The sequence below is a fragment of the Carcharodon carcharias genome, chromosome 9 (assembly GCF_017639515.1).
Source record: "Carcharodon carcharias isolate sCarCar2 chromosome 9, sCarCar2.pri, whole genome shotgun sequence".
Taxonomy (NCBI): Eukaryota; Metazoa; Chordata; class Chondrichthyes; order Lamniformes; family Lamnidae; genus Carcharodon; species Carcharodon carcharias.
This window is the reverse complement of record NC_054475.1, coordinates 94,515,690-94,637,585: the sequence shown is the minus strand read 5'-3', so window position 1 is coordinate 94,637,585 and position 121,896 is coordinate 94,515,690. Positions and strand designations below refer to the sequence as shown.

At 41.5% G+C, this 121,896-nt stretch overlaps 4 protein-coding genes and 1 pseudogene across 8 annotated transcripts in view; 1 reads left to right on the top strand and 4 right to left on the bottom strand.

Moving 5' to 3' along the window:
- Positions 1 to 271: 271 nt before the first annotated feature.
- On the bottom strand, positions 272 to 20,740 carry rab33a (RAB33A, member RAS oncogene family). The gene is made up of 2 exons (XM_041195337.1): positions 20,091 to 20,740; positions 272 to 2,449 (listed from the first exon to the last, which is right to left on the bottom strand). The coding sequence occupies exons 1-2, from the start codon at positions 20,343 to 20,345 to the stop codon at positions 2,009 to 2,011; spliced, it is 696 nt and encodes a 231-aa protein (XP_041051271.1). The 5' UTR covers positions 20,346 to 20,740; the 3' UTR covers positions 272 to 2,008.
- Positions 14,823 to 14,941, bottom strand: LOC121282674 (annotated as a pseudogene).
- A 9,018-nt stretch (positions 20,741 to 29,758) lies between the features above and the next one.
- Positions 29,759 to 35,808, bottom strand: mars2 (methionyl-tRNA synthetase 2, mitochondrial). The gene is made up of 3 exons (XM_041195333.1): positions 35,776 to 35,808; positions 31,718 to 32,052; positions 29,759 to 31,131 (listed from the first exon to the last, which is right to left on the bottom strand). Exons 1-3 carry the CDS (start codon positions 35,798 to 35,800, stop codon positions 29,932 to 29,934), a joined length of 1,560 nt encoding a protein of 519 aa, XP_041051267.1. The 5' UTR covers positions 35,801 to 35,808; the 3' UTR covers positions 29,759 to 29,931.
- Positions 35,809 to 41,843: 6,035 nt separating this feature from the next.
- On the bottom strand, positions 41,844 to 59,054 carry ccnb3 (cyclin B3). 2 transcript variants are annotated; one of them, XM_041195336.1, is made up of 13 exons: positions 59,010 to 59,054; positions 58,784 to 58,881; positions 58,337 to 58,481; positions 55,748 to 55,831; positions 55,475 to 55,593; positions 53,684 to 53,801; positions 51,579 to 51,677; positions 50,685 to 50,777; positions 49,167 to 49,304; positions 48,042 to 48,197; positions 46,426 to 46,575; positions 44,695 to 44,825; positions 41,844 to 43,349 (listed from the first exon to the last, which is right to left on the bottom strand). In XM_041195336.1, the coding sequence occupies exons 3-13, from the start codon at positions 58,406 to 58,408 to the stop codon at positions 43,274 to 43,276; spliced, it is 1,236 nt and encodes a 411-aa protein (XP_041051270.1). In that variant the 5' UTR covers positions 58,409 to 58,481; positions 58,784 to 58,881; positions 59,010 to 59,054; the 3' UTR covers positions 41,844 to 43,273. The 2 variants fall into 2 exon arrangements, with proteins under 2 accessions (XP_041051270.1, XP_041051268.1); XM_041195334.1 differs by having other exon boundaries at positions 58,784 to 59,016.
- A 20,845-nt stretch (positions 59,055 to 79,899) lies between these two features.
- Positions 79,900 to 121,896, top strand: part of LOC121281964 — a 124,002-nt gene continuing 82,005 nt past the window's right edge. For 2 of the 4 annotated variants that reach the window (XM_041195253.1, XM_041195254.1), the window contains exons 1-3: positions 79,900 to 80,053; positions 103,787 to 103,882; positions 114,470 to 114,601. In XM_041195253.1, the coding sequence (XP_041051187.1) occupies positions 103,787 to 103,882; positions 114,470 to 114,601 (228 nt within the window). In that variant the 5' untranslated portion in view covers positions 79,900 to 80,053. Of the gene's footprint in view, positions 80,054 to 100,421; positions 100,718 to 103,786; positions 103,883 to 114,469; positions 114,602 to 121,896 lie in introns of those variants that run through there. The other 2 variants (XM_041195251.1, XM_041195252.1) reach the window with 2 other exon arrangements.

Sequence of the window (121,896 nt, the reverse complement as noted above, 5' to 3'; positions counted from 1 at the left end):
GTGGTACCGTTATATGTGAACATTTTAAAGACAGGCCAATGTAAAACATGGGGCAAATATAGGAGGCCACTGTAAAATTTCAGCTGTTTAAAAAGTAAATCATGCAACCAGGACAACAGATATTGCAACGCAAGACAAGTTTTTGTGGTAATATAGGCACATCAGGGGAAATCCATGGTGGTGGATAATGCAGTTCTGAGACTGCTTTGCATTACAAATGCAACAATTATGCCCTCTTCACCTCAAAAACTCAAGAGCCATTTTCAAACTGTTTACTTTTCATATTTTATTTTTATTCTTCATTTTCTTTTAAATTAGAAACAAGTTACATTGAATTAAATTACAGATATGCACTGTTCTCAGAGCGCGTGTCAGTTATAAAGAATTTACACTAACTACAGTACAATACTTCCATCACTACAATATCCCTAACATGTACTTTAGCCTCAGCTCCAACACCATCAGACTGTAGAGTTCAGATACTGACCAGGCTTGTTTGACTGGACAATTCAAATCACCTGCTTGACACATTTCCAAATGCAGGTCCATTAGTACTGAAATGTGAAGATATACTTTAGTTGCCATCAGTAAAAATAGCCTGCAAGTATGGGGGATGCTAAAAGAATAATTTCAATTTTGTTCATTTAAATCCACTATTTAATATCTTAGTCTTTAGAATAGATGTCAGGTTTTTAAAATCTTTTCAGAGATTTAACTGTTTAATTCTAAGAGAAATTTAATCTCTTAACTAAACAAAGCACCATTTGTATTAGATTAAAGTGCTTATCAAATCAAAACTTGAAAAGAATTGCACTCAAGTACAATTTTGTTCCCTTTCCCTATGCCATATCCCAGTTTTCTGTGATATTTCATTTATCAAAGCAAATTGGAGGACATTCCATAGGCTTGACTTTTAAAGATTGCTTAAAAAAAGCTAAAAAGTGAACCATTCTTCAGCCGCTTCTTATTAGATCACAGCTCAAAGTGTTATGACCTGGTAATCAATAATCATAATCTGATCACTTTATCTGTGGGTCAAAAATTGTGAAAAACTAAAACTAATTGGTTTTGTCTTTCCAGATTACTGTTAATTGGCCCGTTTAAAAGTTTTATTTTCTTCACAGACTCAAAATATGAGGCATTTAAAGCAATTCCATCTTTCACGCAATTTATCATTGTTATTTTCAGCAGTTTCTGCTTCACTCAAAAATTTACAATGCAGCTGGTCCAGGTCTCAACCAACTCAAAGCAGAGGCTTAAACTCAAAGCCTGAAAATGACCCAGAGTTTGAAATCCTAATGAAGATCCCAGAGACTGCCACTAATAATATTTTCACTGATCGCTCCCTCCCAGAAAACCATTTTTACATTTAGTTAAAAATGGTAAAATTATAACATTTACCCATTTACAAATATTGCCACTAAATATATACTGATATTTGGCTTTTCAGAGGAGTGGTAGCTTTCAAGAATCAAAGTTCCTAGGACAGCGTACTCCAAAACTCAAACCATTGGCTATGATGGAACCAATAGGTGGAGTAATGCAACAAAGTTGTGCATGGAAAACAGGTTGAAGAATCAGGACTATAATGTTGCTGCTTAACCTCTGACCTGCATTCTCTTTCAACATGTTTCCCACAGAGAGCACAAGGTTGTGGGAATAGCCCTTTTATTTCATGCATCCCGAACTTTAAAAATACAGTTGGCAATGCAATCTCACCACCTCAATATCCTGCACATCACTGTGTATTTATAAACTTGGCAGCTTTTCACAAGATACTTTTTTCCAGATGGCAATGTTTACCTTAAAATTAGCTTAAAATCACTGAAAGGGTTACAGATTTATTATAAAAGAACTGTGATTGAAGTGAGCTTTTCGGACTTAGGAACCCCAAAAGTTCACTGATTTTTCCCAAATGTCATATATGTTAAAGAACAAGCAGTTTTAGCAAACTGATGCAGGCACAGTCTAAAGCTTTAGTCTCACTCAGCTCCTTGGTCTAAGCCATTCAACATGGACACGTATTCTTAGCATTTGACTGTACACGAACTTTCCCCTCTCTTTTCTCCATCTCTCGGAATGTCAATGTTTTTTGTGCCTTCAGCTTGCATGCTAGAGACATGAAAATGGATTCCACATGGTCACTTTCTTTTGGATCCTTTGCCGATGTCTCAAACAAAAGCATATTGTTGGCATCTGCAAATCGGAGTGCTATGTTGGAAGATACTTGTATCTCATTAGTGAGATCACATTTGTTACCCACCAGGACCCTTGGCACACTGGGCGAAACGGAATGGCTGTTACATTCTTGAATCCATGCTTTGAGATTTTCAAAGGAGGCCAGTTTTGTTACATCGTACACAAACACCACGGCATGTACATTTCTGTAGTAATGTTGTACCATACTTTTTCTGAATCGTTCTTGGCCAGCTGTATCCCAGACCTGAATCTAAGAAAAAAAGAGAAATTGTAGAATGATGAATGAAATAATTCTATAATTCCCCACCCTTGTCAATTCCCCCCTCTTTTGAAAGAAGTGACTCATGATGAAATGCAGCTCTAGAGATACCAGCAGCTTCCAAATGACTGTGTTTTTACGTATGATATAAACGAGAAACGTCTCTTGGGTCAGGAGTTGGGAGGTACAAGGTGGATCCGACATATGCACAAGCATTGTCCCCGATTTTCCACTTACAATCAAGGAGGAGAGAGACAAAACATAACACCTACTGTTGTTACACCAGATAGGGAAAGGGAAAGAAAAAGAGTTACATACTTAATAGTGGGCAGGATTTTCCTGTTCAAAAACAGAATTACCTGGAAAAACTAAGCAGGTCTGGCAGCATCGGCAGTGAAGAAAAGAGTTGACGGTTCGAGTCCTCATGACCCTTCAACAGAACTGATTTGCCCGTTGTCGGGCGGACCTGGGAGCAGCCACGAAATGGTCCACCGCCCATAATCAAGCCCTGTCTGCGATTTCATGCTGGCTAGCCGATTAACAACCAGCCAGCATGAAGGACGCACTAAGAAGTTCAGCGCTGCAGGGGTGGGGTCGGGAGGAGTGCAAGCGTGAAAGTCTGCGCATGTGCGAGGGAGGCCACGCTGAAAGCTCCCTGACGGCAGGGAGCTGCCTCAGAGAGTTAAAGAATTGTACAATCAAAAAGAAAGATTTTTAAAATGTTAAAAACATGTCCCAACATAGAACTCAGTAACACTAGCAGAAGCATAATAAAAATTAGGTCTAAAATGTTTTTCTTTAATTAATGTTGGAAACCTCATCCCGCCTTTGGATGAGATTTCATAAAAAAATCCAAATGCCGCCTGGCCAATTCGCCCGCCTGCCAACCATAAGGTTGGATGGGCAGTGAAAAATTGCTTTTAATTACTTGATTAAGGGACTTAATAGGTCTCTTAATTGGCAGTGTGCACGCTGCCAACTCTCACATGCACTCACCAACCGAAATATTGCGAGTGCGCAATGATGTCGGGACAGTCACCTGACATCATTGTGCACTATTTTACACCTGATCGGGTTGGGTGCGTGCCCGCCAAGGGATGTAAATTCCTGCCTGTTGTAATCACATCCCCAAAGGAGCTCAAAGAATTCCAAAAAGTCAATGACTTTTAAATGCATTACAGTTACATGGACAAACATGGCAGACATTTTACACTTAGCAAAGATCCCATTTAAAAAAAACAATGAAATGAAATAAAAATCAGAAAATGCTGGAGAGACTCAGCAGCCTTGGCAGCAAGAAACAGGGTTAACATTTCAGGTTAATGACCTGTCAGTAGAACTGGAAAAAGAGAGATAAACAACTTTTAAACAAGTGCTCAGCCAGGGAATTATGATTCCCCCACCGAATCTAAGTTTCTTTAGGGCAGCATAGAGGAATGATGGTGAGGACAACAGAATATCTATCTGCTCCTTGAATGGTGCCAGGGGATTAACATTTATCTGAACTCTTAACTCAGCATGGTTAAGAATAAACCTGTCAGGGCCTTTATAAACATTAGGTCACAAAACTACCAAAACAGCACCTTTTTTGATGCTGTAAAATAAATAACCTTCCTTTAAGTAGGTCTTTCCAAAACATGTGACATCCCTAGATAAAAAGTTAGGTAACCTTTTTCCAAACTGCCACCTTTACACCTTCGAAACCAAGAAACAGGACAATGCAACCATGGCCAGGACTCCTTCACTGTGAGAATAATCATCTTCTCACCAACAAGAAAGTTTCTCCACAATGTTGCAAATACACAAGAAAAAGTAAATGGTTTCAGCTGCTCAACTTCAGTAAACATGCACTCAAATTCCTGTCATTGAACTGAAAGCCTGTCAGCACTCTCAATGTGGATTCAAAAAATGAAGAGTTGTTACTTAGATGAGATACCAGCTGGAATCAGGGATGTGATACTGAATGGACACAAGATGTGAACTTCTGTCTCACCATTTTCTGTGACAACCATAACATATTTTAAGTAACTTCAGGTTATCACACTCAAACATGCAGGCCATTGAAAGATGTTCAAGAGGAAACAACAGAATAACTAACTACAATTTTTCAATCCCCCTTACTATGAAAATTATGCCATGTGACTGGAGCGTACCCAATGCAAAATCTTTATTCAAGAAGGGATGGAGAAAATTAAACCACATAACTATAGGTCTGTTAATTCATAGTCAGCTTTGGGGAAATATTTAAAATTTAATAGCTCTAGAAAAAATTGGTAAATATTTGATAATGCATGGGTTAATTATAACTTAATTTGAAGTGATTATACATTTTCGGAATCCATTTGATAAAGTGTCTCATGAGAGGCTTGTTAGAAAGATTCATATCCAAAGCAAACATAACAGCATGAATGGAAAATCAGTTGATAGAAAATGGGTATTGCTCAGTATGGGAATGGCATACCCAAAAAGCCAATGCCCAGCCCACTTTGTTCTACGTATATCTAGATAATTTGGACTTGACAATTGAGAACACAATCTTAAAATTTGCTAATTACACTGAATGGGAGATTTTGCAAACAATGAGGAGGATTATAAAAGATCTCAGGAAGGCATAGACTGAATGTATCTGCCATGTTTGCCTAATTTAATGTGGATAAGTGTGAAGTAATGCATCCTTAACAAGGAATAGCAGAAAATACTGAATGGGAAAATGCTGAATAATGTGAATGAGCAGAGAAATCTAAGAGTTAAAATACATAATTCCCTGAAAGTGTAGTGCAGGGAGATAAAGTCATAAAAAAAAAGCAAAATTAGATTTATAGTGTGAAGAAGCAATGATGGATTTCTACAAAACATTGGTTTAGACCACAGTTGTATAAAGTGTGCAGAATTTAGCCCCCATTACAGAAAGGACATCAAAGCCATTGAGTGCAAGTCAGAGCTTCACCAGAATGATGCAAGGATAGGGAAGGAAGTTTTAGATATGAGAAATGACTTGAGATATTAGGTTTGTTTCCAGAGAACAAGAGGAGATTTAATAAAGATATTTTTTAAAAGCTTTGATAGAGTTAGTGCAGAATTACTATTACTTCTGCTGCAGTGTCAGTGACGAGGGATATCGTTATGAAGATGCACTATACAGGATATTAATTTGTAATGTTATCTACCGATATCTCTGAAACCTCTCTTAACAAAACTGAGCCCTGTTTTATGGTTTGAAAACTCACCAGAAGATCTCATTGCTGCAAACTGAGAGTCCTTAGAGGGTGATTCCAACTCAACACCACTGTCGTCAAGGGAAATGGGAATCAACCCAGCCACGCCTGCAGAGGAAGTGTTTCAGTGAGAAACCAAAGTGCCGCGGTGGAAAGTGACTCTCGTGAACAAGCATTTGGACAACCTGTGAATAATTTTTCTGACTTATTTTTGTACTTGGCCAAATTTTAACACTGGATACTCTGTAAAGCTTTATTTCTTTTTGTGCATATCTGGGGAAGTTGTGGATGTGTTTTTTGCATAGTGGGAAGTTTTTTTTTGTTAATTTCTATATCTTTACCTGAGTGAGTTTTAGTAATAAAGCCAACTCCTTGTTAACTCAAGGAATCTGACTGGCTTAATTCTTAAGCCGAGCTGTACACAGTTAAGTACATATTGAATTTACAAATTTTTAAAAAAATTTAAGCTCTGTTATAACCAACACAGGAGTGGGACAGAGGGAGGAGTCAGCTAACCTGGTTGTAACAATATATTTAAAAATTACTAAAAGGAGTGAAGGGTAAATTTCTTTTACCAAATTGATGGAGATTAAAATACTTTGCCAAGGGCATGATTGAGGCAGAAACCACTGCAACCTTGTGATGCAAATGGCTTATTTCTTTTCAGATTACTCCCAAATCAAAGAGTCAGATCACAGGCTCACCAATAATATTAGTCGAGGGTGAGCTCACAGCACATCCACTGGCCAGCTTTAAATTGAATGCAGCTACTTATGTACTGATTCAGAGCAATTAATCTTTAAGGCACATATCCCATAATTGCACCAAAAAGGACAATCGTTAAATCCCTTGTGTTAAATTCACAACGCTTGATAGAACTACACAAGAGGATCATAATGCTCCTTATACACAATCTGCAGATTATTTAAAGGCCTTCATTCTAATCTAGCAATTAACAGTTTGTTCACCAGGTTACAAAGTCCCTGTTGGAACTGTCACTGCCACTCTATCCATCTGCTCACCAGATTACTGAAAACTAAAACTAAATTTGCCAATGATCAAGCAGTTAGAGCATCACAAGACCAGCGATACAATGTATACAAAAATGAAAACAGAAAGTCGGAAATACTCAGTGGATCTGTGGGTAAATAGAAGTCAGTCAACGTTTCAAGTGTTCAGCCCATTTCTTGGGACTCAGTATCTGTAGTATTCTGATTTTCATTTAAACAAAAAGTAACATTTGACCTCAAGGCATGTTAGCAAGCAGAGGTTTTTCCTGTGGTATTAACTGCCCACATAAACCAGATTTTCCTTGTGCCATGGAAAATGGACTCATGGTATGGGGTTGGGCTACCAAGCAAATGGTAGCGACAAAAGACTGGTGGAGTACACCATTCTGCTGCATGAAAGTGTGACCTATTTACAACACTACTGCCAACAGTTCTGCTGGTAGCGTACAGTAAGTAAAATAACACACATACATCTGAAGGCTCCTTAGAGTAACTCTAAAAGCTGGGATTTTACTACACCTACGGAGGCAACATTCCTCCCTTTAAATGCAATATAAATAGTACCACCTTATCTGGCCACTAATAGGTTGAGATGTTGACATTGCTCCTATAAATCATTATTGTTAATGCTGTGGATGCACCTTTATTTTCTGCTGCAATTTTTTTAAAAAAACAGCCAATTCCATAGCTTCAAAAGATTGGTTTATTACGGAACTGCTTCTTCAAACAATTTTCAAATATGAATTGGCCATTAGTCAATCGTATCAGCTAAATGAAAATGCAAATTTGTCCAAGCTGGATGGATTTGTAAAATTCAACCTCACACCCCTCCACTGACCATCAATTTTTTTTTACATTCCATGTACAAGGTAAAAAATTTGGGGGATACTGTTGAAATCTGACACCAATACTGCAGAATGCAGAGCAGACATGACCAGTTATCAAAAGGCTGCCAATCTAGTCATACACTACACACAGAAGGGTGAGCAAGTGGTGAATAAACAGAAACATTTGACAGAACTGCTCACACTAACAACTACCAGCAGAACATATGTCTGATAAACAGAACACAATCAAACACCTAAATAAAAATTATTTTCATCCCCACATTACCGCAGTCTTCTCCACCCTTGCCAACCAATCTTTGTTAACAGCATTTTCAGAGGAATCTTCATGTTCATAGCTCAAAACTAACAAGGCCCCAATCTCCGATTAGTAGCTCAAACATACACACAGTGAGGGATTCCTTCAGTTGGCAGATTAAAGTAGAAGAAAACAAATAATTTGCTGAGAAACAGAAAAAAATGTCAAAATAATATATTGATCATTTTTAAAAATACGAAATTAATAAAAATGACCATTAAAAAGTGCCAAGCAGCAGAGCTAACAAATCTTTCCTGTCTTTTCACTTAAGGATCACAGTTAGAGAGAGAGAGACAGACAGACAGACAGACTAGGTCCCAAGTCCTGGTCACCAGGGAAGGGGGAGCAGACCAGGACAGAGCTAGAGTTGGGTTTAACTAACACTGACCTGGTGTTCGCCTCCGGTGGTGCACATGCCGAGTTGGCTTCAGCAGAATTCACACAAAAGTGGGTGTCAGAAGTGGGTTGCCTTTCCTGCTGTCCCTGCCTGCTACGTGGATAGGTTTTTGGAGAGGGTGGAGGAGGAGGGGGAGGTTGTGGGTCCCTACACCAAATGTGTGTGTCCAATAGTCTTGCTCATAATGTGGAAAAATGTGAGGTTATCCACTTTAGTAAAAGGAACAGATGTGCAGAACATTTCTTAAATGGTAAGAGATTAGAAAGTGTAGATGTACAAACGGACCTGGGTGTCCTCATCAGTAAGTCACTGAAAGCTAACATGCAGGTGCAGCAGGTAATTAGGAAGACTAATAGTGTGTTAGCCTTTATGACAAGAGGATTTGAGTACAAGAGTAGCAAAGTCTTGCTTCAATTGCATAGAACCTTGGTTGGACCACACCTGGAGTACTGTGTGCAGTTTTGGTCCCCTTACCTTAGGGAGGATATTATTGCCATAGAGGGAGTGCAATGAAGGTTCACCAGACTTGTTCCTGGGATGGAGGGATTGTGCTATGAAGAGAGATTGGGGAAACTGGGCCTGTGAGTTTTGAAGAATGAGATGCCAAACGTACAAAATACTTAAAGTGATAGACAGGGTAGGTGCAGGCAAGACGTTCTAGACTTCCCTGGTTGGGGAGTCTAGAACCAGCAAACAATTTCAAAATAAAGATGGAAGCCACTTAGGACCAAGGTGAGGAGATTTTTTTTCCCCAGATGGTTGTGGATTTTTGGAATTCTCTACCCTAGGGAGCTATGGAAGCTCAATCACTGAGTATGTTAAAAGCAGAGATTGCCAGATTTCTAAATACCAATGGCATAAAGGGATATGGGGATAGTTTGGGGAAAAAGGCATTGAAGTGGATGATGAGCCAGCATCGTATTGAATGACAGAACAGGCTTGATGGGCTGAATGGCCAATCCTGCTCCTTTGTTCACTTCCAGTCTCAGGGTTCTCTTGCACTCAGTCACCCACAAGGGAAGCCAGGCCTGGGGCCACACTATTGTCAAACTATAGGAGAGGTCAGCAAGGGCCAGGGGTCACAGACACCATCAACTTGAGGGAGGAAGGAGAGACCAGGAGGGGAAGCCAGGCCCAATCTCTCACTGATGGAGAACCAGACACACATTCTATTCAGTCAGTGGTTGTTCAGAACAACACCAATCGTTGGCCGAGTAGCCTCTCTATGGGGATAGTCCATGTATCCAATTGGCTGCTTTGGACATTGACCATTCAGATGGACAGGCTACTGCAAGAATAAGCCTGGGACTCGCTAGAGCATGGACCCCGGTGTTTAGCACCATGTGCAACCCCTCTTCTGGACCCTGCAGGAGCCTATAGAAACCAAAACATCTCATTGTTCCTGGTGCTTCCATATTCCATACATATCACCTGGTGGTCCAGAGTAGAACACAGCTCTCATAACTGCAACATTGAGTCTCTCTTTAGGAGTAATCCTGTGAATAGATTTTTGGGTCAACTGACTTAAGCAGCTGCATCAATTCATCTGCATGGAGATAGTATAGCAGGGAGCCAGAACAACAGCTTGTTAATAGATATCTTTTCTCTCCCCATTCTAACTTGCAATAATGCAAATCATTATCCAGAAGTGCAGCAATTTGCCTCCAACCTGCAGGTGAAAAAACTGTTTTAACAGTAGATAGATCTCTATGTTAAATAGAGCTCTAGCCAGAGAATCTCATGGCTTCATACAGGTTTGAAGGGGTTCTATTTAACACTTGGTTATCCTGCTCACTTCCATTTACTTCTCTTTTTCTGGATTTTCACCACACAATACCTTTTTGGCATCTGCAAAAGGTAAGCTAGAGTGATCTATTGGACAATTTTCCCCTTACCTCCTCAGAAAAGGAGCTTTCTGACATAAAAACCTTTCCATTGCAACAATGAATCATTGGCTGGTAAGTGTGAAATTTCTGCTTAAAACAAGATGTAACCATGTTTCAGTAAGAAATAAGCAAGTTGATTTCTTTCAAGGACTTGGTGATGGAACACCTCATCTGATATAGCAGTGACATATCCACATCAGAAAGGTAACTGGTTAATTCTTGATCTGCACTGAGTAAAGTGATCTCAGCTGGGGTGGGAATGGTGGGAATAGTTGGGCTATTCAACTATTGGAAGGAGGGGGCATCAAAGCCAAGTCCAAAGCAGATCTCCACAAAGGCATGCGCTCTATGAGAGGTCACTGGATAGTGATCAGCACTCAGAATCCAGGGTGATATTTTTCTCTTTCCATAGTCTCCCAACTGCAAGCTTCCCCATTTCAGTTGGCATTAACTAAGTCATCATGGAACAAAAATTAAACACCAGACTTTCTGGTCTGTGTGGTGCAGCACCAGAGTGGAGAGTGAAATTAGCTATTCAGCCAAAAGTAGAGCCCCTTCCCTGAGATTACAGTATTTTGGTTGCTATACGCATATCATTTGTGGTAAGAATATGAATGGGAATAAGTAACCTGCCACAAGGACAGTGCAGTGGATGGAACAGAGCACTGTGACACAATGATTGAAGGCAGTTTATTTTGAAGTAATTTGAAGTAATTGTCCAGAATTAGAAGGGTGGATTTTAACCCCCAAACAGAAAGAAATGACAGCTTTCTCAGCCAGCTAATTTTAACAGCTGAGCTGCACTTATATCCCGCCTGCCAGCTCTCTGCCCCAAACTGGCGACAGAAGGTAGCTTGGCCAGCTTCAAGCAGGTCACCATGAGGGGGGCTCACAGGCCTCCCATCAGTATCAAGGAGGATGAAACTTGCGTGGGGTGGAAAGAATAAGTGAGGAGCCAGAAACTGGGGCTCTCTTTGTGGGGCCCAGGAAGCACTCCTGTTCCTCCTGGCCTGAGGAAGGAAAGTTTTAAATTTGCCTTAGAGGCCCTGCTTTTCTTGATAAGTTTTACTGACTGGGGTGCAAGCTGTAGGCAGGACATCAGGATTTCCATTGGCAAATCCCAACGGAGTCAGATGACTGCTTTATTCACCTTAAAAAAAAAAGGACCTTAATTACTTAAAAATCCAGTTACTGCTACCATATTATTCAGCCTAACTTTGAGAACAAAGGTCTTCCACTATATTTATAGACAAAAGAGTTCTGTGTCTGATGAGTGGCTGACATAGAAATATTGGGTGGTTTCCCACACAATATATCAGTCGGTAAAATATCTGCCCAGTATGTGGCATAAATTATGCAGCGTGGTCTAAGTTTCATATTTTCCCTATTTCTGTTCAGGAATGATCACAGTTTCCCTAATTTCCCATGCTTACCCAACTCTGATTGTTCACTGCACAGCCCCACACTACACGTGAATACTATGGCAGATCTATTATCTGTTTTTGAAGCAAACATCTAGTTAGGGTTGCCAGGCCCCGCAGATTATCTCAGAATTAATCTCCCAGGTGCTATTGTCGGTCTCACAATAGAAAAGTACTTTGACGTGGGGTTTGGACCATGTACCTCAGTGCCCAGTCCTCTCAATTCCTGTTTGACACCAATCCACGTCAAGCAGCAGTGTTTCTGTTACCAGTGTTGGTGCTGCCTCAGCAAGTGCCATAGAAACCACTCCTTTTGGTGAGTCTTGGATTCCCCGCAGACCAGCTTGTTTTTATTTTACTGTGTTCAGCGTCAGTTTTAGTCCAGTGATGCTTCTGTGCATTTCGCTAAAGATACTATATAAATGCAAATCAATGTTTTTCCCACAATGCAGGGGCTGTTACTGACAGCACTAGAATTGCCAAGTTCCAAAGCAATTTAATTTGGATTTGTGAAGTGAATTTAACCTCCTTCCCCCATTAAACAATGTAAGATTTTTAATACAAAAACCAATGCTTTATTATTTTATGATGATCTTGTAATGAAACTGTTGAATCATACACACTTTGTAGCATAGTATAGAAAATGCCAAGTTCTATCACAAGGTTATGTCTTCAAAATAAATATAATGCAAAGCTAATAGATATTTTTATTCAGTGATATGATCTGTAAGGATTATGAAACTCAGCTGAAAGCAGTAACAACAGGACATCAGGTATCTTTAGCTTCTTTGAGAATTCAGTTTGCCAGCTCACACACAATTGATGGAAAAACTCTCCAGACTAAAAGCAGAGAAATGCATTAGAAATGAAGGGCGTTCTCTGTTTGAAATTAAAACAACAGCTGGTTAATTTTGTTGGCCTTCTGGGGTGGAGCAGGGGAGGGTGGTCTGGTATTGGTCTCTCAGGACCATCATTTTAAGCATTGCTGAGATGAGTGGTTTCTCTGCCACTATGGATGGTGGGGGAAAAAAATTGGGCAAAAGCCATTTCTTTCACATAATGTGCTGCCACCTTGTGCTGACATTGACTGACTTCACCAGCCTTGTGAACCAAGGGAAGTGAGTATGGATATACAGCAAGTGGAATGTATCTTTCCTGATCTAGTATCAGCAGTATCAAGGGAATAATATCACTTGAAACTGTGAAAATCAAGCATTTTTTAATGAAACCTGATCCGACCATTTTCTTTTAACAGATTCCAATACCACAGTTTGATCAAATGCATGCAAATTAATTTAATTTGAGCCTTAAATGTGTCTGATTCATCATTAGATCACTGGTGTTATTAAATCAGACAAACATGGCTACCAATATAATATGTTTCAAATCAAATACCCTTACAGTCATTACATCAATGCTGCTAGGAATCTGAAGAAAAGTAGAGCTTGGTGCACAGGTGTCAACCTGAAGCACATTCTTCAGTTCCTGGCAACGTTTTAGTTCTCAGAATTTCTCACATGATAACTGCTAGCATGAATTCAAGAGTAAGACAATTAACTACAGGAGACCCACTTTTATAAGGCAAATCAATAGCCTTTGCAGAATGTGGGCATGTCATGTGATCAAATTTCACATGATCAAACCTCCAATGGCAGTTGCCTTTCTTTTCTCTTGTCTCAGGATTGCTGGTAGCTTTTTTTTTTAAAACAAAAAAGCTTAATATCTCTTGTTCATTTTTAATTCTAGGTAAGATCCAAATTTTCTACACACTACTTTGACAGGATACAGCTTGAAAGATTCTAACATATTTTAGTAAGGAACATTTTACTGAAGCTGAAAAAGCGTAACTCCTTTCAAAGAAGTTGTATTTTATTGTTCAACCTCTAATATTGTCAACTACGGTCATGACACTGTCCATGCGCAGACAAAGGAACCTGGCAAGTTCCAATTCCTTATCAATAACATTCCAGTCAGAATCTTAGATGTGCACAACAATGACTTTCACTTTGTTCGCCCTCCAGGAAGCACTTCATATCTGTTCAGAGTTTGTGACTGGAATTGCATGATTCAGCATGTAATCACACCAAAGAGTTATGTCATTGTCTCATTTGGCTACATTGTTAAAGACCACTTAGCATTGGGGAAAAAAAATTATATTCTAGCCAAAACTTAATGAATCCTAAGGGAACTGATCGTAATATTTGCAACTGTAACTTCCATCAATGCACCAGATTGTTTGGAAGCTTGTGGTGGAATTCCCCATAAATTCTCTTTCGAGAGTGTTTCTCGACCCCAGATTCTGGGTTGCATGTTCCTAGGAACAGGTGGTGGGCAAAAGAGCTCAAAAGAAGTGAGTGTGTTGCAGCCAAGATTCTCCCATTTATATGAAACGTATTGTTTGTACAGTTTAAGTGGCCTTCCACCAATAGCCTATTCTACAAGTCAATTATCCATTTGCTGAAAAAATTCACCTGATTTCCATCAAAATGTCTTCAGTTCTCAATTAATCAAATATATACTGTTCTATTTGGAAACATATTGCTGCAATATACCTAGGTGGACAAAACTTTAAGCTCCACATTAAACAAAAGAAAGTACATACAAAGACCTCATATTCTGCCATTTTAAATCCTTGAGCTGCTTGCAATCTCAGATTTTCTGTGTTGGGAACAATAATGTGACAGAAGTGTGGCAGTTTAAGATGATGCTTACATTAAAAGCAGTTTGGCACGTCTTCAAAGAAATTTGATTCTCACCTTCACCTACATACACGAGTTTCTTCAGGTCCAGCTGAACACTTACATACATTAAAATTTTTGAAAAAAATAGAAGCACAAATCATAAAATGAGACAGGGTTCCCTAAAAAGCAGGGTCTGGTTGCAAAGAGGAGGTGAATCATGAAAGAAATTGCACAAATTACTTCTTAAATCTCTTTACTATCAGTCACCAGGGTGCATGAGATTTTCTGGAGCACCTAGCACAGCAGTATTAGTTTCAAAGACACCTATTATGGCACATTACATACTGAAAAAAGATGTGTTGAATATTGACAAGATACTTGTACAAATAATAAACAATGTCACCTTCACTAGCTGTCCCCTTAATTAGGTCTGGAAGTATTTCTCCCTTCTTTAACCCCCAACCCACACCCATCATCCTTGTACTAATTACCTTGTAACTCTTTTGAGTCAAACAATTAAACTAAATTAACAAAATCAGAGATAAAGTAAAAGCAGCCCCTTAAAGGGAAACTGCACAAAGACAAAATTCAAAGGAAACTTACCAACATAAAGTCTACTGCACCTGGTATTCCCAGGCAGTCTCCCATCCTAGTTCTAACCAGGCCTGAGTCTGCTTAACTTCCAAGATCAGACGAAATTAGGTGTTTTCAGACTAGTATGGCTGTAGTGACCCACTGAAGCAGGTCATACGAATTGATTGATTGTCCATTGATAGTCCAATATCCCAGACAGTGTGTAGTGCCATGAATTGGTGGTATGCACTGATTTTGTATAATAATCAGTGTAGCTCCCCCAGTCATTCAGTGATAAGCCAGAAATGTCCCAAATTTGATCTGTTATTTGTGATCTTAGTATTACCTTGGCAGAAATCAGCTAAGGGAGCAACAATTGGCCTCAATGTCCCAGAGGTAAGGAATGAAAAATTCAGTCAGAGCTCCCAATCCTGATTGTTATCCAGTACTCTTTGATCAAAGTGCATGTGTAAGCATATATCAAGTGAAGGCAGATTTGGGCATCCCAGAGAGGTTCCTCAGCTGCTTCCAGTTCTGGTCACAACAGTTTAGGAAGAATGTGAGGGTCCTTGAAAGAGTGCAGAATAGTTCCAGGGTTGAAGGATTTTAGCTAAAAAGTTAGGTTGGAGAAGTTGGTCGTGTAGTTGATAGTGAATAGGATAGCTGTGTCTCTAGAATGATATCAATGGTTTGGCTGAGTGGGTGGAAAAGTGCAAATAGAATTCCATCCAGAGAAGTGTGAGGTAATGCTTTGTTTGCCCTCCCCAAATGCAAGGGAATACACAATAAATGGGAGGATATTGGGAGGGGTAGAGGAAGTGGGAGACTTTGGACTGCATGTCCACAGGTCCCTAAAGGTGGCAGCCAGGTTGATAAGGTGGTAAATAAAACATATAGAATGCTTTCCTTTATCGTATGGGGTACTGAATATAAGAGCAAGGATGTGATGATGGAACTGTACAGAATGCTGGTTACGCCACAGCTAGAATTTTGTGTACAGTTCTGGTCACCACATTACAAGAAGGACATATTGCTCTGGAGAGAGTACAGAGGAGATTTACAAGAATTGCCAGGGCTTGAAAATTGCAGCTACGAGGAGAAATTGGATAGGCTGCCATTGTTTTCCTTGGAACTGAGGAGGCTGAGGGATGACCTGATTGAGGTGTACAAGATTATGAGGAGCCTAGGTAGAGTAGACAGGGGTGCCCTGTTTCCACTAACGGAGATGGCAATCACCAGGGGGCACAGATTTAAGATGATTGGTAGAAGGATTAAAAGGGATATGAGGAAAAACTTCTTCACCCAGAGGGTGATGGGTGTTTGGAATTCGCTTCCTGGTTTGGTGGTGGAAGCAGAAACTCTCAACTCATTTAAAAGGCACCTGGATTTGCACCTAAGGTGCTGCAACCTGCAAGGATATGGAGCAGGTGCTGGAAGGTAGGATTAAAATGGGCAGCTAGTTTTTAATTTTTTTATTTTTTGGCCGGCATAGACACAATGGGCTGAACAGCCTCTTTCCGCGCTGTAACTTTTCTATGGTTCTAGATTGGGGTTGTTATCCTCAGAGCAAAGGGCATTGAGGGGGGATTTGATAAAGGAGTACAAGTTTATGACAGGTTTAGATAAGGTAGACAAAGCTGATCCTACAAATTAGGGGACACACATTTAAGGTTTTTGGCAGGAGATGAATGGGGGATATGAGCAAGAACACTTTTTACACAGAGAGTGGTTATGACTTGGAACTCACTGCCTACAAGGGTGTCTCTGCTTCCACCAATCAATGATTTCAAAAGAAAATAATGAGTACTTCAGGAAAATTATTTACAGGGCTATGGGGATAGAGTGGGGGCATGGAACTGAGCAACTGCTCTACAGAGCCTCAGCATAGACTTGATGGGCTGAGTGGCGTCCTATGCAATACTTGCACAAAGGGATGAGTTACTTGTGAAAATACTACAATCCACAGCTTAAGTCAATATGGGACTCATTGTCCACAGTGTAGGATGACCATTTTATTTTTTCTGCAAGTGATCAGATGGTCTTTTTTCAGTACACAGCTTTAAGAACAGTTCATTTTCAACTGTATTAAGAATTAAATTTCTTTGCCGTGCAAGTTGTTTGTAGCAAGTTACATTTTTTAAAAATTACTATTTCTTTCACAAGTCTTGATAGTCCACCCGCAGAATGTTCTGCCTTAATGTCATTCAAGAATTATGTTGTTAATAAGTGAATACTGAGAAGATTCCAATGGTGGAAACATTTACAATATGGAACCGTAGTAGTACTGGCCATAGAGAGAAAGTGAAGAAAACAAATTCTGTACACAACCTTCAGTTGCACCATTGACAGCAGATGAATTTACTGATTTTTTTAAAATCACTGAAATATGAAGGAACAAGAGGAGTGCGTACACTGTTGCTCCTGAAACATTCCAGTGCATATTGACGTCCTTCCTCCAAACTATGACAACTGAATATCATTATGGTTTTATTCTCAGGATATTTAACACAAGATAATATGAACAAGGCAGACCAGTTGGCCCATCTTAGTTTGTCCATTCAGTAAAAGCTATAATTTCCCCCGTTACAACATTGAACTACCACTTTAATGATTCCAATGTATTTGTGCCCACTACTGTCATCAGAGACGTTTCGCACATGGTGATCATTCTGCATAAAAGGCTTTCTGACAACCTTTCTGAACATCTTGTTCTACTATTATGGTTTAATCTGAAGTAGGGTTTCAATTTTACCCTTATCTATACTGTTTACTATCTTGAGTTGGCTTGATTCCTGATGTCAAGGATGATGAGGCCCTAAATTCTCCAACCTTTCTTCAGACTTCACTCCACTGATATCAGGAATCATTCTTTATCTGCACTATCTCAATGGTTTGAATATTTCTATTTGCCTCAATAATTATAAATTTGCCATAGTTTGCAAAGTGCAGTTGACAAGAGAACTGGATTATTTCAGTATGACATTCTCTGACTTATACTCTACTGAAACAAAAAATAAAAAATACCTGGAAAAACTCAGCAGGTCTGGCAGCATCGGCAGAGAAAAGTACAGGTGACGTTTTGAGTCCTCATGACCCTTCAACAGAACTAAGTAAAACTCTACTGATTTTAGCAGCATAGCAATACGCTACATACATAAGAACATAAGAAATAGGAGCAGGAGTTGGCAATGCAGCCCCTTGAGCCTGCCCCACTGATCATTTCGGCCTCAACTCCAATTTCCCGCCCTCTCCCCATACCCTTTCAACCCATTACTAATTAAAAATCTGTCTATCTCCTCCTTAAATTTATTCAGTGTCCCGGCATCCACTGCACTCTGAGGTAGTGAATTCCACAGATTCACGACCCTTTGAGAAAAGTAATTTCTCCTCATCTCCGATCCCGTTAGCCTAAAACTATGGCCTCTCATTCTAGAATGCCCCACAAGGGGAAACATCTGCTCCATGTCTACTTTGTTTATCCCCTTTAGCATCTTATATACCTCAATTATATCTCCTCTCATCCTTCTAAACTCTTAATGAGTATAGGCCTAAACTGCTCAATCTCTCCTCATAAGACAAGCCCCACATCTCTGGAATTAATCTAGTGAACCTCCTCTGAACTGCCTCCAATGCAACTACATCCTTCCTCAAGAAAGGGGACCACAGTGCTCCAGGTGCGGTCTCACCAATGCCTTGTACAGTTGCAACAACACCACACTATTTTTATACTCTATTCCTTTAGCAATAAATGCCAAAATTCCATTTGCCTTCCTTATTACCTGCTGTACCTGCATACTAGCTTTCAGCAATTCATGCACAAGGACACCCAGATCCCTCTGCACTGAAGCATTCTGAAGTTTCTCTCCATTTATTTCCTTTTTATTCTTCCGACTAAAATGGATAACCTCACACTTATCTGAAGCTAATCAAAATTTGTGAAAACGTAGTGTGTTCAAAAACTGGATCAAATTCATCAAAATGATAATGTATATTTAGTGCATTTTGTGCACTAAATAAGTCATACCTCTCCTGGTCAGCAAGACAATGGAAAACTGAGCTTCCCTCCAGTGAATATTTAGGACTCTGATTAGGGGTGGATATAGGAGCACAAGAACATTGGTACAGGGGTAGGTCGTTTAGTCCCTCAAGCACATATCCCTTAATACAAAAATCTATCAATTTCAGATTTAAAATTAGCAATTGATCTCCCATCCTTTGTTTGTAGATGTGTTTCCTAATTTCATTCCTGAAAGGTCTAGTTCTGATTTTAGACAATGCCCTAGTTCTACAGTTCTCTACCAGCAGGAATAGTTTCTCTGTGTCTACCCTATCTGCTTCCCTTGATGTCTTGAAAACTTTGATCAAATGACCCCCTTTACCTTCTAAGCTCCAGAGAATATAACCCTAGTTTGTGTAATCTGATCCTGACTTAACCCTTGGAGTCCAGGACCCATTCTGATCAAATATAAAGGCAAAATACTGCAGATGCTGGAAATCTGAAACAAAAACAAAAAATGCTGGAAAAACTCGGCAGGTCTGACAGCATCTGTGGAGAGAAAGACAGAGTTAATGTTTCGACTCTGTATGACTCTTTATCAGAAGACTCTGATCAACCATTCTGACCAACCTACACTACACTCCCACCAAGGTCAATATACCATTCCTAAACTGTGGTGCCCAGAACTGCTCACAGGTATGGTCTAACCAGAACTTGGATGCCTGAAGCATGGCTGCCATCCTCTGGCATTCTAGTCTTTCAGATATAAAGGCTAGCATTCTGATCGCTTTTTTGATTATTCTTCTATACCTGTCCACTACACAGTCTAATTATTTATCTATCTGCACCCCCAAGTCTCTTTGGATCTCCACTCTTTCTAGCTTTACACCATTTAGAGGGAACCCTCTCTCTCTCCCTCTCTCTTAGGTCCAAAGTGGATGATCTAACATTTGCCTGCCCAGAAATCCATTTGCTCAGCTTTGTCTATTTACTTAATATATCAATATCGCTTTGTAATTTTACGCTTCCCCCTACACTGCTTGAAATCTCACTTATTTCTGTGTCATCGGCAAGTTTGGATATGAGGCTTTTTCCCATAGGGAGGTTTGAAATGAAGACATCACTAGAACGCAGGTCTGCCTCACATAGTGATCTACTCCTAATTAGACTGACATGGTCATGAAAGCAAGCAGACTGGGCTAGTCAATATTTCGCCAATGGGGAAGGGAAATAGAATTAAGACGCCCGCATACACAAGGAAACACAATATAGTTGATCATGCCAATACATCTATCATCATGCTGGTTACCTTGATCGTTTCTCCTTCTATATTCACCGGTTTCTCTCGGAAATCTACCCCTATGGTGGCTTCGGTCTTGTCGGGAAACGTCCCTCCACAGAACCTGAAGGTCAGACATGTCTTACCGACATTGGAATCGCCGATTACAATAATTTTAAATATCCGCGCTTGTACGGAGAGTTCCAAAGACGATTCATAATCCGTGGACACCTTTTTAGATGTGAACCCCCGGGTCTCGCCATTCGCCGCCAGTTGATTTGCCATATTGGAAACCTCTTTGTATGATTAGCGAAAGTGAAACAAATCTTCACAAAATGATCTTTTCACGCTTAAAGGGATAAAGAGTCCTTATCCACCGATGAAACCACAGCCGGCCAGTCAAAAGATCTAACATAAAAATTAAATACACAACATTTGTGTGGGGGCTGAGATTGTCTGAACCAACATCGTTACCAGCAGGTCGAAGCTTGTTGGGTTCTTTTCCAGTTTGAATGGAAAGGATTGGGTTGATGATAAAGCTGGAAATGTTATAAGGCTGCTCCTTTTTTTCCCTCGCTCCCCACGCGTTGTTTTTTTTTGTGCTGATTAATGGGGCCACGCAGTAATTGATCAGGTGAAATTGACGCAGTGATGGAGGCTGAGCGCTCGCACCAGGACAAAGCACTGCTCACAACATAGCCGAGAGTATTCGTCACTGACAGGGGACTTTAAAGCTACATGTGCCACTTCATTTAATTAAATATAAAATCTCTCTATGCGTCAAGCATTTTTAAATTAGTTTTTTTTATCATCAGTACAAATTATATTTTTAATATCTAAAATGTTATAACTGGAACTGATTTGTTCCCTTGCAGTTTCCTGATGAAAGCAGTGACTGGTGCAGTTCCACAGGAAGGGAATCCTCCTATGGTTGTCCAACTAAATTTTTTTTCAATCCGTGGGCCTAAACTGTGAATGTTATAGTCGCACGTTCTACTACAATCAGTATCATAGCTGTCCTTACCCAAATTAGACAGGTGCAAGTGTCAATCAACAGTGCAAACTTTGGTTGATTTTCCACCCTGCTTTATCATTCAGGACACCAAGGTTATTTGTTGAATTCCTAATGGTGCCCCTGCTGAGATTAAAGAACTGAGCCCAGACCAGGAATGATCTCTGGTTTGCATGGTTTTGAATCAACAACGGCCAGCATTCAAATAGCGCCATGTACAAAACTCCCCAAGGCACCAGAGATACGAGGAAAATATACACCAAGTCAAAGGAGAGATTAAGAGGAGGGGTCAAAAGCATAATCAATGAGATGAGCTTTCAGAAGGACCTTAGACCCAGTTAAATGTTGCTTTAACTTCATATTTTTCTCTTTTTGTTAAGAACTATCATTCCTGTAATGAGAATCAGGCCAGGCAGCAACTGTGGAGAATGTTAGTGTTAACATTTCAAATCTTTGGCACTGGTTATATTGCTTCCAACAACTTGTGTAACAGCCATAATTTGCTTTAAGATATCATTCTATTGACTGCACCTAACACGGAAAAAAATTACATGCAGTTCTTCTGATGGTATCTCCCTCTTCAGAATGGTGCTGTGGCTCACAAATTTTCAGTGTGGCGTACAAGACAGAAATTCTCAATAACACAGAAAGTAGTTTTCACAGTGCAGAAATAGCAGATATCAAACCAGACCTAATATTACACCAAGTGACATGTAAATACAAAAATAAAACAAAAACAAAATCTAAAAGAAAGGCTGAAAATGTGAAATAGTTAGCAGGCCAAGCAGCATCTGTGACACTTCAAGTCAATGGCCTTTCACTACTGATGTTGCCTGGCCTGCTGAGTATTTTTAGCATTTCTGTTTTTAAATACAATGATAATTGGATCTGTGAACTAAAGTAGTGCTGGAACCAGTGACAGGTTAATAGTAGGCAAAGAACTATTCTGCACTGCTGCTATGAATCTATACCAAATTTAAAACATTAAAAAATGATTATAAAAGGTAGCTTGGATGCCATTTGGTATCATACACTGAGGATTATCCCTCTGCTATTGTAGAGAAAAGCCTGTGGAATTATGAAGATTGAAAGTAAATTGCCAAGAATGAAAGCATCCAGATGTCATCTTGGCAGAACATTGACCTTTGGACTTTCTCCCAGCACATTTACTAACAAGAGCATTAGGCTTCTCTCCGAGGACATGAATGTGGCCCTCAACTCCCTTCTACCTTGGATGGAATTGTTTCTGTACCTAACTATTAGACCACATCTGTGTGCAACTTGAATCTGGACTGTTCTGGAACAGTGCATCTGAAAAGGAAGAATGTGCAGGGTTACGAGAAGGTGAACAATGGCACTGGTTGAATTGCTCATTCAGATAGCTGGCGCAGACACGACAGGCCAAATGGCTCCTTCTGCACTGTAGCCATTCTGTGATCTCATGCTTTAAATACAGGTCAATATCCTTACCTAGCTACTGCAGAGTCACTTCCGCATGAAAGAGTGATATAGGGATGTTTAAAAAAAATTAATTATGACACTCTAGGCCACAGATATATTAGTACCACAAACAGCACTCAGGTCTGTAAGTCATTAAACTTTAATAATTCCCACCCTTTAGAGCTTCTGGCTCCTTGAAGTGTTTTTATGCTGCCACTATAGTGTTTACGCAGATAACCACAACCTTCAAGACTGCTTTCCCTGTGTGTGTTTTTGTAGTGTGCCAGTGATCCCTATATGATGCATTGGAGGCACTGAGTTTACCTTCCTGATAGCAAAAAACAAAGGCATATATGCTGGTAACCTGAAATAAAAACAAACGCTAAGAATACTTGAAAAAATCAGGCTGCATCTGTGGAACCACTTCTCACAAATGGACATTGACTTGAAACTACTATCCTCTCCACAGATACTGCTTGACCTGCTGAGCGCCTCCAGCATTTTCTATTTTTATTTTACTTTCTCTATATTGGTAATGTGTCACTGGTGATGAGAAACCCATAAACTTGATATAACATAATTCTAAAGCACTAAATTACATTCAAGGGGACATTTCAAAGTATATTACATGCAGAAAACATATATGCCAACCATCATCCTTTTTCTCCGACAATCAATGTTCAATCCATGTGTCAGCCTGTCATAAGAAAACATAATTGTCACTAATATTGCACATTACATCATTTTACATACTCAAAATGAGACAAGTAATTAAGTCCATACATACTCATCCTGCTTGGGTATACCAACCCCATACACCCACTGTTCCTTTTCCTCTCCCCTCACCTCCGGGAGAGGCAAAGATTTTAGAAATGCCTGCGAACAATGTCTCTCCAAACCTTCAAGTGCGATTTGACAAATCCCAGAAGGTTCCAAATTATTGGCTGTTACCCCAAATCTTACCTTCTTTCCATTGTGATTTTCCAAAAATGAGCCTAACATTCTTTTGAAGGACTATAAGAAATCAATCTTCATTAGTATCAGCAAATCTGGTAATTTTAAGATGAGACTGAAGCTGTCAGAACCATTTAAATCATGAGGATGACAGGAATGAAGATGTTGAACATAAGTGGGTATATGGTGGAACTGGAGAGTCACGTTCAAGCGGGGTGGATAGTGATAGTTGCTAGCATCAATCCAATTGGTTGGAGGCAGGATTGAGAACAGTATGACCAAAGCAGATATTACTTTGTTCTGTTGTTGGTCATCCATTAACAATGTTTTTTGTTATCCAAGTTGTTCATTTCTGAAAGTCGCAGGTACAGATAGCTGCCCTATTTAGTGCTTGTCCCCAAGAGCACCTACAGAACAAATAAGCTGTAATACCCACCTTTTAAAATCTTTTAATTTTCCTGAAAAGAATTTCCTGGTTTGTTTCAAGATTTCTTAGAGACTGAATGAAGCAATTTCATTTTTAGGTGAGAATTCTGGGAAGCTTGCTCTTGCAATCCTGGAACATATAGGATATCCAAGCATAATAAGGGTGAATAGTCAAATCGAAGATCAATGTTCACCCCCATTGTCTCAAGATGGACTGGTGGATGAAAGATAACATTTTGCAAAGTGGCCCATCCTCACCCAGCACTTGGTCACTCTGTGAATCTAATGCCTGGTGTGGTAAACTTGACAAAACTTGTCAAGATCCTTCTGGCATGAAATAGCCAGGAATCCCAAAACGTAACCCAAGGGCTGAATTATTATATCACATCGTGCATCGTGTATTATTATGCTGCTCAGCTGGAGCTTTGCTCAGCTTGGCCAATGACTTTAAGAAAACAAAGTTTAGCACATGCTGAATTAGATGGGTAGATGGAGTTAAAATAAAGATCAGCCATCATCTTCTTGAATGGCAGAAGAGGTTTGAATGTCATCCTCCTACTCTGGTGTTCAGATATTTCTGAGCTATCTAAGAGACTAATTACTGTTCCTGAGGGAAGATTGCATCAGGGAAAGAATCAGAAAAGAAAACCCATAAGGAGAAGCAGAAGAGGACATTTGGAGAATCAGAAAGTACAGCCAAAAAGAAAATGAAAATTTTCTTAAATTCAAGCTGGTCACTAATAAATCCAATAAGGAATTTAGGACAAAGGTCTTTATGCAGAGGGTGGTTAGAATGTGGAACTCATTACCACATGGAACAGCTGAGGTGAATAACATCAATACATTTGAGGAGAGTAAAAGGAATGATAAGATATGCTGATAGGGTTACAGGAAATATGGTGGGAGGAGCTTGTATGGAGCTTGAACACCTGCCAGACCAGTTGGGCCAAATGGCCTGTTTCTATGTTATGTTATATTTGAAAGAAAGGTAGATTGAAACACGAACCATATCTTTCCTGTAACCAATATCTGTATATATCTAAGTTTGGAATGTAAAAGGTATTGTAATGTTTGTGGCTTATTTGGCAAGGGTCCAAGCAAAGAGAATCTGAAAGTGAGTACCAAGAACCTACACAAGTTATTTCTGTTAACTTTTTCAAATATTTTGCTTAAACTGACTACAACTGATTTCTTTGGGAGAATTAGGTCAAGTTTTAAAATCTGACTGAGAGGAAGCAGAGTTGTAATAAATTTAGCTGAATTGACAATCGTCATTTAATGACAAAAGCAAAATACTGCAGATGCTGGAAATTTGAAATAAAAACAGAAAATTCTCAAATTATTCAGCAGGTCAGGCAGAGAGAAACTGTTAACGTTTCAGGTCAATGACCTTTCACCAGAACCCAAAAAATGTTAGAAATGTAACAGATTTTAAGGAAGTAGAGGCAGGGAAAGAGATTGGAAAATAAACAAGAAGGGAAAGGTCTGTGATAGTACAACAGGACAATGTACTGAAGCTGTTTTGTCCAGAACAAAGTTTTCCTATGAAAATGTCTAATATTTTCCCCAGACTTCCTGTAAATTGTAATTTTTGAAGGTTTAACTGTGCAAACATTTATTACAATAATGACTGGTGAGGTAACAAATAACTCAACAGCAGTTAGAATCTAATACTCTATCACTGGCAGCACATGCCGATATGTTCCTCTGTTGCACTTTATAATCCAATTAGTTTTTAAACCAGGTATTGATTCAAGCCACATGAAGCTGCAGGATATATGATCGCCCTCCTTTATTATCTCAAACTTGCTTTTGCCATTTTAATCTTACAACAATTTGTGCTGGTCCATTTAGCTTGATCATGGGCACAAAAAATCTCTCAAACGACACAAATAAAATGATTTTTCATACTCAGCTGATCTTTATTTTATTTGTGAGAAACCAAAATTGATTAAAGACAATCATAATTTACTCTGCATTCAGGAAATAGCATCTTCAGAATTCCAGCCATTGATTTATGAACTACTACCATCTATTACAGAAGTCAACAAAAGCATTCAAAATAATGGGGCTTGATTCCTGAAAATCAAAAATTATAGGAATATGGGACTGCAAGATTATAAATAGTCTAAGTGAATCCTGAAATGCGGCTCAAATTATAGATCAGGTGGGCTTTTTCCCTCCAGATTTTTTTGAATAGATTAAATCTTCTGCTTAATTACAAATGATCACCACAACACAGTAACACCTGCACCTTAACGGCATGAAAGTATATTGCCTCCATTGTGTTAAAGGCTGATTTTCTTGGTCTTGCCAAACTGCATTAGTGATGTTCACGAGTTTCAGTTTTGGTAGCTTAGAATTTTGCATCCTGCAATAGATGAAGGTAATTAAGGGACATGGGACAATGCAGGAAAGTGGAGTTGAGGTAGAAGATCAGTTATTTCACCAGCTCTAGTTCTAAGAGTGGATTTTCCACCACCTGCCATGTTACATTGACTGCTCAAGGGTGCTGAAGTGTAGCTTGTACATTAAAAAATTGGTTCAGTGTGAACAATGACTGCTTGATTTTTATTTTGATTCGCCTGATTTAGTGTGACAAGGCAAGTTTCTGATAATACAGACCACATTAGGGGAGTACCATGGCCAAATGTTCACAGTAGGGGGAAGGGAGAATGCAGCTTTGATCCCACCGTCCCCTCGGTTTCCAATTTGAGCAGGTAAAGAGGATCAAACGGCTCAGTCTGAATTGCAACCCCTAGGTATTGCCTGAAGAGATTAAAAAAAATAAAAATGAGTCCTTTTCTGTGGAAAAGAGGTGGGCTGACCTAAGTCCATATACCACAGCAATGAATACAGTAACTTACCCAGACAAATTTAAGAACCATCCTAAAATTAAAAGCCAGGATAATGAAATAAAATTGACTTTATATATTAACTTATGAGGACCTCGGTAGAAGTAATGTAGGGTCTCACAAACAGTATAAAAAGGATTGTACCATACTGACATAGATACAGCTACTAAAATTGTAAAGATGAGACAATGCAGGTCAATTTCATATGCCCCACAAAGCCATGTTGGCAAAGGTTTAGAATCTATTAACTCCCTCGAAGAAAGTGATGACAGTACAAGGAAAGCAGCTGATTGGAGAGTTAGTCTTTATTTATTAAAATCTTAAGTTTACTTCTGTTAGTCTTAACAAGTAGAGGCATAGCAAAACATCTTTTTAAAATTCATTCAGGGAATGTGGGCATCACTGGCTAGGACAGCATTTATTGCACATCCCTAGTTGCCCTCAAGAAGATGGTGGTGAGCTGTCTTCTAGAACTGCTGCAGTCTCCGTGGTGTAGGTACACCCACAGTGCTGTTAGGGAGAGAGTTCCAGGATTTTGACCCAGCGACAGTGAAGTCCCATGGGTGTATATTCTGTTCCATGTGGCAACTCCAAGAAGCTTCTCTTGACCTGGGCATTTACTTGTGCAGGAAACGTTGTCAGCTTAAGCAGATCAAGCTCCAAGTTTCAGGGGTTGTGCAGCAGTTGATGCTGTGTTCAACTGTGTGTGTTTATCGGTTGCTCACTGTATGCTATGTGCTCAGTCAAGCCCGTGGATGAAGTTACAGAAACTGAACACAATCAGAAGCATGAGGCTACAAAATAAAAAGGAATCCAAGTCTTTTACAGTCATATAGATAGTAAAAGGGTGGTAAGAGGAGTGGAACACCAAAAAAGGAGACGTATGCATGAGGCAGAGGGCATGCTGAAGTTCTAAATGAATACTTTGCACCTGTCTTTACAAGGAAGATATTGCTGCCAAAGTACAAGTGAAAGAGGAGGTAGTTAAGATACTGGATGGACTAAAAATTACTATTACAAATCCTGGAACTCCCTTCCTAACAGCACTGTGGGTGCACCTACACCACATGGACGGCAGCAGTTCAAGAAGGCAGCTCACTACCACCTCCTCAAGGACAACTAGGGATGGGCAATAAATGCTGGCCCAGCCAGCGAAGCCCACATCCTGTAAATGAATAAAAAAAAGGCTAAAAAGTTGTTAAACCACCAGGAGCAGATTAGGTATATCTAAGGATACTGAATTCAGGGTGGGAATTGAAGAGGCACTGGCCGTAATCTTCTAATCCTCCTTAGATGCAGGGGTGGCACCAGAGAATGGGAGAACTGCAAATATTTCACTCTTGTACAACAATGGTTATAAAGATAAGCACGGCAGCTTTAGGCCAATCAGTTTAATCTTACCAGTGGGAAAGCTTTTAGAAACTTTCACAGGACAAAATTCATAGCCGCTTGGACAAACTGGGATTAATTAAAGAAAGTCAACAGTAATTTGTTAAAGGCAAATTGTGTTCAACTAAATTGATTTGAGTTTTGAGGTAACAAAGAGGGTTGCTCACGTTAATGCAATTGATGTGGTGCGTACGGATTTCCAAAAGATGTTTAATAAAGTGCTATGTAATAGGTTGGTCAGCAAAGTTGAAGCCCATGGAATAAAAGGGAGAGTTGCACCACGGATACGATATTGGCTTCATGGAAGAAAATAGAAAATAGTGGGAATAGCTGCATTTTGGATGGGTGGAAAGTATAGAGCACCCCAGGGGTGGGTACTAGGATCAATGCTTTTCTTAATGAAATTAATGACCTAGACTTGGGCGTGCCGGGTACAATTTGAAAACTTGTAGATGACAAAACTCGGCTGTATTGTAAACACTGAAAAGGACAGAAGTAAACTTTAACAGGACATAAAACCTGGTAAAATGGGCAGACATAGTAAAGTTATGAAGTGATAGATTTTGGGAGCAAGAACAAGGCGGCAATTTTAAACAATTCTAAAATGGCTACAGCAGTAGAGGAACCTGGGCGTATATGTGCACAAATCATTGAAGGTGGCAGGTCAGGTTGAGAAAGTGATTAATAAGGCATATGGGATCTTGGGCTTTCTGAACAGAGGCATAGAGTACAAAAGCAAGGAGGTTATGGTGAACTTTATAAAACAATGATTTGACCTCAACTAGAGTACTATGTCCAATTCTGGGCATCACACAGAGATAGATTCCAGCGATGAGGAATTTCAGTAATGTGGATAGAACGGAGAAGCTAGGTTTGTTCTCCTTAGAGAAAGGAGAGGGGAGATTTGATAGATGTGTTCAAAATCATGAGGAGTCTGGACAGAGTAGAGAGAGAAAAACTGTCCTCATCGCCAAAGCTTCAGAAACTAGAGGAGACTAATTTAAAACGAATGGCAAAAGTACCAAAGGCAAGATCAGGAAAAACCTTTTACGTAGGGAGTAATTACAATCTGGAATGCATTGCCTGAAAATGTAGTGGAGGCAGATTCAATCATGGCTTTCAAAAGGGTATTAGATAATTATCTGAAGGGTAAAAATTTGCAGGTCTATGGGACAAGTTAAGTTGCTCTTGCGGAGAGCTAGCAGGGACACAATGGACTGAATGATCTTCTTCTGGGCTAGTAAAATTCTATTCTATGATTCTGTGAAAACTGAGTGTGTAATAAGCTTAAAGGAGAAAAAACACATTTATTATTGGGTGTCAAAGCACTTATATTAACATTATTGCATTACAAATACTTAGTCACTTCCACCCTCAATATTAAAAGCAAAGAACTGCCAGTGCTGGAAATCCAAAACAAAAACAGAAACAGAAATACCTGGAAAAACTCATCAGGTCTTGCAGCATCGGCAGAGAGGAGCACAGTTGACGTTCCGAGTCCTCATGGCCCTTCAACAGTAAAAATAGGAAAGAGGTGAAATATAAGCTGGTTTAAGCCCTTAAAACAGGCAAACTCCCCTAAACCAGCTTATATTTCACCTCTTTCCTATTTTTACTTAGTTCCGTTGAAGGGTCATGAGGACTCGAAACATCAACTATGCTCCTCTCCGCCAATGCTGCCACAGCTGATGAGTTTTTCCAGGTATTTCTGTTTCTGTTTTTGTCCACCCTCAATATGTCTGCAATATATTCAGGACACATTATTTGCATGTGGCTGAGCTTAAATAACTCAAATTCATTTTAGAATATGTTGCATTTTCATCATCTTCAATTGCCTTGAGCTTTGCTGTGTTTTATCTGTCCTTTCCAATCTGTTAAATAGGAGTCCCGTATCAGGCCCTAACTTTCTTCCTTCAAAAAGGCAAATACTATTATGGTATCTGGCCAAGAAGTTCAAATGTTTCCAGTCTCGTTCCTGTGGCCCAACAGCCAACCGTGAAAGCAATTTGTTAGCAATTGTTGGCACCACTGGCTGCAAAAGGGTCCCATAAACCCGCAAGCACTCCAAAGTAACATGAAGCACAGTATCCAGCCAACAGCGATCTTCAGCATTTTTTCGGTCAAGCTTCCAAGGAGCATGCCGTTGGAAAAAGCTGTTTGTTAACCGAATGCAAAAATTGATGGCTTCTAAAGCTTTATAAATTTGAAACTTTTCAAAGCAGTGTTCAACATCCAAAGGTAGCTGCTCAACCAATTGGATCATTTTGTAATCCTCAGCCATTGCTCTACCTGAATGGCCCCTGCAGGGCCTCTTAGGAAAACAGTGATTTGAAAACGATGAGTAGATTTGGTCAGGATTCATGCGTGTGCCTGTACAACGGTTAAGGAGACCTCCCAACGCATCTGCAAGCTCTGCATTTAGAACTTTAAGCACTTTATCATCGTAATAGTCACTGTCTGTTTCTGGCACACCTTGCCGCAGCAAAAAATATCTGAAGCCATCAGCAGTGTACACAGAAAATTGTTCCATGGGATCAATAACATTCCCAAGGCTCTTGGACATCTTCTGGTTATTGACTGTCCAATGTGAATGTACACAGATTTGCTTTGGTAACTGCAGGCCAGCTGCCATTAGGAAAGCAGGCCAATATATAGCATGGAACTTAAGAATATCCTTCCCAACAATGTGAAGTACTGTAGACCACCAATGATTATGATCCTCTGGATAACCTGCTACAGTAAGATAATTAACTAAGGCATCTAACCATACATAAATTGTTTGTGTTGAATCTCCAGGAACTGGGATACCCCACTTCAAACGGTTCCTCTGTCGTGACACTGATAAGTCTGGAATTTCTTCCTGTAGCCAATGGACAACAAGGTGATGGAATTTTTCAGGGTATATTGCATGTGGATTTTTCTTCAACCATTCTAACAACATTGGTCTAAACTCAGACAGCCTGAACATGTAATTTTCTTCTTTAGTCCATTCTACCTGTGATTAGAAATAAATTTTAGAATACATACATTTCAAAATACAAATACTGCCTCAGTTTTCCCCAGGTAATAGATTTTGATGTCTTTGATTAAACACCGAGTTAACACTCTCAGTGAACTGTCTCGAATATATGTGCATAGGTGAGAAATACCGAAGAACCCAAAAGTCAATGTAACTGCTATCAAGCTTCCACAAGGCACACAGCAATGGCACAAAACTAGATTTTTCACTTGAAGAGCTCACAAGGATTGCAAGTGGGGCAACAAAAATATACTAATGCGATCTTTTGTGATCTTTTAAGGTCAAATTGTTGGACATTGTTAGGGCAGTGCAGAAGCAAGGTTTATTCTGCAGCAGGCTTATTATGTAGGTACTAAAAAATTACAGGAAATGTTCCATTTTCTTTCCAGCTTTAACGGGCATTTAAAAAAAAGCAGCTGAAACATTCCATGGACTAAAAAACAGATATTGCACAAAGCAGCATGCTTAATAGCCAAACGTACTGCTCCTTTTTATCAACATCTACCCGTGTACTGATCCAATATCTTGTTCCTTTCATACAAAGTGTCACGCATAGGTTTACCTTGTGTCCACTCTCCAAAGATATTTTAACGATGTTCCCATGTGCATCCTTTCTTTCCACAACCTGTGAATCAGACAGGAAAGACTCATCTGGAATGGAATACCATCCCTCATATGCTCCTTGGTAGAGGTATCCCTTGTCACGCAAGACACACCAAAAATGTTGCACAGCACTTTTGTGACGTTCTTCTGTGGTTCGAATGTAATCTGTGTATGAAACTAGGGACTGTTGAAATGATGTCCTAAATTCCTCAGACACCTTGGAACAAAATTCCAATGGTTCTTCAGCTGCAGCATCTGCAGCTTGTTGAATCTTCAGGCCATGCTCATCTGTCCCTGAAATAAATTATACAGTTTCGTTATACCACAATACCTAACATCTAATAAGTAAAAAGAGAAAATGCAGGAAATACTCAGCAGGCCTGGCAGCATCTGTCGAAAGCGAAACAGAGCTAATGTTTCAGGTCGGGACCTTCCATCAGAGCAAAGCACATTTCCTTACCACAAAACATCAGCAGCAACAGTCATTACAAATATTTCCAGCTTTTTATAGTGCACTGTTTAAATATTTAATGGGACAAACCCTTTCTCATGTAAACAAAAAGCAAAATACTGCAGATGTTGGAAAACTGGAAACAAGATATATATATATTTTCATATTTCCCATTTTTCTGATATTCACATTATATTATCACAGTAATGGTAAACTGCTCCCACAGGACAATATATTTAATAGTCTCATCACATAGCTCATATTCAAATTCACACGTTGGACAAATATACATGGTGGGTGTGCCCTATTTTTTAATTTACTGTGCACACTGTAGCTATCAACATCAGGCCATGGAGTGGCCCAGAATTAGCCCTCAGTGATAGTGGAATTGCTTTTGCTGGTCATCACCTGTACAATTTCCCACAGATTATCTGCAGGCTTGTCAGCAGAATCTCCGCTAACCTAGACTCTGTTTCAGTACAGTGCCCTCTACAGAGTCCAAGTCAACAGAACTGAAAACATAAGTTACATTTAAATCATGTATGGGAAGCAAAATAATGGCCCATAACTTCTGTTCTCTGGGCCGTCATGCCTGATAAATACCCCAAAGATGCACTGGGAGATCCCCCAGAAGTCCCCGTGTAAGGATTGCATGGCAATTGCTTGGGAAGTTCAAACATCTGATGGGCAATTACACTGCACTAGGAACCATCCAATATTCGAATTTAAATTGCAGTCTTCGGATGGTTCCAAATATCTTACAGGAATTGTTACCCAGGAAAAGTTAGAAGAATTAAAACTACTTCTAACTCCTGGGTAACTATAGTTACTATAGCACCCCCCACCCCCCCCCACCCCCACCCCCCCACCCCCCCCCCCCCCCCCCAAACAAAACCCTCCCTCCTCCATGGGATCCCACGACTACACCCCCACTGGAGTCCCACCATCACCTACACCCCTCAACTACTCTCCTGACCACACCCCACCCACCCAAGGACCACTGACTACACCCCCACACCCCTGATTCCTTCCCAGACCACCTTCCTGACCCACTCTCCAATGGCACCTCACAACTACCCTCCTGACTGCCCCACAAGAACCCCCCCCACTCCCCTCAGACTACTCCCCACCACCCCCACAACTGTAATTGCCATTCCATATAAGTTCTGGCCCAATGATTCAGAAATACAGATGGAATTACGGGGAGAGATAAGAGCAAACCAAAAAAGTCTTTGGGATAGAGGAACGGTGGGATCTCGGAGTACAAATAAAATCACTAAATGTTGCACTCTAGGTTAGCAAGGCTGCAGGAAAAACAAACGAGTACTAGATTTTATTTCTAGGGGGATAGAATTGAAAAGTGGGGAAATTATACTAAACCTGTATCGAACCTTGGTTAGACCACACTTGAAGAGTACTGCATGCAGTTCTGGTCACCATATTATAAAAAGGATATAGAGGCACTAGAGAGGGTGCAGGAGAGTTACAAGGATAATACCAGAAATGAGTAGTTATATACATCAAGAGGCTGGGACTCTTCACTCTTGGAAAAAAAGGCTGTGGGGTGGTCTGGACTAACAAAGGTTAAGATTATGAAAGGTTGATAGATTGAATACAGAGAGAATGTTTCCTCTTGTGGGGAAGAGTAACTAGACAGCATCAAAATAAGATAGTCACCAAGAAATCCAATAGGGAATTCAGAAGAAACTTCTTCACGCAGAGTGGTAAGGATGTGGAAATTGCTACCAAAGGGAGTGGTTGAAGCAAATAGTATAGATGAATTTATGGGAAAACTAGACAAGCATATGAGGGAGAAGGAAATGGATGTCACTGTGGCAGAGTTAGATGGCAAAAGATGGTGGGGGGGAAGGTTTGAGTGCAACATAAATGTCAATATGGACTGGTTGAGCCAAATGGCCTGTTTCTGCACTATCCTATATAATCACATGTAAAATGAGACTTCACACTGGTAAAATTAATTTTCAGGGCCAGATGGATTGTTCATTGGTGATTTTCATTTATTGCACTTTGAAAATTCACTTATCAGCCCTAACCATCAGTCCTAACTTTCAGCTGTCTTTAGTGCAGAACCAGTTGGTAAGTACCCCAAGTTCATGTCATTGCAGTGATTTCAGCATGCCGTCAATGACAAGGGCCACAACAGCACAGCCTGGGGAGGAGTGGGGTATTGCTGATAGGAACTCCTGGATTTCCTCATTTTAACTGCACAATTAAAGTTTAAGGGCCCAAAGTCACTAATGTGATAGGTTAGTGCAGTTTCTAGGCATGCTTAATCAGCAAGAGAGCTCAATATATATAGTGCCATCTTGTGGAATGATCAGATACACAACGCATCTGCTTTAAAATACTTCAAGCCTTGAATCTTCAGTCACAAGAATTCAGAGAATTGTTACAGCACAGGCCATTTGGCCCATCTTGTCTGCAGTGGCTCTCCAAACGAGCAACTCACCTAGTTCCATTCTCCCTTCTCCCCATTATCCTGCACGTTCTTTCTTAGATAACTGTCTAATTCTCTTTTGAATGCTTCAATTGAGCCTACCTCCACCACACTCTCAGGCAGTGCATTCCAAACCCTAATTACTCACTGCATAAAAAGTTTCTCGTCAGTGTTGCTTATTTTACTAATTACATTAACTCTTTGCCCTCTCATTCTCCATCTGTTCTTGATCTGAAATGTTAACTTGGTTTCTCTCTCCACAAAAAAACATTGGAAAATTATGTATATCAACCAGGTCTACATGAATTACTAACCATTTAAAAAATGCTAAAGTCCCTTCTATAGCATATGCTATCTGCTGCTAAATAGCCTTATTTCTGTAATTAATGAAGGAGGGAATCTTTGAAAGAGATGCAGGAACATACTGCCATGAAATTTTCCAGTGTTGAAAAGATACTCAATTTAAACAAAGTAGAAGGGTAACAACAAAAGTATGATTTGGTGACCACGCTGCAATTCAGTGTTCCGTGAATTCTTACTGATACACAAACTAAATTGCTAAATCTTGTGGAAAACTGTTTCACACAATAAATTATGCAGGAACATTAATTAAAATGTGGAATTTTTTTCAATGCAAACACTGAACACATGTGCGCAGCTTCTCCCAAATGATTTCTGCCAACTCCACTGTTGAATAGTCTGGAGATATGAGGCGCACCAGGAGGAGCCTCCCGGCTCTCTCTTGACTGGATAACTAGCTGTTGCTGTTCTCCGGTACCTGTTGCAAACTTGGATTCATATCCCAGCAAAATCTTGGAGCGGTGCAGGGCGTCCGCCAGGACCGCTGAGTACAGGTGGCCGATATGAGGCGTCGCGTTCACGTAGAAGATGGGGGTGGTGATGAGGAAGGGGCCGGGGCCGGCCGCAGAGCCCGAGGAACGGCAGGAGGGTGCATGGACCGTGCAAGGGGCAGCGCGGCCCGGAGGCAGGCGGCGGCCGCCGCCGAGTACCTGCTCACTGCCAAGGGGCGAGCAGAAGCACCGAGCGCCAAGAGGCAGCAGCTGACGGAACAGACGGAAAGCCCGCCCGCACACAAAGCCTCTCATACCGGGAAACGGGGTCCGAACAACCATCACCGGCCCGAGCCTCTGCGCATGTGCTTTGACCAACCCAGTCGTGAAAGGCACGCCCACCCACCATCAGCGTGTTAATTCCATTTGCGCATGCTTGTAAATGCCCACATTTGGCCCTCGGTTGCGCATGCTCACGTTCATCAGCAGCCAATCAGAACTCGAATTCCATTCACCCACCGGGGATGTTCTTGGAGCTGAAGAATATATTTTTGTATCAAGAATGATTCCAGCACAGGAAGAGCCCAGCCAGACCCACTAGAAAGCCTTTCCCTCATAGCTTTGCGTATCCACCCCCACCCTTCCCCCCATGCGTATCCAGTTCCCTTTTGAAAGCCTCAATTGAATCTGCCTATGCCACACAGGTAGTACATTCCAGACCCTAATCACTCGCTGGATGAAATAATCTTTTCGTGTCGTTTTTGGTTCTTTTGCCAGTCACTTTAAATTTGTAATCTCTGGTTCTTGATTCTTGTACCTATGGGAAAAATTTCTTCTTGTCTACTCTATCCATACCCACATGATTTTGTATACCTCCATCAAATCCTCTTTCAACCTTTAAGGCAAACAACTTCAATCTTCCACTTAACTAAAATTGCTCACCCCTGCTGTAACCATTTTCGTAAATCGTTTCTGCACCCTCTCTAAAGCATTCACATCCTTCCTAAAGTACAGGGCCTGAAATTGGACACAATACTCCAGGCTGAGTCTGTAGTTTATAAAGGTTCATCATAACCTCCTTGCTTTTGTACTCTATACTTCTATTTATAAAGCCCAGGATCCTTTAACCACCATTTCAACCCGCCCTGCCACTTTCAGCAATTTGTGCACATATAACCCCAGATCACTATGATCCAGTACTCCCTTTAGAATTGTACCCTTTATTTTATACTGTCTCTCTTCGTTCTTCCTGCCAAAACGTATCACTTCACACTTGCCTGCATCAAATTTTACCTACCATGATTCCACTCATTCCATTAGCCTGTCTATGGCCTCTTGAAGTCTATCACTATCCTCCCACAGTTCACGATACTTCTAAATTTTGTGTCATCTGTAAATTTTGATGTTCACCCTGCAGGTCCAAGTCTAAGTTATTTATACAGATCAAGAAAAGCAGTGGTCCAAATACTGAGCTCTGGGGAAACCTACTATATTTTTTCCCAACAGTCCAAAGAACTATTCACCACTACACTCTTGTTTCCTGTCAAACAGCCAACTTTGTATTTATGCTGCCACTGACCCTTTCATTGTATGGGCTTCAACATTGCTAACAAGCCTATTATGCGGCAGATGCTCCAGGGAAAGGAGCTGCCAGCAGCAACTTATTGTATGGATACAGCCCTGGGACAGGAGAGGACTTAATATTTACATGCATTTTCCTTCACTTGTGAGAATGGCAAGCTCATGCATGTCAGTCAGTCGAGGCAGCAACATGCATCATGAAGTAAACATCTTTATTGAATGAGATGTTGTTTACTCAGTATCCATAGTGGTTGGGAAACTTCCCCATCCCTAGGAGACCTGCACAAGCATTCAATCAAGGATTGACAAGTCTCTCACCCATTCCACAAAAGCTGTTTCATTCACAAAGGCCACTCACCTCGTGCTGTCCAGCTGCGTTTTACCGGCATTTTCTGTTATTTCAGATTTCCAGCATCTGCAGTATTTTGCTTTTATCTAAGATGAATAACTAGTTGATTTTTTTTTAATGGGGTTGATTATTCTCTCCATCACAATTTCAATCCTTTCCTTCAACCAGCTAGGTGTAACCATCTGGAATCTCCTTGCTAACCCTTCCATTTTTCTTCCTTAACCCACTTCTGACCAAAATTTCAATCATCTCTCCTAATCTTTGCTTCTTCAACTAGGTAACCTTCTTTCCCAAAAAATGCTTCACAGGATGATGTTTTTCTATGTTAAACACACTAAAACAAATGAAGGATGTTGTTTAATAGACTTTAGGGGAAATATGGTGGTGTAGTGGTAATGTCATTGAACTAGTAATCCACAGCTCATGTTGTGGGAACATAGGTTCAAATCACACCATGGCAGCCAGTGGAATTAAAATTCAATTAATAAATCTGGAAAACTGGTCTCAGTAATGGTGACCATGACAACTATCATCGATTGTTGTAAAACACATTTGGTTCACTAATGCCCCTTAGGGAAGGAATTCTGCCATCCTTACTCCATCTGGCCTACATGTGACTCCAGACCCACAGCAATGTGGTTGACTCTTAAGTGGTCTAGCAAACCATCCACTTCAAGGGAAATTGAGGATGGGTGACAAATTTTGGCCTTGCCAGGCGTGCCCATATCTAAGGAATGAAGAAAAAGAAAACTCAGTTGAACAAGGCTTCAGTTAACTGTGACACTTAGGAAAAAGCTGTCTCTTTAAAATTGCCTTTTGTTTATGATTATAGAATACTGCAGCCCATCATGCCTGTGCCAGATCAAAGAAAAAAAAGTTTGGGGCCAGGGAGACGGAAATAGAAAGATAGTCAATATCAAATAAATTGACACTTTCCGTAGCTTTGGAATGCTAGGTAGCCATTATTTGGATTCTTAATGTCCGACTGTGGTCCTTTCGTCAATGACTGTCCTTTGATTTAAGGATGATGTCTACTCAGCGTTGCGAGTTTCTGCCATGGGGCTTCATGTGACTGAACAGACCAATTTTCAACCCGCAGATCTTTGGGCAAATGGGGCAGGAGGTAGTGCGATCCGGGATGCAGGATTTACTTTTTCTTTCTTTCTCTGCCACCGCTCTGCCTCATCATCAAAGCGTTTGGGCTCAAAGCATGATGCAGCTTGATGGACGGTTGTCGCTGTTTTGAATGATTTGTAGCAAGCTCCTCTCCGTCAGTGATGTCAAATGCTACCACACTTCAATGAGTGCTTTGGAGTGTCTTTGAAGTATTTTCGTTGTCCTCTCTAGAATGTTGGTCATTTGAGAGCTGAGAAAATAGGACCTGGAGGGGAAACACTTTTTGGCCATCTGGACAGTGTCCAGTCCATCGTAGTTGACTTTGTGAGAGTTTTGATTTAATACTTGCGAAACTGGCTTTAATAGGTGGCCTAGTTTTTGTTCAACAGCCCTTCCATTGATTCCAGAGGATGCGGTGGAGGCATTGCTGATGGAATTTCACTAGCACTCTTGTGTCTCTGATATACAGTCCAGATCTCAGTGCAGTACAGGAGTGTGGTGATGATAACTGCTCTGTACACCAGGACTTTTTTTTGACTTATGGCGGTGAATATTTGACAATAAAGACTGCCAGTTTGTAGAAGGCTGGCACCGCTGATCGAGTGTTGGATCTCCTTTTGAGAGATGGCTGCCAAGCTATGGGGAATGTTCAATTTTTTGCAGAGTCTCACCTTCAACATGTGGGGGAGGTGAAATATTTGACTGACCAGTTCTGTGTTGATGTACGAGTTTTGTTTTGGCAACATTCAAGGACAGGCCAAGTCTCTTGTATGTAGAATTGAAGAGATCAAGAGTTACTTGCAAGTCCGGGCAATGGCACTGCAGGCACCTGCAAATTGTAGATCATATATGGCTCCGGTGGCCAATTTAGTTTTGGCACGGAGGTAACTGAGGCCAAAGGTTTTCCATCCAGATGGTATTTAATAGTCAGATCAGAGGGAAGTTGATCTTTGATGAGGTAAACAGCCTCACTTGACACCTATCAGGATTTTGAAGGTGTCTGTTTCAGATCTCCCACTCAAAACAGTTGCAGTCATATCATTATGAAGCAATTACAGGATTGTGATGAAGTTTCTTGGACATCCAAATCTCTGGAACACAGTCCACAGAGCCTTGCGATTTACTGAGTCAAATACTTTGGTTAGGTCAATGAATGCAAAGAAGAGTTCCTGGTATGTTCATGACATTTTTCTTGGATTTGTCTGGCAACAAAGCATGTCAGATGTTCCCCTGGAATGTCTAAAGCCACTGCCTCTGGCAGTTTCCTCAGCCACAAAGTAGGCGATTCAAGAGAATGTGTGTCAGCATTTTCCATTATGTACAGCAGGGAAATACCTCAGTAGTTTCCACAGCATGATTTCTCTCCCTTCTTGAAGTTAGTTATAATTGTTGCATTTCTGAAGATGAGGTATGGGGGTGGGTTGGAGTTATTTTTCCTCCCAAATCCGTAGGACGAGTACTTGGAATCTTGATGTGAGCAAAAGCCCACCAGCTTTGAAGACCTCAGCTGGAATACCACTGGGGCCGCAGGTTTGTTTTTCATCTGTTTGATTGCTTGTTGTATCTCCTGGTGGTTCATCTGTGGATTCTACCATAGGGCGCTAGGGTATAGCCTGGAGAGTATCAGCTGCCACAGTGAATTCACAGTTGAGAAGTTGTTCTTTCCAGCGTGGTCAGATGGCATTGTCATCCTTAAGAGACACATTTTGTCCATTTGACCTTGGCCTACAGATGGCACTGATAGCTTCAAAAAAGTTTTGCATGTCATGACGGTCAGCATACTGTCTCTCTGGTTTTCTCTTTCCACATGTCCTTTATCATCCAGATTTGTATTTGGGTGTCAGCCTTGAGTTGTTAGAATGCTGCTCACTTGACTTGTAACCTTGGGTTGTTCTGCCAGCCAACGAAGGTTGCTCATTTTTCTTCCAGGGATCACATATTTGTGTCAGTTATCATTTTCATCAAGCCGATCATTGTGACGATATGTTCTGGGTATGAGTCTAGCACAGGTGACTTTTGATCCCATTGTTGGGTGTTTGAAGATTTTCTGGATTGGTTATGAGCTGCTTTTGGAATTCTTCTTCTTCTTGGATCTTTGGTTCTTGCAATGTTCTGGTGCTAGGCATTTTTTTTTTTAATTCATTCATCAGATGTTGGTATTGCTGTCAAGGGCAGCATTATTACTCATTCCTAATTGCCCTAGAGGTGTTGATGAGCTGCCTTCCTAACCACTGCAGTCCATGTGGTGTAGGTACACACAGTGCTATTAGGGAGGGTGTTCCAGGATTTTGACCCAGTGACAGTGAAGGAACAGCGATATATTTCCAAGTCAGGATGGTGAGTGGCTTGGAGGGGAACTTCCAGGTGATGGTGTTCCCCTCCAAGCCACTCACCATCCTGATTGATTGAACAAGTCAATGATCTGTCCAAAAGGCATCAGTCCCCCACGTGAATTCTTAATGTGACCCACAACACATCCACAGACATACTGCTTCCTCATTTAGCTTTTCAATCACTGAATGTTGCTGTAGAAAAGTCATGTTTGGCAAAATTTAGAACTAAGTTCATGGAGCAATTGTAAAATGAAGGCAGCAAGTGCTGGACTTGCTATCATGAGGACTTAGTGATTAATCACATGCTGCCAACTACTGGTAAAATCTATCCAGATATGTCATTTCAATAACAGAACATGAATCCCCATCTAAATTAAACATCACCTAGACTATTCTGCATTTGGTCTGGAAGTTGATGGAAAATCATCTTAGGAGTCTTGCATAGTTTTAGACCTTGAATATAAGTCAATACAATACATTGACCCTTGTCTTCAACTATTGATTCACTCTGCTCAAAGTTCCAACTTCATTGGTCTGTAGACTGATTTAAGGCCAAGCCAGTGATATTATGTTTCATATAATGTAAGTTTGGGTCAGACTGAACTCAGCACCCATAGCTGTTAACATAAATCAGCATTTGGTGCAAAATGTATTTACCAAGGGTAAATGCTAGACATTTTTGGGGCAAAAATTGAGGGTGTTTTACTCGAAATCTGTTTTTATTCAAAATCTCAGTTTCTGATCGGACAGTCCTAGATGACAACATCTGATGTCGAAAGTCTCTGTTCAATTAACATTAAATATCCCTAACAAAAAAAAACTTCCACATGAACAAAGATCAAACCCACTCGGCAAAGTATCTATTTTAGTATTCTGTTAAAAAAAAACTAGGATTATTGCAAATATTTTGTGAACAAGCAGCTCATTTTTGATTAATGTGACTGGCAATCATTAAAATTTTTCCATTTCTATCACTGTTTAAAACTACACAGACTACATTTGTAAATACATTTAATCTATTTAATAAAATAAATGCAATTTAGGCATACTTACAAGCATGGAAATAGGGTTCTTATTAAACAAGAGATGCTGAAAGCGTGGATCAGGGATATCCAAAACATATATATATTTATATACATACAAACATTTTTTACATAAGAGCCATTTCTTAAAATCACTTAAATACAGAACATACAAAAATGACAGCTTCCAAAGCACACTTTAAATAGTTTCAAATACATATATTAACAAGTCAAACACCACAAAAGGTACAACAACACAAAAAGGTACAACTAACAGAAACATTGAAATATTTTGTGCTTAGAAATGTTGATCTGCATCAATAATGGTCCCTGGAACACCAGCCTTTTGTTTATACTTAAATGAACAAAACTTCAATAATTTACCAAGAACAGTAGGGGCACAAGACTAATGAATGTTGCTTCTTCTGAGCAAATGTATTAATGTTCTTAATATAGGTGAAGGAAGAATGTAACAAATATTGGGTATTAATTTTCAAATAGTTTGGTTGCATGCACACACACACGAGTGCACACAGGACTGTAAATTGGCAGGACACATTTTCTCCTGTATCTATTTCCACAGCAGGATGGAATAGTTGGGTTGGATCAAGCAGCAATAAAGCCACCTCTTCAACTGCAGGGGAAAGATAAGAGGAATTAAAAGCTAGACCAAATTAGCTTGTGTCACTCTCCAGTACTTGGTTGCAGCTCGACAAGTACCCAGGAGCAAATTGCCTAGCTGCTCTTGCCTCTTTTCTCTTCTTGTCCCAGCCTGCAACAAATTCTATTTTTGAAAATGAAGTAAGGAATGGGGCAGGGAAGGAAATGAATTTTAATCACTGTTCAAAATGGTAGACAAACAACAGAATGTCATGTGCGATTAAGAACAGGACTCCCAATATCTTAATTATTTCAACCAGACAATTAATCTTTTAACACTTTTTTCCATATTTAATCTACAAAATTAGGAATTGCTACTTTTTTTTAAATAATTTTTTTTTCAAGAAATCAAAGTGTCTGTATGATGTATTTAGTGATTATTTATTGCCATTTCCATTCTTGAGACTGAAAAAAAAAAGCAAGCTGTGCCATATCTTTAAGAGGCCAGTAGCTATAGCTGTCTCTCGCACTGCAATCAAAGTTTGAGACATTAAAAAACACTGTTTATCTTGGTGTTTTGGTCTGCAATGGCCTCTTCCAATCTCCTATCAGTTTTATATTTTGGTATTCAGATACTTTCAATATTTGCTGCATTATAAGTGACCATGATTAATTACACAATCATTTCTGCTTAGCAGAGATACAGTAAAGAAATATTAAGCAACTGCTGCAAGTATTTACACACTATATACAAGATCAGCTTAATGAATGTGGATGATGCAACACTACTTCCTCCAACTCTCAGGACTTTAGATTAAGTGTCCAACTTCAGCTGTTCTTCTAGCTTCAGAACATGCATGGGTGGAATTTTTGCTACTTCAAAGAATACCCTAAAAGCAATTAAAGACAAAACCCTTAAGGACAAATAGATGTATAAAATGTAAGAATACAGAGAATAAGGAACTGAATCAGAAGCACCTTCAAATCAAAGATTTTGTTATAGTTTAGACTCCCACCTGTTCCTTCTACATAGGTCTCAAGCTCACACCCTAACCAGGGCTAATCTTGTGAGCCAAAAATCACTGGCTGGAATTTTCAAGCCCAGCTATGGTGGGTTCCCCTGCGGCGATCCATTCAAATGTCCATTGACTTTGGCAGGACCAGAAAGTCCTGCCAGTGGGAGTGGCCAGAAAATTCCAGCAACCATCTTTATTCTGTGACAGATATGGATTAATACAAAGACATCTGATGTTTCAACCAAGTGGTTGTTTTTTAAATCAGTGCTAAATAATATCAGCATAAATAAAGACAAAGCTTTTTTACTAAATGATGAGAAACTAGGAGCCATGGAGGAGGAAGAGATTTAGGTGCCCATATACAAAAACCACAAAGCTAGTGGACAGGTGCAAAAAAAAAAATCAAGGCGGCTTATGGCATGTTGGCCTGTATTACAATGGGGCTGCAATTCAAAAGTGAGGAAGTTGTGTTTCAGTTGTACAGAGCCTTGCTCAGACCCTGCTTGGAGTACTGTATTCAGTCTGAGCACTACAGCAGCTCAGGAATAATATTGATGTTATACGACCATCTCAAGGGAAATTAGGGATGAGCAACAAACACTGGCCTTGCCAGCAACACTCTTGTCCCATGAAAGAATAAAGTGCAGCACAGTTTCACCAGAATGGTGCTGGGGGTTAATGGGTTAAATGGAGGTCAGCTTTTATAAACTTGGCTCACCTTCCCTTGACTAGAGAAAATGGAGGGGTTATTTAATTTAAGTTTTAAAATGAAGTAAATTCAAAGAAACTATTTCCTCTGGTGGTGGAATTCAGACTAAGGGATACAATGTTAAAATTAGCATTCAGGAGTGAAATCGGGACGTGAATGATGATGGAAATCGAACTCTCTGCTAAAGCATATGGATGTTAGGTTAACTGAAATTTCAAGAGTAAGGTCAATAGATTCTTATTAAGTAAATGGATCAAGGGATACCAATCAATGGAGGAAAATGGCATTGGGGAACAGATCAACCATATCCAAGTGGATGGTGGAACAGGCTTGAGGGGCTGAATAGCTCACACTGGTTTCTATAAAATTAGATCAGAATTCACGCAGCCTTTTTTCCCCTAGGGTTTTCATGCCATGTTCTCAGACCATGATTAACTAGGCAAGATGTACCGTTTTCTCAGATTGTCAAACAGTGGAATGAAATGTTGCCAGCCACAGTTAAATTCTTACTTGTGAGCATACTTGTACCGCACAGCCTTCAGCTTTTCATCTGGCTTACTGTAGAGTAAAAGGTTCAGTCTCCTCGTCAGCGAGTATAGATCAGTGACCTGGTATCCAGTGTAATGTTCCAGAGTTGGAGTCTGAAACACAAGAGGGCGTAATGAACTCTATTCCCAATTTTACTGCGGTTTAAGACTGCTGTAGTTCTGGTGAAACAAAATGAATTCATGAGCTTATCCAGTTCTCAAAATAGCATTTCCTGATTACTTAAAATGCAAGGAGGGCGTACAGTGATGAAGCCATTGGAGTACGAGTACATAATACTAATGACCACCCCCTCCCCCACCCCCAGTGTGGGAAGTACAGAACAGTTGATGATATCTCTTCCCACTTTTTCCTCCCTTCTCTTTTAGGAAAGTAGAATCTATTGGACTACCAACACCAATGCCCCAACAGTTGACTCAAAGCATTAACAATGGAGGTAAAGAAGCAGGAAATGTATCAGAACCATGTAGTCAAATCCAACTGAGCCAATTAGCACCCCATCAGTCTGCTTGTGATCAAAGTGATGGAAGGGGTTCTCATTATTGCTATTGAACAGCACATATAAAGCACTAACCTGCTCACTGACACTCAGTTTGGGTTCTGCCAGGGTCATTCAGCCCCTGACCTCATTACAGCCTTGGTTTAAATATGGACAAAAAAGAGCTGAGGAGGTGGTGAAGTGAGAGCAACTGCCCTCGACATTAAGACAGCATTTGACCGAATGTGGCATCAATAAGTCCCAGAAAAACAAGTCAATGAGAATCGGGAGTAAAATCTCTCCACTGGTCAGAGTCATAACTAGTATAAAAGGAAGATGGTTGTGGTTTTTGGAGCCCAATGATCTTTGTCCCAGACACCACTGCAGGGAGTCCCCCAGGGTAGTGTCCTATGCCCAACCATCTTCAGCTGCTTCAATAACCTTCAACATAAGGTCAGAAGTGGGGATGTTTGCACAATGTTCAGTACCAATCACAAATCCTCACATACTGAGGAGTTATGTCCATATGCAGCAAAACCTCAACAACATTCAGACTTGAGCTGATAAGTGGCAAGCTATATTCTTGCCACATAACTGTCAGACAGTGACCACCTCCAACAAGATAGAATCTAATCATTTCCTTTTGACATTCAATGGCATTATCATCACAGAATCCCCCACTATCAACATCCAGGAGACTACTATTGACTATCTAACAATACTTGGAGGACCTGACCATCCAGACAAAGCAGCCTGCTTCATTGGCACCCCATCCACCACCTTAATCATTCACGCCCTCCACCACTGACGTACAGTGGCATCAGTACATACTACCTGCAAGATCATCTGCAGCAACTCAAAGCTCCTTTGACAGCACCTTCCAAACCCACAACCTCTGCCATCTAGAAGGACAAGGGCAACATTGGAGCACAACTACCTGCAAGCTCCCCTCCAAGCCACACACCATCCTGACTTGGAAATATAGCACCGTTCCTTCACTATCACTGGATCAAAATCCTGGAGCTCTCTCCATAACAGCACTATGGGTGTACCTCCAGCACATGGACTGCAGTGGTTCAAGGCAGCAGCTCATCACCAACTTTAAGGACAATTAGGATGAGAAATAAATAATGGCCTAGCCAGCAATGCCCTCATCCTGTGAAAGAATCAAAAGGAAAAAAAAGGGTGTAATATGGCAATTGACAATTAGCACTCACCCATCCTCCAAGCTCCTTCATCTTGAAGGCCAGTAGCAGGCAGGATGCCGCGAGTTTGGAAGCAGTCTCCCAGATAAACTCATACTCCTGAAGGGTCAACTCACAGATGTATCGGGCAAGCGTCAGTGTCTCAAGGTTGGCTCTAGCACACTGTAAACATTATTCAGATTGAGAAAATACAGGCAGATTAATCTAGCAGAACACAGAAATAAACTGACATTTCCAACCACTGCAGAAAAAGGACTCATGAACTGTACCGTTCAAAAAAACTGATACACCAGCGAGTTAACTATCCATTGACACTCAGTCCTTCAACCCATTTTTCCCCCCATAATGAATGTGATATGCAACAGTGCATTACTCTCCAAGCAACACTTTACAATCTTAGATGTGTCAACTAGAGACTATCATTTCAGTAAATCAACACATCAGAGATGGTTCTCAAAAGTCAGTGTTTCAGTTGGACAGTTGAGAATGCTTTTCCATTTTTATATAATTTTTGTCCTTCAAGACCCTTTAAAATATAGCCCAAATAGCAGGCTTGTAGCTTTGTATTGATCAATGGTGAAGGTTATGGTGCTTTCAATATTCTGCGAAAAAACAGCAGCCCAGTATCAACCAGTAAAACTCACTTTAGATTGGGCACAGCATCCTGGCGATTACCATTGACCAGAAACTGAACTGGACTAGCCATATAAATACTGTGGCTACAAGAGCAGGTCAGAGGCTAGGAATCCTGTGATGAGTAACTCACCTCCTGACTCCCCAAAGCCTGTTCATTATCTACAAGGTACAAGTCAGGAGTGTGATGGAATACTCTCCACTTGTTTGGATGAGGGAAGCTCCCACAACACTCAAGAAGTCCAGAACAAAAAGCAGCCTGCTTGACTGGCACCATATCCATAAACATTGTCCCTCCACCATCAACACACAGTAGCAGCAATATGCACCATCTACAAGATGCACTGCAGGACTGCACCCACGACCACTACCATCCTGATGGATAAGGGCAGCAGATAGATGGGAACACCACCAGCTGGACCTTCCCTTCCAAGTCACTCACTATCCTGACTTGGAACTATAATCACCATTCCTTCATTGTCGCTGGGTCAAAATCCTGGAACACACTCCCTAACAGCACTGTGGGTGTACCTACACCACATGGACTGCAGCGGTTCAAGGTGGCAGCTCACCACCACCTTCTCAAGGGTAACTAGTGATGGGCAATAAGTGCTGGTCCAGCCAGCAAAGCCCACATCCTGTGAATGAATTTAAAAAAAAAGCATGAGAGAAAAACTCTCTGCACTGCTCTAACAACCTGCATCATCTTTCAGTCCTAGCAGAAAGAGATGGCTCCCCACCATTGATATTCTTATGATCTCAGGTGATTAACTACTGAGCAAATAGAAAAAAAAAGACTACCCATTTGGGCATGGTACCAATACAACGGTATGCCAGAAACAGAAGTGCCTTCAGGAAAAGGAGGAGAAAAACAAAGTGAAAACAAATTGTATGCTTGGGGTCAATTCAGCATGTTCACCCACTAGTACTCAGGCAAGTGACATCAAAAAGTTCTAGTTCCAATAATAGATAATATATTAAAAAAAGTGACCAACCTTTGCATATCTTCTCAAGAATCGATAAGCCACAGGAATATTGATGTCAAACTTAAGGGTTCGGAGAATGTTCACCTCCATTGAAAGCAGTTCCTCCCTTTGGTATGCATCATCACAGATGTACAAGAAATCATCCACGCATGGAGGGCACCGCTCCTAAAAAATGGTAAATGTGTATTCAACCCAATCCACACTGAAGGCACCAAGTCCCCATCCCAACAATAGTCACTTCTCTGCAGCACAGCTGCAGCACAGATTGCATATCTATGGTGCAGTAGATAAGGATTTAAATGGTTACCCTTTATTGGTCAATGTACTTTTCCCTACAGCATCCTAAACTACTCACTAAATGGTGCATTACAGTGGCCCGAAGTGCAACTTGACATTGCAGCCAAGATCAGAAAATGACTTTTTGGCATGAACGGGTGGATGGGAGAGAAGGGGAATCATACAGCTTAATGCCTGGCACTCTGTTGCTGTTTTAACAGATTTAATGACAGTTGCTATCCTTTTAGTATAAGGAAGTTAATTTAATGAGGTTGGTTTTCATTCTGATGCCTTACCAGAGGTTAGCCAACTGCACAGAACAAAAACAAGTGTCTCTGCTCATTGTGCCACATACCATATCCCTCAATGACAGCACATGCCATCTCTCCTTCGTTCCCAAAGACTGTTCTATTAAAGCATAAACAAACATTTATTTAGCACTGTTAACATTATAGGATGCTTCATAGGAGCATAATCAGAGAAAAATTGACTGGTGAGTCAAATAAAAGAGACATTAGGTTTTAAAATGCATCTTAAAAAGGAAGCAAGAGAGATCTAGGGAGGGAATTGAAATACATAAGGCCTAGACAGTTGAAGATACAAGTAGCAATGGTGGGGTAAATAAAGTGAGGAATGTTTAAGAGCATGTGTTGGAGGAATGCAGCATTTCAGTGAGTTGTAGGGCTGGAGAAAGGTGTTGAGATAAGGAGGTATATGGCCATGATACGGTGATGGGTGAACAGGACTTGGTACAAGTTAGGATATGGGCAGCAGTATTTTGGATAATCTCAAGTTTGTGGAGAGTGGAAGGAAGGAGGCCAAAGAATTAGATTCATAAAGACTAGTAAAGTTGCTTACATCAAATTTTGCAGCAATGAGGATTGCAGTAGAGCCCAGAAGTTGCAGTGTTTCTCTCATACACTCTGTCATTGCCAGGTAATGGTCCACTAGCTTCACTGCCAGGTACAGAGTCTCATGATTCAGCTCAAAATTTTCCTTTTGAAAATAAAAATAAATTTAGGCCAATGAATTTCTATAGGATTGTAAACATTAGATGAAATTAATCACAACAGGGTCACACCCAGCCTTGTGAAAAGCTAGGAACAGCAGGGAGTCGGTCCTAAGAGAGGTAGGGGTCCACTAAAAAAGTAGTCATCAGGTACAAGGCTAATGGAACATTGGCTTTTATAAATAGAAAATACTACAACAACTTGCAGTTATATAGCACCTTTTAACAGAGAAAAGTCCCACGATGCTTCAGAGGAATTTATGGAACAAAATCTAACAGCAAGCCACAGAGATATTAGACTAAGCTTTTGATTATCTGTTCTAAGGTGTAGGCTTTAAGGAAGAGAGTTTTAGGGAAGTAATGGGAATTCCAGAACTTAGGGCCTGTGGAATGATTGAAATCATTCCCAGATGCACAAGAGGAACACTTAAATCAGAGGGTTGTAGAGCTTGAGGAGGTTACAGAGGGCTTGTGATAGTCTTATTAAGTGGCATAGCAGGTTTGAAGGGCTGAATGATCTACTCAAACATGCCTAGTGTCTTCTCCTTTTAATGCCACAAAAGAAAATTTTGAATAGGCACATCTTGAGATTAACTGAAGTTAGTGAGGGAAATCTTTAGAGATTGGCAGATGACTAAAACCTCAGGTCAAAATAAAAACATGGAAATTACTCACTTTGCAGCTAGTACATTACAAAAATACATTTGCCCATTAGTAGGTTCCTAAATAATCTGAATGCTCATATTACAATAAACCATTTGATTTTTGGTTTCTAAGCTCAGCTAAATTTGTCTGAAACCCTAAAATATTGGCACCTTGAATGTACTTCCAGGCACCCCACACAATGAAAATGCTGAGTTTATCATGTTTCACGAAAAAAGCTAATAGTACAATTTCTACCATCAATTTAATCCTCTGGATTTACCCTTATGAAGTATCCAAATTAAATCAATCCGAAGAAAAAGCTGTCAGACACCTGAACCTCAGTCCTTCCACAACATACTGAACTTCTAACCTCAGTCCTTCCACAAGGAAAGCTCTAAAAGGGAGGAGAAACAATTCACACCTCCAAGCTGATGAAGTTGGGATGTTGGTGAGGGGATAGGAAAGAGGCAGAGGACTTGGGGAAGGAAGAAAGATAAAGAACTGGAGTCACTCAAACTTCCCTCAATACTCCACTGCACACAGTCTTGAAGAGTTATGGTTACAAATCTGGCAGCCCTCTTGGCCATGAATAGCACATAGTACAACATCCACTTGGGTGAAGGATAGAACCAAAAATGAACAAAACAAGCCAACGTATTTCAAAGCAACCAACTGATTGAAAAAAAAAGCAGTTCAAAGCTCAAGGTGAATAATGCACTTACTTGTACCTCGACCATCCAGTCTACCAAGATTGCCCTCATCTCGATGTTCAGGTCAGGCTGCTTTTGCATATAACCTTTCAGAACAAATTTCTCCTGTCAGACCCAAGAATCACATGGTTATGGAGTGGATCAGGACGTATCTAAACATTAATTTGTTGCTAATCCAACAGTCAAAGACCGGACAAAACCGTACATCAGAAAATTTTAGCTTCCAGTTGTTCCCAGTTTCTACCTTTCAACTCAATTATCAATACAAAAAAATGGATTTTGCACTTGAGATGTATTTGCAGCTGATAACACATAAAAGTACAAAGTTAAGACAATTTGGCCGCTCAACCAACACCAACTTAACCAAACAGTCTGTGATGGAATGAATTGTACAATGGAATCCATCTAAATGGCCAAGATAAAGTGCTGCGAAATAATCAAAAGTAACAGAGTATCAATTAATTCTCACATTTTCTATATTCAGGATTACAATTTTTCGATCACAGAAACAGTCACTGTCCAGTCTGAAAACTTACATTAGCTCTACAATTTCATTACAAGCCAGATATTAATCCAACTGTTTTTGAAGGTCAAAAACAAATCAATTATCTATTCTATGAAGAAAATTCATTTGCATGATAACAAACCTGCGAGTGGCATCAGTGCTTTTGTGAGCTGCTATAGAATGCTTTTACCATTTACACCTAGATTCAAAATAGCTCTTCAATGTTAGATTGCAAATGCAGTGCACTGGGTATAAAAGTGAGGAGTGATAAAAGTGTGGAGAATTAAACACAGACCACCTGCAAAATCCAGCAATCCCAATAATCTTGTTTCAAAACATACATGATCAATGCTGCTCTTTGGAAGCAAGCAGAAAGGTTCCAAAAGTAATAGACTGCTTACCTCCCTCTCCTTCATGTAGCTGAATATATCATATGCATAGATCGCATTCAGGAATGGGTCGTTCAAATTCTCTTTGTCAACTTCATCATAGACGGACAACTACAAGCCATAGAATTTCTAATTAATTGTTCTCCTTTTACAAATTGCAGTGATATTTATTACATTTTTTTTAAGAACAGAATTGTAAGTTTCAGTTCGACTCTATCAGAATATTATAGAGAAGCCAGTACTCATTACCTGGCAAGGAGTATCCCACAACAGTTGCCAAAGAGTGCAGGGAATCTGATGAACCTAGGGCTGGTTTGTTACAAAATAGTTACATGGGGGTATCTGCTAGTTTGATAGATAGCAAACTGACTCAACAATACACTTCCCTAATCAGTTGGTCACCTTGCTGGACTTCAAATAAAATAACTACCCTGCTGCATTCTCCTCAGGACTTGGCAAAACTGTTGGCCAAATTTACCCGGTTGCTTGTATCTATTTTTAATCTCCATGTTCATAACGCAGAGGTACCACATCGGACAACCCTGTCAAACATCTTTCATCTCAGTGCCTTTTAAAAAATTTAGAATGCACATATTTTGCTTTAGAATTCTTTTCAAGGATAGTGTTTTTTCTTCTAAATTCGCTTTGTGAAAAATGATCGGAAAAAACAAAGTCCCACAACCACAAACTTTCTCCAAATTGGCGACGGACTATTTTGAATTTTTGGCGTGCAGTGGAAAAGAGGGACTACTGCCTGAAAACCCAGCAATTTTAATTCTTTCACGGGATGTGGGCTTCGCTGGTAAGGCCAGCATTTGTTGCCCATCCCTAATTGCCCTTGAGAAGGTGATGGTGAGCTGCAGTCTTAACCTGCTGAGGTCCATATGGTGTAGGTACACCCACAATGTGCTGTTAGGGAGGGAGATCCAGGTTTTTGTCCCATGACAGTGAAGGAACAGCAATATAGTCCTGAGTCAGAATGGTATGTGGCTTGGAGGGACACTTGCAGATGATGGTGTTCCCATTATTTTTTAAAAATATTAATTTACAGGGTGTGGGCTCTGCTGGCAGGGCCAGCATTTATTGCCCAAACCTAGTTGCCCTTGTCCTTCTAGGTCAGATTTGAAAGCTGTCTAAGGAGGGTTGACAAGTTTCTGCTGCATCTTGTATATGGTACACACCGCCACCATTGTGCATCAGTGGTGGAGGAAATTAATGTTTAAAGATGGTGGATGGAGTGCCAAATAAGCTGTTTTATCCTGAATGGTATTCAGCTTCAAGTGTTATTGGAGTTGCCCTCATCCAAGAAAGCTCATCTTTGCCAAATCAGAATTTTCCTTGAGTCAAAGCACAAAGTATAACATGGTACCCAAAAAGAGTTTAAAGTCTCAACAACACTGGTTGTTGGCATTGCAGACATGCTTCTGACAGTGCGCTTCCTTTCATTAGGTTAACAGAATGGGCACATTCACTTTCAGTGAAAGAAACTTGAACTATGCTGCAATTCAATGATATATCACTTTTAAAGTAAAATATTGAATTCAAACAGTTCACTTGAGTGGCAGAATGCAAGAATTAGGGTTAGCTGAAAATGATTTATAATTTTATTCAAGAGGTTCAGATGAACTCAAGAGCCAAGCAGCATCTCAAGATTAAACTATAGACATTTATATGCTCATTCTCACCCATATAGTTGCATTGTGAAACACACAATGAAAAGCAACTTTGCTACTTAAAGGCTTCAGGGAACTTGGTGTCCAGAGGATTTCTCTGCTAATATAACTGGGTGGTGGGGTAAGTAGTGCATAGCATTTTCTTTAAATTAATTCACATATGCTCCCATTTGCATCTGCCACAATAATTTCAACGCCCTAATGAGTATACTTAAAGGAATACAATGTCGAAAGAAAAATGCAAAATGCCAGCTTGGTCATGTTTAAAATTCCAATATTTTCTCAATTACAATTGTTGCCTTATCAATTCTTCATTTGAGAGAAGATGCTGGTACAGAATAATTGTTGTGCTGGCCATGTGAGCAGTCACAACATAATGAATTAATTTTTAAGTATAAAGTACTTTGAGATGTAGCAGTGGACTCAGATTCCAAGCTTCCTTACCTTTATGTCTGTTGATTTATCTACATCAGCTGCTTTTTCCGCAGGTGGCACAGGCACCTTAGGCTTCTTTTGCTCTACTGTATTATCCTGTTGCTCCTGGGAAGCTTTGGGTCCTGTACTGAAGGGAGAAATGGGAAAGGAGGAAGGAATTCTTTTACACCATTTGGCAGCATTCATTGCCTGGTTAATAATTAAAGGTCAGTCAGTTCAGGAGCATTCCTGAAGACGATTTCAATACCTTAAAGGCATCCAAGAACAATTTCTTGCAAGACCTCAATTCCAGCAGAATCCTGATAAGTCTACCCACCCCTCCCCCATTAATCACGGATTCAATCACAATAATAAAAAATAAACTAACACATTTTACATAGCTGGGAGACAAAATTTGCCAGTTACTCAATTGAATAATCAATAAAACAGGATAATTTTGTATACTATTCTTAGTTATCAAATTTCATGCAGTGCAAATGAATAAGAATTGATGCAATTTACAGTGGAACGATATATATATATTGCAGGAAAAGATAAATGTTCACGCAGGCCAAATGTATTAATGTGTGCATATCAAATGGACAATAAACAAAATTTAGAGGACTCCAAATCAATAAGAGCACAGACGAACACCAATACCAACACCACAGGAAAATGCTAATGCCAAACGTGAGGAATATAGTTACGTTAAAGATGGGTACTATGCATGTGAAATTAGATACAAAAATGCAAGAAAGATAGTGTCCCACTGTCCATTATTATAATTATGGTTTTTTGACGTTCTGAGATCTATAACTATAGGATGCAATTAAACAGTGTTGAAGTCACAGGTGCAGACTGTGGTATCCTCCTTTAAGACACTCTTTGAAACCTACCTCTTTAGCCAATCTTTTGGTCAACTGAGCTAATATCTCCTTTTGTGGTTTGGTGTCATACTTTGTTCTACAATGCTCCTTTGAAGTGCCTTGGGGCATTTTATTACATTAAAAGGCACCATACAAATACAAGTTGTTGTAAACAATAATGATACAAGTGGTCCATCCATTTGAGAAAATGCCTGACTCCTTTGTTAATCATGGAGAGCAAAGAGTATTGCATTTTTTCAGTCTTACAGAAGTCAGTGACTGCATTGTATTATTATACCAACACAATTTACAGGTTGGTTCAGGGACATATTGGAGGCTGTCCAACCTTTGGAGGGTAATATACGGATGCAAAGCACTTCCCCTGGGCCATCATTACTCACATATCAGCCACTCCATTTCAGAGCATGTTAGGAGAAGCTAGGAAACAGCCATCACCAGTCAAAACATATTATAGGAGTTGTGGAAGGCCCAAGGGATGGAAACAAAAGAAAGTTGCTTATGACTTAGCTTGGTAACACTCACTTCCAGATCAGAAGACTGCAGATTTAAACTTCAGCAAGATATCAGTTCATAATGGAATCTGACAACACGTTGCAGGGGGAGGTGTTTAAGGTAAGACATTAAAGAAAGATCCCAACTGACTGTTCTGGCGTAACAATTGGAGATTAAGAGATCACCTGGCATCAGAGAGGAGCATGAAATTCTCCCAGCTGAATATATTTCCCTCAAATCACCAACAAGAAACAAAATAACTACTCCCACATCTCATTTTTGTTTGAGGGATGTTCCTGCCACATTTGCCTCAGTCACTGGAATTATGAAGCAACTTATTGGGCAAAATATTGTTAAGAATTTTCATAGTTCTATATAAATGCAAACATTGATATATGCTCAGATACTCATGACATTGAACAATCAGGAGTAGGGTGGTCACCTTTTGATATTATTCTCATTGTTTTTGGATGTTTCTTGTCCGACAGTACTTTTTTGAGTTTTCTTACCCACCAGCTTCCCACCTTTTTTCTTTGAGACCGGATCCTGACCTTGCTTAGCCTATTAGAATTGAAGTGGGGCAAGGAAAAAGATATGAATAAAACAGAAATATCCATAATCCAAACTTTAAAAAACTAAAAAAGGTACAGAACCCATTTGTTTTTGACAGAGGAACAGTCTTACTATTATATAAGAAATCAGTCATAGAACTTACATTTGTGAGATCTTCAAAAGCTGATCTCTTCTTCGGACCACCTTGGGGTGAAGAAGGAGAACGTTTGATATGAAGACCATCATCCTGAATGGAGATAAAGGAGGAATTATGTTTTTAAAACCACAGCATTGGTCATTAAAACTGAAATCCCAACAGACACACTGCGCTGGATAAAGGAGCTTAGTACTGATGGGTTTCTAATATTATCACATTCAATTTTTTAAAATTTCCTCCCCAACAACCCCGTCATCTCTTGTGGCAGAGAGGGCAAGTAAACAACATGAATCTAGACTTCCACTAATAGTATTCAGGAGTAACCCAATAAATACGAGTAACAACCTTGGGTAGAAATCTAAAATTAAATGAATATGCTATACATATGCTATACCCAAAGGGTTGTTTGATAGCTGCTGCAAGAAACTTATGAAGACAAACTCAAGATAATCTTACACTACAGATTTTAGATCACAAACTACAGGGTTCAAGAAGAGGGTACATTAGTTTGTGAAGGACTTGTTTGTGATCACAGGATTGCAAGGCTAAAACTGAATTAGACTTTAAAATACACCTCAGGGGGACCAGGTCCTTTCCCAAAACCAAGTTGAAATGGCCTGTAGAGGACTCATAACAAATGCTAAGCTCCAGTTGAACTAGGTTTCCCCTTCAGAACCACGGTGTTGAAAACATTCTAAAACCCTGTAATCATCAAAAAGATAGAAGTAGGTGTTTTGTAAAATAGTTAATAGCAACCTCCTTGCACTTAAAATTAAGGGCCTAACAATAATGCCAAATGCCTTTTGTCCAGAAGGTCAATATCAACATTGACACCTTCCAGAGTAGATTGTTCTTGTTGAAGAATACTGGAGCATATTTCTGACAGTGACTCAATTTAAACGTAAGCATATTGTGGAGGTCATAATGGTTTTGTTGTTTATTTCTAGTAATATATGTTCTTACTTACAATTCTCTGTATTGGTCAGCATCAAACTTATCCTCAAGAACAATATTTGCAACCTATTCTCACTTCTTCAGTGCAGCACAGTAAGGTTCCATAAATCTGTGCAAAGACTACAAGTGCAGGCTGTGCTAGCAGATTCAATTTACTAAACAGTCCTTACAGTGAAATCAGTCACTCCTGGTGCAGTCAGAGGTGTCAAAAATATACTAAACACAACAGCATAATGTCTTATGTCTCGTAAAGCAGCAAGGAAAGCACTGGCCACAGTAAAAGCCACGATGCACTGCAATCTTGGATAACATTTTCTTCTTTTCCTGGGAATTTATAAAAAGTAATTTTTTCCAACATGTTGGAAACATATGGAAAGACTAACGCTGATGCCTGGAATACAGGAATTTAACAATACCAAGAGGGAAAACATCTCCATGCTATCAGTATTATTAAACATATTAAGGTAGCACAGTCCTGCAGGGTTTTTTTTGCTGCATCACTCTAGTGCCCAGGTATATTCCAACAATTTGAGGAAGAAAAATATAAACATCTAGAATTTGAAAAATAATTTGATTGTATTAAATGCACCAGCTTTGATAGTTCAGCAGAAGTCACTAAGGTCTGCATTTAAAAGAAGGATATAATCTTGTAAATAGACATCATAATTGGACCAATTATGCATGGAAACAGGTGCTTGGGCTGTGCAACAGCTGTTGTGCTACAGCAATTAAAGGCATTAAAATATTTCAGGCATTTTTTGTAGATTTTACAATGATCAGCAATTAATAATCAAAAACTTTCATAACAATCTCTAACTCAATGTCAACGTATTGTCCTCTGAAGTCTAGCAGTCGAGATGCAATTGATATCTCATACATTCAAGTCTCACTTTTAGATACAGGACAACCTGGATTAAGTATTTGAAAACATTGCTACTTTAAATATACGGCGTTGCATTGACATTCACGCAATCCACAGCAGCCCGTTTCCTCAGGTTCATACTGAGATTTCCAAGATTAAAAATAAACAGGAAATGCTGGAAATATTCAACATTTCAGCATCTGCTGAGAGAGAAACAAAGTTAACGTTTCAGGTCGATGACAGTTCATTAGAACAACCAATCTGAAACGTCAGTTTTGGTTCCCTGTGATTGCTGCCTGGCCTGCTGAGCATTTCCAGCGTTTCCTGTTTTTATTTCATATTTCCAGCATTTGCAGTGTTCTATTTTTGTTACCCAAAATTCAGTTAGGTTATCAAATCAGGTGCAGACTTTCAAATGTAAACATATCCGACATGAGTGATTTCCTTCCGTTTAAAATCCACATTCCCCCTACCGAAAACATCGCCAAAAGACAATAGTTAAATGTAATAAATTGATGTGCGTTTTGTATCACATTATGATGACTGCAACAATATTACACCGAATCTTTCTATTTAGATTCCCTTGCCTAATTACCATAAACATATATCCAATGCACCACGTCCCATTAGAATTTACAACAATATTAAACCACTACATCAATCTGGAAAATATTTCTGAAGGTTTTTGAACTTCTGTTTAACAATTCTACATTAATCTAACGTTGCCATTCAAACAAATGGTTTCACTTCTACCTTTACAAGCACGTCTCTGTCCTTACCGTCTCTATCATAGAAGGCTCCTTTCCAAACGATCCATGCTGAAGGATTTTATTTTCTGAGGCTTGCGGCATTTCTTGGACAAGCCTTTACAGAGAAGGGGAGCAGGGGAAAGAAGGGGGAAGGGAAGAACCCGGATCAGAGGCACTAATGGAAAACAGAAAGGTAAACACATTGATTAATTGGAGAAGATCGGAAGCGCTATTTGCCGAAGCACAAAAGAAGACAAAGCGACACTCATTTGGCAGATGTCCAGGTGTGTCCCTCTCTCCTGTTGAGATTCACTGATTCGCCCTCCCCAAGTGCTCAAAGTGCAAATGGTGGTGGTGGTTGGGTGGGGTGGGGGGGGGGGGGGCAGAGGACATCCACATGCAGTTAGAGATTTGCAACAAATGCATCATTGCTAATGGAACCAAACAGAACAAAAGGGATTAAAATGATTCACAAACCTCTGCTGAATCTCGAACTTCGTGGAAGCGACACTGATTGAAAACACAAGGTTGGAACAACAGGGCGCTTGAATCCAGAGACTCCAGGGCGAAGCCTCCTGTAACGATAGAATAGCGCGGCTTTACAATGTGCTGTACCCAGGGTGAAGACAGCTTATCAGTGACAGTATCCAAGCGCCAGGCTCCCAGCTCACATACACACACACACAGCTTCAAGCTCCCTAACCTTTTTTTGAAATGTGCGGCATGGGCACCAGCTCTCCACTATTGGCTCCAGGCTGTCAGAAGCTGGCCAATCAGCACGCCGCCAGGATGCGTTGCTAATTCGCAGTTGCTAAGGGAGGAGCCTTTTTCAAAATGGAACGCGTCGGACCAATGGGGAGAGAGGGGGGAGACTATGGTGGGAATGAAAAGTTACACATTTAAAGGGACAGCAACTCAACAAGGGAAGGGGAAGGGAGGAACAGAAATACCTGGAAAAACTCAGCAGGCCTGGCAGCATCGGCAGAGAAGAGCACAGTTGACGTTTCGAGTCCTCATGACCCTTCAACAGAACTAAGTAAAAATAAGAAAGGGGTGAAATATAAGCTGGTTTTAGGAGGGGGGGTTGTTGGGACAAAAAGCCAGTAATAGGTGGAGATAACCAAAAGATGTCACAGACAAAAGGACAAAGAGATGTTGAAGGTGGTGATATTATCTAAAGGAATGTGCTAATTAAAAGTAGACAGCAGGACAAACAAGGTACAGATAGACCTAGTGGGGGTGGGGTGGGATGAAGGAATACTAAAAGGGCTAAAAGGTAGAGATAAACAATGCGTGGAAATACATTTAAAAATAATGGAAATAGGTGGGAAAAGAAAAATCTATATAAATTATTGGAAAAAACAAAAAGGAGGGGGAAGAAACAGAAAGGGGGTAGGGGATGGAGGAGAGAGTTCATTATCTAAAATTGTTGAACTCAATATTCAGTCTGAAAGGCTGTAAAGGGCCTAGTCGGAAGATGAGGTGGTGTTCCTCCAGTTTGCGTTGAGCTTCACTGGAACAATGCAGCAAGCCAAGGACAGACATGTGGGCATGAGAGCAGGGTGGAGTGTTGAAATGGCAAGTGATAGGGAGGTCTGGGTAATGCTTGCAGACAGACCGAAGGTGTTCTGCAAAGCAGTCACCCAGTCTGTGTTTGGTCTCTCCAATGTAGAGGAAACTGCATTGGGAGCAATGAATGCAGTAGACAAAGTTGAGGGAAGTGCAAGTGAAATACTGCTTCACTTGAAAGGAGTGTTTGGGCCCTTGGATGGTAAGCAGAGAGGAAGTGAAGGGGCAGGTGTTGCATCTTCCCATGCGGTTGCATGGGAAGGTGCCATGGGAGGGGTTTGAGGAGTAGCCGGTGATGGAAGAGTGGACCAGGGTGTCACGGAGGGAATGATCCCGACGGAATGCCATGGGGGGGTGGGGGGGGGGGTGAAGGGAAGATGTGTTTAGTGGTGGCTCATGCTGGAGTAGGCGGAAATGGCAGAGGATGATTCTTTGAATGAGGAGGCTGGTGGGGTGATAATTGAGGACAAGGGGACCCTATCATGTTTTTGGGAGGGAGGAGGAGGCGTGAGGGTGGATGTGTGGGTGATGGGCCGGACACGATTGAAGGCCCTGTCAACAACCGTGGGTGGAAAACCTCGTTTAAGGAAGAAGGAGGATATGTTAGAGGAACTGTTTTTGAAAGTGGCATCATCAGAACAGATGCGACGGAGGCAAAGGAACTGAGAGAATGGGATGGAGTCCTTACAAGAAGCAGGGTGTGAGGAGCTGTAGTCGAGGTAGCTGTGGAGTCGATAGGCTTGTAATGGATATTGGTGGACAGTCTATCACCGGAAATTGAGACAGAGAGGTCAAGAAAGGGAAGGGAAGTATCAGAGATGGACCATGTGAAAATGATGGAGGGGTGGAGATTGGAAGCAAAATTAATAAATTTTTCCAGGTCCCAACAACCTGATGAGAGCATGAAGCAGCACCGAAGTAATCATCAATGTACCGGAGAAAGAGTTATGGAAGGGGGCCGGAGTAGGACTGGAACAAGGAATGTTCCACATACCCCATAAAGAGACAGGCATAGCTGGGGTCCATGCGGGTACCCATAGCCACACCTTTTATTTGGAGGAAGTGAGAGGAGTTAAAAGAGAAATTGTTCAGTGTGAGAACACGTTCAGCCAAGCGGAGGAGAGTAGTGGTGGATGGGGATTGTTCGGGCCTCTGTTCGAGGAAGAAGCGGAGAGCCACCAGGCCATTCTGGTGGGTCATGGAGGTGTAGAGGGATTGGATGTCCATGGTGAAGAGATGGCGGTTGGGGCCAGGGAACTGGAAATTGCTGATGTGACGTAAGGTATCAGAGGAATCACGGATATAGGTGTGAAGGGACTGGACAAGGGGAGAGAGAATGGAGTCAAGATAGCGAGAAATGAGTTCCGTGGGACAAGAACAGGCTGACACAATCGGTCTGCCGGGACAGTCCTGTTTGTGGATTTTGGGTAGGAGGTAGAAGCAGGCCATCCGAGGTTGGGTGACTATCAGGTTGGAAGCTGTGGAAGGAAGATCTCCAGAGGAGATGAGGTCAGTGACAGTCCTGGAAACAATGGCTTGATGTTCAGTGGTGGGGTCATGGTCCAGGGGGAGGTAGGAGGAAGTGTCTGCGAGGTTGACGCTCAGCCTCCGCGAGGTAGAGGTCAGTGCACCAGATAACAACAGCACCACCCTTGTCAGCGGGTTTGATGACAATGTTAGGGTTGGACCTGAGAGAACGGAGTGCAGTAAGTTCAGAGAGAGAGACAGGTTAGAATGGGTGAGAGGAGCAGAGAAATTGAGACGACTAATGTCATGCTGACAGTTCTCAATGAAAAGACCAAAAGAACGTAAGAATCCAGAGGGAGGGGTCCAGGTGCAAGGAGAATATTGGAGGTGGGTAAAAGGATCCGTTGAACGGGGGGAGGACTCCTGCCCGAAGAAGTGAGTACGGAGACGAAGGCGGCAGAAGAAGAGTTCAGCATCGTGCCGAGCCCGAAATTCATTGAGATGAGGGCATAGGGGTATGAAACTAAGTCCTTTGCTGAGCACTGAACGTTCAGTGTCGGAGAGAGGAAGGTCCGGGGGTATGGTGAATACACGGCCGGGGCTGGGATTGGAAAAGGGGATGGGGACAGAGGGTCAGGCAGGGGTGGAGGGTCCTGGATGATTGTTGGTGTTGATGAGTTGTTGGAGCTTGCGTTCCTTAGCACTTGAGAGAAAGAGAAAAAGTTTCTTGTTAAGGCATCGGATGAGACGAAGAATAAAATGAAACTGGGGGCACAGGCAGCTTTGAAAAAAGGTGCGGCGGTGCTGCTGGAGGGAGAGGTCGAGTGTGTTCATATGACGGCACATGGCACTGAGTGTGGATCTCAGAATGCAACGGGAACAGCAGTCTGAGGAACGTTGTTTGTCCCAGATTTACCAGTAATCCTGGGTGGGTTCGAAACATGAGGGATGGAATTTCAGTTGAAATCCACGTGGGGTAAGTCAGAGACGGAGAGTCACTGAGAAAGGAAATATGGAAGTGAAAGCGGGTTTTAGTAACCACCTTGTCAAACACCAGGAGAGAAATGGAAAGCAATGAAGGTGAACAAGGCAAAAGAGAGATACGAAAATCCTGACGGAGAGTAGACAGAACTTCTTCAAGGTAGGCATTTCTTGAAGAGAAGTGGCAGTCAATTAAACAGAGAGACAAAAGCAAAGAACTGCGGATGCTGGAAATCCAAAACAAAACAGAAACAGAAATACCTGGAAAAACTCAGCAGGTCTGGTAGCATCGGCGGAGAAGTTCTGTTGAAGGGTCATGAAGACTTGAAACGTCAACTGTGCCCTTCTCCACCGATGCTGCCAGACCTGCTGAGTTTTTTCAGGTATTTCTGTTTCTGTTTTGTTTTGGATTTCCAGCATCCGCAGTTCTTTGCTTTTGTCTCTGTGTTTAATTGACTGCCACTTCTCTTCAAGAAATGCCTACCTTGAAGAAGTTCTGTCTACTCTCTGTCAGGATTTTCGTATCTCTCTTTTGCCTTGTTCACCTTCATTGCTTTCCATTTCTCTCCTGGTGTTTGACAAGGTGTTTACTAAAACCCGCTTTCACAGCCATATTTCCTTCCTCAGTGACTGTCTCCGTCTCCATTTTACCCCACGTGGATTTCAACTGAAATTCCATCCCTCATATTTTGAACCCACCCAGGATTACAGATATCTCCGGGACATACAACGTTCCTCAGACTGCTGTTCCTGTAGCATTCTGAGATCCACACTCAGTGCCAAGCGTCGCCATATGAACACACTCGACCTCTCCCTCCAGCAGCACAGCCGCACCCTTTTTCAAAGCTGCCCATGCCCCCAGTTTCATTTTATTCTTCGTCTCATCCGATGCCTTAACAAGAAACTTTTTCTCTTTCTCTCAAGTGCTAAGGAGCGCAAGCTCCAACAACTCATCGACACCAACACCTATCCAGGACCCTCCACCCCTGCCTGTCCCTCTGTCCCCATCCCCTCTTCCAATCCCAGCCCCAGCCATGTATTCACTATACCCCCTGACTGTCCCCTCTCCGATGCTGAACGTTCAGTGCTCAGCAAAGAACTTGGTTTCATACCCTTACACCCTCATCTCAATGAATTTCGGGCTCGGCACGATGATGAACTCTTCTTCTGCCGCCTTCGTCTCCATGCTCGCTTCTTTGGGCAGGAGTCCTCCCCCGTTCAACGGATCCTTATACCCACCTCCAATATTCTCCCTCCACCTGGACCCCTCCCTCTGGATTCTTACCTTCTCTTGATCTCTTAATTGAGAACTGTCAGCATGAAATTAGTCGTCTCAATTTCTCTGCTCCTCTCACCCATTCTAACCTGTCTCTCTTTGAACTTACTGCACTCCGTTCTCTCAGGTCCAACCTTAACATTTTCAAATGTATTTCCAGGCATTGTTTATCTCTACCTTTTAGCCCTTTTAGTATTCCTTCACCCCACCCCACCCCCACCAGGTCTATCTGTACCTTGTTTGTCCTGCTGTCTACTTTTAATTAGCACATTCCTTTAGATAATATCACCACCTTCAACATCTCTTTGTCCTTTTGTCTGTGACATCTTTTGGTTATCTCCACCTATTACTGGCTTTTTGTCCCAACAACCCCCCCACCCCCCCCCTCCCACTGCGCCACCCCCCCCCCCCCCCCCCCCCCCCCCCCCCCCCCCCCCCCCCTCGCCACCCAAACCAGCCTATAGTTCACCCCTTTCCTATTTTTACTTAGTTCTGTTGAAGGGTCATGAGGACTTGAAACGCTAACTCTTCTCCGCCGATGCTGCCAGACCTGCTGAGTTTTTCCAGGTATTTCTGTTTCTGTTTATATTATATATATATATATATATATATTAAATTTACTTATTAATAACAACTATAGGATTTTCTGAAACAAAAACAGAAAATGCTGGAAAAACTCACCAGGTCTGACAGCAACTGTGGAGAGACAAATAGAGTTAACATTTTGAGTCTGTATAACCCTTCTTTAGAGCTAAAGGGAAGTAGAAATGTGATGAATTTTATACTGTTTAAGGAAGTGCAGCAGGTGAAGCTGGATATAAGGCCAGTGATAGGTGGGGGCAAAGGATATATTGACAAAGATGTCATGAACAAAAAGACAAAGGGATCGTTAATGGTAGTGGTAAGGGCTAAAAAGGTGCTAATAGTGGTACAAAGGTAAGAAAGCAGAATGTGATCATAGCAGAACAAAAGTATGCACTCTGTGAAAGAACATGGAAGAAGTAACAGATGGTCCTATGAGGCTAGGGTGGGGGAAAGGGGCGGTGGTGGGCAAAAGGATAGAAAGTGGGATAAAAAGGGGATAGAAAAGGGGATAAAACAACTAATAAATAAATAAAAATAAGGAGATAAAAATAAAAATACATTTTGAAAAAAGGGGTGAAGATGGAGGAGAGAGTTCATGGTCTCAAGTTGAACTCAATATTAAGTCCAGAAGGCCGTAAAATGCCTAATCAAAAGATGATGTTCCTCCAGTTTGCATTGGGTTTCATTGGGACATTGCAGCAGGCCAAGGATGGACATGTGGGCAAGAAAGCAGGATGGTGTGTTGAAATGTCAAGCAACAGGAAGGTCTGGGTCATGCTTGCAGACAGACTGAAGGTGTTCTGCAAAGCAGTCACCCAATCTGCGTTTGGTCTCCCCAATGTAGAGCAGACCAAATTGGGACCAGTGAATGCAGCAGACCAAATTGAAGGAAGTGCAAGTGAAGCATTGCTTCACCTGAAAGGAGTGTTTGGGCCCTTGGACGGTGAGGAGGGAGGAGGTAAAGGGGCAGACATTGTACCTTCTGCGATTGCATGAAGGTGCTTTGGGAAGGGAACAAGGTGTTGGGAGTGTTGGAGGGGCGGACTAGGGTGTACTGGAGGGAATGGTCCCTACGGAATGCTGATTGGCGGGGGGAGAAGGGGCGAGGGGAAGATGTGTTTCGTGGTGGTATCATGTTGGAGTTGGCAGAAATGGCGGAGGATGAACCTTTGAATGCGGAGGCTGGTGGGGTGAAAAGTGAGGACAAGGGGGACCCTATCATGGTGCTATGAGAGAAGGGAAGTTGTGAAGGCAGAGGTACGGGAGATGAGTCAGACACGGTTGAGGGCCCTGTCAACCATAGTGGGCAGGAAACCTCAGTGTCAGAAGTGCCATTTTGGAAAGTGGCATCTTCGGAACGGATTTGACAGAGGCGAAGGAACTGAGAGAATGGGATGGAGTCCTTACAGGAAGCAGGGTGTGAGGAGCTGTAGGTGAGGTAGCTGTGGGAGTTGGTGGGTTTATAATGAATATTGGTAGGCAGTCTATCACCAGACATGTAGACAAAGAGGTCAAGGAAGAGAAGGGAAGTGTCAGAGATGGACCATGTGAATGTGAGAGAGGGGTGGAAATTGGAAGCAAAATTGATAAATTTTTCCAGGTCCAGACAAGAGCATAAAGCGGCACTGAAACATTCATCGATGTACCAAAGAAAGATTTGTGGGAGGGGGCCTGAGTAGGACTGGAACAAGGAATGTTCTGCATACCATAAAAAGGCAGGCATAATGGGGCCCATGTGGGTTCCCATAGCCACGTCTTTTATTTGGAGGAAGTGAGACAAGTTGAAGGTGAAATTGTTCAGTGAGAGAACAAGTTCAGCCAGATGGAGGAAAGTGGCGGCGGATGAAGATTGTTCAGGCCTCTACTCAAGGAAGAAGTGGAGAGCCCTCAGATCATCCCGGTGGGGGATGGAGGTGTAGAGGGATTGGACGTCCATGGTGAAGAGGAGGACGTTAGGGCCAGGGAACTGGAAATTGTTGATATGGCGTAGGGTATCAGAGGAATCACAGATATAGATGGGAAGAGACTGGACAATGGGAGAGATAATGGAGTCAAGATTGGAATAAATGAGTTCTGTGGGGCAGGAACAAGCTGACATGATCGGCCTACCGGGAAAGTCCAGTTTGTGGATTTTGGGGAGGAGCTAGAAGCGGACTGTCCAGGGTTGGAAGACCAAGAGGTAGGAAACTGTGTAGAAAAGACCTCCAGAGGAGATGAGGTCAGCGACAGTCCTGGAAACAATGTCTTGATGTTCAGTGGCGGGGTTATGGTCTGGGGGGATGTAGAAGGAAGTGTCTGTAAGTTGGTACTCAGCCTCTGCGAGGTAGAGGTCAATATGCCAGAAAACAACAGCACTACCCTTGTCGGCAGGTTTGATAACAAAGTCAAGGTTGGATCTAAGAGAACGGAATGCAGCAAGTTCAGAAGGAGACAGGTTAGAGTGCGTGAGAGGAGCAGAGAAATTGAGATGGCCGATGTTACGCCGACAGTCTCAATGAAAAGATTAAGAGCAGGTAAGAGGCCAGAGGGAGGGGTCCAGGTGGAGGGAGAATACTGGAGGCAGGTGAAAGGATCTGTAGAACGAGGGGAGGACTCCTGCCCAAAGAAGTGAGCACAGAGACGAAGGCGGCGGAAGAGGAGTTCAGCATTGTGCCGAGCAAGGAATTCATTGAGGTGAGGGTGTAAGGTTATGAAACGGAGTCCTTTGCTGAGTACTGAAAGTTCAGCATCGGAAAGGGGAAGGTCAGAGGGTATGGTGAATACATGGCAAGGGCCGGGATTAGAAGAAGGGATGGGGTCAGAGGGACAGGAAGGGGTGGAGATTCCAGGATGGGCGTTACCACTCACCATTAACTTTGTCTCCCTTTGTCTTTTTGTTCACGACATCTTTGTCAATCTCTCATTTGCCCTCATCCAGCTTCACCTGCTCCACCCCCCTTAAACAGTATAAATTTAATCACATTTCTACTTCTCTTTAGCTCTGAAGAAGGGTCATACAGACTCAAACCATTAACTCAGTTTCTCTCTCCACAGATGCTGTCAGACCTGCTGAGTTTTTCCAGCATTTTCTGTTTTTGTTTCAGATTTCCAGCATCCGCAGTATTTTGCTTATATCTATAGGATTTTCTGTTTCCTGATGGATTCCAGCTGAGTTGCAGCTTTTTGTGTATTTTTCCAGTAGGTCCCTGCTGTTTTAGTTGGGATGTTGTAGATTGTGCGTGGATTGCAATCTATGGTTGGATAAAATCTCCACATTTATTTCCTATACCTTCGCAAAATGTTTCACTGTGAAGTTAAGGACTTAAAATAAATATCTGGTGGCAGGCAAATTTAATTATTTTGAAGAGATGATGCATTAAGAATTTTTTTCATCTTGGATTGCTCTTACTGAGAAAATACAATAATTGAAATACTAAGTTTTGATGTTTTGTACCTTTAATTATTATATACTGACACAGGATAATTGCTGTAATTTAGTGGAGACTGTATTCCGTTTACAGAACTGACAGCTGTTATTTTATTTTCTGAGCTGTTCTTCATGCATGCTATCACACATTTCTGAGCTGTATGACAAAATTAAGCAGTTTCATTGAAGCAAAGTATATTATGCTCTGAAAAAGGTTCGTGCTGACTTGAAACGTTAACTCTGTTTCTCTCTCCACAGATGATGTCAGACCTGTTGTGTTTTTCCAGCTATTTCTGTTTTTATTATGCTATGGTTTGCTTTATTATTAAGAGTGTGTAAACGTTCCATCGATCCGTTCTTCATGCATGCTATCACACATTCCTGTTTTGATGGGTTGGAACAATGGATTGTGCATAGTGGAGGCAGAAAGCAAAGTTTCTTGTGGTGAATTCTTGTGGTGCGAAGGAGCTCTGTGTAAAGGTAAATATCCTGATTTTTATGTAACTTATATGCACCTTCTCGCACTCCCTCCCTGATTTTCCCTAATCTAATTCAAATTGTTTATCTTTACAATCTCAATCAAATCTTCCCAAAGCCTAGTGTTTCTCAAAAATAAAATGTTCCTGCTCTGTAAACCAATTGTAGAACTAAGGGGCATTAAGTTAGGTATTAATCCACTGGCCCTCTAATGAAGCTTCTATATCACCGACCAGATCAAGGGACAAAACCTGGTCATAGCATTCTCCAACCTAACCAAGTTAAACAATGTTTTTGTTTAGTATTGGATTAACCTAGCAATTCAACATTCTAATATCATATTTGCTTTTGCTACAGCTTTGTGTGGCTGGTCATGAACCTTTAGAAATTCATGTACTAGGACATATAAGTTTCATTCCTGCACAACAGACTTTAGCTTGGTTAACATTAATTTTACCCAAGTACCTAACACCACAGTTATCAATATTAAAGGATTTTTGTTAATTGCAGGCCCATTCCCTCAACTAATCTAAATTTGATTGCTGTCATTTGGAGGGTTGTGGGGAAAGAACAGAGGAACTAATTGGATAGGCTCTTTCAAAGAGCTGGCACAGACACAATGGGCAGAATGAGCTCCTTCCATGTTGTATGATTCCATGATTTTGTCTGATCCACATTTCAGCACTCATTCAAAATCTTTGTATAATCAACAAAGTTGAGAAGAACAATGCTCAGTGGAATTCCCTTAGTAAACCACAGTACCATTACCTTTAATAACAACCTACAGTTGACAAAAATCCAACCAGTGCCTTATTCAACCTTCAATATATCTATTAATCTATAAAACACTAACCTATTGTAAGGCACTATGTCAAAAGCTTATCGCACCTCAAAGAATATTACAGTCTACCTTATATAAGGTCATAGATATTTATTACACAGAAAAAAAGCCATTCAGGCTATTGTATCTCTTTGCTTTGTGCAGGCTCTTTGCTGGAACATTTTGAAACTAATCTCATCACCCTCCTGTCTCCCAATAGTCCTATGTCTTCCTCTGTTTCAAATATTTATGCATTGATGAAGATGGATACTGAACAGGAAATTTGTGAGTTGAGATTTCTACAGCAAATCTTCAGTTATTTTTTTTCTATTTAGGCAAATTAACATAGCCCAAGCACAAGACGCTTGGCAAGAATAAAAGATCACGTAAAGTCGTTATAGATTTATAGAATGAAACAGCTGAGGAGGAGGCCATTCAGCCAATTGTGACTGTGCCAGCTTTTTGGTAGCATTATCCAATTTGTCACATTCACCTACTCTTTCTGTATAGCCCAGTATTTATTTTTTGCCCCTTCAAGTATTTATACAATTCTCTTTTGAATGTTGCAATTGAATCTGTTCCCAGCATCCATTCAGGCAGTGTGTTCCAGATCATAATAGCTTGTAGCCATGCATCATTATAGCTTTCTGTGTAATGTTATGATATGGCAAGTGATTATTGTTTAGCTTATTTGCTAAGGCTGACCAAATTCCAAAGGGAAACTTGGTCAGGCTATCACAATTTTACAATTTGTACTTATTACAAGAAGGTATATGTACTGAAATCAGAAATAAAGATTCCACTACCATCTTTGGAGATTTGAAATATAAAATTAAAATATTTATTAACAAAAGAAAAGAAAACTTAAACACACAAGATAACAGTTACACTATCAAATTTAGTCTTACAACATTTCCCAAAAGGTTTGTACTTAGCTAGACTCACAAATAAACACCCTTTTCCAGGCAACAGTCTCAATAGATTTTTAATCTATAAAACATCCAGTAATATTACGCAAGGCACTCACTGTTGCTATAACGGAGGTATTTCACAAGCTTCTCTCTCTCTCTCTCACTTGACAATGAAAATCCAAGGCTTGTAACAAAACTTTGCTTTCTGGAACAAGCAAGCATTTCTCTGGGGTGGCTAGAAGCTGTTTTTTCACAGGACTGTGTTCACACAGCATACTCTTTAAGATCACATGGCCACTCCTCATACAGCTTTCAACCTTTCCTTAAAAATATTTTCTCCCCTTTTATTTTTAAACATTTCATGTTGTCATTATAGCCATAACTTTACTTTATTTATGATCTTTGCTAGTTGTAAAACTTCCTGCTATGTCTCTTTGAAATTCAAGAGCTAAAAATGTATTTCTCATTTATCTCCTAATGCAAATTCCTATTCAAGCTGTATCTACTGGGATCCCATCTTATCTTGCCCATCTACACTTCTAAATGTTTGCTTTTACACCTTATCACTTTGATGATTTAAACCTTGCAGTCTGACTGTTGTCTTCAGTTTAATTAAATTAGTCACACACACACACACACACACACACACACACACACACACATGCACACAGCCCTGTATCACAGTATCCCACAGCAACATTGGGGGAAAAAATGATATTTTCTTTACAGTAAAAACAAAATCCTCACACAGCCTTTAGTTCTTTTGCTAATCATCTCTAAACTCTGCCCTCTGGTTACTAACCCTTCTGCCACATGCAAATATTTCTTCTTATTTACTGTATCAAAACTATTTATACCTTTGAACAGCTTTATCAAATCTACTGCTGTAACCTTCACTGCCCAAAGGAGAACAACCTAGCTTTTCCAATCTCTCCACATAACCATTGCTGGCAGAGTTCCAATAAATTTCTTCTGAACCCACTCTAAGCCTATGACATCCTTTCTAAATTGTGATGCCTGGCATTGAAAACTCCAGCTAAGGCATAATCATTGTTTTATAAAGGTTTACCATATCTTCCTTGCTTTCTTACTCTATTCCTCTATTAACAAAGGCAAGGATCTCATGTGCCTTTTTAAGGCCTTCTCAGCTTGCTCTGCCACCTTCAAAAATGTGTGCATATACACACCCAGGTTTCTCTGTTCCTGCATCCCATTTAAAATTTCACCATATTGCCTCTCTTCATTCTTCCTATCAAGATGTATCGTTTCACAATTCTCTTGTTAAATTGCATCTGTTATGTGTCTGCCCATTTCACCAACCTGACTTTTTCCTCCTGAAGTTTGCTACTATCTTCATTGGATAGCACATTTCTGAACTTTATGTTACCTGCAAACTTTTAAATTATGTACTGTATACCTAAGTCCAGACCATTAATGTATATCAAGAAGAGTAGTTATTTTAATACTGACCCTTGGGGAACCTCATTCAAGTCCGAGTAAGAAGCATTCATGATGTCTTTCTGCTTTTGGTCCATGAACCAATTTTGTATCCATGCTTGCACTGACCCTTTAATCCCTGGGCTTTAATTTTTCTTAAAAAGTCAATTATGTTGTACTTTGTCAAACACTTTATGAAAGTCCACACACATAGGCCAGAATTTTACAGCACCATCGCCATGGGAGTGGGACAGTAAAATGCAGTGAGCCATTCTTAGCTCCGTTGACTTCGGTGGGAATGTAAAATCTTGCTGGCATAAATTCTGCTTGTAATATCAACCAATGTTAGTTGTATAAATTAAAATTGGGTATATACAGGTGGAAGGCATTGATTGGATGATTACTTGTGCACATGTTCAGAGATACTTTTCTGTCCTGCCGCCTAGAGATGGCAGGGCCCCCAATGGAGGGCTCTCTACATAGGAGTCCTACCCTTTGCCAACTGGTTTGACGTGGAGGGTGTTGCATGCAGCAGTCCTGTGCAGACATATATTAAGATGGTTCATGGACTCCCAGGCTGCCTGTATTTTCTGCGGCCTTGAGGAGCCCATGTCCCATGTCTACATTGATTGTGTGAGGCTGCAGCCCCTTTTTGATTATTTGAAGGGGCTGGTCCTCAAATTTTGGCTGCACTTTAGCCCCATGCTCCTGATCTTTGGCTGCCCAGAGCGGAGGGGTGCGGGCAGGGCAAAGGACCTCCTTCTTAGCCTGCTCCTGTGCCTGTCCAAAGTGACCATTAATAGGTCCAGGAAGCGGATGGTTAAGGGGGACATCAGGCCCAACTGTCTGCCCCTCTTCTATGGCTATGTTCATGCCCAGGTGTCCCTGGAAAGAGAGCACATGGTGTCCACTGGTACGCTTGAGGAACTTCCATAACCGGTGGGCACCACGGGGCTGGAGAGCATCATCTGTCCAGAAATAATATAATTTAATTATATGTTTCCTTTGAAGTTTTGTCTTTTGTTATGGTACCCCTTTAAGAGGCTGTCAATATTTTCAATGAGTTAACTTGTTAATTAGTTTATATTATTGGTTTACTCAAAAGAGTATAAAGAGATACTATTCTGTCCTCCTGTCTGAAGATGGTGTGAGTCCACCCCTTTGCCATTGGGATTTGGTGTGGAGGGTGCTGCAGGCAGCAGCCCTTTTTTGATTATTTGAAGGGGCTGCTCCTCAAATTTTGGCTGCTCTTCAGCCCCCACATGCCTGATCTTTGGCTGCCCAGTGTGGAGGGGGGCTGGCAGGGCAAAGCACCTCCTTGTTAGCCTACTTCTGGGCCTGGCCAAAGTGGCCATTAACAGGCCAAGGTAGTGGATAGTTGAGGGGTTTGTCTGGCCTGACTGACTGCCCCTCTTCTGCAGTTATGTTTGTGCTTGGGTGTCCCTGGAAAGGGAGCATCTGATGTCTACTGGAATGCTTCAGGCCTTCCGCAACCATTGGTCAATGCAGGGGTGGAGTGCATCATCAGCCCCTAAAATGACATTTTAATTTGATAAATTAGGTTTCCTTTAAAGTCTTGTTTTTTTGTTACAGTACCTCTATAAGGCCTGTCAATTTAATTAGCTCATTTGTTAATTAGTTTATTTTTGATCCATTGGTTTACTCAGAACAGTATAAAAAGAGACTGGAAAAACTCAGCAGGTCTGGCAGCATCGGCGGAGAAGGAAAGAGTTGACGTTTCGAGTCCTCATGACCCTTCAACAGAACTTGAGTTCGAGTCCAAGAAAGAGCTGAAATATAAGCTGGTTTAAGGTGTGTGCCAGCTTATATTTCAGCTCTTTCTTGGACTCGAACTCAAGTTCTGTTGAAGGGTCATGAGGACTCGAAACGTCAACTCTTTCCTTCTCCGCCGATGCTGCCAGACCTGCTGAGTTTTTCCAGGTAATTCTGTTTTTGTTTTGGATTTCCAGCATCCGTAGTTTTTTTGTTTTTATAAAAAGAGACTGTTTTGTCCTTCTGTCTGAGATGGCAGGGCTCCCCAGTGTAGGGTTCTGTACACAAGAGCCCTCCCCTTAATCATTGGGATTTGGCATGGAGTGTGTTGCATGCAGCAGTCCCTTACAATTGTAGGTGAAGATGGTTCATGGACTCCCAGTCCGTCTATTTTCTGTGGCCATGAGGAGTCCGTGTACTACGTTTATATAAGTTGTCAGAGATTGCAGCCCCTTTTTGAGTATTTGAAGGAACTGCTCAAGTTCTGGTTGCACCAGCCCCACGCTCCTAACCTTTGATCACCTGGTGCAGAGGAGGGTGTGGGTAGATCAGAAGACTTTTTTGTGGGTCTGCTCCTGGGCCTGACCAAGATGGCCATTAACAGGTCCAGGCAGCGGGCAGTTGAGGGGGTTGTCCAGCCTGACTGTCTGCCCCTCTTCCGTGGCTGTGTTCCCACCTGGTTGTCCCTGGAGAGGGAGCACGCAGTGTCTGTGGGTACACTTGAGAACTTTTCTGACCAGTGGTCACTGCAGGGGCTGAAGTGCAACATCAGCCTGGGAACATTTTAATTTAATAAGTTTCCTTTAAATTTTTGTCCTTTATTATAGTGACCTTTAAGGGGTTGTCACCTTTGTTAATTTGTTAATGAGTTTATTTTATTGGTTTATTGAATTCAAAGGAGTATAAAGCAATGCTTCCCACTGATGGTGGTGTAGTGGTAATGTTGCTGGAATATTGATCCAGAGGCCAGATTAATGATCTGGGGACACAGGTACAAATCCAGCACCTGGTAGAATTTTAATTAATTAATAAAAATCTTAGGAATGGTGCCAAGAAACTATCATTGCCTCTTTAAGGGGCTGTCAATTTATTTAGTTCATTTGTTAATTAGTTTAATTTTTGTTCCATTGGTTTACTCAAAAGAGTAAAGAAAGTCAGGCCCCTATAAGGGGCTGTCACTTTATTAGTTTGTTAATTTGTTTTAATTTGGGGTTTAAAAGAATATAAAGATATACTTATTGACACCTGTGTGGGTGTAGAGTTAGGACCTATACACTTGTATTGTTTTACTCTGTAGCTAAATTGAAACCTAAGTAAAGATTGGCTTCTGGTCTCCTTCACCAACAGGTTGACGGGAGTTTAACAATCTCCAATACCTATCTAAAATCTTGACCATATTAGTCAAACACACTGGCTGGAATTTTCAGGTCCTGCCACAACAGGTACCCCTGCAACGGATGCATCGAGCCATTTAAATTTCTGTTGACTTTGGTGGGACTGGAAGATCTTGCCACTGGTAGGGGCTGTAAAATCCCATCCAATGTGTTATATCTGTGTTTACTTTCATTTATTATCCCATGCTTCTATAAATGCCAATTAATGTTGTCCCTGATTTCTCCCTAAAAGTTTTCTTACCACCAACATTATACTGATGTGCTATAATTGCCTAGTTTATCCTTTTTTTTAAACAGGGATGAAACATTTGCAAATTTTCTGTTCTCTGACACCACCCGGATATCCAAGGAACTTTGTAAGATTTTGGTCAGGGCCTCTGCAATTTCCACCCTTACGATCCTCAGTAGCCTTTGTTTTGTTTACTATTCATGGAATGTGGCTGTCATTATTAAAGCCAGCATTTATTGCCTACCCCTAATTCCCTTGTGAAGGTGATGGTGAATTGCCTTTTTGAACTGCTGCAGTTCACGTGGTGAAGGTATTTGTATAGTGCTGTTCAATTATGGGGGTTCCAGAATTTTGGCCCAGCAATGAAGAAGGAACAATGATATATTTCCAAATCTGGATGATGCACAACTTGGAGGGAAACTTTCAAGTAGTGGTGTTCCTATGCACCTACTGCCATTGTTCTTCTGGGTGGTAGAGATCATGGGTTTGACAGCTGCAGTCATAGAAACCTTGGTGAGTTGCTGCAGTGCACATTGTAGATGGTATACATTGCAGCCACAGTGCATTGGTATTGGAGGGAGTGAATTGTTAATGTGATTGATGGGGTGCAGCTCAATTGGGCTTCATTGTCCCAGATGGTATCAAGCTTCTTTAGTATTCCTGAGCTGCATTTAACCAGACAAGTGATGAGTATTGAATTGCACCCCTGACGTGTGCCTTGTAGATGATGGAAAGCCAGAATTCCCAGATCTGACCTGTTTTATGGCCATAGGATTTATTTTGCTGGTTCAGTCAAGATTCTGACCAATAGTGATTCCCAGGATGCTGATGGTAATGAATTCATCAGTGGTAATGCCATTGAATGTCATGGGGAGGGGGTTAAACTCCCTTTTTGGAGATGAATATTAACTGACACTTGTGCCATGCAAACGTGACTTGCTGCTTACCAGCCAAAACCTGTTTCAAATCTTGCTGCTTGCAGCCATGGACAGCTTCATTATCTTGCGAATAACTTGATAATTATCTTGACAATGACCTGTGAAAGGAACTGAACACTGTGCAATCATTTATGAACTTCCCCAACTCTGATCTTTTGCTGGAGGGAAGGTCATTGATGAAGCATCTAAAGATGATATGGCCCATGACACTACCTTAAGGAACTCCTACAGTAATGTCATAGTGCTGATTTGATTGGCCTCCAATACCTCATAACCATCTTCCTTTAGCTAAGTATGACTCCAGCTAGTGGAGAGTTCTCCCACTACAGTCCTAGGCACCGTCGTAAGTCTTCCCAGTCCTGGGAAGTTGACAGGCTCTGACATTCTCTATTTTGTCTGGGCCTTGGCATATCCCTGTGGCAGAATATATCAATCCAAAGAAGTTGATGTGCCCAATGTTGGTCTGATACTTCTTGCTATTAAATATGAGGCCCACATGATGAGCAGCCAGCATTAGCAAATGTAAGTTTCAGTCATGCTCTGTTTTGGTCTGCTCCATCACCACACTGTCATCAGCTATACAGATACAACCTGGGTATTTTTCGTTATCCTGTCCGTGTATTGTTGGAACAGATCTTGGCTGACACACAGGCCAAATGGTAGCCATCCAAAACAATATAGAATTCTAGCTGTTGTGAGCAGCTGAGATTCTTTGGCTACGTGTACAGACCAATGGCCCTGTTTCTCAGCAAGCTTTGAAAAATATTTAAACCATAGAACTATAGAAAAGGTAAGGTGCAGAAAAAGACCATTCAGCCCATCATGTCTGAGCACCAGTGAACTTAGGGTTCAGCTCCTCAAGGGTAAGGATCTTATGTGTTTGAATGCTAAGTTCAGACATTACAGTCTAAGCAAATCCTCAGATTGTCATCTATTCTTAACATGCAGGTGATGGAGCTGAATCAATTGTTATGCTGGTGCACTCGGCGAATAACTCTATTGCGTTCAATCTCATCAAGCTCCAAGTTAAGCTTCTCTTGAATATGCATGCTGCCCTTCCTTGGCACATTGATAGTAGGAACCCCATCCTCCCTTACGTGTGATAAGGCAACTCAATTGAAGTCAAGCCTATCCAGAAAGAGTAATTTCAGGTTTTTAACTGACTCAATGCACTCCATAGTGCAACCTATCAGTGTGGTGCTGACCTCATGTATTGTGATGATCTTAAAGCTCAGAGTCTTGAAGGCAATCAGGCTAGCTTTGGTAGGTCGTACCATAGATTCTGATTTCTCTACATACCATGGCCTTCAATGTATGGAGAGACAAGGTGTTGGCACTTGTTCCCATATCAATTTGAACCTTAATCAAATGCTTATCACTGTTCTGCGGACATACAATCCCAATAGTGGTGAATGCCTCAGATTGCATTATAGTATCAGCATGTCAATCTACATAGCCAGTATGGAATGCTTGTTCAATCAACATCTTAACATGGTTCTCATTCAAATCCTCTTCACACTTTGCCTCCCCACTAACCTGGTGTACCTTCTTAGATTTCATCTTTGTGTTGGCACACCTTTGTCTGCAGTTGATATTGTGCCTTGAACATTTTGATCTTGGCCTCCTTCATTGCCTTGCTCAACGTCCATGCACGTTGCATGGGCCCTGGCATGCCAAACAATTGGGAATTGCGTGAGACAGGCCACATTTGCCACATTACTTCTGAGCCTTGGTTACCATACCAATTGTTATAGCCACTCCAAACATTTGTACCTGTTGGCGCCCAGGCACAATGGCTTCAAATTTCCTTCCACCATTAAGTAATGTGCTGATGCTATTCCCTTTCTTCTTCTCCTACAGGTCTTTTAAAAGGCCTGTATTGGGGTAGTTGTAATAACCAGTTCCAAATTCCATTCTGATAATTCAATATCTGAAAAGAAGTAGTCCTGGGCTTTATCTTAGCACTTTGCAACAACTTGGTCAATGGACTCATTTTGTCTTTGCTGGTATGACATCAGCTTCAACCTATGGATCTGGAAGTTGACCTCTACTTTGAGCTGATCTTCCAAGAGTGCCCATAGCTTGCTAAAATCCTTTTGATTCTCAGTCAGCAATCCTAACATGCTGATCTGATGTTCCAATTCATAATTGGGTATTTAAATGCCACTTTCCTGATGTTCCAGCCTCCTTTAAATTACTGGCTTCATCACAGGTTTTCCTTTATTGCAGGCACAGTATTTCCATAGGCTTGTCTTTTTTTAGGCTTGCTTCTACACAGGCTAGTTTCTTTTTTATGGATCCATTTTTATAGAGTGCTGCAGGAACAGCCAACCTTTACACTGGCTGAAAACTCTGCTGGTGTCACTATGGGACCATTCCTGTTCTTTTGGATTATGCCTCATCAATGAAATGAGTCAGTGTGGGAATCCATGGGTAGCAATGGTGGCGTGCTGTTTCTTCTGATTTTTGTCCCACTCTCCCACTGATCCTGTGGCTATTCACTTGCCTCCTGACCACTGATCCTTCTGTGTGCCTACTAAACTCAGAGTTTTTTAACCTCCCCAGGTTCTGACTGTGGTGGGGTCTCCTGCACTGTTGTATCTTCAGCCAGTTCAGGTAAGCAACCAGCTTTCACTTTATTGTACCTGGTGATCAGAATTCCTCCAGTGCTGTCACTATGTTGTACATGGTGCTTTTCAAAATTTCTGTTATGTTGCTACCATGTTTTATTATTTGCTCCTTTTAATATATGACTGATATAGGAGTTACAGGAATGCAAACGTTATACAACAAATATGTGGTTTCTTTATTATAACTTGAACTGTAACATAGCACACCACAAGTCAGGAGCATGTTTACACATATCTTACTCTCTGCTTGCAACACTTGGGTCATGTGACATCACTTCCTTCAGTGACTTTCCACTTACAATCTCTTAAAGTGGTCCCATATAGCATTGGGACCTGGAATTCATTGCCTGAGAGAGTGGCTGAGGCAGAAACTCTCAAAACATTTAAAAAGTAACTTGGATGTCTACTTGAAGAGCTGTGACTTCAAGGCTAAGGATGAAGTGCAGGAATGTGGGATAAGGCTGGGTACCTCTTCATCAACCAGCAGGGGCACGATGGCCCAAATGGCCTCCTTCATAGTAAATGTTCTGTGATTCAATGATTTTTGGATTTGGAGCCAACATTTCAATTCACTTTCACACACTGGTTCCTTCTATGAAACAGATCTCAAGACTGTTTCGCTGAACTTTGGTTTGAATTTGCCTTGAAATGTTCAACATTGCCCATAACTTCCCAACACCAAACTGGCAGCACACACTAATTATTCAATCAGGACAAATTTTACCTCAAAAATCCTGAATACAAGAAAGAAAATTTGAAACTGCAAAATCAATAGGAATCTTGGGGTTAAAATTTAAAAAAAAAACTTGCATTTGCTTTTCACAACCAATGGATATCTCAAAGTGCCCTACAGCAAATGAAGTACTTTTAAAGTGTAATCAACATTGCAATGTAGGTAATATAACAGCCAGGATGTGCGCAGCACAGCAAACTCCCACTAACAGAAATGCGATAATGATCAGATAATCTGTTTTTGTGATGTTGATTAGTATTGGCCACTATACCAGAGATAACTCCCCTCTTCTTCGAAATAGTGCCATGGGATCTTTGACACCCACCCTAGCCTTGGTTTAATGTCTCATCCAAAAGACAGCACCTTTAATAATACAGCACTCCCTCAGTAATGCACTTGTGTGTCAACTTTGATTATTTTTGTGTGGCTCAAATCCCGAAGTAAGACTTTTACAGTGAACCTTTTGACTCAGGGGTGAGAGTGCTATCAACTGAGCCAGAGCTGATACAAATTCCCAAATTCTATACGTTTCCAAGGATTTCCATGTTCCAAGGATTCCCATGTTCCAAAATGAGTCGCACTTGTCATATTAGGCCATTTACTAATGAATAGATTGAAAAGCCTACGTTCTTTTATTATTTATCATATGTTATGAGCAATGTTATTGTTCCCATATTTTCCTTGAAACAAGATAAGGCGCTGCACTAATGGGACATGCAAAGGAAAGTTATTAAGTACATACAGGAAAAGTATTATCACTTTGATGGCAGATGAGTACAGCACTCATCTCTGGAGTATTCTGAAGCTAAACACGTCTAACATTACCACTCAACTGAAACCGACCAGTTCCGTTTCAGTACACGCAGATGTTAATTTGCAGGGGGAGCGATTCCGACTATGGTGGTCCCGCCCCAGCGCTGCTCCCATTGGTGATTATTGCTCCTTTGCCATCAATCGCGAACTGACCAACTGTCAGTCGCAGGATAAACCCAGGAACCGGGTGTCAATCAGCACTGATGAAATGCTGAAGAGTCAGCGTGTAGCAAAGCAGCGCTAAGCAATTTAGATTCCTAAAAGAGTTTGGTCAGTGACTAGAACCTACCTTAAAAAAAGACACAGAGGTAAGTAGCACTTGTCTATTTTATTTTTCTTATCGGTGATTCGATCCCACAGTTATGCTGTTCATCCAAATAATCTAAAATTATAACAAAGATCAGTTACCTATGTAATATATTTTAATTTTCAAATTAGTTTCGTTCCGTTTTTTAAGCATACATTAGCCACCATGCTCAATTTAGGAAATACATTTAGCTGAGATTATGACACAAAAACATTCTACGCAACATTGAGGTTTTTTCTCTCAGAATAACAGGTGTTAAAAGTTACTTCTGTTTTAAAGGCGGAGGATGCGTTAACTAATTTTCCTAGGACGTGAGTCATGTTTTTACATCTTCCGCCACTTTTAATAACAAACACTTGCTTAAAAAGTATTTTTTCTTTGTTTTCTTGGAAATATATCAATTATATTTTTTCAAAGAGCATCTATTGCTGGGAATAATTAATTCTATAAAAGTATTTTAAAATTATTTTTTAAGCGCCTGGTCAATATAAAGATAATTCCAATTGGATTGCAATCTTCAGTAGAACACAGATGGTTGTATTACTGAAAAGACGTTACAGCCATGTGCTAACTGTTAAAAGCTCGAGTTGATAAGCCATTAAGGAGGCAGCAATGAATGAAGGATTAATATATGGGGGGTTGGGGGGAAGAGGAGATTATTTTGGGAATATAAATGAGGAGTTCCAAAGAAATACTCTGTCACTATTTGTGATACTATGGTAAAACATCATTTCTGAATATACTTAGTGTCACATCTGGCAACCAGTGTCGCCTTTCCCCAATATTTTTCGACTTGCACATTCTTATCATTTTATTCAGTCTATTTGCTAATGTTGATAAAAAGTTAGTTTTAAGTACATGTATGTCTTTAAATGTCCAAATCTCTAACTTCAAAGCTTTCAAAGTTTAAATATGGAATGATGGTTAGTCATGTTGTTTAGAGGAGGAATGCGAAGGATATGATTTTAAAAATTAAAGTCTGTAAATTACCGTTATACATTGATTATTTTATCTAAGACACAAGCCCATTTACAGTGTGATAATATGCTGACGTCACAGATAATTTTTAGGTTTAAAATGAACACACTGGCTATATAGAAAAGAGTTAACAGCATGGTGAAAGCTGACCGCAGGATCCATACTATTTGCACAATGCATCGTTCCAACAAGAAACATGAATGTTGAAATATTGCAATGCCGATTAGGTCATGGAGGGTGATGCAGACACAAACTCAAATACAGAGCCTCAAAGGTGTGTTTGGGCTACTGAGAGTGGGGCTCTTCAGGCTCACAAGAGCCCTGATTAATGAGCCACTGTAGTCACACTTGTGTGAAACTCTCCATTCCCCATGACGTGTAAAGGTATGGAAATATTCAGGGTCATACATTATCTCAAAGACTATAGTATCTGAGGAAATGCTAACACCACAATGATTGGTTAATGGAAAAAATGCTATTTAGTTTGTCATTTGTAACTTAACTCATGAGAATTTTTCTGAAACAAGTTTTAAACTTTGAAAAAAACAAATTAGACTGTTCTTAGTGACATTGTCTTTGGTTGGCAGTTGCTCAATATTAGGCTGCAGTGGAATGATATGCACAATTCTCATTAAAACCAAATGTGGTAAGAATTCTTCTGGTGATGTTGCAACATATAACACCCAATGTGTTTATGAAGATTTTTCCTGTTTGATATCTCTATTTAAAAAGTAAAGCTTTATTTTTATTCTTTCATGGTGTCACTGGCTAGGCCAGCATTTATTGCCCAACCCTAATTGCTCCTGAGATGTTGGTGGTGAGCTGCCTTTTTGAACTTCTGCTAGCCATGTGGTGTAGGTACACCCACAGTGCTGTTAGGGAGGGAGTTCCAGGATTTTTGACCCAGCGACAGTGAAGGAAAGGCGTTATGTTTCCAAGTCAGAAAGGTGTGTGGGTTGGAAGGGAACTTGCAAGTGGTGGTGTTTCCATGTGTCTGCTGCCCTTATCCATCTAGATGGTAGAGATCACCGGTTTGAAAGGTGCTGTTGAAGGAGCCTTGGTGAGTTGCTGCAGTGCATCTTGTAGATGGTACACACTACTGCTAATGTGCATTGCTGTTGGAGGGAGTGAATGTTGGAGGTGGTGGATGGGGTACCAATCAAGTGAGCTTCTTTGTCCTGGATGGTTTCGAGCATCTTGAGCTTTGTTGAAGCTAGGCAAGTGCAGAACATTCTATCACACTCCTGACCTGTGCCTTGTAGAGGCTTTGGGGAGTTGGGAGGCGAGTTACTCTCCACAGAATTCTCAGTCTCGACCTGTTGCTGTAGAAACAGCACTTTAATGGCTTGTCCAGTTCAGTTTCTGGTCAATGGTAACCTCCAGGATGTTGATAATGGGGGATTCAGTGATGGTAATGCTACTGAATGTCAAGGGGAGATGGTTAGATTCTCCTGCTGGCAATGGTCATTGCCTGGCCTTGTGTGGTGTGAATGATATTTGCCACTTCTCAGCATAAGCCTGAATATTGTGCAGATCTTACAAGAAAGGACCTGGTTTATGGAAATGAGGTGGGCCAAGAAGATCAAGCATAAATGGGGGAACATTTAGGAGACAGTGATTATTGTATCATAAGGCTTAGGATGATGCTAGTAATGGACAATGCAGAGTAAGAATAATTAACTGGGGGAGAGCCAACTTCAAAGGAGCAAGAATGGAGCTGGCCAGGTAAATTGGAACCAAAAGTGTTGGGAAAAACTGTAGCTGAACAAAGGGCCACCTTCAAAAAAAAAATGGTTTGGGCACAGTCAAGGTATATTTCCTCAAAATGGAAAGGTAGGGCAAACAAATCCAGAGCTGTCTGGATGAAAAGGAGGAGTAGGGTCGATCAGGGACCAAAAAGGGGATTTACACATGGAGACAGGAGGCATGGCTGAGGAGTTGAATGAATACTTTGCATCCATCTTTACCAAGGAAGCAGGTGCTACCTTGGCCACGGTGACAGAGGAGGAAACTCTGTCACTAGAAGGGTTCAAAATTGATAAGGAGGAAGTATATGATAAACTGTGGGTACTTAAAGTTGACAGGGCACTGGGACTGGATGCGATGCATCCAAGGATATTGCAGGAAGTGAGAGTAGAAATTGCAGGGGCACTGGCCATAATCTTTCAGCCTTCTGGACTCGGGAGGTGCCAGAGGACTGGAGAATTGCAAACAATATGCCCTTGCTCATAAAAGGTTGTAAAGATAAGTCTAGTAATTACAGATGAGTCAGTTTAACTTCAGTGGTGGGGAAGCTTCTAGAAACAATTATTCAGGATAGAATTAGGAATCGCATGGAAAAATGTGGGTTAATTAGGAAGAGCCAGCATGGATTTCTAAAGAGGAAATTGTGTTTAACTAACTTGTTGAAATTTTTTGAAGAGGTAACAGAGAGGGCTGATGAGGGTAATGCTGTTGATGTAGTGTACATGGACTTTGAAAAAGCAATTTGATACAATGCCACACAACAGGCCTGTGAGAAAAGTTTTATTTCATGAGCTATAAGGGATAGTAGCAACATGGATACAAAATTAGCTGAGTAATAAGAAACAGAGGGTAATGGTCAGTGGATATTTTTTGGGCTGGTGGAAGGTTTGTAGTGGAGTTCCCCAGGGGTCAGTATTGGGACCCTTGCTTTTCCTGATCTATATTAATGATCTAAATCTTGAGGTGCAGGGTACAATTTCAAAGTTTGCGGATGATACGCATCTTGGAAGCATTGTGAACTGTGAGGAGGACAGAATGAACTTCAAAAGGACATAGACACATTGGTGGAGTGGGCAGATAAGTGGTAGATGAAGTTCAATGCAGAGAAGTGTGAGGTGATGCATTTTGGTAGGAAGAACATGGACAGACAGTATAAAATAAGGGGTACAATTCTTAAGGGGTGCAGGAGCAGAGGGACCTGACTGCATATGCACATTGATCATTGAAGGTGGCAGGACAGGTGGAAAGAGCAGTTAATAAAGCATGCAGTATCTTGGGCTTTATTAATAGGGGCATAGAGTACAAGAGCAGGGAGGTTATGCTGAGCTTACATAAGACACTAGTTAGACCTCGGCTGGAGCGTTGTGTTCACATCCTTCCTATATTGTGGTGCCCAGAACTGAACACATTAGAGAGAGGGCAGAAAAGGCATACAACAATTGTTCCAGGGATGAGAAACTTCGATTGTGAAGACAGACTAGAGAGGTTGGGTCTGTTCCCCTTGGAGAGGGGAAGGCTAAAAGGAGATTCGATCGAGGTGTTCAAAATCATGAGGGGGCTGGATAGGGAGAAACTGTACCTGTCCGTAAAGGGATTGAGAATGAGAGGGCACAGATTTGAAGTGATTTTTAAAAGAAGCAATGTGATATGAGAAAAATCTTTTTCACACAGCGAGTGGCTCGACTCTGGAATGTGCTGCCAGGAAGTGTGGTGGAGGCAGGTTCAATCGAGGCATTCAAGAGGGCATAAGATGATTATTTGAATAGAAACAATGTGCAAGGGTACAGGGAAAAGGCATGAGAATGGCACTAAGTCATAATGCTCATTCAGAAAACCGGTGCAGACACGATGGGCTGAATAGCTGCCTCCTGCACCATAACAGTTCCGTGATGCTGCATATGGACATGGACTGCTTCAGCATCTGAGGAGTCACAAATGATGCTGAACATTGTGCAATCATCATAGAACATCCCCACTTCTGACCTTATGATGGAAGGAAGGTCATTGATGAATTATTGATGGTTGGGCCTAGGACACTACCCTGAGGAAAGTCTGGGTTTATAGCGTCATTCAAAATGTCACCGAGGTAATACACAGGACTATATTTAGAACATCGTTACACAACACCAGAAGGCATTCTACCCTCCTTCACAGATAGAGATTATGTCCTGTGTAATTAGTAACTGTCATATTAGACACTGCTTTAATGAAGACCATTAATGAGTTAGTATGATTATTAAGATTGTAGGCAAAGGATTAAAATATGAATCTTCTTGCTACTAATATCTCATCATATAGGTGTTGTACAGTATAGTTTCAACTCCTACAGGTAAGATATGTTCTGTGAGCAGACTGATATTCCAGGACCACTAATATGATGGCTAACCCAGAAGGATAAAACAGTAAAAACAGGGAAATAGAGTACTGGTCCCAACTGTTTTTTTTTCCTTTCTGGGAAGGTTTAAGTACGTAATTACCTCCAGGTTCTCTAGAGTAGCAGAAAACACATGAGAACATTCATTGTGACCATCAATAGACAATTGAAGCTGATTTGTTATGTAAGTACTGAGCTACACCAATTAATCTCACTCTGGAAATGTAGTTTTTCATTAAGCATTCATACCCTCATACTCAACCATTCAGACCATGCCATAAGAATAGTCAGTAGAAAATAAGTCACCCATTCAGTTCTTGATCGGGCAGCCTGGTAAATGAGGAACCAAAAGTCATGACGTGTAATTTGCAGCATGGCAAATTGTGTGTCAATTCATGATTCCACTCTGTCTTATCCCTAACTGCCCTTTGATGGCAAGCCTAATAAATGAAAATTGTTGCAAAGCCTGGTAGTCTTTGCTGCCTGGTTATCCCTGCCCCCAAAAATCTTACACATGCCAAAGTACGAATGCAGCTAATAACACTAACTAAAAATGAACTAACATTTGAATAACATAAATTGTTACTCATGTATAGATATATCAAAATTACACTGAACTAAAAATATTAACAGTACATAGTGATGCACAGCAGTACAAAACAAAATAACTACTTAATATGGACAGCATTTACTCCCATTTTTTTTTGCTGTTTGGGCAACACCCATTCCCAGCACATTAAAGGTTTGAGAATTTACAACATAAGAGGCCTCTTATTCTGAGATTCTGTGGCCTGGTTCTAGACTCCCCAGCCGGGGGAGCCATCTTTCCTGCATCTACCTTGACGAGCCTTGTAAGGATTTTGTATGTTTCGATGAGATCGCCTCTCATTCTTCTAAGAGAATACAGGCCCAGTCTCCTCAATTTCTCCTCACAGGACAACCCCACCACCTCAGGAATCAGTCTGGTGAATTTTTGTTGCATTCCTCTATGGCAAATATATCCTTCCTTATAGGTAAGGAGTCTAAAACTGTACGCAATACTAGGTGCAGTCTCACCAAGGATCTATACAATTAGAGCAAGACATCCTTACTCATGTATTGAAATCTTATTGCAAAAAAGGCCAGCTCACCATTTGCCTTCTTAATTGCTTGCTGTACCTGCATGTTAGCTTTCAGTGACTCATGAACAAGGACACCCAGGTCCCTTTTGGTCATCTCTCATCACTTAAGAAATAACTGTGTTCTTGCCCACTCACTTAGCCTGTCTAAATCCCATTGCAGCCTCTTTGCATCCTCCTCACAATTGACATTCCCACGTGGTTTTGTCTTATCAGCAAACTTGGAATTATTATGATTGGTCACCACATTCAAATCATTGATATAGATTGTGAACAGCTGGGTCCAAGCACTGATCCTTGTGGTACCCCACTAGTCACAGCCTGCCAATTTGAGAATGACCCATTTATTCCTACTCTCTGTTTTCTGTCCGTTAACCAATTTTTAATCCATGCCAGTATTTTACCCCCAGTCCTATGAGCTCTAATTTTGCATACTAAACTCTTGTGTGGGACCTTTTATCATAAACTTGCTGAAAATCCAAATACACCACATCACAGGTTCCTCCTTATCTATTCTGCTAGTTACATCCTCAAACATGATTTCTCTTTCATAAATCCTTGCTGATACTGCCCAATCTTACCATTATTTTTTAAGTGTTCAGTTATCACATCATTTATCATAGATTTGAACATTTTCCCTACTTCTGATGTCAGGCTAGCACGTCTGAAGTTCCACGTTATCTCTCTCCATCCTTTCTTAAATAGTGGGGTTACATTTGCTATTTTCCAAACTGTAGGAACCATTCGCAGATGTATAGAATTTTGGAAGATGACCACCAATGTATATATTATCTCTCCACCCACATTCTGGGGTGAAGATCAAGTCCAGGAGATATATCAACTTTCAGTCCCATTAATTTCTCTCCTTTTTTACTAATACTAATTTCTTTCATTTCCTCACCCTTGCTAGTCTCTTGGTTGTCTAATATTCCTGGAAAGTTTTTTGTATCTTCCTCTGTGAAGACAGATGCAAAGTATTCATTTAGTTTCTCTGTCATTTCCTTATTCCCCATTATAAATTCTCCTCTTTCTGCCTGTAATGTGCCCACATTTGTCTTTGCTAATCTTTTCCTTTTATATACCTATAGAGGTTTTCAGAGTCTGTTTTTATTTTTCTTGCTAGTTTACTCTCATTCTATTTTCTTCAGTTTCTTGGTCTTACTTTGCTAAATTCTAGAAAGCTCCCAATCCTCAGGCTTGCAACTTTATAAGTCTCTTCCTTTAAAATACCTTCTCTGCTAGCCACGGTTGGATCACGTTTCCTACCCCCACCTACTTTTCTTTTTTGCTTATCCTTCTTAAATGTTGAAAACCTGTGTACATTCAGTTCCCCACCTTGGTCACTCTGCACCGATGTCTCTGTAATAGAACTTAGATCATACCCATATACTACTATTTGTGCTGTCAATTCATCTACCCTGTTGTGAATAGCTCATGCATTCAGTTAGAATGCTGTTAATTTTGCCTTTTTAACATTTTTCTGTATTTTGAGCCTGTTTGATGCTGGCCTTTGGTTCCACTGCCTTTCAATTTCACTTATTACTTTTCTTCATACCATTACAAGCTTAGTTTCTCCAATCTCTCAGGTTCTCATTCCCCTGCCAAGCTAGTTTAAACTCTCCCCAACAGCACTGGCAAAACTCCCAAGTGAGGATATTGATCCTAATCCTGCTAAAATGTAACTTGCCTGCCTTGGAAAGGTCCCACCTGGCCCATAACCGGTTGCAGTGCCTCAGATATCTAAAGCACCCCCCTTCCTGCATCATCTCTCCAGCCAGTTTGTTTGCTTTATCTTCCTATTCTTTATTCACTGGCATGTGGTATTGGGCATAATCATGACCTTACTGCGAATGAAGTCCTGCTTTTTAATATATTTCCTAGTTCTCTCAAACCTGCTTTCAAGACCTCATGTCTCTTTCTAACTATGTTGTTGGTACCAGCGTGGACCACAACATCAGGCTGCTCCACCTCCCCCATAGAGATGTCCTGCAGCCACTTGATGACATCCTTGACCCTGGCACCAAGGAGGCAACATACCATCCTGGAGTCATGCCTAAGGCCACAGTAAAGCTTGTCTGTTCCCTTAACTATTGAGTCACCATGCCACTATGAACTTCTACTCCTCTTCCTCCCCTCTTGTGCAGCTGAACCAACTGTGGTGCCATGGATTTTGCTCTGGCTGCAGTCCTCTGAGGAACAATTGCCCTCACCAGTATCCAGATTGAAAAACCAGTTAGAAAGAGTGATGCACTACCTGCATGATCTTCCTAGAGTGTCTGGTGGTCACCCATTCCCTCTCTGCCTGTTCTTTCTTGACCTGTGGTGTCCATGTAGTTCTCAGGCTCACGGATGTACCAGAGTGAATTCAGCCATTGCTCAAGTTCCAAAACCCAGTGCTCAAGTTTCTGTAGCTAGTGACACTTTCTGTACTCTAGTTGTCTAGGTCACAGGAAGCATCCATGACTTTCCACATGTCACAAGAAGGGCATTCCGTGCAGCTGAGCTGCCCTAGCATGCCTTAACTTTACAGACTATTTATTATAAACCTGGAGATTGGAAACGTAGACCCTATTGTTCCTAATAAGCTTTACCAATGCTAGTAAACCTTATTACTACTGATAACACCTTACAATTACTACTAAATTACCTGAGTTTTAGAACATAACTGACAAAAATACTCGCCAACCTGTTTCCCTGTGATGTCACAGTCTGAATTTTTATCAGAATGCAGCCAGTCCATGGACAGAGCTCCCTGGCTCTTTTAAACTGGTCAGCCACTATCTGCATCCTTTAAAACTCAAAGTCAAGATAGCTACTTAAGTGAACGTCACCTCCTTGCTCACTGGACTGATTTCCCTCACTCACCAAATTCCCAAGCTCACACTCTGAATAGTTGCTCTCAGTAACCAGTTGCTATCTTCATGCTTACTTCATGTGCTTAGCAAGTTGACCTCTACTTATACTAGTTGAAATTCTACAGAGACTAGTCAGCACTGCTGGATAGAGAAACTAGTTCAAGCTAGCTACCTGATTAACTACCTGCAGCTGCCTCCCCTGTAGGGAGCTTGTTTATTCCTGGCTAATAGTGGACATCTCAAATCACTTTACGGCCAATGAAGTACTTTTTGAAGTTTAGTCACAATTGTAATGTAGGAAACGCAGCAGCCAATTTGAGCTCAGCAAACTTTCACAAACAGCAATGTGATAATGCCCAAAGATAATCTGTTTTTCATGAAGTTGATAAATTGTGTCTAGGATACCAGGGATAAGTCCCCTGCTCCTCTTCGAAATAGTGCCAGCTGACCTTTAACATCTACCCAAGCAGGAAGCTGGAGCCTTGGTTCAATGCCCCATCAGAAATACCACACTTGCAACAGTTGAATCAATCCCTCAGTGCTACACTGGAGTGTCAGCTATGATTTTTGTGCTCAAGCCCCAGGGTGGGACTTGAACCTGGAATCTTGCGGTTCAGAGGCAGGATTGCTGCCAACTGAGCCATGGCTGACAGAAATCCAAGTCCTCTCCTGAAGATCATTCTATCTCTGTATGTATCTCACTTTCAAATTCCTCTACAATTTCAGCTTGTGTTATTCAAATGCATTTCTCCAGTTCAACATCCCAATGTGTACTGGTTTCTGAAGTCAGTTGTGTTCTGGCCTCAATCATCTTTACTACCAACCCATCCTATCTGTTCATACGGATTGGGATGAAAGCCACAGATAAGCAGTATTGGTTTAATTTAACTTACTAATTTTAATAATTTAATTTATTTTTAGAGGGAGTCAAGCTTATAATTTTAAATGATAAACTTCAGAATACACCTTGTTCTGGGTATTACATGGCATTACATAGTGCTATGTAGTACCCAGAATAAGGTGTATTCTTGCAATTTACTATTAAACATGATTTAAAAATTATCAGGTACACTCCAGAAAGCACCTTTTTCTAAGTATTTTGTTAATCTCCTGCTCCTGCCTTCAGTGGGGAGGAAATAATCCAACTCCACATGGGAAGGTGATGAGGTTGGTATTCTGCGAGGATGAGATCAAGTGAGCTGAAGGATCAGTCCAGTGGTTTTCTCTAAAACAGAGGGGCTGGAGCACTAACTGCATATCTGACTGTAGCCCAGCTCTTAAATTCCATCCTTTGCCACACTTCTATAGTGCATCTCAGTCAAAGATGTTTTAGCCAGGATAGGGTCAGAAGTTATTTGTCTGAAACTTAATTTAAAATTTTAATTTGAGGCTAGTGGGATGATTTTGTTTATAGCATTACAATACCTCTAAACTAATCCATTGTCTTATTTTCTCTAATCTAATTGAATCTGGAATCATAGAATGGATAACATCCCTTTGGATCTTTTCACAATGTCCCAACAAACCCAGGTTATACAAATGTGTCTTCAGCAGGATCCAGTTCAAAGTACGTGTGAATCTGAAGCACAGCAAATTGCACCCACTCTCTGGGCTCACATGGAAGCCTGAGCCAGGCCTTGACCTTTCAACTACAGTGCAATACACAGGGCAAAACTGCATTTCTTTCCCTGCCTCAGTTCCCTTCCCTAGTTCCTTGCTCAGAGCGTTATGGCCAATCAGTTCAACAGGATGGGGCAAAACACTGTTTCTAGTGAATTATCTCAAATGTGCTCAGTACTGTGAGCAAGACTGTGGGCTGCATGTAGAAAGTTAGTGCATATCTGTGGTTAATTCTGTCGTACCAGATGCGGAGCTTCCGTGCTACTATCTTACTCCAGTCACAGTACAGGATGTGGAAGATTCCACTCTATTATCGAGTACACACTCGACTTCAGATGGCACCCGACCTCACACTGCTCTCTGATTATGTACAACAATTGTGTGTCATTTTTTTTCTAATTACAGTGTGCTATTCTAACATGGCATGGAGGCTGAACAATAACTTACCTCATTTACAAAAAAAAGCTTTATTATAATGAGATAAAGTAACAACCATTTTATTTCTATTGCTGCAGAAATATGGTCTTCAAGTGGTGCTCATCACTAGTGCAACATCTTTCAACAGAATAGTCTCCAGCCTCTACTTAGTAGCTTATCAACAATGAGCTTGGCAGGTAGAATAGGCAAGTTAACTAAAACCAATTTGTTCACAGCAAAATATGTTGACGTGGTGCATTAAGGTTCTAGTGCTTTTTCTTTGCCAAGGGATAAACCCAATAAACTCCCCACATGAAACATACCCAAAGACTACAGCTTTTCAAAAAAACTGGGCTTTAACTTTAGTATAAGTGAATTTGAAGTTTAAATCTACTGCCTTGCATGGAATGCCAGTGTCTTTCCCTTGGCAGTCAGTCCCTCTGATCTGAGAGACAGATCTGGTCAATAACCATTTGATTTCCCTAATACAAAGGCAAAATATTGTAATATTTTGGAAACCTGAAATAAAAACACAAAGTACAGTACATACTCAGGTCAGGAATCTGTGGCGAGAGAAACAGAGTTAACGGATTGAATTTTCGTGCAAGCATTAGGATCCGAGGGGTCCCAAGCCCGCACTTACTGGGAGGGAGATCAGCCGAGCAGTCTTCCCAGATTCAGCCTCTTAGTTGGCCATCTCTGTATTTGCCACCCTTGGGTGGGTTCTTGAGGCTGCCAGCTCAAGAGGGCTGGTGGCTCTTGATTCTCAGCAGCCCACTGGGAGAGGTGGGTGCTGCTGAGGCAGGTTGGTCTAACGTGAGGGAACCTCAAAATGGAGGTGCACTAAAGATGTGTAAATCTAATTGCAGATTCAAGAGGTGCCAAGCTGGAAAGTCCCTCAGCTTGGAGGGGAAACCCCTTTGCTGGTAGACTTGGGCCGTGGTTCAGCTCTTTCCCACTGGCAGTCCCATCTTTAGGGCTTTAAACCTCTGACTGTGGCCCCCAGCCTGCTACAGGGAGGTCGCCTCCATGGAGCTGGTGGCTTCCACACACTGTGAGGGCCAGCTGCTGGTGGTGTTGCAAAATCATCTCTAAATCCTCAAATTGCTTGCCTGCTTCCATGCAGCAAGTAGGTGATCCAACTGCAAGGCCACTCCTGGGAAACTTCCCCAATGATAGGAGTGTGTCAGGGAGCCAGCCTGATGGGCTCCCTCCTATTTTCCCAGCTCTTCTGTCTCTAAGCCTGCCACTACGAGACTAGGAAAATTCAGCCCAACATTTTAGGTCAATGACCTGGTGGCTTCTGATGGAAGATCATCAACCAGATATGTTTCTCTCTCCACAGATGCTGCCTGACCTGCTGAGCATTTCCAACATTTCCTGTTTTGATCTCAATCCCTGCCATGAGCTGAGCGAACTGATGTTTGCCAAGACAACAATAGAGGCGCTTCAGTTACCCTCAGTTCCCTGGATTAATGAAGATAAATAAAATCACACGTGGTTCCCATTCATTTTATTTCCAAAAATATCCTTTTATTCTCAAGAGTTATAAAATATATTACATAATTCAATGTTAACATTACATAAAATTCAAAACAGGTCAGTTTCTTTCAATATGTTATGTGCTGCTACGAGGGTGTCTCGCTACACATAACAATTACCAAGTTATATTTACAATATTCATTTCATGTCAAATATACAACCTGAGGGGCTTCACACCATTTCTAGCCTCTTGGTGTACTATGTTGGGAGGGCCTGAGACAGTGGCCTTTCCCCATTCAGTCTTGGTTCCCACTTTTGATTGTTATCCAGTATCCTTCAAAAAGTGTATGTTTTGGACAGTGGGTGAGGACAGGAGCATACTTGATTGTGATACCCTTTCACTGTACGTTAGCAAACTGATTCATGCTGTCTTGGCTCACAATCAGATAATGGTCAGTTGGGCAATGTATCAGGAATTGTCTGGCATCCTAAAAACTATAACCCAGCAGAAATCAAAATTTTCAAGTGAGAACATGAGAAAACTGGGAGTGTGCAAAGCAAGTCAAAGTGAAATTTCTAATTTTTATCATGCATCGGGTGGGAGAGCCATACCTGCCCTCATGCTTTTAAAGTGATGAAATTGAGAACTGACAATATCTGTCCTGATGGATCCATGGTTCTATCTCTGCTCTGAGCGTGAGTGAAATCACTTAAAGTAATGTATAGTGGTTTTACCCAGATAAGAGCCCATCAAACCTAGCACATAGAAGGATAGTTGTGGGTGCTGGAGGCCAATCCCTGGGCATTACTGCACGAGTTCCTCAGGGCAGTGTCCTAGGCCCAACCACCTTCAGCTACTTCATTAATTCATAAGACCAGAAGCAGGGATGTTCCCTAATGATTGCGCAATGTTCCATTGAATTTACAACTGCTCAGATAATGAAGCACTTTGTGGTTGCATGCATCAAGAATCAAGCTTGGCAAGTAACATTCACACCAGACAAGTGCCAACTAATGACCATCTCCAACAAGAGAGAATCTAACCACCACCCCTTGATATTCAATAGGATTATCATCATAAAAGCTCCCCAACCAGTCATTGGACTAACTGTGGCTACAAGAGCAGGTCAGAGGCTGGGAATTCTGCAGCAATAAACTCAGCTCCAGACTCCCCAAAGCCTGTGCACCATCTACAAGGCACAAATAAAGAATATGATATAATATTGTCCCCTACTTGCCTGGATACGCACAGTTCCAAAAATGCACAAGCACGGGCAAATTGATGCCATCCAGGACAAAAACAGTTCGCTTGATCGGTACCCCATCCACTACCTTTAAACATTCACTTCATCCATCACCAGCACAGTGGCAGCAGTGTCTAATGTCTACAAGGTGTACTGCAGCAGCTTGGCAAGGCTCCTTCAGCAGCACCTTTCAAATCCACAACCTCTACCACTTAGAAGGGTGAGCAGCAAACATGGGAGCACCACCACTGCAAGTTCCCCTTCAAGTCACACACCATCCTGACAGAAACATGGTTACAAGGTGATTAAGGTTGGGAAATATTCCAGGGTACACAATATTTTGTAAAGACAGACAGAATGGCAAAGGAGTGGAGGTGATTCTGAAAGTAATTGATGACATAAGGACGTTAGTGAGAACGGATCTGGCCTCAGAAAATCATGAAGTAGAATCTGTATGGATGGAAATTAGGAATAGCAAGAGTCAGAAAGCACTGGTGGGAGTGGTTTACAGGCACCCTAACAGTAGTTATATTGTTGAACAGAGCATTAAACAAGAAATTATGGAGCTTGTAACAAGGATAATGTAATAGTTGTGGACAACTTCCATCTTCTGGACTGGGACAGTCAAATTGGGAAGAGTTGTCTAGAAGATGAGTTTGTAGAATGTTTTTGTGGCAGTTTCTTGAAGCAATACGCAGTGGAACTGATGTTGGCTTTTTCTAATCATACAATGCTTTTCTAAATGCATTGTTAAGGCTTCCTTAATAATAAATTCCAGCATTTTCCCAATGACAGATGTTAAGTTAATTGGCATGTAGCTTACTGTTTCTTTCTTGCTCCTTGAAAAGCAGTGTAACATTTACCACTGCCCAATCTGATGGGGCTGTTGCAGAATCTAAGGAATTTTGGAAAATCACAGCTAGTGCATCCACTATCGCTGCAGGTATTGTTTTAGAACCCTAGCGTAGAGGCCATTAGGTCCTGGGGATTAGTTAGATTTTAGTCCCTTAAGTTTCTTCTGACTCTGCTTCTAAGGGATCAGGGTTTACTTTAGCTACTCTTTTGCTTTTTATATACTTATAAAAACAGATTGTAAGATCTTTTATATTACTGGTTAGTTTACGCCCATATTCTATTTTCCCTTTATATCAACTTTTTGGAGGCCTTATGCTGGTTTCTAAAACACTCCCAAACCTCAGACTTGCTACTGTTTTTTTCTTTTTGCAAGATTGTAAGCCTCTTCTTTCAATCCAATACTATTCTTAACTTCCTGAGTGAAAATCATATCCTTCTTGCTGAGTTTTTGTTTTTCAATGGAATGTATTTTTGTTGAACATTGAATTGTTTCTTTAAATGTCTTCTACTGTTCATTTACTGCCGTATCTTTAGTCTAATTACTCAATTAATCTTAGCCTGTTCTCCCCTCATGTATCTAATTAGCTTTGTTTAAGATTCTTGTTTGTGATTGGAGTATGTCATTTTCAAACTTAACATGGAATGCAATGGTATTATGATCACTATTTCCCAGTGGATCCTTCACTGTGACATTAATAATTAACTAGTAGGATGAATAAAGGAGAACCAGTAAATGTAATATTCTGGATTTCCAAAGAGGCATTCAATAAGGTACCACACAAAGGTTTAATAGGCAAGATAAGGGCCATGGAGTTGGGGGTAATTTATTAGCATGGGTAGAGGATTGGTTAATGGTCAGGAAGCAGAAAATGGAAAGAAAAAAGGAGCATTTTCAAGTTGACAGGCAGTGAATAGTGGAGTGCCACAAGGATCGGTGCTGGGGTCTTTCTATTTACAATATATTAATGACTTAGGTGAAGAGAGAGAGAGTGTAATGTATCTACATTTGTTGATGATACAAAACTAGGTGGAAAGGTGAGCTGTGGAGAGGATGCAGGCTACAAAGAGATATTGACAAGTTAAGTGAGCAACAAGATGACAGATGGGGTATAATGTAGGGAAGTGTGAAATTATTCACTTTGGTCGTAAGGGTAGAAAAACAGAATATTGTTTGAAAGGTGAGAAACTTGTAAGTGTTCGAAGAGACTTGGTTGTGCTTGTACAAGGAATGCAGAAAGTTAGCATGCAGGTACAGCAAGCAATTAGGAAGGCAAGTGGCATGTTGGCCTTTATTGCAAGGGGATTGAAGTATAGGAAAGAAGTCCTGCGGACAAGTACAGGGTTTTGGTGAGACCGCATCTGGAATACTGTGTGCAGTTTTGATCTCCACATTTAAGAAAGAATATATTTGCATTGGAGATGTTGCCATTCCTTCAGCATTGCTGGGTCCAAATCCTGGAACTCCCTCCCAAACAGCACTGTGTGTGTACCTACACCACATGGAGGACAGCAGGTCAAGAAGATGGCTCACCATCACCTTCTCAAGGGCAATTAGAGACAGGCGATAAATGCTGGCCTTGCCAGTGACACTCATATCCTGTGAATGAATTGAAATAAAATGAGTAATCAAGGCCATGAAAGAATGTGGAAAAACTGAAGCATAATGGAAACAAAATAAAGACACTTTTTTCCCCCTTTTCTTCCTATTCCTCTACTTTTACTCAGGCATCAGATACCCCAAGTCCTGGTCAGGCCATGCCTGGACTTCTGTGAGCTGTTCTGGGTACCACACAATAAGAAGGATGCATTGGCGTTGTAGGGAGCACAGTGTAGATTTACCAGGATGACACCTAGACACCGATGATTAAATTACAAGGAGAGGTTATACAAACTAAGGTTTATTGCCTCGAATTTAAAAGCTTAATGGGTGATTTGATCCAAGCTTTCAAGATATTAAGAGGAACAGGGAGTGTAAATTGGGAGAAACTATTTCTACCAGTTGGTGAGTCTAGCATAGTCAAAACAATTAAAGACTTTTCAGGAGTGAAATTAGGAAGCAAATCTTAATGCAAAGGGTAGAAGTTGGAAGTCTTGTTCTGCAAACAACAGTTGATGCCAGATCAATTGTTAACTTTATAACCATTGATGAGGTGAGATTGATAGCTTTTTGTTAGCCAAAGTTATGGAGTACAGTCCAGTATATGTAATTCGGTGGCAGATCAGCCCACTCCTGTTCCAACGGAGGTAAATAAATCAGCCCATTCACCAATTCACCAATTCACTAAAACATGTACTAAACAATGATTTAATAGACCTGGGTTGTTAGGAAGTATAAATAACCAACAGGTTAATCAGGAGTATAAGTTTCAGAGATCCACAGATGTATTTATTCTGGTCAATATCTTGTGCTCGGTTTTACATTTTCCAAGCAATCATTTTAATGCCTTATTCACATGACTGATATTAAAGTTGATGCCATATTTATATTTTGTTGAACAGTTTTACATGCATTCATGTATGTTTTATAAAAATATAAATCATGAACAATCTGTTTTGATGATGAGGGGTACATTTTGCTATACGAAATGGTCATGGCATGTGTGATCCAATCATAATAGGGCATTGACCTTGACAAGCAGTGGGAAACCGGATACTGCTGTCAGGTTTGGGGAAACGTTGAAGAAGTCAGGGTCACATTGGTGAGATTTGGCCCTGTTAAGAATCAGACGTTTTCACTTTTGATTTGCGGAGAAACATCTTTACATGTAAATTCAAATGATTTCTGAAGAATTTCTGTTCCAACGGTTTAAACAGAGGGCAAATCAGGTGGGTTCTGTTAATGACAAGTACTCCTCCTTGCCACTCAGTGCACCAAGACAGAAGCTATACTTTACACCCAAACAGTAAATACTAAAATTTATCCCTTTCACAAAATGAAGGGAAGAAAATTGGATGGGGGAGCTTTAAATGTACACTACATAGATGAGCAATGCAAACAGAAACCCTTTGTTAAGAAAGTTTATCAGAAGTTCCCCTGATCACTGTACTATTTCCTGTCTGCAGTAGCTTTGTGTAGTGCAGTAGCAGTATCAAAGTGCATCATTTCCTGTTATGGGACACTGTGCATGACAGTCTATCTAACACAGGCCATTATCTCACTTGCACACAGCAGGATCTACCAGCAGCTGTTACTCTGCCACCTGCTGCCTTTGGTCATGGCCTCTGGACCAAGTACAGAACATTTGAGGAATTGAAAAATGTCACTTTCCATTTAAGCTTGAGGGAGGTGGGGGGGTGGAATGTGGGTGAACATGCAGTTAGTTGCCAGACCCCCTTTTTAAAATGAGGTTAATATTTATGTTACAATAATATTTATTGTACCAACATCTGATTCTAACAGGGCCAAATCTCACCAATGTGACCTCAATTTCTTTGTATGCCTGATGACAACTTGGTTCTGCCCCATTTTATGCTACACCCCTTCCCAAACCTCTCAACAGTATCCTGTTTGCCACTGCCTGTCAGGGTCAATGCCCCATTATGAGTTGGTGTCTTATACCCATGACCATTTCATATAAGAAAATGTATCTCTTGTCATCCAAACAAATTTGTTGATTTACAGGTAAGTACTGGGTTTCCCATTCTTGTGCTCACTACTTTGTGGCATGTTACTCACTAAAGTGATTGGGAATCAAGGGCTGACTAGGGCAGAAGTGGAAAACCCTAACCATAGTTACCTTCCTTTATCTCTCCTGAAGGTATTGCCTCATGCTGCAATATGGATTCTAGGGTACTAGCTGTGATTAACTACGTCCAAGTAGCTAATCACCATGCATTGTGTCTATCAGTAAGCTCACTCCAGGGTATATGGGAAGGTGAATGGTTCACAACATTATCATCCGACTTCTGCAGCTTGGCTTTTACAGCAGGATTCCCTATACTGTGATCAGGAATCAAAAGCCAGGCTAAGTTGTTTCTCTTCCCCCTAGCCCAGGGGCACCTAAGCCAATTAAAAAAGCTTTACCCTGACTTATAGCACAGACAGGAAATTGTATCTAGGATCTTCCTGCCCTGTGTAGCTCAACATGATGCTGCATTTACCCATTGAGCTATTAGGTGTTTCCAGATGGGCTTCATTAAAAAGCTGCCGGGCAGAATTGTCCATGCCCACTGGTGTTGGGCGTATTCGGTGGCGTGAGCGGACAATTTGGTGAGAAGACCCAAAATCAATTTCAAGACATCGTGAAACCAGTTTGCAATCATTCGCTCTGTCCGCCATTGGCGGGCCGCGTTTCCCACCATTGGATGTCGGGAACCTCTTTGTAATACAACAGCGTATTATAAGCCCAGCCTGCTGGAATTGTTGCTCCCTGCTGGATGGTTCGCTCACATCAGCATGATTGCACGCCAACATGCTTTACAGCATCATATAAAAGGCATGCACTTGGTGGGCTGCACTTCGAGGGAAACTCGGAGGTGAGTACACAGTAACGTTGAGGAGCGCTCGCCTAAGTTGCCTGTGGGACTTCAAGGTTGAGGTGCATTGGGGGGGCAAGGGCTGCCCTGCAGTTGAGGCACATTGGCGGTGGGTGGCAAGGGCTGTGCTGTGGTTGAGGAGTGTTGGGAGGGGGCAAGGGCTGCCCTGTGATCGAAGGCAGCGCGCGCACATGCAGGGTGGGGAGGTGGTTATGAGTGAGGGAAGCGGCCACACACAAGAGAACCCTTGTATAAAGTGACCATTCCTCTGCAGCTGAGACAGTTTAGGTGCAGCCACGTTGACATGCCTGGAGTCAGGCCTCTAGCTTATCTGCCCACTCAAGCAACACAGAGGCATCAAAGTGCCACAAAGTGCTCCAGAGCTTTTCATCCCCAGGCACAGGTTGGGAACAAATGAGCGTTTTAGTGGACTGCAGAACAGTTGGACAACTGGGCAAGTTGTACAACCTCCTTGCTAAAGATGGCCAAAGGGCAGTCACTGGTAGAGGCGCTCACAGCCCCTTGCAATATCATCATCTCTGTTTTGGACCAGTCTCCCCCATGGTTCAAGCTAACAGTGCAGCTTTGCAGTGCAGTTTAGGAGAATGCCAGTGCCTGAGCTGAGAGCATAGCATGCAGCCCAGTAGGCAAAGCTGCTGCCAATCTGTCAGGTGGAGTGAGGGGTAGCCATAAAGCGCACTAAACTCTGGCCATCCAAGTGGTGGACTGCACTTTCCAGGATGCATTAAGGGGCCTTCAGAGTTAACCACGACAGGTTCTTAGTACACCCATGCTAACCCACATGTCTCTCTTTCATCCTGCAGGGTCATGGAGCCTGCTGATCCAGCTGTATGTCTCGTGGTTTACAGAGAGCGAAGACGACTGAGAAGAGACCGATTGAGGTGCCAGGCTGAGCAGAGGGAGGAGTAGCACCCTCTGGAAGAAGGTGTGACTTGGGGCTCCTGCACACGCTGCCAAAGAGCTATAGCGAGCTGTTGCTGGTCGGCGCCTAGTGACACATAGGGTCTATAGACGCCACCTTTCATTCCTGCAGGTGACCGAGAACCAGGAACTTGTTGGTCACATCTGCCAGCTACTGCAGGATTTGGTGCCACAGGGACATGGAGGGCATCCATTGCCAGTAGCCGTGAAAGTGATAGTGGTCCTCAATTTCTACGCCAGTGGCTCCTTTCAGGGCTCCACAGGTGACCTCTGTGGGATCTCACAAGCCCCACCCACAAATGCAACCATGAGGTCACAGATGCCATCTTTGCGAGGGCACATAACTTTGTGCATTTCACCAGGGACCAGGACAGCCAGGATGCAAGAGCGATTGGATTTGTCCAGATCTCGGGTTTCCCTACAGGTGTAGGGTGCCATCAACTGCACTCACGTGGTGCTCAGATCTCCATCGCAACACACGGTCAAATATGTCAACTGTGAGGGCTTCCATTTGCTGAACATGCAGCTGTGAGCCACCATCAGAAACGCATACTGCAGGTCAGTGCACGGTTTCCAGGGGATATCCATGACTCCTACATTCTCAGTCAGTCACAGATCCCTGACATCTTCCAAGGTCCACAGAAGCTGCAGGGATGGCTCCTCGGGGACAAGGGCTACCTGCAGAGGACGTGGCTGATGACACCCAAGCAGCGGCCTCAGACTGCAGCAGAGTGAAGGTATAATGAGTCTCACGCTGCAACTCGTACCTTGGTGGGAGCAGACCATTGGGATGCTGAAAATGAGGTTCTAGTGCCTGAACCAGTCTGGTGGAGCCCTGCAATACAGTCCACGGAGGGTGGCACACATCATTGTTGCCTGCTATGCCCTTTACAGCCTGGTGCTGCAATGGGAGAGGAGCTGATTGAGGAGGAGATGGGGGAGCTAGAGGTCTCCTCCGATAAGTACACCTGCTGATCCTCTTCCCTATGGGTGCCCAAGCGCCCCTGGCTGACTCCTTGAGGAGAAGGGGTGCTGGAGTGCGATCAAGCTGCCCTGCACCCCTCTCACGTACACACTGCTGGAGGTCAACTATGGCGTCAGTGATGGAGTTGAGCCCGTGCAGCAGTGCAGGAGCGACGTCCTGGACCAAGGTCTCCATAGTGGCCGCTATCCTATCAGTGTTGACCAAGGTGCTTTGGCATGCCTGTGTTATCACCTCAAACTGAAAGTGGATGGACTCCTCCATCGTGCCTTGTAATCTGAGGAGTGCAGCCGACCTCTCTTCCTGTTGTTCCCGAGCTTGCCTTTGCAGCTCCAGCAACTGAGGTATTACCAAGTCCAGAAGCTCTTCATCTGACTCAGATGCAGCAAATATCTGGCCTCCAGCAGTCCTCCGAGTGCCAGGGACCTGGGAATTCCCTGCCTCCACCTACTATGGATCAGAAAATGCGATGTGCTCACCAGATTGTAGTCCCAAGGCTACTCTAAAGCTAGGTCCCACCGAGGTGTGTGTCACTGCGCTGGTGGAGGGTATGGGTGAGCGCTGTGATGGGACTTCAAGGAGGGTGCCTCCAGATTCCTCTTCAGAGCTTTCTTCAGTGCTTGATTGGAGGCCCTGGGTCATGGGCTCCATCGGTTGTTTCCCAGGTGTGCCTGTGGAAGCAAGGGGAGATAATTAGTGCATGACAGTGGTCTTTGAAACAGGACACCTCACTCGCAGCATGGTTGTCTGATGGATGGTGCATTGCTGGATCCTCACTTGGTTGAGCACCGCCGACTTTACTGTCAGCACAGGATCAGTCCAGATCCTTGCCGGCCAGCTGGATGGCTCTCTTTTAAAGGTCCATGATAAACTTGATTTCAGGCATTCCTCCACCAGGTGACCTCTCCCTGTTGTCGTGTGCCAGTTTGTCCTGCATGAATAGAGATGGAGAGTGTAAGCAGGATGCCTTCCAGGCCAGATGGTAAGCATGCTTGGCATGTGTGTGTGGTCCCATGGATGGGATGAAGACAATGAAGGTGTGTGTGAGAGAGTGAATGGTGATGTCCCTTGAACCAACAGTGAGTGAGGGCCCTTGGATGTGTGATAGGTTTGTGAGTGTGTGATTGGAGAGTGATGAGAAAAGTGACTTACGCTGACAGAACAGAAGAAATTATTCATCCTCTTGTGGCACTGGTTGGCTGCCCACTTTTGAAGGGCGTTGCTGCTGACCACCGCCGCCACCTCCCAAGCCGGGTTAGTGATGCTGCTGCCCGCCCTGCGGCCAGAGCAGGGGTAGGGGACATCACTGCAAGCCTCCACTGTGCCCAAAAGGTACTCGAGGGACGCGTCATTGAATCTGGGGGCTGCAGCCTTTTTGCCTTTCACGGCCATGTCACCTTTGCAGCAGTCGTGGGCTGAAAGCACTGAGAAGTGTACGTGCGGCTGGACTTTAAATATGGTGCCCAGCGTGATGAAGCAGTGAGATGATGGCTTGGCGGACGAGTGAGACCCACCCATCTTAGAAATTACATGTTTCCTGAGAATGCATAATTAATGTGGCAAGTTTGGGACGATACAGCATGAAAAGCTGCCATTGTGGCCCGCTACTGCACTTGATGCAAACCTGGGTCAATTCTGCCCATCGTCTTTGTAAAATGCAATTGGCAATTTCTTTTGGTCAGAAATTGAACTCAACCAAAAGTGCCATTCACAATGATGTGGCATGCAACATGAGGGTATGTATCTCACAGGTTTCCACTGTTATGCTGCAGGTTTTCAACAAAAACATAAAAGGGTTGTTTAACAAATTTTAATGTATGTGTTGTCTTCAATGTTTGGTAACATGGTATTGTAACTGGTGGATTGTTGCCACTAACTTTAATAGTTTGGAGATCCTGAATTAATGAATACAGAATCCAACTGGAATGATCACTGGAGCTGTCTTGCCTCGTACCTATTGCACGAACTTCTCTGTTGGTGGATTATATGTGTTTTCTACCAACAATTAAGTTAGTTTAATTGGATGTTTACAATACCCAGCAGCCAAGTCAGTGGATCATTGAGATCCTTACCAGTCAATTGGATGCACTGCAGGAATTCACCAAGCATCCTTAGACAGCACCTTCCAAACTCACGATCACTACCACCTAGAAAGACAAGGGCAACAGATGCATGGAAACACCACCACCTGGAGGTTTCGCTCCAAGTCACTCACCATCCTGACTTGGAAATATATCGCCGTTCCTTCGCTGTTGCTGGGTCAAAAACCTGGAACTCCCTCTCTAACAGCACTGTAGGTGTACCTACACGCAGGGACTGCAGAGGTTCAAGAAGGCAGCTCACCAGCACCTCAATAACAATTAGAGATGGGCAATGACATCGCTGGCCTAACCAGCAATGTCCACACAAATGAATTAATTTAAAACAAAAACATAGGTTAATTGAGTTACCCTTTGGTGACCCATACTCACTGATTTCACCCCAAGTTCCAGATTTACAAGCTGCCTAGAAAGTTATTTAACACCCCCTACCCTCTCCCATCCCCAAGTACATTGGTATATTTTTATGATGCCACAAGAGTATATGAACGTAGTTTATTTTTCTACCTGTCTGATGTATTTCTGTTCACTTTTCCCCTCCACCAGATGTCAGATCCAATCAACTGGCTGCACAGCACCAAGAAACTTTGTCAGGTTGTGATTGAAAAAAATGAGCAACGAATTGTGATGCCCCTCAAAGAAGTAAGTGACTAGGACATCTGGTGAAATCATATTGTCAACTCTTCCCAACTGGGTCAAGTTGGCCAGGATGAGGCTGTGGAAATTGTATTATTATCATAACTGGGCTCCTGGCGCCTTTGATTATTTATCAAGTTGGAAACTGCTGTTGCAAACTAGTGAACATTTATTGACTATTTACACTATTTACTGAGACAGACTTTAGCAGGACTCCATTGGAACTTTCTTCCCTTGCGTTCCAGTTACATGTGACCTGACATCACTGATGATGCACTGTAACCATTAGCATAATAACTATTAGCCCTTCATACTACACCTTCCCTCCAATTTTTTGTTTTACTCATTAATTATTTACACATCCTACTTGCCTGCCCCCCTCCCCCCACAAGTCATTCTTCCTTTCCCTGAGTCATAACGAAAGATGCTGTGGTGGTTTGACTAGTCTGCCGGATCACGTTCTTGTTTCCTGTGGGGAAAAGGGTTAGGAGCATAATGTTCTTGTGAAGGAGCCTGTGAACTATCCAGTAAGTTGACCAGGTTGTCTTCTCGGTCATCAGGGTGGTCAGCCCGTTCCTGTAGAGGCTGTCTACTGGTGGATACCAGAGTGGACCTGTTCTGCCGGGGGACTCCATGGTTAGTGTGCACCAGGCGGGAACGTGGATGAATGGACTGACCCAAAACCTGACCAGACTGGTTCCAGTCTCGAACCCAGATAGACTGTCTTTGTGAGAATTTTGGTAAATCCTGTGCTTTGTGGCAACAGTTATGTGTCAAGGCCTGGCGTGCCTGGTAGTGGTCCTCTTTTTTTCGCACCTGTTCTATCTCTGTCACTTTGAGACGTGGTCAAAGGGTATGGGAGACTCAGGAGCTGTGTACGTAATCTCCTACCCATTGAGGGTTCTGATAGAGCCAGATTGTTCTGCAGTGGTATCGGCTGTTAACTCAGCAGGGCCAGGTTGACTTTGTCCTTTTTCTTCAACAGGAATTTGACAGTACAGACTCCTCTTTCAGTTTCACCATTTGCTTGTGGATACCTAGGCAAGCTGGTGATTTGAATAAAGCCATATGTCTCTGAAGCATTTGAAGTAGTCATTGGCGAACAGGGGGCCATTATCAGATTAAATCAGGGATGCCATGTGTGGCAAAAATTTCCTTGAGCACATTAATAGCTGCTATCGAGGTAGGCCCTGTTCGACCTCAATCCAGTGAGAGTAGTAATCCATGACGATAGGAAAGGTTTTCTCCTTGAAGACAAAAAGGTCTATCCTGAGGCATTCCCACAATAGGGATGAGAAGGAGGATGCCATCAGTGCTCCTTGTGGTCTTACCTATGAATGGCACAAGTAGTACACTTAGAAATCCTGTCTCAATAGCTTTGGAGATAACTGGCCACCAGACTGAACTGCGGGCTGTAACCCTGCACTTCCTTTTACCCAGGTATCCTTGGTGCAGCCATTGGAGAGTGTCTAACCAGGGAAGGACAATCCGGTTATTGCAGACTAACAAATCATCCATGAGGCTCAGATGGAGATGTTGTTCAAAGTCCTGCTTCAGAACACAATTGCTAGGAACATTGGCTGACCATATACTCTTCTTCAGAAGAATCATATTGGACTTGAAATGTTAACTCTGTTTCCCTCTCCACAGATGCTGCCAGACCTGCTGAATTTTTCCAGCACTTTCTGTTTTTATTCCAGATCTCCAGCATCTAGAGTATTTTGCTTTTATTTTAGTATATATTGTGTGCTGGTTTCCCCAGGGGGAAAGTGGGACAAGCTGTGATCAGCTTCTTACCCTGGATGTATTCTGTATTGGCACCAAATCTCATGAGCCGTAATCGAAACTTTTGAATGCAGGGTGGCATCGTTGCCAATTCCTTGGTGTTAAGCAGGGTGACTACTGGCTTTTGATTGGTCTGGAATGTAAATTTGAGTCCCTGGGCCTCGTCATAATCCAAAAACCTTTTGCAATCCCATGTGATGGCCAGGGCGTCTTTTTCAATGACAGCATACTACTCTGTTTCAGTGTTCTGGAGGCATAATATACCACTCTGTGAGAGCCGTCACACTGAATTTGGAACAATACAGTCCCTAGGGCAATGGACGATGTGTCAGCTGCGACTATGGTGGGTAGGCCTGGGTCTCAAATTGCCAGTGTTTCCGTGGACATGAGCATTCCCTTGATTGTATCGAATGCCTTCTGCTGGTGTTCATCTAAGTACAAGGTCCTGGTTCAGAAGTTGTCATAATGGTTTGTTGATATGTGCAAGATTGGGGAGAAACTTACCTAGCTGATAAAACATGCCCATAAAATGTTGAAGTTCTGTAACATTAAGGGGCAATGGGAAATTCTTGATGGCTGTGGTTTTCTGGGGGTCTGCTTGGATGTCAGATGTGTGGACGGTATGGCCTAAAAAATATATAGTGGGTTTAGAGAACTCGTATTTATGATGAATTTAAGGCATGTAAATGTTGCAACACCATTCACACTTTGGCATTGTGGTGGATCCATGAATGAGAATATTGTCCATATGGCAGAGAACTCCATCCAGCCTTTCCAAAATGCCAGTCCTGGCATGTTGAATCATGATGAGTACTAAGGTTATTCCAGATGGTAGGTGGTTAAAACCATATCGGCCGAAGGACATAATGTGGTTAACAACTCTGACTCCTCATCTAGTGGGAGCTGCCAGAAGCTTAATGAAAACTCAGCTCCTCGCAAGCTTTGCCAGGCTTTCATCAACACATGCAATGGGACTTATGTCCCTATGGCCTTGTTCAGATAGGCGAGGTCCACACAAATGCGAAGTGAGCCATTAGGCTTGGGAACAGGTACCATGCCGGAGCACCAAGAAGTGGGTTCCATAACCGGTGGTATCACTTCCTGGTGTAGCATGGAGTAAAGCCCTTGCCTCACCTTTTACAAGAGAGAGTGGGGGAGCCTTTTGTGGGGTAAATAAACATACCACTTGGCTTTAAAGTAATGCAGTTAGCCGTGTGGAGCTGCCCCGGACAACTTTTGAAATTCCCTTTGAATTTATCCAATTTAGCCTGACTGTTCAGCTCTTCTATCCTGTAAAGAAATTGCAAATCTAGGTAGGTGCCCTGGCTCAGTAATAATCACTCATGGTTTGGGAAAGCATAGAGAATTGCTGCAATTTCTCATCCCCTTTAGCAAAATATAGCAGTCATCTGCCCTTGCACCTTGAGTGGAGTGCCCCCTGGAGCATGCAGTAGAGTCATAGATGGTTGGAGAAATTCAGGTTTCAGCCACGTTACAGAATGGACACTTCTGCACCTGTGTCCGACATAGGATTGGTTTTGTGGCCATTAACCATGAAGTCCGCAATCCAAAAGATGTCCTTAGATTTTGCAGTTTCACCCAAGAAAGGCAATTTGTGATCCTCTGGATCTTCTGTTTCCTGGACACTCTTGATCTGATCAGCCCCTCTTTTTAAATTTTTGACCTGAAAATGACTGCAACACCATGCTAGTTTTAAAAAGCCCTCCCATTGTGGCAGGAATGGTACTCGGCATTAATGGCTGGTCAAGCTTTGCACCGATGAGGTTTTCTTTTCCCACCACAACATGGACATGGAACAGTAGCACCGACCACCGGTCTGTTTTCTGGCTGGCGCGCTGATAGCTGTATGGTTCACGAACTGGACCAAGTCGGTAATGTACCCCCAGGAAGGCTCCCCATCACGCCAGATAACTAGCCTATTTTGCTCGTGATGTTCAGCCTACCTGGCTAACTGTACTGCTTTGGACAAAGTGAGATCTTCTCTGGACTGTAGGAAGTCTGAGAATGCTTCATCAATCGCCCACACTACAATGCAGTCTCTGAGAGCTCCTCTCTTAATGTCCCATATTCACAGTTATCTGCTAAGTGATGCAGTTTGTTTATAAAAGAATCAATATTCTCACCAGGTTAAAGCAAAATACTGCGGATGCTGCAAATCTGAAATAGACAGAAAATGCCGGAAAAACACAGCTGGTATGGCAGCTTCTGTGGAGAGAGAAATTGAATTAACATTTCAAGTCCGTATGACATTCAAAGCTAAAGAGAAGTAGAAATGTGATGGATTTTATCCTGTTTAAGAGAGGGTGGAGCAAAATAGAAGATCAGCAGGTGAGAGCCAAGGAAAAATATGACAAAGATGTCATGAACATAGGATAAAGCAAGTGTTAATGGTGGTGTTACAGACTAAAGAAGGTGCTGATAGTGGCATAAAGGTAAGATAGCAGAATGTGTTAATAGCAGAACAAGGGTTAGAATTCTGTGAAAGTAAAACATAAAAACAAGTGACAGATGGGTGGAGGGTTTGGGGAAAAAATAATTTTAAAAATTGGATGTAAAAAGGGGTAAAGATGGAGAAGAGAGTTCATGGTGTGAAGTTGTTGAACTCGATGTTAAGTCTGGAAGGCTGGAAGGTGCCTAATCAGAAGATGAGGTGCTGTTCTAGCAGTTTGCGGTTGGTCTTCACTGGAACATTGCAGCAGGCCAAGGACGGACATGTGGGCATGAGAGCAGGGTGGTCTGTTGAAATAGCAAGCAACAGGGAGGTCTGGGTCATGAGGGTTGAGTGAAGGTGTTTTGCAAAGTGGTCACCAAGTCTGCATTTAGTCTCTCCAATGTAGAGGAGACTGCATTGGGAACAGCAGTCCAAATTGAAGGAGGTGCAAGTGAAGGAAGTGCTTCACTGAAAGAAGTGTTTGGTGCCTTGGATGGTGAGGAGGGAGCATGTAAAGGGGAAGGTGTTGCAACTTCTGTGATTGCATGGAAAGGTACCACAGGAAGGGGATGAGGAGTTGGCAGTGAGGCAGGAATGGACCAGGGTGTCATGGAAGGAACGGTCCCTACAGAATGCTGATGGGATTGAGGGGAGGATGTGTTTGGTGGTGGCATCATGCTGGAGTTGGTGGAAATGGCAGAGGTTGATCCTCTGAATGTGGAAGTTGGTGGGGTGAAAAGTGAGGACAAGGGGTCTCTATAATGGTTCTGGGAGGGAGGAAAGGGATGAGGGCAGAGGTGTTGGAGATGGGTTGGACACGGTTGAGGGCCCTGTCAACCATAGTGGAGGGGATCCTTCAGTTAAGGAAGAAGGAAGACATGTCAGAAGCGCTGTTTTGGAAAGTGGCATCATAGAACAGGTGTGACAGAGGCAGAGGAACTGAGAGAATAGGATGGAGTCCTTACAGAAAACAAGGTGTGAGGAGCTGTAGTCGAGGTAGCTGTGGGAGTCGGTGGGCTTGTAATGAATATTGGTGGACAGTCTGTCACCAGAAATGGAGACAGAGGTCAAAGAAGGGAAGGAATTGTTAGAGATTGACCATGTGAAGGTGAGAGATGGGTAGAAATTGGAAGCAAAACCGAAAATTTTTTCCAGGTCTGGATGAGAGTAGGAAGCAGCACTGATAAAAATTGTGTGAGGGGGCCTGATGGAGGTGTAGAGGGGCTGGATGTCCATAGTGAAGAGGAGGAGGTTAGGACTAGGAAACCAGAAATTGTTGATTTGACCTAGGGTGTCAGAGGAATCGCAGATGTAGGTGGGAAGAGACTGGACAAGGGGGGAGAGAGAATGGAGTCAAAATAGGAAGAAATGAGTTCCATGGGGCAGGAACAGGCTGACAATTGGTCTACGAGAACCGCCCTGTTTGTGGATTTTGGGAAGGAGGTAGAAGCGGGCTATGCAGTGTTGGGAGTCTGAGTTTGGAAGCTGTGGAGGGAAGATCTCCAGAGGAGATGAGGTCAGTGACTGGGTTCTCACCAGGTTCCTGGTTGCGCAGGTTGAGTTTGGCCTAGTCAATGACAATATTGCGCCGTAGCCTAAAGTAGGTGTCAAAGGCTTTGATGACTTCTTCAAATTTTGTCATTTTTTCCTCAATGCGCTGGCTTCTTAAAATGTTATCAGCTCATTTGTCAATTGCATGAAGGAGAACGTTTACCTAATTCTTATCTGGTTTCTGAGCAAGTCCGGAGGCAGTCTGGTAAAGACTGAATTGGTGATGTCAGTTTCTCCAGTGCCTAGTTTGATCAAGACACTCCACGAGGTCAGGACTTGGGCAGAGGCAAGATTTTCTCCATGCCTCTGTGTACTTTCTAGTTGGCTGTCGTGGGACCCTGGTCGTGATTAGTTGTTCGATTGCTGCTGCAGGTGTTTCTTGAGTGTGCTCTACCAGCCCGACAGTCTTCAATTTTCCCACCTTTATCAGCGTCAACTGGGATCCTTAGTAAGACCACTGCTACCATGTATTATTATCTCGACCACATTACGAGAGTCTTTGATAGCAGAGAGCTGGAAACCATGCTGTTGCAAACTAGTGAACGTTTATCGACTATTTACTGAGACAGGCTTTAGCAGCACTCCATTAGAACCTTCTTCCCTCAGGTTCCAGTTACATGTGATCTGACGTCATCTGACATCACTGATGATGCACTCTAGGTATTAGCATAATAGCCATTAACCCTTTATACTACAGAAATATGCTGCATGATCAGAGGAGAATCTGGGAAGCACTACCAAGCTAGGGAAGGGAGAGGAAAAATATGATAATGAGTCAGTGGCTGAGAACATTACTGAGCAAGGGTGAACGGGGAACATTGCTTGTGAGTGATAGCAGCGTTGGATCTTCTGTTTGAGAAACAGATTCACTAATCTCTGCAGTGGATAGTGTGGAATATACCTAGGATGCTGATGCAGTAGGAAAACATGAGCAGGAGAAGGCCATTTGGCCTGTCGAGCCTGCTTCGCCATTAAAACAGACCATGGCTGATCATCTATCTCTGTTCCATTTTTCCCCACTATCCCCATATCCCTTGATGGTCATTAGTACCCAGAAATCTATTGATTTCTGTTTTGAACATGCTCAATGATTGAGCTTCCACAACGCTGCCAGGGTAGAGAGTTTCAAAGACTCACCACCCTATGAGTGAAGAAATTCCTCCTCAGCTCAGTCTTAAGTGGCCTTCCCCTTATTCTGAGACTCTTTCCCCTGGTTCTGTATTCACCAACCAGGGAAACATCCTACCTACATCCGCCCTGTCTCGCCCTGTAAGAATTTTGTAAGTTTCATTGAGATCACCTCTCATTCTTCAAAACTCTAGGGAATACAGACCTAGTCTTCTCAATCTCTCCTCTTAATACAATCCCCCACCATTCCAGGGATTAGTCTGGTGAAGCTCCATTGCTCTCTCTGTATGGCAAGTATAACCTTCCTTAGATAAGGAGACCAAAATTGTACAGAATACAATAGGTTGTTGTTCACATGCTTACCTAACTTTTTTCAACTTTTACAAATCAATGTAAGTATCAGTTAGAGGGGCTGTTTTTTTTTACATTAAAATGTGAACATCTTTTAAAATATGCACCATTAGAAGCCTTAAAAATGGAACTGAATTAATGCAGAATACAACAGTGAAATTGAGACTGCATTTTCTTGTAGAATGTAATCCATTTTAAAGAATGCTGGTGGAGTTTTTCACTCACTTCTGATTCAGCAAGCATTGTAGTCAAATGTAAATCATATTTAAATATTTTAGTATATCTCAGGTGGGTCTGGGGAGGGGTGCTTGCAGGGGCACCTAAACTGTCAACATTGGGATGGCAAAGATCTGTCAGAGATTCTGCTGAAGACCATAATTTCCTGGCTACTTTTAGAACATGTGTGTGGATGTTGAGTAAACAGAATGTGACTTGTCGTGGCACGGTTTGACTTGGCAAAGCTTGGCTGTGATGTTCTGCATTGTCAACATCCCCAGTCCTTGTGCAATGTTCCAGAGATTTGCCGGTGGCCATGGATTAGATCATTTGGAAGGTGGGAATGCAGGTATGTGGCCAGAATCAATCAAATTGGTGGCAGGTGGTGGGAGGGTGGTGGAAGTAGGAGGAGAAAGTTGTCAGAGCTTTTCAGACCTTAATTACTTCCATTGTTGGTTACACTTGAACTTAAGGCAGAAGTGTTCATAATAGTTTGTTGCTTTCTACGTGTCCCAGTTACAAATTTGTTTATTTAATTAATATCCTCAAAGAGATTTTTTAAAAAAAAGCAAATAAACAGCTACAGTGCAGGTTTTAAAATCCTTTCAATTTCCTTGATGGAAGTCTCTGAGGTCTGCCTTTTACGGTCGATTTTTTTTCTTTAAGACTGATTGCATCCATGTCTGTGAGGATGTTCGCAGTCTGGTTTTTTTTTTTGAAGCATTTCTGTCCCTGAGAAATTGCCACAATTTGTCAAACCAAAAGGAAAATAAGGTTGGAGTGGTGGTGAGTTCAACTTGATTCCAAAAATCACCAGAGATATACCCATTGACTAACGGTATAGGCTTCAAAGTGGTGGGAGGTCCAGAAAATCAGGAAAGTAATTTTATGATCCCCTCCTGCCCTAAGGGCTTCTGCAGCCCAGCCAAAGTCAATGGAATTTTGAACGGCTCACCACGTTTTCTGGCCTTGCCCCCATTCCAACGGGGCTGTAAAATTCGGCCTCTTGTCAAAAATGAGAATTCATTGGTCAGAAGGTGTGCTTTTTAAAAAAAAATCTCAAGTCGTTAGCAGTCTACAGTCAGTAATTTTTTAATCTACCACCACCACAGTTGTAAACTGTACTTTTGTGCACTGTGTTAAAAGTGATCAAATTGATACATCATGACAAACCTCTCACAATCAACTAAACTCCTTTACTTTGTATTCTATCAGTTCCACATTCAGAATTATTTGTGGGTTCTCGGCTTTTTTTAAATCAGTTGCCTGGGTTACCATGGAGAATGAAGGGCAGCAGTGCCACATCTGATCACTAGGGGATGCTCTGAGTGACATTGTTCAAGAAAAGAAAGTCAAATCTCATTACTGGCTAAAATGTTCTTTAACCTAAGATTTTTAAAAGCAGCAAAAGCTGCTTTTATACTGTCCTTTTAATTCTGATCCCAAGACATGGGTATCTATCCCCAGATTGCTAGTTGTTTATGTAGTTAAATGGGTTTTCTGTAGCCTGGTGGCAGAATCATGTGCTCAAGTAAAACTGGGTTCACTGATTTCCTGACAGGCTATAAAATTGGATGTAACAACACAGATGTTGGGATATAGAAGCTGAGTGTGAAGAATAAGCTAAAAGAAGTTCATGCTGCTTTAAAAGAAAGTCCAGCGTTTAACCCGGCAGCGGGACGTGGGGGGGGGGGGGGGGGTGGGGGGGGTGGTGGCAGGGGTGGTGGCGGGGGCGGGGGTGTTGGGGGAGAGAGTTTGGAATTTTCTGTAAGAACTGGGTGGCTAAGATGACTCTGGTCATTTTCATGCCCTATTTGTACTGCAAATCACCTTACAATGGACAAAGACCAAGTTAAAATTGTCCCAAATCTATCCCGTTTATCAATTTGCACACTTCTAGTTCCTGCAAAATCACTTCAAGCTTTTTCCATTCTGGCCTTCCCCTGATATTAAGGAAGGTTCCTTTCAAACCAAGGATGTAAAAGTTGCACTATACCAGTGAGTTGAGAATTTGGTCTGTCTATAGCCAGAATAAAATGTTAGGTTCAACAATAAACAAGTTGTGCTGCTGGCAGCAATTTTTGATAAGAGTCAAAAGGAAATGGAAGGCATAATGATAATAGCAGCCATTTCCTTTGTCAGTGATTGATTGATTGTGCTTTGCTCAGGAAAGAGATTTGTCTTTCTCCCCTACACTGCCCTTCCCCAACAAGTCTCATCTATTTGCACACACCTATCCTAATCAATCAGCAATCTCCTTGCACCATTCTACCTGGTTTGTCAGTTGCCTAATCCAGTGTGTCAAATTTTCATTTTAATGACATATCTGATATTTCAGTAGACACATGAAACCTTGGTCCTTGACATTCATGCAGTAGGTATTTTAATGAGGTGTGAAATCCAAGGGCACCTCCTTCAAAACTAGGAAGGTTACTACAACTAACGGCTATAGAAAAATAAAACTTCACAGTACAGAAGGAAGCTGTTCTGTGGTCTTTGTCCGCCTTGGCTCAGTGCTAGCACTCCTTTGAGTCAGAGATTGTGGGTTCAAGCTCCACCGCAGAATTTAGTACATAATCAGTGCCTTGTTGGGGGGAGTGCTCTACTATTAACAATGCTGTCTTTCAGGCAAGATGTTAAACTGAAGCTCCATCTGGCTTGTTATGGCAGCATTTCCAGAAGAGTGGATGAATTCCTCTAGTGTCCTAGCCAGTATTTATTGCACAACTGACATCATTAAAAACAGAATACTTGATCTTTTAAATCACAGCTCTTTGTGGGACCTTGCTGTGCATAAATTGACTGTCATGTTTCCTACGGTACATCAGTAACCAACCTTCAAAAGTTCCTGATTGGCTGAAAAGTAATTTAGAATGTTGTGAGACCATAAAATTATTTTTGGATCCTTCAGTCATAAAATGTGAAAGTTACAGTAAAATGAAATATTTTTAAGGGAGAATGCTTTTCAGCTTTGTCAACCAAATTTCTGGTCCAGTCTTTCATTCCAAAACCTAGGGCCTGACTATTACTTTGATTTCATAATTATTGGTTTCTGCAATTTCTTTGATACATAGACAATATATTTATTTGCTTCATGCTTTCTCACCTAGGAAGTGACTTCCACCTATCCTGAACTCCATGAGCTGATGGAATCCATCCAACTGCATCACCTAAAAGAAGATGATGTAATTTTAATCAAAGGGTTACAGCAGCATTCTGAGGCAACAACAGATAGTTTACAGGTAAAATGTAAAGCTAGCAAAATTAGCCAATCAGAAGACCTCTCTCCTTGCATACATTCTTGGCTACAGGAGTGGATTTTTATGCTTCTTGAGATGTTGCTTCCCTTAACTGGGAACTGGAACACTTTTCCAATGTGTAAGTCCTCTTAGATTCAAGCATTGTCAGATCAATAATATCACAGATTGCCTGCAAAGAAAAGCTCTTTGGATTCGACCTGAATAGTGCTTCTTAGTCAACATCTTGAAAGATCTTTTATGATTCTTGTTCCCCACTTCAGCTCTCCCTCTGGCCCTTCTGAATAAAATTAATGACTCTGTGCTAAATTATGGTGCAGTTTTATGCTATTGATTCAAATTAGCAACTGAGGGAAGGTTCTCCAAATCTCATTTTCTGTGTGACTGGCACAGAGAGACTTTAATGCTGTCATGGTTCTATGCTGGAATTGAAGGTAGCTCAAGAGGTGAATGAAGGACTCAAATCTGCCCCATCCTGCAATTTTCAGCATCTCTTTGCATATTTTAAACACTCTAAAATTAACCGAACTGCTGTTGGAATTTGGTCCGGTGGGGGAGGAGGGGCCTGCGGTCATAGACAATTAACCTTTTAATCCCTTCATTCTCAAGAATTCAAAGTGATAACTCTTAGTGGTGACACTGGTTATATTTTACTCAGTAAGACTTGACACATATGGCTGAACAGTGGTATCAAAGCAAAACAGCATTACCTTTACACTCTGGATAGAAGTGTGATGTCCAAGTAACAATGACAAAAGGCCGTGCGCCTATCATCAACACACAAGTCAATGTGACACATACACACGTGATCACTCCGCCTTGCACAGCCTTTTGCAAAGGTTTGTCTGTGGGATGGTTCCAAACTTCCTCTGGTCAAATATCTGTACCCTTTTCTGCTTAGGGAATCACTTCTTATCTTTTCATAGGCTTTGCTATGTAAAGAGACTAGCTTAACCCAACCGTTACCTCACTATTGTTTGAACGCCCCAATTACAAAAGATGTCATGTACCCATCTGCCCACCCAGATCAGGTCAGAGTGTCACATTCAGACTCCTATCAGTTTCTAAACATTCCAAAGCCACGTTTTGCTAAAGCAGGAAAAGCACAGTGGCCTTGGTATTTAGTTATTTTGTTTTGCTTCTAACTGTATCTGGGTTTGGCTTTCTGCTAGGAAGTTTATTTTTTAGTTCTCATGCAGCAGCTTGTCTGTTTTCATGCTGGACTAGATTTCTACAGAAGTTTACCTTTTTGTTCCCTTCAAACCCTTTGAGATCAAAAACGCTTGGTCAATGAAAGCCCAAAGCACATTTCTCCACCAAGTTACCTCTTAGCCATTTTTACCCAGGACATTTCACAAGCGGGATTAAAAATATAGTCCAATAGAAGCTTTATTATACCACAGCTAGTCAGTTACAGTACTTAAGTTGGGTTTTGTTGATTAGCAAGACATGGGGATTTTGCAGTATGCTTACACTGTGGCAAAAGGCTGGGATGTGGGGCATACATTTGTGCTTGCAATTCCACACATGCTATTATCTGAGCCCTATCTATTAGTGTGGGAAGGAGAGTCAACTCCAGCAGCTATTCTCAGGATAGCATTAGTTGAAATGCAACAAGTGGTTGACTGAGTGCCGCCTTGCCCACAACTACAGCTGCAATATGGTTTTAGGAGCTCACAAAGAGATAGTAGAAACAATGTCTTAAATTTCAACTTAAATAGAAACAATATAATTGCCAGAAACCACTGTTTTTAAAGAAAATAACAGTGAAAAAGGAGCATGTATTGCCTGCAGAGCCAGATAATAACAAACAAAAAGAAAGACTTCTGTTCTTATAGTGGCTTTCGCAACCTCAGGATGCCCCAAATTCATTTATAACCAATGAAGAACTTTTAAAGTTTAGTCACTGTTGCAATGTAGGAGGTTAAATGCAGAGCAAAGCTCTCTAAATTCTCCCTCAACAGTGTGCCTTAATCAAAACCTTGAAAGATTTTGCATGATACTTGTTCCCTGCTTCATCTATCCCCATGGTCTTTCTGAGGGAATGTAAATAATTTAAGAAAGGACATAAAAAAGGGAGATTAGGACATTAAGAAAGAGTGTGAAAGAAAAATGACAAACTATCAAGGACATTAGAAAGGCACCTGTTGGCACATTAGTAATAGGGCAGGTCACTATAGAAGTATGGCCACGAAAGGGTGAAGGAAGTAAGCTTATAGTGAGAGAATGGTAAAAATACTAAATAAATACATTGTTTCAGAGTTCACTGAGAAGGTAGAATTTGGAATTATATATTCAAATTACCGGGGTTATTATTTGAAGAGTTGCTAATGAAGTTACTCAAACATCAGGTTTCAGGGATTCTGAGGGAAGTTATGGAAGAAATAGTGGAAGTTGTATTGATAATTTTCCAAAATTCTGAGGAAAATTAAAGGCCTGCTAGAGGACTGGAGTGTGGGAAATATGAGTGCCGTCTTCAGAAAAAGAGAGATAAGCCAGGAAATGAAAGGCCAGTTAGTCTTATTTTAAACAACTAGAGCCTATGGGATGAAATTATGAGGCATTTGGAAGAATCTGAGTGAATGCATACTTGCTGGAAAGATTTCTAAAAAGTATTTAATCTTTGACCAATGTTTAGAAAATTCTTTTAAGTAGTAAGAGAATGGATAAAGGAGACACAATATGGTGGTTAATGTGGATTACCACATTGTATCTGCTTTATCCATGAAAATACCACGTAAAAAAGGTGACGAAGTTGATGACGTGGAATTGAGTAGAATAATGAAGCAGAGGCACCTTGGCGTGGCAATGTCCAAATTATTAAAGATGGTAACATAAGTAGATAAGGCCATAAATAACCTCTAGAGATACTGGAATTTGGTGTTCACCATCAGTGCGAAATGTGAGTCAGCAGCCTGTTTTACACCACATCTGAGTCTTTTTAGTCTGTTGAAAACTGGAAAACAAAATTGGACACAGCAGAAAGTTTGTTTTGCATGACTGCTGAAGATCAGTTTCACCCTCACTCATTTTAGGCCAGGAGTATATTGAATACCTGCGTCATTTAGAATGTACATTCTTATTGTAGGGAAGAAGTTCCAGGAAATTATGACGAAGGAGAGTTACGCCAAATTTACGCCACTTCATAATTTCCTAGAACTTTGCATCATTACTCCTTGCTGAAAATGACGAGAAAGTAGATATCATATTCCTATCCATGGCAATTGCAAAATTGCTGCTTTAAAGCCAGTCTTCATGCTGCTGCATAGATTTTAAAATGATCATTGTCAATATTGCTGAAGCAGCCAATTACAGACCAGCGTTTCCACTGGCCAGTAACATAGAGCAGGATTTTGCCCCCGTCAGAAGGGGAAGTTGAAGGGCGGGCGCTCACAGGCGCCCCCGATTGGGGACGTGGCGCCACTTTACATGGGCATGGCGCGCCCAGCGCGACGTCTGTACAGAAGCGCTATGCGCACCCTGTGCGGGTGGTTGGGAGGGGGGTGATTTCCCAAAATTGACAGTGTGCTCTTTCACACATACGCAGTGCGCTCATCTCCCTGAGGCTAAGTGCTGCCTCAGGGAGATCGGCTGTTCTGTGACAAATATTAAAAATGGGGAAAAAAAATTCCTGACATGTCTCCTCATGTGACAATGTCACATGAGTTGGGACATGTCCATAATTTTTGCCAAAACTTTAATAAAATTTTTTAAAATCTACATGTAACCTCATCCTGCCCGTAGATGAGGTTTCATGCTTTTTCTAATTCCCGCCGGGGTTCCTGGCCTCCCTGCCAACCTTAAGGTTGGACGGGCAGGTCCTTTAATTACTTTAATGACTTTGTTAATGGCCTCAATTGGCCATTAACAGGTCAGCGGGCGCGCAGCTGATTGTGCTGAGCCCCGCCTACCTGAAAATTTAAATGGGGCGGGATGATGTCGGGAGTTCCGCCCGACATTACCATGCGTCATTTTACGCGTCGGCGAGCGCACCCCCCCCGCCACTTGCTGACAGGAAAATCCTGCCCATAGTAATCCAGTTGTTTCTTGCATCTAATTTAATGGAATGTGCAAGCTATATTTCCAAATTGGATCTTGTGTTCAATTATTTCATGCAAATGTTGAATAAACAGGTTAAACTGGTTTAGCCAAATAAACTTCTGTCCTTTAAATAGATTAAGAAAAGCAGATAGCTGGGAGTGAGTGCCAGAAAATATTACTGAGTGGTTTTAACTGCTATTTTATTGTTACCTGTACCCAAAAATTATATTGCTTCATGCAATGATAGAGTTAAACCTGGAAACTTCCTCGAAGCTTCAAAGATTTAAATAGTTGGGCCCTGAAATCGTCATATTTAATCCCTGGCCCATGGCATGGCAGAACTAAATTTACAGCTTGGAACTAGATCAGCCATGATCTCGTTGAATGGCAGAACAGGGTCTAGAGGCTAAATAGCCTTTTCCTGTTAAGTTTCTATAAGGAGTTTAGATGGATATATCATATGGCTAGATTCTAATGAAGAGGATGATTCATAGAATAGCAAATACCTATAAATAATATATTTGTTGGAACCTAATCAAGGAATTCCAGCAGTGCAACAAATTGGGAAGGAAGAACATAAAACTCTTATTACTATTTTATGAAAATCACAATTGTTTTAAATAATAAAAATGGTGTTAATTTTGTGAAGAAGTACTGTTTTTTGATAGGTCATAATCTTCCAATTCTCCTTAGATACATTGGTTTTAGAGGACAGGAATTGCAAATATTAAGGATATTGTGTAAGGATAAGCCCAGCAACAACAGACCAGTCAGATTAACCTCAGTGATGGAAAAGCTTTTGGAAACAATAACTGGGGGCAACATTAATGGTCATTTGGGAGAATGTGGATTATTGAAGGAAATCCAGCATAGATTTGTTAAGGGCAAATCACATTTAACTAATTTGTTTGAGATTTTGATGAGGTAACAGAGAAGGTTGGTGAGGGTAATGCAGTTGATGTGTATGTGGATTTTCAAAAACCATTTGATAAAGTGCCACGTACCAGGCTTGTCAGCAAATCTGAAGCCCATGGAATAAAAGGGACAGTGGTGGCATGGATATAAAGTTGGCTGAGTGACAGGAAACAGGTAGTAGTAGTACTGGTAGTACTACTACTAGTATTAGTACTAGACACTTTTTGGACCCGTCTTTGTCTTTCGACTTTTTTCATGTTTTCTCACGGGGCCACCACAATGCAGGTTTGTCACTCCCCCTTCTGATCAACCACCATGTTTTGGATTTGGTGGATGAGTTTTACAGTCAGACGCGATTCCTACCACTAATCCTCCCCATTTATTTGGGCTGGGGACCGGCACTGATACCCGCTGGCTTGCCTGCATCAGTGGCTGGGTTAGTTGTTTTTCGGACTGGAGGAAGGTACGTGGTGGGGTTCCTCATGGATCAGTATCAGGACTACTATTTTTCTTCGCACAATTTCAAAATTTGCACATGACATAAAACTTAGAAGTATCGTAAACTGTGAGGAGGATAGTGATAGACTTCAAGAGGATATAGAAAGCTGGTGGAATGGGTGGACACATGGTAGTTGCAATTTAATGCAGAGAAGTGTAAAGTGATACATTTTGGTAGCTAGAACAAGGAAAGGCAATATAAAATAAAGGATACAATTCTAAAAGGGGTGCAGGAGCAGAGGGACCTAGAGGCAATATGTGCACAAATCATTGAAGGTGGCTTGGCAGGTTGAGAAAATGATTAAAAAGGCAAACGAGATCCTGGGCTTTATATGTAGAGGTGAAGAATACAAAAGCAACAAAGCTATTGTGAACCTTTATAAAATACAAGTTTGGCCTCAACTAGAGTATTGTGCCCAATTCTGGGCACCACACTTTCAGAAGGATGAAGGCTTTAGAAAAAATGCATGGTTCCAGGGATGAGGGTCTTCAATTACATGGATAGATTGAAGAAGTTGTGGTTTCGTTCCTGAGAGGAGATTTGATAGAGATGCTCAAAATCATAAATCTATAGACAGAGTAGATAGGGAGAAATTATTCCCATTGGTAGAAAGATTGAGAACCAGAGAACACAGATTTAAGGTGAATGGCAGAAGAACCAATGAGGACAAACCTTTTACGCAGCAAATGTTTAGGATCTGGAATGCACTATCTGAGAATGTGGTGGAGGCGGATTTGTAGCTTTCAAAAGGGAATTAGCCATCAATATAAGACAATTTGCCAATAAATCTAATGGGGAATGCAGAAGAAACTTCTGCATCATCACAAAGAGTGATGATAATATGGAACTCGCTACCATAGGAAGTGGTTGAAATTAATATTATAGATATGTGTAAGAGGAAATTAAATAAGCATATGAGGGAGAAAGGAATAGAGGGTTACAATTGTAGGAAGATGACAGAAGCTGGGAGGAGGCTCGAGTGGAGCATAAATGCTGGCATGGACTAGTTAGGGCAAATGGTCTGTTTCTGTGCCATTTATCATATGTAATAATTTATAATGGATAGGCACTGAAGAGAAAACATTTGTAGGGCTATGAGGAAAATGCTGGGGAGTGGAAGTAGTTGACTTTCAGAAATCTAGCACAGATACGATGGGCCAAATGACCACCACCTCCACTGCAACCATTAAATAAGTCTATTTTATGGAAATAAGGTAGCTAGACACATTATTGGGCAAATTAATTTTGTGTTCTGTCTCTCTTCAACCAAGAATCCTTACTGATCTGCACAAAGTTTAAACCAAAACAGTAGAAGTTAGAATATTTAATTTATTATGAAATCATGTCCAGACTGTGAAATAATGAGAGGGAAACAGCAATCAGATTAAGATGCAGAAAAGGTTTAAAAATGTTTGTTTTAATTTTTAAAAGATGTTCAACAATAATTACGTTTTGAAGGAATTAGTCTCCACACTTGTAAATGTTATTTTTCAGTGCCAGAGAGCTTGCTTTGTGATAATTAAGACTTAAACCTATCATTAAAACTTCACCTGCACCTGGATGCACCAGTCCTACCATTTTCTGGCATGTTGACTGGATAACTTGTCAATAAGTATAGCAATTTCATACCCTTTCATTGATTTCAGTGGCAAGATACTGTGTAGGACAGATTGTGGAAAAGGGAAAATCAGGCAGCAATTTCCCGATTTCCATATCTAACGGCATATGTATGGACTCTGGAAGTTGCTGTCCGATTTATTCCATAATAATTGAGAGTGCTGCTGGCTTCACTGTTATTATTAGTCTAAAATCCATGGTCATTTAA

Coding starts and splice junctions, on each gene's coding strand:
- rab33a (XM_041195337.1), bottom strand. CDS start 20,345: ATGGCAAATCAACTGGCGGCGAATGGCGAGACCCGGGGGTTCACATCT. Junction 2,450..20,090: donor TAGAAGGAGAAACGATCAAG/GTAACCAGCATG, acceptor TTTTTTTCTTAG/ATTCAGGTCTGGGATACAGC.
- mars2 (XM_041195333.1), bottom strand. CDS start 35,800: ATGGTTGTTCGGACCCCGTTTCCCG. Junction 32,053..35,775: donor TGTTCGGACCCCGTTTCCCG/GTATGAGAGGCT, acceptor AATTTATTTCAG/GGACAGATGAGCATGGCCTG. Junction 31,132..31,717: donor CTTTGGAGAGTGGACACAAG/GTAAACCTATGC, acceptor TTCTAATCACAG/GTAGAATGGACTAAAGAAGA.
- ccnb3 (XM_041195336.1), bottom strand. CDS start 58,408: ATGCCGCAAGCCTCAGAAAATAAAATCCTTCAGCATGGATCGTTTGGA. Junction 50,778..51,578: donor GCTACATGAAGGAGAGGGAG/GTAAGCAGTCTA, acceptor TGGGTCTGACAG/GAGAAATTTGTTCTGAAAGG. Junction 48,198..49,166: donor TCATTGCTGCAAAATTTGAT/GTAAGCAACTTT, acceptor ACCATTTTTTAG/GAGCGGTGCCCTCCATGCGT.